This window comes from Drosophila subpulchrella, unplaced genomic scaffold (assembly GCF_014743375.2).
Source record: "Drosophila subpulchrella strain 33 F10 #4 breed RU33 unplaced genomic scaffold, RU_Dsub_v1.1 Primary Assembly Seq354, whole genome shotgun sequence".
Lineage (NCBI taxonomy): Eukaryota > Metazoa > Arthropoda > Insecta > Diptera > Drosophilidae > Drosophila > Drosophila subpulchrella.
In genome coordinates, this window is record NW_023665577.1 from 1,477,131 (window position 1) to 1,596,053 (window position 118,923).

The 118,923-nt window shown below is 38.9% G+C and overlaps 1 protein-coding gene across 2 annotated transcripts; it reads right to left on the bottom strand.

Moving 5' to 3' along the window:
* Nucleotides 1–364: 364 nt before the first annotated feature.
* On the bottom strand, nucleotides 365–82,007 carry LOC119559777 (neuroligin-3). Of its 2 annotated transcripts, XM_037872856.1 has the most exons (14): nucleotides 81,408–82,007; nucleotides 41,712–42,056; nucleotides 38,719–39,627; nucleotides 31,446–31,609; nucleotides 13,057–13,332; nucleotides 11,635–11,832; nucleotides 10,770–11,039; nucleotides 10,647–10,724; nucleotides 9,866–9,902; nucleotides 6,666–6,878; nucleotides 4,710–4,848; nucleotides 4,156–4,307; nucleotides 3,721–3,833; nucleotides 365–3,598 (listed from the first exon to the last, which is right to left on the bottom strand). In XM_037872856.1, exons 3-14 carry the CDS (start codon nucleotides 39,360–39,362, stop codon nucleotides 2,439–2,441), a joined length of 3,444 nt encoding a protein of 1,147 aa, XP_037728784.1. In that variant the 5' UTR covers nucleotides 39,363–39,627; nucleotides 41,712–42,056; nucleotides 81,408–82,007; the 3' UTR covers nucleotides 365–2,438. The 2 variants fall into 2 exon arrangements, with proteins under 2 accessions (XP_037728784.1, XP_037728783.1); XM_037872855.1 differs by having other exon boundaries at nucleotides 10,647–11,039.
* Between the last annotated feature and the right edge of the window lie 36,916 nt (nucleotides 82,008–118,923).

Sequence of the window (118,923 nt, forward strand, 5' to 3'; positions counted from 1 at the left end):
GTGTGAGTGCCAGTGCTATATTTGTTTCGCATAAAGATGCAGAACGCTATCTGTATCTGTATCTTGGCGCACATGTGTGCGGATATTCAACGCTTCAACGGCCTCTTAAAGTGCATATGCCTCCATTATTTTGCACTTCCGTTTGGTTAAGCACTTCAATCGGTGTGCATTGGGTACCTCAATACAAAAAATGTAGTTTAAGTAGAAAAAATATTATAAATAGCATGGTATTCCTTTAAAACTGGTTATATTTAAAATAGCTGGTATTTTTTAATTTGGATAGCGACCTTAAAATGTTCATTTCCCTTTAAAATACTTACGTTCCTTGCTTTAAATTAGATTCCATATAAACCAACCGAACGTATAATTTTTATAATTTTTGCAACTTTATTATTATTTAAATTTTCATTTCATCTTAAGTGCCTGCAACTTGTTTCACACCATTTTTGCGGTTATAAACCATTAAATTAAATTTTCTTCCTTCCTCAATTGGGTTTTTATTTTTATTTTTTACTGATTTTTACTATATTCCATTTAGTCCGAATTTGTTAATGCTAAGTCTCTTTCGCACAATCGTTACACATTTTCTAACGCGATAGTTGTCATGAGTTTTGGTTTTAATTGTATCGTTTTTGTTTTGCCAGTTATGCAGCAATCTATATATTATTTATATATACTTGTTGTATTATTTGGCTAATTATGCTAAGTTTACACCATTACATTAATACATAGATTTGTTTTTATAGATGTATGTATATGCATACAGAAGCTATAGACTTATACATTCTCAATAGGGCTGTAAATGGCTTCTGTTTTTTATTACAGTTTCCTTTCGGCCTTTTTTTTTACTGCCGCTAAATGTGTTTATGTAATTTACAAGTATTTTAATAAGCGCCGTAAATTGTTTGCAATTTTCGCGCTGTTTCACTTTAATGAGCAGTTCCATTGCTTAATTTTCCCATCCTATTTTTTCGCGTATCATTTCCATTTTAATTACAATTTCGGGCAATTGTTTGTAAATAGTTGTAATTCAGAACGAAAAAACCAACTGAATACAAAAAAAGATTAAATTATGAATATTTGTTTCGCTTTCACTGCGCTTTTCAATTGCCCCGCTTAACTCCTAATGGAATTTTTAACTATTCTCGCAGTTGGAAATTTGTATAGCTATATAGAGGAGCTTATTTGTTTTTTATTTTGTGTGGGCTTATATACGCATCTAATTTTAATAGCTATATAAATATTTATTTAGTTACATAACAAAGTAGCTGCATGCTTACAATTAACAGTTTAATTTAATTTGCTTTTGTTTTGTTTGTTTTCTGTTTGACCAAAGTTTAGTTTCAGTTTTAGTTTGAGTTTAAGTTGCTTCTATTGTTTTCTTGGGGTAGTTGTACAGTTTTTTTTTTACAAATCTCCTGCCAAAACTTAAAGAAACAGCTCCTTTGCACCTGTACATGATTTGATTTTATGGCTGCCGTATTTCTCTGAATTTTTGCTAGTTCTTTTTTGTGTTTGGTTTGGCTAAAAACTGCATTCTCATATTTATTCGTTTGAAAATGTATATATATGGGAGTTTTTTGTTGTACACGGAGAGTAGTACTTTTAATTCTGCATCTAGTTTTATTTACACACACAATTATAATTCAGTCTTTGGAAGAATAACATTCATGTTCTTTTTTGTTTTACGCATTCAGAATTCTCGTAGTTTTTCCTATACGTTTATTTTACCGTAATGTTTTTATACTAACGCCAACAGAAGGAAGAGATGAAATCTTGTCCGTAACTTGGAATCGTGTAGTTTTATTGGTCCTAATTAGTTGCGAAATAGAGAATGGGTTGGAAAAAAATTTAAAGAGGGGGAATAAAAACCTGGAATATAAACAGAATACAGAAGAACAGTTTGCTATACTAAAAAGGAAAGTCTAAAAATAAATAGAATTATTTTCCATAGTTTTCAAAAGAATAATTGTATTTACAATGAATGATTTCTAAACTCAATATTAATTTCTATACACAAAAATAGTTTATTGTAAAACCATTTTTACTTTAGAAAAGCTCTACAACTGGTTCTAAAAAGAGTAAAGGGGCCTTATTACCGAAAAACATATTACCTTTTGGTGAACACTTTGTAGCTTAGCATTAATTCCAAGTTAACTTTCCTTGATAATGATTTCGACAACGATCTATACTTAGTCAACTATTTACAGAGTAATTTATAAAAACCAACTAGCAACAGATTTTAGCAAGGAGAAGCATCTGTGTGTATTGGATAGACACAGTTTTAGCTCCCGACACACACTTACTGGCCTTGTAGCCTATGTAACTAATTTATAGAGACAGCTGAAACGCATAGGGGAAGGGGTTAGGGATTAGGGTTAAGGACTAGGGATGCAGTGCGTTTAGAGATCACATTTAAAACGCACGGTCAATTAATGTCACACACGCAGCTCGTCCATCAGCGGATGTTGCTGCTGCTGTTGCTGTTGCTGCTGGTGCTGCTGCTGCTGGTGTTGCTGCTGCTGATGTTGCTGATGTTGCTGCTGGTGCTGCGTGGTGGTGGCCACAATTACCGGCACAGTGGGTGGCGTGGGCACCACCAGCCCACCGGCCGTGGTCAGCACAGTGGTCATGCTTTGATTATGATGATTCTGCAAGTGTTGCTGATGGGTGACCACATGTTGCTGCTGCTGCTGTTGCTGCTGGGCAGGCGAGTGCTGCTGGGCCTGGGCCTGCGTTTGCTTCATGCAGCTCTTTTTGGTCAGTGTACCGCATTGATTGCCCATCACTTGGAGGGCGTGTGGCGGCGGCATTTGCACCACCCCGGACACGCCCACCGCCCCGCTGACCGAGCCACCGCCCCCCGGGTCCTGCAGGGACTTCATGTGCTTCGGCGGCGGCGGGGCACGGTGGGGTATATCCGCGAATTCCGGCGGTGGCAGCTGGTGGTGCTGCATGGCATGGTGGTGCGAAAGTAGGGTGGCCGGATCGCTCTTCGCGTGGATGGTCAGCGTCTCCAGGTCCCCGCAAATATTGTTCGGCATCTGTCCGTTCTCCTGCCTTTTCAGCTTGGTCTGGGGCCTGGGCTCACTCAGCCGGGTCTTGTCCCTCTGGTAGTAGACTCCCGCGAAGATCAGCACATTTAGTATCAACAAGGAGCAACCTATGGCTATGGTCACACTCAATGCCGTGGAGTAGGCTGCAAAACCATCATTGTCCTGCGAGGCACTGGCCGCCCCGCCCCCGTGATCCCCGTCCATCATATCATCTGGATATATCTTACTGCCCCCGTAACGAGTGCCGTTCCTCTGCAGCGATGAGGACGGTGAACTGAGATTGAGTAGCGAGAATACCTGGTTGGTGAAAATCGTAAAGTTCCCCATGGCCGCTGCATTGGCAGCCCGTGAAGTGTACGGCGGATTAAGGGGCTTTACGGAGGCATCGCTGGGTATGTTGTTGTCCTCGTCGTCATCATCGTGCAGTTGGTGGTGTGCAGCGGGCACATTATCGCCACCCGGTTTATGCAGATCCGGGATAAGGTTCAGCCAGAAGGAGAGGCGATGTGCTCTATAGTGGTTCTTTAGCTTTGGCTTGGTATCTGAAGAGAAGGTATTAAAAAAAAGAGAATACCATCCGCATTATATATGCTATCTTTTGAATCTAACTCTAATAAGTGGCACTCAAATGAAAATGTGAGCTGGAATTAATTTCCACACTTACCGAAATTGAGGTATTTCTTGTGCACACTCTCGTAGGCCGTCCACTCAATGGTTTTATAGCGACTCCGTTCCTGGCGACTGCCGTGTTCCGTTTCCATTTGCTCATTTGGATTGCTGCAAACGGGCGAGATTGTGTGTTTAATATGGGGTCGTGGATGGACTATGCCGGCATAAATGTGAATTTAGTTTCGTACACGGGAGAAAAGGATATATCGAATAAAATGAAAATAACACAACATTTGGCTGGACTAGCCAAGGATGAACTTTAATTTTAAACATAATCAGGTATTTGATTGTAGTAGAAATTTCATAACTCTAAAATAATTTTGTATTATGATTCATTGAAGATATATCATTTTTTCCTGTGCACGTGTTTGTGGTCAGTTAGTGGACCCCATCTAAAATGGAAACCAGCAGCATTCAGAATTGCACTTACCCGGTTCGCACAAAGTTGGACCAGTAGAACATCACGACTTCCGATAGACTGATTTCGGTTTTCGTGTAGTTGCGCGTGAAGTGATTGAAACCACCAACGAGCGGGGCACCGAAGATATAGGGCAGGTCCTCGCCGTGAATGCAACCCTGGCGCTGCAAAATGCCAGAAAACCAGAAACCAAATTGAGTGCCCAGCCCCACATCAGCCCTTTGACCCTCAACCTATTAGTATTTATGCATTTGCATCTGGGCTTCAGCCTGTCAATGCAATTATTTTAACTTGACTTGCTGCACAATTGGGAGATTTGTGATGGAAGGATTTGACGTACTCAAAGATGGAGCCATATAATTGTGACATTGCTGATTAGGAATTTTAAAACACTTTGAAATATTTCTTAGCCATAAAATGTAATCGAAATGATTTAAAAAAAGGATACCCAAGATAAACATTTTCGATATTTATAAAGATTTTACTTAAGTCCATCGACGTTTTCTTAAAGGAATGGCCTGTATTTTATTTATCCCCCCTAAACACCTTTCTGAACTTGAACTCACCTGAGGATAATCACCGAATCGCGTCTGGTAGTCGAACACGTACAAGTAGGAGTTGCGATGATCCGCCGAATGCAAATCCACCGTTTGAGCCGCCGGAGCCACCACCTGGGCATCGCTCAGCGCCTCCAGTGTTTCGTCCCTGGGGAAAGTGGGGAGAAAAGCACAACATTAAAATCAAATAACAATTTTTCAATATTTGCCCGCCAGCGCCCTTCAGCTCGTTCGCAATTTTCCGGCTATTTTGCTATTGCCCTTCGCCAATCGAGCTGTGTTCAAGTGCGCAACTAACAAGCCACTTTGAGTGCTGCCACTTTCGTTGATGTGGCTCGTATTTACCTGTTTACCAAGTGGGGCTCTCCACGGCGGCCTAAGCCTATTTTGGGTTTCCACTTTTTACCCCCCTCTGATTTTTCCTGCATTTGTCCTTATTTTTGTCTGTCTGCCCCTTGCGTTTTTGTAGTTTTTTTAGCATTCCAAATGCAGCAGCGGAAAATTTGAATAAAACCCATTTGGCGCATTTGCATACATATCTTTTCAATGCAGCAAAGATGGAACCACCAAGAGTGTCCCTTGCTTTTTATTATTTGCATTGTCTCTTGATAAATTTAGTGTTTGAAATTGTGGGAGCCTTAACTTTAAAAGCTTTTTTAAATAGGTTTACTTCCTCAAGGGTAAATATTATACCTTAATAAATACAACAAATTTACCATTCGCAGAATGTATAATGAAAAACTGCATCATTAGTTTGTTGCTTTGTATTCCCACATCGAGATTGGTTAATTTATTTTAAGGTAGAGCCAAACCTCGATTTCGTTCCAGTAGTCTCTGAATAAAATGCCTGACTCTTAATTTAACTAGTACTCTGTTAAAAATCGTGTGTATTCAATTAATTAAAGTTAACGGAAGGTGTTTAATTAAAATTTTAATATTAATAATTATTGATTTTAAATTTTTTTATGTAAGTGTACGTTTATCAATATAAGAGCTACGAATTTGATTTTATATTTTCCCTTTGTAAATTCTTTTTTTTTTCCCAATTGCATATATTATAATCAGAGCTCTCAGTAAAGAAAACTTTGTGGTGCGCGGTGGGAAGTCCTTTTCATCGTATTGTTGACATTTAAATGGAGTGGGAGGCGCCCACCTGACTCCCCTCCTCCTCCTCAGCACCTGTGATCAATGCTCCAAGGAAACTCGGTCTCAGGCGGAGTTGGAGCGTGAAACGTTTGCCGTGCTTCATTGCAGGCCACTTAACGCACGTCCGCACAACTCCGGCGAATACTTCGCCAGGGCTGTGAAAGGCTGTATTAAGTATACGCCACGCGTTGCAGTTGGGAAATCAATTTGTTTGCCATATTTCTTTGGAAATATTGAAATGTAATTCCGCATAAATTATGCAAACACAAATAAATTGTTTGAGGAAATCGAAACGAAACGAGAGTCGAAATATATAGTGTACATGATATGAATGCATTCTGTGCGCCGGCTGCGATGTCACTTCGACCTAGTCGCAAACATAAATATTGATTGAAATCGAAAAATGAAAAGCAAATCATATATTTGATTGGGTTTGTGTGCGAGCAATTTCCATGTCACTTATGCGACCCGTTTGCGGACAAATTGCAGCCAAACATTATTTATGAAGGCTGGCAGGCTGGCTGGCTGGCTAACGGCCTGCTAGGCTGGTAGGCTGACCGAAACGATGGAAGAAAAATTTGCATTTCATTTGCCATAAGATTGAAATCAAGATTCATTTAAGCCGCCTTAATTGAATCCTGGTCGGGAAGTGAGCACCGGAGCCAGATATCGGGGCATGCCATGGCGCATTTAATTAAGAACGAAATATTTATTTGGCACACTCCCCCCATTCTTGCTGAATCCTTGGTCTTTACCCTTTCCGCCCACCTGGAGTCTCAGGTTCGGTACCCGGGCTCGCATACAAACGAAATTACTCACCGGATATTAATTGGATGCTGCACGGGCCTCTCCCAATCCGTATACTCATTGACAATCGTGGCGAATATCTCGTTCAAATGGAACGTGTACGTGTTGCGTACGTAGGCCTTTAAAATTCTCGACCGGCGATCCGCCTCGATTCCGTACTGCACGTCGCCCGAATTGAAGCTGAAAAAGGCCTCGGCACGTGTCACGCCGGCCATCAGGTCGTATCTGCGGAAATGCGATTGAGAAATGGGGAGTCAGTGTGTGCACTTGAAAAATTTAAAATATTTATGTTTATAAAATCCCTACAAAATCTGGTTTATACTTAAGACATATGAAAATATAAATCGGTCTTTAATATAATGGAAATATATAAAACTTAATTGAAACAAGCCTATACAATTATACAAAAACTAATTACAATTCCAAAAAAATTATGAAAAGCTATTGATTAAATAATTTTATGAAATTAGCAACATCTTATGTGCATAAACACCATTTCATCAATTCGATAACACACGAAAGTTGACTATGAATTTAGCCCCAATGCATTAAATGCTAAGGCACAGCCTACTACTCCATAGAGGTCTATATAAATTTCAAATAATCTGACAGCTCAGGTGATATCATTTAATGAACATATATGTGTTGGAGAATGCAAGAAATTTATACCATAAACATAGTAAATAAGTATAATTAGTTCATCTAAAACCCTTCAGCGAATATTATAATGTAGGTAATCGATGTGTTTGAGTAAAAATATTATTATTAAATTATTAGCAAATTTTATATATTAATCTTTTATTTGATTAGAAAATTCGAATACAACTTAAGTCGTATGTTGAATAAGGTGAGCAAGCAATTAAGCATTGATTAAATAAGTTTCATAAAAGAAAAGATTGAGTAAACTTTAAAATAGAAAGAGATCATTTTGATTTGGTTTGGAAATGTCGCATATTTTCTGTGTGTAAAGTTGCTTTTTGGAGAGGTGTCAGAGTTCGCCCTTGTTAGCCCCTCGGAAAAGATGAGGTTCTTCTGATAGGTTAAGGCTACCTGGGTGGCTGATGGAGGGGGTCGATTTCCGACCTTCTGCCAGCCGAATTAAGAAATAAACCAAGGGCCCTGCCCAAGTGCACGCTCTGGCTTAAATTATGCTTTGTAATTACAAATTTGCAACCAACAAATTGCATTCCTCAAGCATCAATTCACATTTATCTCTCTGCCACAATAATTTTGACTGAAAACTTTGGATCCATTCATTTGTTAAACAAGTTGAAGCAAGCCCTTGCAGCTAACCGCACTCTTGATAGATATAAAAGTTTGAAGCAACTCTTGGCCAAAAGCAGCTGGGCAAGTATCAACCAGTCCTTGACCAGCGCATCTACTTGCAGCAGTTGCAATTTCAAATTTATTTTTGCCTTATTTGTTTACGCACAGTGTGCGATGGACATAGACGAAAGGAGAGATTGGTCGGTGGGTCGAAAGTTTTGCGTTTTATATTTGGCAAATTTTATTTGCTCTTTGTGCATGCGCTTAATGGAATTCCTTTGGATATTCGGTGCGGTGTGCGTGTGTGCTCGGCAAATTGCTTTTAAATGTGCACTAAGAAATATTTATACTCCTTTGGCTGGGAGACCGACTAATAGCCCCCGGGGCATTGACAGTTTACAAAGCGCACCGAGATAAATTCATGTTAGACCCACAATGCAACGCTGCACTCAAGTTGCCGTTGCAACTCAAAGCCAGGACCTCAAAGTGCTGCAATTTTCAACTCAAAAAGAGTTCTCATTAACTATTGACTGTGCGTTTGATTGGCTGGCATTCCACTTCCCAGTTAATTATCTATTCAATTGCAGTTCGCCATGGTGCTTGACTTGAATTGCAGCCAGCCAGTGATGGCAAGAACTACATTTCGGTACTTATTGGTTTATAGTTGAACAGAAATCTGCATACCACTTTCTAAGCTATTGAATGAGGCTAGGGTATTATGACACTAGCTTGATTATGACTAACATAACATTTTGATTTAACATACAAATTCATTACATGTTGTTAAGCTGTAGGCCTGTTTATCTTGGTTGCCAAGACTTTTTATAATAACTGCAACAGGATAATATAAAGACTTTTCCATTGAAATCTAAAATATTATTGTGTTAAGCTCAGAGAACCATTTTATGAGCTGCAAAATATTTTATCAGGGGTGTCAAAGAAATCTCTTCCGATCAAATTTCTCCCCAATCTCGGTGTCACAACCAAATAGTAAGCTTTCTAAATGTTTCTAATATCAGACCCAATTAACTACGAAACTCTATAGATTCTGGGTCACCGGCGGTTTTGGTTGGCTGGTTTCCAAGCTGTGACACTCCTGTGTATGGGTATTTTATGCTCTCAAATAGGATTTTCAATGAACTCTATCAGTAGTCATTTTCAGTGACTATCCAGTTAAAACGAATTACTTCCCCCATCACTAAAACTAACCCAGTTAAGGGATGCAACAGCAGAGCCGCACATCAATTATGGAATCGCAGCTAATTAGCTGTTAATAATATATATTAACATTGTAAAATGGCTCAAACACAAAGTGCATAAATCAAGTGGCCCATACCACTCGGCTCTCCAGAAATCCACAGAAATCCACAGGAGCCACAATGACCAGCAGCGAGCTGGCCATAACAAAATGAAGCCCAGCATTTGCGTGCCTAATGTGCATAAATTAATTATATGCAAGTGTGGGCCGGGCAGGTTCGGGGTAAATCTTATCGCTGGCTAAACTAGCGGCTGTTAGAGGGCTCGTGCCTTGGCAAATGCCGAGATAAAACTCCTTTGACACCCAACAAAGCAAGCACAAACTTGCCAAAAGAAGCAAGAACTTTAAATTAATTATAGACCCTACTCTTGTTACATAGAGCTGTACACTGGGAAAAACATTACCTAAATGGTTCATCATTTTCCTGCGGCCCTAAATAGATTTAGTGCATTTTCTAGGTCTAATAATATTTTTAAAGTGGTAGGTGTAAGTAGTAAATAATCCCAGTTAGCTAATTTACTTAAACGAAGTTTTAGATGAAGTTGTTGTCTTTTAAAATATTCTTTATCTTAGATAATAAGGAAGGGAAGTTTTAATACATTTTTCTTAGTGTAATCCTTCATATATGTGTACGGGGTAAGAGTTAAGGTAAAAATAATTAAGCATTTGCTGGCCTGGCCCAACTTACCTTGACAACTTGTTAATGGCAGTTTTTCTCATTAATACTGCATTAATTAAAAAGTCCGCCGCATGTTGTGAAAACGTGTGTGTTGTTGTTCGTTCGTGCAGGCATATGTGTGAGGAAACATCATTTCATCATCATCATCATCATCGGCAGAAGCCGTTGGAATCGCGTTGGGGAGAAAAATGGAGGAGCGAAAAAACCATTGCATTATAATTTATTTTAATTATGCAAAGGAAATGAAAGTAATTTGCGAGTACACGAAAAACGCAACCAGATGTACTTAACATTTTTTTATGAATTTAACTAACCCTTTTTATTAGTAGATGTAAATTGTATTATTGTCGTTACACAATTACTGAAAACATTTTTTTATATTACATAATAAAACAACAACTCATTTTTAAATGTTTCTTTTTTACTATAAAGCCTTAACTACGCATTATGAATAGTACAATAATAATAATATGGCTTGCAATATTTTTAATGATTTGGCAAGAACCAGGTTAGAAGTACTCGTAACAACTTTGTTTTGTTTCAGCGACATGAATTTCATTAAAGTATTTTATTATGTTCACCCTAATATAAAATGCATGCTGTTGTATATTAAAACCCTATAGTTCTTTGTACGTTTTTCATGTAAATAAAAGCCAACTAAGCCAACGTTTGTTAATAAAATATATGAGCATCGGTAACATGGCGTATGAGTGATAAACTTTAAGGCAGGGCCAAAAGTCCAATATCCAATCCATTAAAAATAGGCACAGAAGCCAACTTCAAAACTTACCGATATTCTCGAGTTGCCCGGGCGTTCCCCAACCGCCGGCAGCAGCGATTCCCGCCTCCCCGCCCAGCCCATTTCCGGCGGCCGTCGATGCCTGAGCCTGGGCCTGGGCCGCCGGAGATCCGGGGGCGGGCGGCACGTAGTCCCCACCGTCGATGACCACTCCGTCGATGCTGGGCCCGAAGGCAAAGCCAAACTCCGGCGGACGGATGGGCACGCTGAGCAGCTGGTCCAGGGTCTTTTCCCGCAGGCACTTCATGAGGTGGGCGTGCGGCAGGTCGGAGGCGCAGTTCACGTGGTGGGCCACAATGGCCGCATACTTGGCCGGGTTGCTGACCAGCGACCAGGGCGCCAGGCCTGAGCCGGACATCAAGATGGCTCGATTGAAGAGCAGGCCTTGAGGATTGGAGTATAGGAGTACACAGAAAGAAATCGGATGAATACTTATTGCCGGCAAGCTTTATCAAAAGAGCACGACAGATGAGTTTTTTATGTGGGAACCCTTTATATAACTTTTCCAAAATGTATTCCAGTGTCATATTTATCGTTTCCGATAAACAGAGGAATAGGTTCTAAGCCTGGAAAACTTATGGAAATGTAAACTCTAAAGTATTATTTTATTTTAGTCGCTACAGCCTACGTCTTGCATTAATTTCAAAATATTTCATTTGATATGATGAGATATGACTCTTCCAAAAATATTTGTAACTATAAAAGTTTTTCAAACATCTTTGTTATACAGAAATACTATTAAAAATGTTGCAAAACTGCAAACATGTAGTTATGAAAAATATTTTAAAGAAATTTATCTACTTAGTATATATTTTATATGACAGCTGCTAGTATTCAGAGTAATAATAATAGTGTAAATAAATTGTAAATTGGCAAAATGGCTTTTTTCTGTTTCTTTTCCCTGCGAACGGCTAATGAGATGGGGTCCTGCAACTGCAGTATGTTTGTACCGTCAGAGGGATAATGGGGTCGTACTCACCCTCCGGCACGGCCATCGACGAGATGAGGAAGTGGACGCAGGCCGCCCCCGTTCCGTGTCCGGCGAGGGTGATGCTGTTGGGATCCCCGCCGAAGGCCACGATGTTCTCCTTGAGCCAGTGCAGCGCCGCAATGATGTCCATCAGGCCGTAATTGGCCGGCAGCTTCGAGTAGCGGTCCGTGTTGGCATTCAGAAAGCCTGCAAATAGTTGCCGGGTTTGCCCGCACTTAATCAGCAGTTTTCCTAGCCGCCTGATTGGCTCGCGAATGGAAATTTAATCGATTCGCCGCGTAGTCGTGCAGTCAGTCAGTCGGTCTCGTTGCCTATTTAAAATGTCAAACGCCACTCTTTTTTTGCCCGCTCTCTCGGGCGCGCAAAAATGTGCAAAGTCACGCGTGCAAATCATGATGTCAGCACTTCCGTTTCCTCTGCAACAACAGAGGCGGCGGCAGCAGCAGCAGAAGGGGTCGGCTGGCTTAGTGAAGGGGGCGAAAGGCAGAAAGAAATGGTGGCAGGCGCCAAATGAGGTCACACTAATTTCGTCTGTGCATTTGAATTTACACAGTGTTTCGGGCAGCGCACAGTGGAAATATTAGGCGCTTGTAACAATAAAAATTGGTAAGGGTTTTTAGAATCTTTGATTCCCCTAAGAAAAATAGACATAATATGAATTATGAAGCTAAGGGCGTTTTAAGTCTCAAACCATTATATGTATATACAATACAACTTAGTTATGTATAGGTACTTTTTATACAAAGTAGTAACCATTTCTTTTAATTTTATGGAGTTTTTTTCAATAAAATAATTTACAAGTAAATAACTTCTATGAACATAAAAAATATTTACCCATCTGAAAAACATATAAATCAAATCAAATATTATATTCCTTTCTTAGAAAAAACTTGCTATGCTTAAGTTGTTTGATTTTTCTGCACTAGAAAACCTGAGTTTTAAAAAAGGTACTATGCGTATTAGTTGAAATAGGCAGAGCTTTGATGGTTAAAATGATTTACCTAAATATTATAAAATATTTCTTTCTACCCAACATTTTTTATAAATATACACAGGACAAAGTTTAGTATTTTTTCACTTCCCTTTAGGGACTCTACTATATGTAGTATCCACAGTGCCGCTGGCGAATTTTGCGCCAGACTGTAACTAAATTAGTTAGATTATGGAATAAATGTACGCCTGGTAGCTGCTGCAGTTGTTACGGCGGAAGTGCAGTTGATGTTGCAGCTTTTGCGATGGATGGGCAAGGAGGTTGGCCGAAAGGCTGAAAGGCTGAGGGGTCGATTGGTTGGCGCACGTCCGCCTCATTGCACCGACCTCGCTGCCTGTCCGTCCGGCAGTCCTTCGTCCTTTCGGTCATGCACTCGGCATATCAATTAGCATTAGGATTCGAGTGTGTGGAGCACTTACCCAGCACTCCGAGGCGATAATTTATGGTTACCACCAATATTTGTCCATAGCTGGCCAGCACCGATCCGTCGTAGGGATTGCCGCTGTTCCACTCATATGACTCGCCGTGCACAAAGACCAGCACAGGATACTTGGCAGGACCTCCGCTCCCAGCCGACGAGGAGGATGACGAAGACGACGAGGAGGATGAACTGGAGCCACCACTGCCCGAGGACGAGGAGGATGAGGAGCCGGCGGATGAGGCCGAGGAACTGCCCGAGGAGTCACGCGATCCGACTGTAAAATAGAAAGAGAAAGCAACATTTTTTAATTTAATTTACTTTATCCATTTTATAAAATTAATAATAAAATATTTATTTGGCTTATGAGAAAGTATGTCTTAATTAAATATTGTAATACTTAATGTTAGACATAGGCTTTTTTCCACTTGTGACAAGGATGGTTTTGAGTTTTTCGCTGTGCAACGAAAGGAAAAAGAAATGTTAATCGACAGCTGCTCAATTGAAGCAAATGATGGAAGTAAATTGTAACATGGGAGAGCAAAAATTGATTGTCTTTCCGCCGGAAGTCCTGTAGAAATAATTCAAGCTTGCAATGAGGGAAATAATTGCGGGCGAACAGATTCACGGATTGCGCCTTTAAACCCCCAGCTGAAAAGCCAAAACCATTAATCAAGTCTGCCTTGGAAAACGGGTAAACAAGGTATTAAATCAGACCTCTATTGACTCGACTCAGGGACAAATGAGCGTCTAAGCCTCGAAAATAGCCAAATTAGAAGTAAACAACTCTTTTCCCTTTCGGCTTGTGTGACGAAAGCCCAAAGTCATCGCAGGCTCTCCTGGTCTAGTGGACTCCAATCGGAACCGACACGTTTTGGAGCTTAAGGTATTTACGTATTGAAAGGCTTTTTCCTTAAGAAGAAAAAAAAAGGGGGCTGCATTGATCCCTTTTTGCTGACGTGTGTGTGTGTGATGCAATCCTAAGACGAGTGTGAGCCTTTGGAAACGCACATTTGGGGATTAGGGCGGAGAAGTTCTGCCATCTAGACAGGATAAGTGTATTTTAAGCACTTCAAGGAGTAAGGTATTATCACTTTTTAGATTGCCACTTTGACCATAATAACTAAAATCGAAGTTTACTATCAATGCAGGATGTAAAATCAACATTCAGTTGTATATTTATAAATAAAAAGATTTCAAAGCAATAATTTTGCAAAAATTGATATCACTATTACAGCAGTCCCACTTAGCTTTAAAACTGTACACTGCCTCAAAAAGTAAGACATCACTTTAAGGCCATCTACAAGTAAAACTATACTCACTTTGCAGCAAAGAACACGAAATCGCTCGCAAAATGCAAACATAAATTTATCTTTAGAAAAGAAGGAAACGAGGAGGAAAGCAGAGTTTGTGCAGCTGCATCTTTGGTAGATACATATCGCATGTATCTGAGCACACGCTTGTATCTGAGCTAGTCAACATCAGGCGGAGCCGCCCCACCACCCACTCTGCACCACCCACAGTGCACCACCCACCGAACAAAAGCCACAACAACAAACATAACAAAAGCAATATGAGCATGGGTTTCTCGCCTGCTGCCCACATAGAAAGTTCCTGGCTGGAACAAAAGAACCTGCTTATCAAAGCGGAAAAAGAGTTGAGGAGGCGATGGGGTCTTTGGGTGGGTATGGGGATGTTACCAAGAGTTAGAAGAAGTGGCGAAACGAGCACCGTATAAAGGCCAAAGGAGGCAAGCAAGTTACTGTGTCACTGACTTTTATAAATAGCGCGAACAAAGAATGGCTCGTGGCACGTGTGGGGACCCCGGGCAAGGAATCGAGGGGATCCACACCATATATAGATAGATACCTATTGAGACCTGGCCAAAACCCACTGTGAGTCGGTAGCTGTGTGTTAACGTGCCACCGAATGGAAACCAATGTCAATATCTATGGAAAATCTTCTCGCCTCGATGTCACAGCAGTGTCACAATTCTCACATTTCGAGCTAATTCAATGAGTTTTCTCTTAACCGCAGATACTTCGGTAAAATGTTATATAGCTGGGATAATTTACAGATTCACAGTGCCAAGAAACTTTTCAAAACTAATTTCAAATATGCCATATCAGCTTACACACTTTGATTTCATAAGCTGCTTGTAAAGACCAAGTACTTTAAACATTTCACTAATTTGGCAAATTAGAACATAGCAGTTTATCTCGGCAAATTACACCGCATAATTGACAAAAATTTCTGTATTAGTTGCGAGGAAACTTTTCAGCCGTAAAAACCTATAAATTCCATGAAGGCCGCAAAAATGCAAAGCCCCCCTTCAGTCATTACAGTAATTTGAGGCCAGAAAGGTTCTCCCCAGAACGGGAAGTGAAGGGAAAGCCACGGAACATGCAAACAGCATTTAAAACTTGTCTCCAAAACTTCCGACCACCCGCACAAAAACCCGGCCAGAAAACTTTTGTTGTCATTTCAACAAAAATGGCGACGTTTTCTGCAAGTTGCAGCCCCCGGGGGATGCTACTTACAACAACCAGAGAAAAAGGAATTAAACTTTTATGACTGCCCCCGAGAAGAAGTCAGCACATACACAAATGCACTTAGAACAAAGAAGTACTTAAGATACTTAATCTTAAAGAAATGCTAGATATTCTTGACCTACAATGAAATGATGTGGGGCAAATACAACATTTACGTGCTTGGTATACACGATATTAGGATGTTCTTTACTCTAGGTTTACATAGTTAAAGTTTTGCTTAAGTGAATGATTTTTGTTCTATTTTCCTAATCATTCTTTTATTTCGGTGTATCGCCGACAGACATAAGTTTAGCAGGGTTCCCCACAATTGCCCCGCCTTAAAAAACTTGTACAATAGTTTTTGCTGGGTGCTGGGCAAAAAGTTTGCTCCGCATAATTTTGCAAATGTAAATATTTTGTAGTAACGCGACTACAAATATGTGTTTGCCGGAAACTAATGCGACTTTCGGGGCCCACTGTCGTGCTTGTTAATAAGTTGAACATGTTTTAATTTACATGCTCGGGTTGTCGTTTAGTCAGTCAGCCCCATTTATTTGCGACCGGCAAATCACAACTTGGATGTGAACTTTTTAGGAGGTCTCGTCTGAAAGTTGCCGCCGGGAGTTGCCGTCTTTCGGAGCAGTGTCGACAGTTCTGTGTTATTTTGACTGGCATAAATTTAATCATACTTGCAGCATGTGGCAAATGCGTGCTTTCTCTTTTCCGCAGTCTAATAGCACACATTTTGTAGCGACATTTAACCAAATTCTGGCAGTGTGCCACTAAATGGAACTAAAGTGATTGACACTATTAAGGCAGCACTCTCAAAAATGTGGCAACTGGGAACGGATAAAGGCATTAAGCTGGATTACATTTTATAATCTAGGAGAGAATGTAGGGAAAATTTAATAAATTATTCAAATAAGACTATCGTTTTTTGAGAGCTGTGTGTTCCGTCATATCATATTCTAAAAATTACCTATTTTCTTAGAATATTGTAAAATAATTCTTGATCGAAAGCTTGGTTAAAATAATATATGTGAAAACGGGTCTTTAAAAACTTTACACGGATAACTAAATTTAAATTTTTTTTTATATAGTCAAGGCTAAAAATATTAAATTGTTCAATGCTTCAAATTGAAATTGAATGGGGTTTTGTCTGACTTTTTTTTTGCCTTATTGCCTTAATAGTTTGCTAAAATATATTATGAATATGTTATTGTTTTATTTAGGATATTTTTAACTGGTTTTCTGAGCTCACTTTATGTGTACACACATTTGCTTTAACAATTCCCGCAAACAAAGTTTAGTTGACAAACCACTCGAGTATGTAGAGCAATTTGTTGATAATAAAGTTGCTGCTATTGAAATTCATTTTCAAGTATGCTCACACAATATTGTATTGCTTGTTTTATGGTACACACTTTCACACCCAAAACAAACTCAATAAACAAAAAAGTAACAAACTAAAAGCTCGAGGAGAAGAGGAAACCGGGTCTGAAAACAGCCTTCAGGCAACCAAAAACTAGGTGAAATCAATATCCTCGGCTCATTTTGCTTGGCCTGCTGGCAGTCGCATTGTCGTCGTAGTTCCCCGACTTTCCTCTTTCCCTGGAAAACCCCTTTCATTTCCTGCTCCCAAACAATGCTACTTGTGTTCGATGGAAGATGCTGCAAAAAATCTAGTTCATTTCGTTTTATGGTAGTTGTAGTGAGAAAATTTCATTTCGTTGAGCTTCAAGTTTAGTGTCGTCCTTTGTTATACACCAAGTATATTTTCAAGTACGGAAATTTCTGGTCAAGAGGACTTATTTAACTGTATTAAACAAATATATTATTTAAGAAAGTTAAAGTCAAAATAAGAGTTTCTCTATTGCCAATAGAACACTGCTTTATTTTGAAGTCAAAAATGTTTGAGTAAAGTAAATATTTCATATTTTTAAATTCCACCGTAACAAATTGGGTATTATTTCTTATAAGGTATTATTAAAATTAGTTAGTATATCCTACCGTTTATTTTTTTATGTCCTTTAATACTGACACAGGTCGAGTTTAAAGTCTTTATTCAACAAATTCCTCATCTCCATCAATCTTTTTCCCTGGCATTTTTTATACCTTCTGTTTTTCGTTTTTATCGATTTAATAAATTGCAGGATTGTGGGGCGGTGTGTGTCTTCAATTTAAGGTTCATTGGGTTCTGGGTTCGTGGGAATGTTTCGCCGGGCCCTGAGTTATCCAGGTGACACAGTTACGGTCACGTAAGTTTTCCTTTTCTATCATTATTTTTCGACATTTTGCACTTTATGGCCGAGCTGCTGGTCCTCTTAGCTCCTGAACCAAACCTGTCCCGAACTGTTTCGCCCCGTCCTCCTGCTTTTAGGTGGCGAGTGCATTTTCGGTTTTGTAGTTTATTACTTTCGCTTAAGTTTATTTTTTTCCTCCCATTTTTATGTTTTCGATTCGGCGAAACTTTTCAGCTCCAGCAAATAAATGAAACTGGTTGCAAATATTTTCGATATTTTTTCAGTTTTCCTGTCCCTTCCTGTAGTTTTAAAATGCTTGTTAAACTGTTGGCTGCGTTATGGGGCTTAAGTGGTGTTGGGAGATTAACACAAACATGTTTGGGGTTTTCCGAAAAAAAGGAGCACATGAAGTTCGTAACTTTTTCTCGGTAAAAACCCGATAAGTGAATTGAATAATTCAGTTCGCAGACAAGATATAAATGGGGATTTCTGGTTATACTGTGTGGAAAGCTGGAAAATGTTTTGCAAAAAATTGTTGGCCAAAAGTCAATTGGTTCAAATACCAATTAAAGTTCCTGTGGTCAGGCGGAGAAACTTGATTTTCCACTTAGTATTTGTCTCGAACTGCATGAGTGAGTAGGCAAATGTACTCGTAAATGCAAAAAGTCATTCAAACTTAAAGTTTTCGGGACGGCAACTTTTTCTCAAATTGTATGAGCAGAAAGTTTTCGAATAGTTCCAAGGCAAATTGAAAATGTTAAAGTTTAAATTCCGAGCGGCTGCAGGAGGAAAGCTGGCAATTCCGTCCTAAATGAGCCATCTAATCTGGAGTAATCTGTGGCTCTATAATGTTAATAAACCCAACGGATGAAGTCTCGGCATTTAATATATTGCACGTACTTGGCGAATATATAGGATGGAACCGAACGCAGGAAACAAAGCGAAATGTCAAAAGCGGGGAGAGATGAAATTATGATTTCGTCATGCAAAATGCGGCTAAACACTCATAAATAAAAAACATAAAAGCTCGTAAAAGAAATATGAATGCGTCTGTGGGAGCGGGAAAGTATGAAGTTATCACGTGACTCCTTACGCACATTGCACGCCATAAATTACAAAGTACTTTGCCCGCCAAAACTCAATTTACATTCATGTACACAACACCCAAACACACACGTGCTCCTGGCCCCTCACCCACACAAATGCCCCTTGCTTCCTCGCTGATAAGCCCGAAATGAATGAGGAAAATGCGACGGGAAAATGGTCCAGGAAAATGCCGGGGAAAGCCAGCGCCAGGCAAGTGTGAAGAAAAAATTGTTGCATTAAATTAGGCGCACACAGAGAGTGGAAAACTTTACGATGCGTCACTTGGCCCACGCCACACTTAAACGCCGATAAATCATTAAAAGAAAAAATAAAGAAAAAGCGCTGCGAAGACGAACCGAAACGAAACGAGTCAAATGCAAATGGAAAATGTTGCTGCCAACATTGCTTGGCATTCCCTTTCACTTTTTTGGTTTTTGCTGAACTTTTACAACCCACAAAATACGATTTTTATTGCCTTGGCCCTGTGGCAGCGTCTGGCACTTCATAAAAATGTAAAATATTATGATGCCCCCGGACACGTTCACTCAAAACGCATTGTGTGAGATTCTCCCCAATTTTTTTCCTGCACTCGCCCTTGCAAAAAATGGAAATCCGAGCGTAAATGGTAATTTCTTTTGAAATGTCATCGAAAATGTTACTGGTGCGAATCAGTGGCCTTTCGGGCTTTCTTAACGATCCACTTTGCGCAGCACCTGTTAGCCCAAGAAGCTCCGGCTGCCATTTGCAAGCTAGTTAAACACATGTACCGACTTAATGTAAGCCATCTTCACCATCCCCCACCCTGCGTATGCGTAATAAATTGCACTGCAGGCCAGGGGAGTCGATCGAAAGGGCGGCTGGGATCTGGGATCCCACGGGCCAGAAACAGAACCGGGCCACTTAATCTTAATGCATTCTACCGCTTAACCCATGCACAGGCTTAACTCCGGCTTAAACCAGCCAGCCCGGCGTTTTGCATACGAGTGCACAGGTGAGAGTGCATTTTAACGAAACCAATATGCGGCAGACACCTGACTTCTAAAAAAGAAATGTGGGCGAAACGAAAGCCCTTCAAGAAGGAGCTGTGCACAGGAAACAAAATATCAGGAAAATACTTATTCTAGTAAAATCGAAAGGGCTAAATACGTAAATCGATAGTTTTAGCCATCGATAGTGGCCACTATCGATGTAATCGATTCTATCGAAGACCACAGTGACTAAAAGTCAACTAATAAAACAAAAAGAAAACTAAAAGTGAAAATCGATGCTTGCAAACTAATGCTTACATAGAAGGAAAAAAGAACATCTAAGTCTTTACACATTTAAAATGAAACGAAGTTAAATATTGAACATTTACGTGTAAAACACCGCCGTGTTCTAAGAAATATACTTAAAACACTTTTTATTCCTCAAAAATAAAAAGAATTTCAAAATCATATCACATATTTCGAAAACCATACTATCGATTTTAGGTCCAAGCCATCGATGTTTTTAAAATTTTAAAACAATCGATAATACCGATCGTGCTATCGATTGCTTTACCAACCTTGTGGAAATACTATATATTAAGATTATCTTCTATCTGGCAACCAGAACACTTAATTTCTTTTTTCAGTTCTTTAAATATATTTGACAACCTTCAACTTTAAAATGTATTCTTATTTGTTTATCTTAGTAAAATCAAAGTGTTACAGTGTTTTAACATTTCCAATTAAACAAAAAAGTTTATCAAAATACTTAAAATTATTTATGTATTTGTTGTTAGGATTGATAGACAAGAAACTTTTCAAAAGTAAAATTTGTTGTGCCTTGACTAAGAGGCTATTAACCTATTATTTCTAAAAAGAAAATTCCCAGACAGCTCTCTCTTAACTCAAGATTTTTATTATATTACTTTAATAGGGATTTTCCCCAAGTGTGGAGCTGGTACGGGAAGATAAGGGGGCTGGATGGGCGGGAGAAAAATGTCTGGACCAGAAGGGAGACTCGATGTGGCTCCTGGCCCTGAATGTTGTTGCAAATTGAAATATGCAATTTGTCGTGAGAGATTTTGTGTGGCTTTGCCGCTGACTGCGACTGCAGGACCTGCTGTGCTGGGTCCGCTTTTCCTCCGCCAGCTTCTAGCTCCCTTTTCCCCCCTTCCAACTTTCCCTTCCTTCCTTTTCGATTCCCTTTTCAATTTCAACGTATTATCGGTTAACAACATTATGTCAGCGTTCAGGCGTAAAACTGCTTAAGAAAATTGCGGACTGGGAAAAAAATGGCGAATAGAAATTGGTTGGAAGTCGTTTTGAAATCGAAGCAAGTGCTGCGCCACCTTAATAGTTTTCTTTTCCTCATTTTCCCCACGGACCCATTGCAATTTATGGTGATCAAGGGGGAGGCTGTGGAGAATCTGCCACATAATTGCGTTCCAGTTACATTTTGTGCACAATTCTCGAATGCGCTGCTTTTCTGCATTTGTTGCAGCTCCGTAAATGTGTCATACATTGTGCCCGGGACACCAGGGCGCATGCATAATGCGCACCCTATTTACACTGGGGCTTTCTTACTCGCATTTTATGCTGCATTTTAACGACTCCAGCTGAGTTTGTGCCGTCGCAGGGGAAAGTCCGCACATAATTGATGGCCTGCACATGGCAAGCTCATCAATAACTAACATGACGTATGCGTTATAAACAAATAAGCACAGAAACTCATCCATCGTCGGCATCATCAATATCCGCAAGATATGGCGAAAAATTGTCAAAATATTAATGGCCATCAAGTAGTTCGCCCTCCTTGTTGTAGCAAATTTATGTCTATTGCTACAACTATTCGAAAGCGTGTCTTGTCTTCCCCGCCCCCATTTCCGGCATCTTTGATTGATAAATTTTCTTTTACGGCTGCCATTCTTTTTGTATCGGCCATGTGTGGGTGTGCGTTGTTTGCCCGGCCATTTTCTTCTTATGGCTTCGTTAGTAAATTATGGCCACTTCCGTTTTTGCTGTCTAATAAACTGAGCCGTCATATGTTGAGCGTAAGTGTGTGCGCGATGGCTTACTTATGGGATGCCTGCCATCCTGCCCAACTTCACTTTTGTTTGGCCACCGAAAACAAATTGACGTAAGTCGTGTGTAATTTATAATGAAATATTATACACGCTCGTTTGGCAGTTAGGCAGTCAAGTGTACTGGAGGTAATAAATGACAATGTGTGGTGTGATATCCTCCGGCTCTCCGAGTGTCCTGGATTTCGAGTGTTCGAGTGCCAGTGGAGAGTATTTTCGTAGGCAATTTAATCCGTGTCTTCCAGGAATCACGAGGCGAAATCTCTAGATTACGTTTGACAGTTGATTTTGATTATGCAATCGATTAGGTCGATTTAAGGCTGTTCTGAGAAGTGAAAGTCCGTGGCATTTAAGGAGGCTAACGAAGCCAAACGACTTGTCTTTATAAATTCATGGAAGACTAATCAATAAGAAAGCTGGAGCACTTTGAACGATTGAGTTAGGCACGAAGAGAAGGAAATACGTTGAGTGCTTTGCTCATAAGGAAACCATTTAATAAGTCCCAGAAATAACTAATTCTTACCAGATGCATTTGTGATATAACTAATGATTTAAAAACTATACTTTTTGGTGTCTAGAACTTTAATTTCCATTTAACTTTTTGTATAATGAAACCATTAAGAACAAGTACTAAAAATATGTACAGTTTGACCCTATGAATTTATTTAATTTTTCATAAACCAAATGATTCATAAATAATCATAATTGAACTTTTTTTTATATGTAATATCTCAAATAATTTTTAAATTACCTTTACTTTTTGGGGCCTAAGACTAAGTAAGGTACAAATTAATGCAAATCACAAAATAAATGGTATGAAGTCATACAATCCGAAAAACTTTTGACTTACAACCTACAAAGGTGGCAATTCCTGGCACTCCTTCCTTTGATTACCCGCAAAACTATCAAATTGCAATTTTGTTTGCACTAAAACTGAGATTAGTTTGCGTGCAGTTGGCAATGCAAAGTGGGCAGGAAGTCTTAGGTAATTTTTTTGCTACACATATTAAGCAATACCCCAAAAGGCATAAGTCAACTGTTCATTTATCCGGTCGGCAGAGGTCAAAGGCTGAGACTCTTCTGTGTTTGCAGACATGCCGCTACAAATTCGTGGGTATGTGTCTAATGCACTGCTAGCATGCAAAACGGCAGTCAGTATAACGCCCTGTAATTAGCCTGTGACACGCTAAGTGCACAAACACAGGGAAATAAATAGAAAATCGTTGAGGAACTCCCGAGGAAATGTCTTGGGGGAAACGCTTCAAGTGCATGCAATGAAAGTTACCTTCCGCCTTTCTTCGACGGACTTTGTGCCATTTGCAAGTTCCTATTTGCTTTAGTGTGGCTCATTTTCCATTTCAATTTGCCCGCACACACACTTTACTCACTCTGGAAAAGTGTTCCTTTTTATTTTGGGGCAGCCTGCCAAACTGACCACCCGAAACCAAAAAGAGGTGGAGGCGTACGAAGCCAATTATGAACTTTGACTTATCAATTTCTTGGAAAATGACCGTACACACCGAAATGGCCAAATTCTGTTGGTCACATTTAATGCGCAATTTAAATTCAATGCCTTGGGTTCTTACTATATGTATATGGCTCACTTTCGAGGGTCAAGTGGCCATTGAAAAGGTGAACTCTCTTTGACCATTTCGCCGAGATGTGACAAATTTTTCATGCATATTTTATACTTTGGCTTTGAGTGTTCCGGACTGCCACAGTGTGTGTGTGCATCGCTGTGTGTGTCGATGTGTGTGTGGGTAACCCCGGGTTGATAAAACAAAAATACATATTTCACAAGGTGGTTTTTGGGTGGCGGACAGGCATTTTCGGGCGGAGTTAAAAATAAGGCAGACTCTTTAAAAGAGCAATTTTCCGTGTCAATATTGAATATTTAAATTTGTATAAAAAAGGGAATATAAATAAAAACACAGAATGGCATCAAACTCGGCTTCGAATATAAAGTGCCCTACAAAATGAAAGAGTCAAACATTTTGCGATTTGACGATCTATTTATTTAATTGGGAAGAATATGAATTTTTAGAACGTGCCTGCTTCATATTTTTGTTTTATATAAAGTGTTAAACTAAAAAACAAATCGTTACTAGTTAGACACAGCAGAATTACAAATTACATTACAAATTACTTAAATTTAGCTTTATATTAATTTTAGTTATGAAACACTTTGGTCGAGAGTCACGACTTTGAGATACCGGGTAATCACTATATAAAAATCGAACTTATAATTTAGAGCTCCTTTAGCTATTAGCGACTCCATTGCTGACCATTTTCTGAAATATATTTACATGTTTTATGCAAACTGAAAGAAACTCTTTTCTTAATTTTTCAACTCTCGCGAAAACATTACAACCGTCTACACCACGGTCACCGTGTTTAAAAATCGCCATGGAAAAGAGTATAATAATATTTCCGAAAAATATGAAAAAATGTCAAAAGTGTCATGCGACATTGTTTCATAACAGTGAAAGACAGAAGAAAGTGGGGAAATGTCACACACACGCGCACATCTACGAACATACATATACACAAATGGCGGCCATCAGCAGAGACTTTGCTTTTCATACATATTGTAGATTTATTGATAGCGCTCCTCGTTCACACAGCCAAAGAGACAAACACACAGCTACACAGAAAAAATAAAATTAAGCAATAAATAAGTAAACAAAAAACGCATAAATTTAACAATTTTTATAATGTTGTTCTCTTCGTTTCTCAATGACAAGAGGTTAAGGCTATAAATAAAGATATTGATTTAACAGCAACCAATAAACAACCTACATATTATATTTGATTATTGCTTTCAGAAGGATGGGTATTCCGGAAATCATCTAAAACTAGTTTTACCTAAATAATGGATCAAGGAAATTAAGGCCGAAATCATGTTCTCAGTGTAATAACACACGGAGCCCCACATAAATATGCTCACATATACAATCAACGTAAACGCTTTCAGTTAAAGTCAATATGTAGTCAAGCGCTTCGTTTATAACACAAAGTTGACAAAAGTTTCCGACGCCCTTTTTCTGCCAGCCGCTTTTTTCTGCTCATATTTATGGCTTTCCATCGTCACTTGTAGGTAGTTATTCCAGAGTTATTGTAGATTCTTGTGTGTTTGTGTGTTGGCAAAGCCTAGGAAATTGCAATCGCAAGCAGCAAATACAATCAGCAACACAAACGCAGACACAATCCCCACGGAGGAGTGACTATCTGTCTCGAGGAAAGGAGTTACGCAAAATGAGCGATTTGATGTATGTACTTATGTACTGGGAACCCCTGATGGGAATCGATTTGTGGGGATAGTTCAAGCTCTGATTGCAGGCTGACTGGATGCAGGGATTGTTACTTATTACTAATTGGAAAGCGATTGAAATGTTGGGACTTGAAAGAGTTGTATAGAAATTAGTATTTGAAAAACTGATTTGGACTAGGACCCTGCATCCTATTTACTTAATTTTTCTATTTGCTGGTGGAATTTTACATTCATTGTGTGATCTTTTATTTTAATGATCTTTTTCCCGTATTAGGTAAGGAACCAACATTAAAACGCAGGCAAAAAGCTAAGTTTTTAAGAGCCAAACAAATCCGGACTTACATTCCTGAAAATTAATAAATTCAGCAGTAAGTTCTCTTGAACCTTATTAAGTATGCATCTAAATTGCCTGTTTAATTAGAATTTCAAAAGTTTGTTTCCAGTTTTCTGCTGTTTTGTCTGCGACTTGAGTACATAAGCACCCAGTCTCCACCAAAAAATTTATCAGTAACTTTAAAATGTACGCCTTGAAAAGTAAAGATTAAAATTTCACAAGTCCGCTTGCTTCGCATTGACAAATCAAGTCAATGCTTTAAAACATGCAAATGCTGATGAAAAACTTTGCGAACTTGACACTAAATGGTACGCAGGGGCTGGGGAAATAATAAATGTAATTTCGAAATTTTCCGTTTCCTACGCTCCCTCGTTGCGTTTGGCAATTGTGTCTGGCATGAGAAAATGAGCAAAGTAACCTCATTCTGGTCTTTGTCTGACTCGTTTTGCCCCCACAGAAATGACAATCTCACCCAGCTGCAATATCTGCTGTGAAAAGTTTGCGGGGAGAGGACAAAGTAAAAAGTTTACTTGTTTTTCCTTCCTTTTATTCTGTTTTGCAGATTCTTTTCCTTTGGCAGTGTGTTAATACTAATAGTACTGTATGAAAGTATGGTGCCTTGCTTCTATTTTTGGCCGTTCATATACATAACTCTCGTATTGGCACTCATACGAAAAAAGTTAAGAAGAACTTCATTTCCGTGTGTGACCAGAAACACGCACCAGGCGGCCCTCGTTTCGATTTCCGCTTCCGCTTTCGCAATGACTGACTTGCGCCGCCGTTTGCGTGTTGAATGCCGCACGCATTGGGGCACACATCAATTTACCCACCCCTGCCACGCCCCTGGTCTCATTAATAATGTATTTTCAATGGGTTTGGATCCCCCGATTCGATTGAGATAGGGGATAAGAAGGGGATTGGTTATAGTCAAACCGAAATTGTTACACTGAAAAAAGTAGGTTTCAAATGTTTCATTAATTTATTCGTTTATATTTTCTTATTGTTAGAAATATATGTATGCATATTGATTCCCGTAAGGCAGAATTTTTAAACTTAACTAAAACGTGCTCAAAAATCCGCTCCATCGAGGGTAATCCTTTTTTGATTTTCAGCATTTTAAAGTGAAAGGTTGTTGAGTGGTTTAAAATTTGAGGCACAATATTTTTAAAGAAAAAAATATTATAACTTTTTTGTTTAAAATTAATATTTATGACAAATAATTATGATTGCTTTAAATAATACTACGATTTAAGATTGCAGGAAATAAAGCAAGTATTTTTGTACTATATCTGGAGAAGTTGACATTTAATATGCTTATATTAAGAAAGAATAAATGTATAAAGTTGGCCATTTAATTAATATTATTCAGGTAAATACCAGTGCGACTACCTTGTCTGTACCTCTTTGAGGTACTTTTCAAGAGAAACCCCTTTTCGATGGTCTATATCAATTTCAAGAACCACTTCGCCAGCATACAATGCTCATGAAATATATTTGTTTATTTTCTGGCTCACGCAATCAAATAACCTTTCGCCAAACTCGATTGGATTATTGGATTCAGCCGAAACCAAAGACACAAAGGAAAAATTTCATTACGAATTCAACCACAATGCTGGCATGGATTTATGGAAAATATAGATGCATCGGTTTCGTGCTTCTACGCTTCTTTCTTTCAAACAAAAAAAGGTCTAGAAAGTCATTGGCATACATATATCAATTGGTCAATGGGCAACAAAGCCCTCTCATAATGCGCCATTAAGTGAGGCTTGGAGAGGTTAATCACATGGAAATGCTGAAGATTAGAAATTATGACATTAATTTTTCACCACTCCGGGTATGGGGGATATAGGTCCATTTCTCATTGGGCAAACAAAAGTCGGTTAAGCACAAAATATGGCCAACATTCAAACAGCTGATAAACTTGAAATCTACACACGAACGAGCAAAGCCAGATGAGGGCCCAAAGGGGCTGGGTTTTCGGGGAATAAAACGCCCAATGGACTTTGCCTGGAAAAGCGGCAAATCATGCTTAATGTGGCATTTGTATGTTTATTTTTTTACTTTTATACATTTTCCTTCTACGCTTTTCCTCGGCGGGAACAACACAGGACTTAAAAGAAAACGCCGACGGACACGGCAACAACAATAATGCCATAAAAAGGCAGCAAATAAAATAAAATGAGAGGAGATGAGATGAGAAAGTGGCCAAAATGAAGCGCGAGGCCAAGAGCAAGACGCAGGCAATATCAAGGAGCAAATAAAAGCCACAGAGGCGAGAAAGGACTTCACTAAGCAGCAACCGAAAAAGAGAGCAAAGCTAAGATGATATAAATTTTATTGTCATGTCCAAGTAGATTAAACTAGCTGCATATCCGTCCGAGTCCAGAGTCCCGAATTCCGGCTCCCGAATCCCGTAAACGGAGCTCAAAAAGTAGACTACAAAAAAGGCACAAGAGATTTATGCGCTTATGTGTGCGTCAGTTTCTGTGTGTGGCAAGGATAATAAAAGTATATTTTTCACATTCTACGCAGAAAATTCATACATATTCGGACATTAAGTGGGGCTCGCCTTAGCAACAAAAGCGCTAAACAATCTTTCATTCCTTTGACATCCAGCCTTGGAATAAAATCACCTTATCGGATTTGAATATTTGAGCGGGGATAATACAATCAGTTATGGAAAAAATAGGAATATTGTGTTCTGAACTTTTAATAATTGTATCTTAAATCATAAAATCATCTGAGATATTAATGTATTTTTATTAAAGTTATTACATAATAACAATACATAATTATAGCATGAACATGGCCTTTTAATACATACTTTTAAGTTCGGATTTTAAAAAAAATTTGAAAATATGGTTTTGATTTTATTGAATTATATTCCTTTTGGTGCATATAAGTTTCCATACTTTAAATTTTTTGATTCATTTACAGAGACATTTTGGTATCAATGCTTTCTATATAAGAACAAAATGATGAGAGGAAAAAAGTTAATTGAGTTTATTTAACAACTTTTTAATAAGTACACACTACTGACAGGACAAATAGTTTAGTTGTTGACATATACAATGTAAATACAGCCAATTCAACTTGATTCAAGCACAATGATTTCAATTTTCTAGATCATTTTCAATTCAGATTCGCTCTGTGTAGTCTTAGGTATTTCCTATAAATTGGACTTCTTGGGTATCCCAAATTGGCCCATCGAATCTAGCCTTTATTTCCCATCTCTGATTATAAACGATTATAAACTCAGACCTGCCTCGGATCGCTTTTCTTGCCTATCTGGCAACTGACTTCGACATGAGCCGACACAAATAAATAATGATTTATGCATCTAGGTGCCCGTCTGACAGTTGAGAAACCCAGGCAAAAAACGTGGGCCTCAGCTCATTAAGTTAAACTGTCAAAAATTTACATATTCTTTCTTTCCTTTCCTTTCTTCGTTTCAAACGATTTATTACGAAATGCTCAAGGTCTCGGATCGGTTAAGGTTGTTATCCCCTGTAAATATGTCCTTATCTTTGGTGCCCTTGCCGTGTGCTAAAAGTTTTCCCGTGTTTCGGGGACTGCTTATCCAATTATCAAAACCAGACATTTAATTTTCCCTTTTACTTGCCTGGCCCTCGACAAATTGCTCGTTCAATTAGCTGCCCTTGAGGATGAACATTGCACTCGAAGAAAGTACACAATTTCCAATTCAATTTAGGACCGCGTCTCAAGTTTCGGGCCCAAGCAATTTATCATAATTTCCCAAAGAAAATAAATGAGAAAAATGAAAACTCTTGCAACTCAGCGAAGTTGGAACGCCTTCATCCGCAGAGACCTTTCTTCCATCTGCTGTCGAAGACAAATTGCAGGTGAAATGTAAATTCTTTCATACTTGAGCGAATCATTGTTTATTCTATAGGTATTTACTTTTGTTCATTTTTCATGCTGAGACAAGGCGACATTTTCCTTATCAGCTAGCCCAAAAAAGTGTACCGTTGTTATAACAACATAAATTCATCTAATTGGACACTTCTAATGCAAGGGTATGTGGGTTAAATGACATTTCAATAGAGGGTACGGCAATTTTTGAGAAATATGAGTTTATATATGGGACAGGAAGGAATTTCAAGTAAACTAAATAGTAGTCACATTATTTGGTAATTTAGTAACATTTCCGAAACATAAATATAAATAATATTTGTATCTTAGTTATTAAATTTCAAGGTATAGGGCTTGTTAAAAATGTAAATCACTCGAATCTAACAAATCTCCTCAAACAGCTAATCAGACGAAATTTTATTAGACAAGTCATGGATATTGTTGTATTTGATTATGCTAAATAAATAACCTTTCGAATTACATCGCAATTACAAATGTCAAAAAGCCATGGAAATTTATCTAAATGTCATTCGGTTGGAAGAGGGGAACTCGGCAAATACATTAAGTGTACGCCCCGGCAAACTGTAAGTTAATTGAAAGCCGGCGGCGAAATCAAGGCAACTGTCTCCCGAATGATGGACGACTGTCTTGCTGAGGATCTGGCTGACAGACTGAAAGACAGTCGCTCTGCGGCTGAAACTCCATTGCCGCCGAACAGTATATTAAATTTAGCTCTTAACGCGCTGATAGACAATCAAATTTACTTCGATTCGCAGTGCACTTCTTCGACTTCTGGGCTGACAGGTGCCGCGCTGTTTGAGTTGCCAGAGTTGCCTGAGTTGCAGGAGTTGCCTGAGTTGGCTCAGTTAGCTGGGATAACTGACTGCCGCTGATGGTTCCCATTAAGCCCCAGTTACACGTCCGGATTCCCCACGGCCAATGCTCCTTCGGGTTTTAATTAAAATGTAATTTACTACCCTGTCGAACCGCGGCGTATCCGCTTGCGTTCGCTGCCGTTGCATTTCCTAGTGGCCAACTGAAATTGACTGGCAGACTGACGGACAGACCTCCAGATGGGTCGATAAATAGGAGAATCTGAATTTGTACTGAATAATATATTTAAAACATTCCTTAGATATTGCCAGTCACCGGGATATTTTTCAGTGAATATATTTAATTTGACTAAGCCAAGCTAACAGTTCTCTAAAGTATACAACTTTATATTTTAAGCCAGAAGTACAATAAATTCATTCAGAAAGGCAACTTTCCTTTATTCACTGCATAAGGCCCATAAAATAGCAATTTTTGTTGAAACTCCCATACATTCACCCATTTTGTACCTTTAAAACATTCCACATACTTGTCTTCTATAATTTATACTTCTTTTCAATCAAATATAAATTTAGGGTTTTAATATTACAAGCATAACTAAACCTTTTTTTTTAATTTAGCAAAATTGTATTTTAATGGATCCAAAACCACCTTCACCCTCGAAGAGGTCAAAAAGCAAATCAGCTGCAGACAAATGTGGCAAATCGTTTTGGATTTTCTCCAGACAGAACCAGACATACTTTTAGGCATACATTTGGCCACTTTGCATTCGGGGCCTTGAACCTTCTTTTCAGCTTAGCGTATTTTTTCTTTGGGAATTTGAAAAATGCCCAAGCATTTGTCCATTTGCGTGCAGCAAAGGCGCCAAAAAAAAGAAAACCCAAGCGAAAAAATAAAAAAGAGAGATTTTAAAACTTCACCAAGGCTGACCCTTTTCTGGCGCTGGCCTTAGGGATTAACGGAGGGAAGAAAAATTGAAGCGAGTTACCCCAAACCAACCCACTGCCAATTTATTCAAATGCCTTGCAAAGTGCTAAATAAACAAGACTCAGTCCCCCGGCATGGTCATGTCATTTTTCTTGGTTTTAGCTGGGTGCAAAAAATAAAAAATAAAGCACAAATTATAGCACACTTATTTGGTGTTAGCCGAAGCCCCTTTTCCCCGCACTCACCTTGTATGGGCACATAAATATTTAGATAGAGGCAGTCCTCTGATTGATTCTGCAGATAGGGCAGCAGTCGCTTCAGATACTCCAGCCTGCCCTTGGGCATTCGTTCCAGGGCCGCCGTCTCGTTGTGGATGTCCGGCAATCTCTGCGGGCAGACCGGGCTGAATCTGTAAAATCGAAAAAGATTTCAGTGCAGGCTCGTCGAAGGAGGAACTTTATCTCATGGCATTTTGCCTGTTGTTGTTTGAAAAGGTCTCCTCACCCCGCCAAAAAATAAGCGAAAAAAGTTTTTCGGTAAATAGGCTTATTTTTATGCCCGGCCTAGAATGTCGTTATAAATAGATTAATTTGCTGAAATTGTGTAATCTTTCGGGAGGAGTTCGTAATGATTTGGGGAGAGCCCGAGTCAACGTCAACTTTGTGATTGTCTTTTGGCCATAACAACTTTTTGATTTGAACGCAAAGTTTGCGTTTTAATTTGTTTTCTGGTTTTTAGGATGCCCCTTTCCCTCCCTTTCCTTTTTTTTTTAGCATTTTCCTCTTTCTGGCCGAGGCTTATTTTCGATCCTGGTAAATTGGTTTTCGATTTGGCTCTTATCGTTCGACTTTCCCCATTGGCAGATCTCCCTCTGTGTGTGCACTTGTGCAATTTACTGATTTTCTCCCTCTATTCCCACATTCGGGCCATTCAAATGCCAGAAGCCTTCTCTCTTTTGGCCTTGCGCTCATTTATGAATCGGATGGGGCTCAGTGTACACGGAAAAAAATTGATATTGTATCCCCAAAGTTAAAAAAAAATCGGAGTTCAGCAACATCCCATTTATGTTTAAAATTCCGCCGGCTAAGATAACAAATTTGAAAGGCTTTGAAATTCACAATTGGTTTTATCAGTATTTATTTGAGTTATTAATTTGCTATGCAATTTTGATAAATTTAATATGTATTTGCTATGCCCAAGAAACTTGCTTCTTTAAGAATATTAACATTTTTTAATAGCTAGAAAATCTGAGTATGAATAATCTTATGCTAACCCATCTGAAGTTTTTTGCCAAAAGTACCAAAACATTATTTAATAAAAGTTCTGAATTTTAAATGTCAAACCATTGTAGTAGACTTGCTAAGCCCCATTTCTTTTTTCAGTGTGCAGAGGTTTTGGTTCTGCCAACTGCTTTGAGCTGGCATTGTTATTATTTGTTTTTAATCTGATCTATGTGTGGCCGGGTGACACACATTCATCCCAGTTTTCTAACGATTCCTGGGAAAGACACGTTCCATAGGTAAAATTGCCTTTAAATTTCATGACGGAGTGGTAGATTTGTAAAAGTACAGACTGAAAGGATTGGCAAGCAAACGAGGGGCATTTGTGGCCACTAACGAATTAAGGCCAATGCGATTTGCTGGGAAAAGCCTCCAATTCCACTTGTCAAGACAGAAGGGCCATCAGATATTCTCCTAATTTACAGTTGAGTGCTGGGATCCCTTAAAGTAGTCGGCTTAACTCATTAACAGGCACAACTCCTGTTGGCCATCAAATTGTCATAAAGCGAAAATCAATAGGAGCATTTAAGGGAGAAAATCCGCCCCATTCCCCTCCATTCCGGCTGGCCATTATGAGGCTTCCTCCTTCTGTCATCCCAAAATGCATTAACATTAATGACATTGCGAAACGGGAATTTATTTTATTTAATTTCCTTAACTTTATTTCGCTGTTGCCCTTTTATTTTTGTTATTACCGCCAACGCAGCGGCGCGCTGCTTTTTGTTTACCATGGCGAGTGTATTTAATTTTTGGGTTTTATGGCATTCCAAACGCCTCGCAGAAAATGGGAAATCTACTTGGAACTGACCCTCGGTGGGTCGCCAGTTTAATGGACGCTTGTGGTGGCCATGCGATTGCCATAATAATCATTACTTTTATGGCAAAACAATAAGGCAGGTAATAAAAGTTTCATTTTCGGGCTCCATTCTCCCTTTGCCGTTTTTTAATGTAGCGGACATGGTGTCAACCTCGGAGCCCTGCAGCCACATGAACAGGAGCCGTGGTTGGAGCAGCTTGGATGAGCAGAAAATATTAAAAATAATGAAAGTGAAAAGTTTTAACGGCAACTGGCGTAGTTGTAGTGGTCCGGGCAGGTAACGAGGCACCCGCCCCATCCCCCCGTTCGAGGTCATAAAAGCCACATTTTGCCTTTTTAATGTTGCCCCCATGGCAAACGAATGGCGCACACTTCTCAAGTGGCAAGCGATCTTGTTTATGCCACTTCGCAACCGCTGAACTTTCGCAGATAAGAAAGGGGGCCACGCAGTACATGTGGCAATGGAGGTGGGTCAGGTGGTGCAGGTTCACAGCTCCAAGGGAGTGGCTGGGTTCAGCTAATAAAGCGGGTGCCGCAATTAAGGTCAGGGTGAGTTCTTCTCGCCATCGATGCAGCGTTTGCAAATGGCAGGGCATTAAAAACTTGATAATTACTTGTAGATTTTACAGACAGCTGGATGAGGGAAATATTCATGTTTCCCGGTGGGGCTATTTACTTTAGAGCCATCGTATGCTTTACTATTGCGTTTTACTGAGTGGGTACGTGATAAAGATAGGAAAATACTATTGGATTGCTATCCCAAGTAACGAAAAGTTAAAAAAAAGAATAGAAAACAAAAGTCTGTTGATTAGACAACCAGATACACCATACTCAATAATGCTTCATATTTCTGTGTTATCTTTTTATGAATTGCATTTGGCATTCCAATAACAATTTTCTAATATTTTTCTATTCAGGAAGTCACTATTGGTACTGATAAGTCTCAAAGACCTTATGACACTTGCTTGATTTTTGACAAACTTTCTGGATTTATTTAAAAAAGTATATATATGTTATGTATATTATATTAAGTCACATTTAGTTTGCCATGACTCTTTAAAGTATGTTCTACCAAGAAAGTGTCATAAAGCCTAAAAAATCTGATAATTTAAAAAGCTTATGTTTGTTAAACTACATATAACTAGCGTTCCTTACCCATAGTTTAGGGATGTATGATCACAACATAGCCTAAAGCTGAGTTCAGACAGTTAAAATGTTTGTGGTTTAAATTTTCATATACATCCGTATACATGGTCTTTAAAAAGGCATAGCCTAAATATTTTGCTCAGTCTAAACATTCCCTAAAGCATTTCCTTCTAAATTTAGGTATGGCCTTGAGCTCAGGACCTGTGCATTTCTCTGCCTGAACATTCTCAACATATTTGCGTTCCGACTAATAACTAATATCGGATTGCATCTCTCAAACATTGCCAGCTTTCAACGCAGATTATTTGCCACAAACAGATATCTGCGAAATTCGAGCAAACAATTTGAAGACGGTGACCCTGACCAGTGGGAAACTGCTCGGCAGCCAGAGCACGCGGTCAAAAGTAAACAAGGTTATAGCCATGGCTCCTCGGCCTTCTCCTCCCCCGGAATATATGCAATTTGGAATTCACAAACAAAACATAAAGCAAAGCTGGCCCAAAATGCCCGAGTTTTGTGTACATTTGAGTGGAAGGCCGGCTAATCTGCATGCAGGGGAGGGAAGACTCAAGAGCAGACAAAGCTCCGAGGGTCAGGGTTCTGTGGCTCCATGGGGCTTTTCCCTGAGGAGGGGTACGAACGCTTTGTGGTAAATAAATGGTAGCCAGGACAGCAGCCCGGCCAGAGATCCGCTGGCGCTTTCGGCTTAAATACATCAAACAAAAGCATAATCTTGGCCAAGCAGAAAAATACACGCATATACACAGGGACAAAAGATTACCCAATATTTAGAAAGTAATAAAAACATAATATATATTTTCTGCAATAAAAAATATAAGACAAAATTCAATTTACTTGATTTAAGGTAAAAGATATTTGTATTTCAACATTTTTTGTATGAATATAGTATATTGATATTTAAAAAAAAACATAATATTTTTAAAACTGATGACAAATATCCCATTTTAAGACGATGTGCTATAGACCTATATTTCTTTTTTCCCTGTGCAGACTTCAATGGGGAACGCTGGGTGACGAACGGAGGGCACCAGATCGCATAAAATTATACGCGACATTGCGGCCACGTCAAGTAAAATAGATTAATTTTACCTGTGGCCAACGGGCCAGAAGGTTGTCGTCCTCATCCTGATTTTCCCGTTCCTCCGACCGTTCACACAAATTAGATTGGCAGGCGACACAGACACGGGGACGGGACTCACACCTTCCTCGGAAAATCTCCTTCGGGCGTAAAGCTTTCTTGCCGCAGTCAAATTAAATAAAATCCAATTTAAAATGAATTTTCGCAATTTCATTTAAAACGGGCAACAGTTTGTAGCGCCGCCGCCGCCGAGTCAGTCGGCAATTTATGCGGCTGATGTCCTCGAGATGTCACCCATCCTCGTCCTGTTTTAACCCTCCGCCGCCTTGCGGTTACCACTTGCTCTTGAGCCTCAAATTGGAATTAACGTTTTTAATGACGGAGGCAGCTTCTGTTTGTCGGGGCGAAAGAGATGCCTCTCAAACTGCTGCACGCACATTCTGAAGGTCCTTTTGCTACCTTACCACCCAGCCACCCAACCTCCCTGCCCACCATTCATTAATGCGCTTTTTATTAGGAAAATCGTTAACTTGAGTTTCCCCACTTAGCGTTTTCGCGTCGAGCTTTTACTTTCGTCTTTATTAAAAACTTTGGCGTCATGCATAAAACTCGTCAGTTTATTGCGATTTTTACACTTCGTTTATGAGCCTGAACCGGGCACCCCGGACCCTGGACCCCTGACACCCTGGTACCAGGAACCTGGTCAGGAGAGGTTGGCCACTAATCCGCTTGTTTTTCATAATCCTTACGCCGCAGGCAACGACCAGGACCAATGTGCAGCCGTTGGAACAACAGCACCAAAGTGCAAAGTGGCTGGCGGAATTTATTTCATTTTTATTAAAGACGTCGGTTGGGGAAATGCGTGGATGAGGCTGGAAAAGTGGGAGTGGTTTGTTGGGGACTTGGTGGTGACACGCGTGGCTTGTCAAAGCCATGAACAGCTGCTGCCTTTGGCGGGCTAGGAATATGTGTGGACATAATTTCCTCTTATTTTTCCTGCGTTGCCTCCATTTTTTGTGGTCGTCAGAAATTATTTTTGCAATGTGGCCGATGAAAGTGGGGGGTAACTTGTGGTGGAAAAGTATGCGGCCCCCGCAAAGTTCGTTTTTTGTTGTAGTGGAAATTGAGGGTAAACTTTAGTTCAAAGGGTGGAATTTGAATAGGGGAAGGGGACTGAGCACAGGTAAAATAGATGCAAATAACTCGATTTGTGGCCTAACCATATATGTTATATATAACGTCGGATTTTATGTGAAATGAAATGATAAAAAATGTATTCATAAAATGTATACAATATATAAGCCTAATATAATTGTTAGTAACCAATCAGGTATCTCTACTATGTATAGAACTTATATACTATACTATATTTTGCTTGTCAGTTTTGAAAGGCAGCTAAACCAAAGGAATACCAACGAAACCAAAGCCAAAACCACAAAACAATCTAAACATTTTAGCTCCCCACAACCTGAGAGGTATCCATTTCCCGGCCAAAATCAGGCTAATGACCTATTGTGCCAACTGTCCATGGACAACTTTATTACGCTGACGTGCTGAAAAATCGTCCGACCATTACTCAAGCCGTTTTATAGGCTCCTTTGCGACTGACCCCGCTGTCAACAGGACGGCCTGACAAATAAAGCCGCCCACTTCTCCGGAAAAGTGAAGATGATGCGGCAGAAGACGGAATCCGTCCGTCCGGGACTGGAATTACCCAAAAATTGGCGGGGAAATGCGAGAATGCGAGAATCATCAGTCTGCCGCGAGGCCGCAGGTGGTGTTCTTTGTTAAACTTGAAAAATTATATTTTATTCGCCAGACTCCGCTGTGCGCGGCACTGATTTCGCGGCCCTTTCCATCGGCATTATGGGTCTGGTTCTGGTTCTGGGTCTCGAAAAAGGGGAAAACTTTTGCGCGTTGCGGCCCCATTTCGCGTCCCTTTTTTATAACAATGGTAAACAAGGGAACCTGGAATATCTCTGGGCATCTTTGTGAATAATGATTTGCCACTTGGGAGCATTTGTAAATTAGATGCTGCTGTGTAGCTGCTGCCTGTCCCGCAGCGCAGCTTGCTGCCGGCGACAGCGTAAATATTTAATTTGCGAGATATTCCGAGCGGAAGCCCGCCGACTAAGCTGACCTTTGACTTGTGTTTTCCCCATTTTTTCATTCGGTATTTCCAGAAGCCATTATCATTATGCCCATTGTTGTCGCAGGCCGCGAAAGGGCTGTAGCATTTTCCATTACTTTCATTATTTTCAGTTACTCAGTAACTCGGCCCTCGACATTTTCGGACCGCCGCCTGCGCACTTGACTCAATAATGAGTCGGTTAATTGAGGTGACAATTGTTGGCCACTCTCGAGAGACTCGGTGCTTGGGCTCTTGACTTATGGCATTTTGATCATTTTATGCACTCGAAAGGCAAATCAAAATCAACCCTTTTGCGAAATGATTTAATGCTTTTCGATGGACAAAGCGTTCTGTCGAAAGGTGGAAACCCTGGGACTTCTTAGGGAACTTATTAAATTACTTGGACGAGGGTTCGTGGCGTGTCCTGGTGGGATTAGATGGACAAGTTCACTGGATTTCCAAAAATTAACGGGTTATGATTTAGTATTCCAAAACTTTAGAAATTTTTTAATTTTCTATAAGAATATTATATTCTGGGAAAAATTAATGAAGCCTGCAAGCAACTTACTTTTTTAGTTGTCGAAATGTTTGTAAAATATTTACATTCTAAGTTCTTTCAACACCAATATATTAGCTAAGCTGCCTGAAATTCTGGACAAAACGGCTATCAGTTGACGTTAATATACGTAAATGTCGTAAAATGTATTAAAATCACGGAAATTTATATAAGAACACAATCTTAAAACTGGAATTATATGTAAACAAAATAGTCCTATTATTACTTAGTGAGTCATATTATTATGACAAATTGAGCTTGTACCTAATTCTTTAAGCACGCAACCTTAAATCGTGTATCTTAATAAAAAATGTTCCTTATAAAACATCGTGAAAAATGAAATTAGTTTTTCAAAATTGACTTCCCATAACCAACCTTGGTAAAACATATTACAAAATTAGTTTTTGAAGCGAAAGGAAGCAATTAAGGTTAATCCCGGTTTTATGGCGCCTAATACCCCGCCCTGAAAAATATGCAGAGCCGACTCACCTGTCCGCCTTTTTGACACCTGACCACATGGCCGCCGAGACGGGCGGCATGAACCGTAAATTGCCGACCGGCGGCGAGGCGTAGGGGATTCCCCGGTACGCCTCGACCGGATCCAAGTGCCTGCCGTCTAATTGGACAATTACGCCCGATATGGCGCCATTGCGTGTGTGGATAATCCGCGACGATAGCTGAGCGGGTAATTGATCATGGCTGGGGTTGGAGTTCGGGTTGGAGTTGCTGCTACTGCTGGTGGGTCTTCCGCTGCGGTTGCCGCTGGATCCGCTGTTGCTGGCGGTGGATGCGGAGGAGGATGCGCTGCTGGCGGAGGAGGAGGATGAGCCCACCGACGAGGACGAGGTGAGGGATAACGAGGGCACGGAACTGGAGGTGGCGCTGCTGGAACCGATCAGTACCAGACCGCCAGAGTTCGTCGACGAGGAGCTCTTCTGCGAGGTGCTGAGGTTGCCGCTGTTGCTGCTGTAGCTAATGCCAGCCGCGGAACATCCGGGTGTGTATACATCCAGGAGCATTAGGATCAGCAGGGACGACCACGCCCTCCTCCTCGTCGGGGGCGGCACTTTCCGCCGCGTTCTCGTTGCTGCTGATGGCGGGAGTTGTCGCTTCGAGTGCAGCAACATAACCATTATAATTATTGGTCAAAATGGCCACGTCGCAATGTTGTCCTTGTTTTTCCGATAACTTGATGTTCGACTGCTGTTTTATACTTTTTCCGCCCTCTGCCCTTGTATAATTGACCACAAGATAGCTGTTTGTGGCGTGGCCTGCTTTTCGCTTTGCCTGACTCGGCAAGGACACACACTTTTTGTGTCCTCTCTTAATTGTACTTTACAACAGCGGTACGTTTTTTGGCTGTTTTTTGGTTCAAAAAAATATGGCAGTTTACGTGAACTGGAAGGAAAAACGAGTTCAATTAAATGTAATTAATGTGTTTTTATTTAATTTTAATAATGCGTAAAAAGTGATGTAACGTGACTGTTGGTAAAAACCATTCAAATGCTTAAACTATGTTGAAATATAAGTAAACTTTTGCTTTAAAATGACATATGAAACCCCATTTATCGCGCTTCTCTTTATAGTTTACCATAAATCGCTAGAACTTTATCTGATTAAACTTAGGTCTAAATTCTATAAAGCCCTTTCTGCATTCTTCATTTGGGCTCTTCTGCTCTCTTCAAGGCAATTCCGCCGAGTGTGTGCCTTGAAGCGTTTCATTCGGTCCTCACTGTCGTTTTTGTAGTCTGTCTAGAGGCATTTCCCAAAAAAGAAAGGGGCATAAAATGGGTAAAAAATCCACCCGTCCACTCTACCTCTTTCCCCATCTTGTTTTTCGGTATGTTTGCCAGCTGAAGCATCACCTTGTTTGCACTTGGTGTAGTGTCCTTGCCCTTGTTGTAGCCGCCAACAACAATAAAGGAAACAGAAAAGGGGTTTTTGGGGATGGGGATGGGTTGGTTGGGTAGGACAGTTGGCATTTTGCATATGCCAGACATGTCAGTCTAGCAGGCAGGCAGGCAGAGCTGAGACTCCCGACAACACGAGGAGAATGCCTACGTGGGATGACTGGGTTGTGGGGCGATGGAGGGTTAAGGTGCAGGGGACAAAGCCGAAGCCTTTTCATTGCCTGGCTGGTGACATTGGGTCATTGGATCAACAATTTGAAGGAGCCAAACGAAGGATGTGGGCAACCCGATAAGCAGATTTTGACGAAAGGCTTATTAAAGGATCTGTTTCGGGTACCTTACCATTTTTGTAAAAGAAAATCTAGTGGTATGTTACAAAATTTTTTGGGAGTCATTTCAACATCATTGCTCGTTACGGCTAAACCATTTAACTTGGAAAGGCTGATTACATATTTTAAAGGCTAAAAAATGTATACATAAATCTTAAAAGGATTTCTTTAAAAAAGATAATGGCACTGATTTTATAAGACACTTAAAAAAGTAAAAAACTTTATGCTCAGTTCGAAACATAAACGAATTTATTGTTTAATTAAGAAATGGAAAAGAAAAACAAATAAGCTTGGTACCTATTACAAAAAAAATTAATATTTATCACTGAGTATATTAATTTGAAAATGTTTGAATTAGGGTAGAAACTATAAGATAAGTTGCCAGTCATATTTTCTTTAATCAATTAATGTTCTTAAAAGCAAGAACTTCAAAAATAAAGCTTAAATTCTTTAAGTTAAATATACTGTGGGATAATACAAATTTAGTTTATTGTGGGAATAGTTACAGAATGTTTCTTAACTTAATGAACGAATTGTTTCTTGATATAATGTATATGTATGTCTTTAAAACCGACTTCTTCGCGGAACCACGCACTGGACGACTTCTTCACTTTACGACTTGCTGCACTCTTGCTCGGTAGCGTCGCTTTTTTATACTTTTATGATTTCTCAGAAAGACTCGATATTCTTTAATATACTCGATATTCTTTAATGTACTCGATTAATAGTATTGGATAACAAAATAATAAACGGACTGTAGGAGAGCAATTCAAATTTAAAATAAGGTACAGGGCCTAAACCGTTGATGTCGCTGTTACTCTTACGCTGCAAGGGTGATACACTAATACTAAATTCCCCAATCCTACATATACTGTTAAATTCAATATGTATATCCATATTTTAAATTAATTAAATCCGCAAAGTAATGCTAAAAATATTTAATTTGAAATCGATATCTTTAAATTTGTTTAATACGATACGGTTTATTAAATGAAAACTAGCATTTTACGAGTGTTTGGGATTTAACTACATTTTAGACCAATTCCCACAAAAAAAATTGAACTGAACTCCGATATTGGTTGTTGTAAGAGGAGTAATCCTGAACTTTTGCCTCGAGTAAGGTGCTCGACGGTCTTGTAAGCCGAAGAACAGTCTTACCGATGATCCCAGCTGCTCTGCCCCCTGAAAGACTCTTTCTTTTTTTTTGGTGGAAGGAAGGTATTTTTATCCAGCTAGCACTTACTTATTCCGTGCGTTGGCTTCTCTGCTGTCTGCGGCTCGAGTGCAGGTGCTAAGCCCTTCTGTCGTGCATGTGCGTTGGATGTTGGATGTGGGATGTCCTTGCTCCGCGTCCTTTGGTCCTACTGGCGCTCCTCGTTGGGAATCACTTCACGTACTGCTCGCTCAGCCGCGTCGTCTGCTGCTGCGTTTTCTGAATGCCGGCACGCTACAATTGTCATGCAAGCGGACATTCTCCGCGGAGACGTTCACGTACTCAGCGATGAGCAGGATTCCGAGGAGGAGGATGAGGAGGCGCTGGCCGACGGCTTCAGGGGCTCTGAAGGAGGTCCTTCCATGGCGGATGAGGCTGCAATCGGATCAAAGAGAGGGCACACTTTATTAGACCTTCCACTCCATCGCATGTGGCACTTAAACTATGCTTAGTAATTAACCCGACACGCGCCATTTGCGTATTCAGATGGCAAACAGTTTGTCTAAGATGGTGGAATCCAAAGATATTAATAACTTGAAAAGTTGTTCAGTTCATTGGGACATTTATAAATATATTTAACATGTATCAACAGTTAAGAAGTAAATATTTGAAGACTCTTTCGTTTAACTTTGAGTAAAGAGAATATTTATTGAAGTAACAAAAACAGACAGAAACAAACAGTCAGAAGGGCCGACTCTCCTTTAAAAACATATGCTTCTTAAATGTTATTAAGTATTTATAAATTGGATATTAATGAAGTAATCGCACAAAAGTGGAACCTAAGACTATCACCACGAAAAGAGCGACCCTTCTGCAGGGTATTAATTAAATCAGTGACTTGGAGCTGGTGGAAAATTTTAATTATATGACGCCCTCAAGTGTAAGTAAATTATTATGCAGATCATTAGCAAAGTAATTAGACTCGGCTGCCGCCTCGCCCATAATCCTCGGCTCACTAGTTGAATTAATTGTATTCCTGGAAATTGAGTTATTCCCACATTCCATCAAAGCACGGCGTTCGTTGGCTGGTTGGTGCTTTCATTTATTATGCGAATTTCGACTACATTTCCCGCATATAATTTCCCCCAGGCAAAGACGCCGAGTCACATAAGCAAACAGAGGGCAGACCAGAAGGGATTCCAGAGTGCGAGTTCCTTAGTTTGCTCAACAAACAACGTCATCGAGTTGTCCGCAGCAGTAGTGACTTTACTTTACTTAACTTCACTTCCGCCCACTCTCTAGTAAACACTGTAAATCATACGCACTGTTGCACAGACGCTTTGTTTTATTTTGCTATTGTGAATGTGAATGAGTTAAGAGCCACGCTGCGGTGGAATACTCAAGTTAAACAGTGTGACAAATATCCATTTATTCCTCAGCCAACAGCCGACGTCCGGCTTTAACTTTACAGGCCTTTACTTACTTTCCGGCTTTTTTAAGAACACTTGAAAGCCCAAGATCCTGCTCAAACGCACTCAAAGATTCTATGTACACAATAATGCCGCCTTATTACATGACAGGAAAAACATCTCCAACTTTGCCGTTTCTCCCCCAAAAATTCTTGCGAACTTTTGGACTGAAAACAAAAAGTTGTCAAAAGTTCAAATTTGTATACAACTTGTATATGTGCACCAGTCTTCGAAATGACTTTATTCACATTTGTAATTTGTATCTCGGCCTTCGAAGAGATAATTGGATTCGAGAGTGTTTTCATGTTGTTTGCCTAATTTAATTGCAAATAAACGAAACGAAATTCCAGTTTGTGAAATACTTTTGCTTTAATTAAAAATCAAAACGCGATAAGCGGCCCAGGGAATTGCCATGGAGAACGTTTTATCATGGACGGTCGGGGAATTATATCTTCGGAAAAAGCTGAAAGTAGTCTCTTGACTTTGCAACTGGCCGCAATTTCCGCCTTGCCGCAACTTTTTCTCTGCTCTTTGCGCCATAAATTCAGCGCCAGCTAGACGGAGCATCCGCATCCGCATCCGCAGCCTCAGCCTCAGTCATTCTACTCGGTCCAAGGGTCATTAATTTGACTTCTGGGGCGGCGGCGAGGGTGGATGAAAGGCATTTTGGACGAGGAGCAGTCGTTGCCGCCGAGGCATTAAACTGCTTAAGTAGCACAACTAAATTAAGAATTGTGGGCCAAGCAATTAGAAAGGCGGCCGAAGCAGGCAGGTCGTAGAATGAGCAATAAAGTTCAAAGTTGAGTCAATCCTTAGGTGTAATGGATATTTGTTTGCTCCGATTTTTTCAGCCATAATCTGTCTTCTCGGGGGGACTCGAAGCACATACACAAGCCTCATAAAAAGAGATACACAAAGAAAAAGTATAATTAATTTGATGGTCAACATAGATGTATCTCTAAAAATATCTATACCTATAGATATAGATGCACATATTCACAGAATTAGTTAAAAGCTTTAAAGATTTTAGGCAGTAACTTATAATCAAATGATACGATACGATACTATAATTAATTTGTATGTGAACTACTTAAATAACATGAGAAGAAAAGCTGTTATTATTTCTTTCTGTGCGACAAACTAATCGTAAGTTCAAATCGTTGAAAGACGCCAACGAAGCGTATGCTTTATATTCAATACTCTCATTTATGTGGCTGTATGTGGAAAGAATTGCTTCTTTATAGTACACATATCGATTGGTACACGCAGACATGTATTTCCGGAAATTTAATCAGTTTTGGTGCTTAACCGAGTTCTGGAAGGCAAACGAAACGAAGAATCTTCACAAATATAAAAAGAAATACAAGTCCAAAGGCAAACTCAAAGCAGCGGCAAAGGAATGCCAGGACAGCGGGGAAAATGGCAGGAGTAGGAAGGAAAATTGTTTAGCAGTTGTCTGACTGGAAATGGAAATGAAAATGTTTCTGACTTACTTGCCTTGGCATTGTTATTTGAGTTTATTGAAATGACTGTCTTGCCTTCCCCTGCTTAAGTGGGTATGAAAATACCCATGTAACGGCAGGAAAATCGGAGAGGCGATAGTGGAAAATGGAAATGGCTTTAAAAACAGCCCCTATAGAGATCTATCTCTGCATCACCCCTCACTGAAATTTTTTATAATTTTTTAGTAAATACCCGGGACCACAAAGACTAAACTAACAGTTTTCAGCACATGACTCCTGGGAAAACTATTGTTTTTGCATAAAACTTCGTCTGATAGGAACAAAAAGAGTCCGAAGAGGAGACAGATACTCGGACCAACTCAAACTGTAATTTCTCATGCAAATTTATGCAAAAATGTGAGAATTCGCTCCAAGAAAATATGAGCGAAAAATGCAATCTGCAAAAGAGTTAAAACCAAAGAGAAGCGAAAAAAGCCAAGTATTAAGTGGGATGGAGAACTTTCCAAGTGATGGGAAATAATGCGACTTTTTAACTACGTTTTAGTTTAGCCAAATGCATTTTGCATGTCAGAGTTCGTCTCCTGATAATAATATTCGGAAGAACCCTCCGACTTTTTATCTGCGTCTCTTCATTGCCCTAATGGGCTGCCTCCTTTTTGCGGCGTTTTAGGGTTTCATTATGCTGACTATCCGACAAACAAAGGCTTATAATTTTTTGCTCGCCCCCGTGCTTTATTTATGTATACGACTACACAACTTTTCGCCTCTTTGACTTTGCCACGCCCGCTGCCAGCAAAAATGGCTGAAACAATGGCTTTGCACAACAACGAAGGCAGAAATTAAACTGACTTTCATCAGGCAGAGCGCAAGTCAACGGGAAGAAAATAAAAAGCAACCCGCTTGCTGGGGATAAAAAATACTTGGCGGGAATTATAATCCATCTGCATTTTTAAAATAAAAACATAATGGGGAAAATAGTTCCTGGCTTGGGGCTTAAAGCAGCTTAAAAGTGTACTTAATATTAGCATAAGTGGTTATAAAAATTAAATATGCAGAATGAAAGTTTGCATTAACTGCAAATGGAAAATTGTACTTATGCGTATGCAAATGGTGTACTCGTAAATTTTTCATATCCAATTTTAACTTAAAGGTACTTGACTGGTATGAATATTTCATTTGTTAAAATGAATAGTTTTATTGAAATTCGAGGGACTTTCTGTTCTGAATTTAATGCGAGGGAAAAGTCAATCACAAATTGTTTAAATTATTCAAAGTGTTTCGGCGCTTGGAATCCTTCGAATGAGATACACGCCAATTTATCCTTGGGCCAAACATTAGCTAAAGCAATAAATTGTTCGCACAAATGGGCCGGCAAATGCATGGAAAATTAATTTCCCTCTGATTTTACAATTCTCCACCCATACATGGCATAAATTCAGCGCTCGCGGCTTACAAATTTCGAAAGCAAATTTTCGACGCAGTTAGAAATAAATTATCGTTTAATATTGGCAAATAATACGATACCAAGGGACTTCGTCCCTTCTCTCTCTCCAATCATTCCTGTGTTTTTTGGCCTTGCCAGGAATTCGCAAATTGAATTCGTTATTCGGCGTCGCATGAAATAATTTTGCCTTGGGGGGTCACCAACAGCAAATGACGAAATAATGATATTAAAGCAACATTACGCCATTACGTAGCAACACACATGCGAAAATAATTGACGACAATGACGTAGGCGACATCCACTGGCAAGCAAAGACATTGCGCATACGCCCCGTAAGCCGAGCCAGACTAAATAATGAGGCTGGAGGGCAGGACAGGCCAAATTCGCAAAGCCAGGAGTGGAGTAGAGCTAGTAGGGGAATTACCATTTCAAAGGATAGACGTAAGCGTAACCTGTAAAATAATTTTATTTTACACGCTTATAATGAGGTAAATAAATAAAATATGATTACCCTACCATGTATTTTTAATAAGTTCTGCCTTCTATTAATATAAAACTGTATCCACTTCAATTTTATGGAATCCAAAATATATGGCTTATCAAAGTACAGTCGCAATATCTGACCCACATTTTCGAATAATTCATTTAGCCCTTTATCATCCTGCCAGTCCATCACACTTAAGGCGACCATTCCGAATGAAAATCAATTTGCACCGCACACGCCAAAGGACACAGGCCCTAAATATTCATCCCGGCTGAGCGCGTTAGTCTTAATTAATTTCCACCCACCCACATCAGCGCCCTTGGCTTTGTTCGGGATTACTTTTACTAGTTGTGGCACGGAGCTAGATGCTCTTCGGGGTATTTTAATGACGTTTTCATAAACAGCCGCCGCTGTTCTGTGTGTCTTTTTTGCGTCTGTCAATGCGTTCCTAATTCCATTTTATGCCACGTGGCTCGGCCTTCATTTTGCGTATTTGTTTTTGTTTGGCCGAAATGGCAGATAAAATAATTTATTGGGTAAAAATCGCTGGCCAAGAGCTAAGCGCTTTGGTTTTCCCCAGATCCTTCCCGCTTTTTCCCTCCGCTTGCGATGTCCTCGCTTTTGTCTTTTGGCTCATGTTATCTGCAATGGAATATCTATTTGGCCATCGCTTTCGGCCCTTCCATAATGTTGGCGCCATGTTGATGTTATCTTAGCGGAAGTGTTGACTCAATGTTTACTCAATGAGGGCGTTGCTGGCGCGATATGACAACGGGAACGGGTGCGGGTCCTTGGTCCTTGGTCCTTAGTCCTTTGTGCCTTTGTGTGTGTGCGGTCATAGGAGCATTCCACGCCAATGCCAAAATGCCAGCCATTTTGTTTCGCTTTGGGCTTTGTTTTTGCCCACTTAGTTAATATGCTTCGCCTTATAAATATGCAAGGGCAAACAATCCAGTCCAAATAATGCAAGGTCAACGCTGGATAGAGTTACATAACCAGACGGCCGGGCCGTAATTGACCTTTTAACAAAGCATTGATGGGAAAAATAGTCAAGGATAAGGGCTTCATTTCAGCCCAGACAATGGCCATCAATTAGGCCAAGTCGAAAAGGCGGCTGGAAAATAAACACATTTAATGGTCAAGATTTGGTCTGACTGACAAAAACAAACTGATTCACATTATAGAATAATGAAAAGGTTATCTTTTTGTCAACAAAAAAGAGTGTAAATAGATTGTAGGTAATTTAAAAATATTACTCACTATTTTCAAAGATCTGTGTTAATTTTAATATCTGATTACCCATTTTTTGTGATAGTTTCCGCTCTGTACGAAAGCAGTCATCCCTTCTCAACTTCCATATTCATTACACAGCTGGGAATATGCGAGCAAAGAAACAATTCTCCAAGTCCTAATTGAGTTTCGACCTCATGCTGTAAGCCGGAGTCTTGGCCAGTAATATTTCAATCTGAGCAATCTCAACTTAACCGCATAGGAAAGCCTGTTACACTAATGAGCAACACCTGGGGAGACAGCCAAAGCAGCAGCAGCTGTAAAGGTGAAATAGTTATCCCCAGACAAGTTGCAAAATTTACAGCACACGAGCAAAAAATCTGCTTAACCACAAAGTGGGCGGAATTGTGGGGCTGAGTGGGTGGTGGATGAAGGCTGGTGGGTGGTGGGCGACCTAATGGCACATCTCCAGGCTATTTGGGCTTGGCTTTTGTGTCCGTCCTGGTCCTTGGTCGTGGCGTCCTTGTTGGCTTTGTGTGTTTCCGTAAACTGTCATTTCCGGCTGCTACTGCTCCGCCGCTCCCCGCCCTTCCCTCCCCTCCTCACGCACCACTCCCCCGGCTTTGCTTTCAATGCACAATAATTGTTATCTTCAACAATTTGCGGATGTTATAAACATATACGACTGCTTCATATTGTCTGCATGTAAATACAGCAATGTGGCACGGGCACTGGGACTTTCCAAGTGGTCCGGGTGCAGAGAGAAAAATTAGGCTCGAGTTTTAAAAATTTGAAATAAATACTTATATAACTTTTAATTTAAATTTCAACTGAGGTTGCAAAAAAAATGTATTTGTTTAATATTCAAAAAACATGTACAATCCCTTATCCCAATCCCATACATTTGTCAATTTACAGGAAAAATTTGCTGAACATTCTACTTTTTGTCACATATTAATAATGCGTTCCTGTCTAAACACACTATCCGTTTGTATTTCTTAACTAGTATAATGTCTGGATTAATAGAAAGCATTTGAGCGTTTTATGTTGCTTCTTCCAGAAGATGTAAATTTCTAAGCACCCTAATAGTATAACTATTCTGGAATAATGTTTATGTCTTACAACAATGAATAGACATGCATAGATTTTTAAATTTTTGATTGGAAGAAGATTTATAAATAAGTCTATAAAAAAGGATGATATGTAAAATATCTTGGATACTAATATTAAATTAAAATATTAACGCAAAGTATGGATCTGATTTGATTTTTTTCAAAGTGTGGGGCTCGATGTTTGCACTTGTCGTTGGTTTTAATGGGTGGGCCAGGACTGCACCTGCTCTACTCGAACAGGTCCCCTTAGCCTGGGCTCTAGCTCCTCCTTATCCTGTAACTCCCCATCCTCCGCAACACTGGCTTGTACAACAATCGACATCCTCCCAATGGAGAACTGGCACGGAAGACATTTAGCTAAGCGCTTCGCTTGGCAAACAATTTTCGATTTCAGTTTGGGCCCCACTTCCTCATCCCCATCCCCATTCCCACCCTCAACCCCCTCCATTTTGCCATTTTCCTCTGGGGGGATACGCGCAATTTGAAGCTCATGTGCGAAAACTTTCAAGCAGTGAAAGTTGTGAGCACCAGCAAGAAAAAGTCTCGAATTTCATAGATAGGCGGGTGGCTTCTGGGTTACGGATGGTATTACAGGCTAAGCCGAGTTGGTTCGGTAACTTTTGGCTGCAAAATGTGTTAGATGGAATATTTTGGTGGAACTTTTTTCAATTCCCCGATTGGGTTTCATGCATATTTCAGCTGTACAGCGTGCCCCAGGATGGTTAATAGCCGGCAGAAGAATTTACGCCCCAGGTCTGGGCAATAATTAACGCAAGGTGATTATGCATAGTACGCATACGCCCCATTGTCTGAGTGCCGGACTCAGTGTGTCACGTCGTGTGTCCCGTAAATTCACCTGTTTGACTGCGTTACTCATACGTCTACGTGCCTCATTAAGGGACGTGTGCCCGTCTGCCGGCTCGGTTCAACTCGGTAATAGAAAACTTTGCCATAACATTTAGGCTGCCTAAACTTAATTAACAACCCCGAACAGGTAATAGCCAGGCGGTCGAATTGCTCTGCCGCCTCCTTCCGCTCCCCGACTGCCCCTCCCATTGTCCGGGGCATTTCATTTGCAAATGTTCTCTGGATCTGGACACAAAGCGCCATCGAGCTTTCCGCCTTCCCATTAAATTGGTCATTAGGCGTCAAGTGGCCTGCTGCCGCGTTCTTGGTCGCTCCAGCTTTTGGCCCGAACGATGGCATAAACAAAGGCATCCGAAATTGTTTCGGCTTAATTTGAAGGCCCCGCCCATCCCGGAACGTTGACTTTAATTACTCGCCCTTCTCGGCTGGCACATTCAATTAAATTATCGTGTAGCAGGTGGCTTTAAGCCTGGGGGATCTCTCGCAGAACAAATGTATGCAATTTCTGTTCTGAAAACAAAATTCAGCTTGAAAACAAATCTTTTTAATTGTTCTCCTATGCGGCGTGGAAAAGAAAGTTTACCGTGAATTTGTTCTGCAAGTTTTTGGCTTGTCTCGTGTCCCTGGCACGAAAACAAGGAAATTAGTTAAAACTTTGGCAAAAACAGCAGACGACTTTAGCCCTAGAACAAACTGGAAAGGTGAACGGGCTGTTTGTTCCGGCAGGAACTTGGGGACTGAATAATAGGAATTTTTAAACGCTCAAAATGAAACCCAAGCCATTTTAAGAATTCCCTTTCTCCGAATATATGTTGCAGAACGAGCTTTTCATCACGGATTTCGGGGCCATTAAAATCTTCATGGGTGAAGCACCCTCATTCACTGATACTGTGTGCATAAATTTATGGATACCCATCGCTGCAGCCCCATACATATTATTTTGCACTCCTGGCTGCAACTAAGCAGAAACCAAGAAAGAAGTTTAAATTAATTCTCAACACAGCACAAAAGAAACGTGCATATATAACGAAGAATAAGCGCATAAATAAACTATTTGTTGTTGAGGCAGCCAGCTCCAAGCATTTTCGACGCCATTTTGCCCTGTTTCCTCAACGTTTTTGTAAACGGCATACAGAAGTGAAGGTAACAAAGGGAGCCGAGAAATCTGTTGAGTGGAAAATTACAAAAAACTGCAAAAGCGGCGTTTACCAACATTTTCCGCATGCCACAGAGTGCCTCATTCTGTGTCTCGGCCCCACATGTGCTGCTTTTAAGTATTTTGGCAAGTTGTGCATATTTTAATTAGTTTCCACAGGCGGCAAACAGTTTTCGCCTAACAAGCAGGCAGGTGGCAAGCGAGCGTAAGACGTGGCGTATACGCAATCTGTGACCTCCTGGCTAAATGTCAGGGTGTGTGCTTGTTAATGTGAGCGTGTTGATGTGTTTCGCATCAGCGCATTCAAAAACGATGCTAACAATACCCATTAGTGTTGGACTTGTATTGTGTAATGTTTACTTCAGCTCGAGTTTCTCTTAAAAAAAAATTTCACTCAATATTTAACATTCTATAGGTCTTAAGATGGGATAAATTTTAACCCCGTGGACAAATTGGTTATTTGTGAAAGTACATATTTTTGTATATAAAAATAAATCATACATTTTTACCATTTTTAAAAAAATATCAAGACTACAAACATTTTCCTCTTAGAAAAGATATAAAGCTCACATACAAACATAATAGTTTTTTGTTTAAATTTCACTACACAAAATGTAATACTTAATAACTATTTTCTTTTATTAAGTATTTAACATTTTAAAGGGTTACCATTTTATATATTTTTAAATGCTTAATATTTATTTTGTTCATAGACTCCAACATCTTCAAACATTCCTCTTTCTAGATTTACCCCTTGTTCGCCGAACTTAAACATGACTTAAGTCTTACCACTGGCTGTTTCCCCCAAAAACTCCTCTAAGATGCACACAAGTTTGAAGGAGCTGCTACTTTCGGTTTTTGGCAACTAGCAAAGTCAAACAAATGTCAAAGTGAAGCTAGTCACTCACCCACAAGCTAAATCTTGTCTCAATTTTGTGCGCGGATTTCGCGTTTAACTATTTAGGCAACGCATCTGCGAGCAGGGATTTTGATTGCCTTTAAGCGCTCAAACCGGCATTAAGGGTCGACAAAAGGCCAAAAGCATATCAATATGCGAGCAAACAGGGAAAATGGGGACTGCGGAATGTAGGGGTAGTCACCTATGCAAATATTTCCAGACTGCTTTTCTCCACTTTCCCCCTCAGCCATTCAAACTTTCTGCTTCAGTTGCTCGCCCGTTCTTCGAATGTATCTTGATACAAGTAGTGCAATTTGTACTCGTAGCTCAGCTAGCTCTGCCTGTCGCCTTTCCCCAGATTGGCTTCTATACACAGAGTCACAGCAAGAAAAGTATTGGGAATCGAATTGATGATAAGTAGAAGTGTATATAAACAAATAATTTATTGAGCTTGTCTATGTAAAAATGTTAAAATAGTTTTATATCACTATCGACAAAGAATAGGTTTGGTAATTCAATTGTGAGTATATCGATCCTATCTATGGTACACAAATTAAAAAAACATCGATGCTTTGGGCCAATTATCGATAGTATCGCTTAGCAAAATAATTTATTTGTACAGGTTATTGTTGGATTTTTAATTGAAATTCAGTTATTTTAATGATTTCGTGTTCCTTAGTTTTTCTCATTCGTCTATATTTTTCTAAGGGCTAACAATTTTCCAATTTCCATATTATCGATTGGCAAAACTATCGATGGTAAACACCATTAATGTTTTCCCAACTTTAAATAAGAATGTCAAATTGAATTTCCAAACCAAATTTAAATTACATTAAGTCTATTAATTTTCTCAGTGTATTTACACACACACTATAGTACACCCACTTGACTGCTCGTTTTGGCTTTGCTGCCATTCAAATCTGGTCTGTATCCGAAGCCACCACCCTCACAAAATGCATTGCACAGCAGACTGCTCCGCACGGCTTTCATTCTTTCCTTTTCGATCCGATCCTGTTGGCTTATACGGCTCCTTGTGTTTCTGGGACCCGTTTAATAGTCGCAAATTGGTTCTCACACTTGGAATTTCGATTGGCTGTGTGATTTGGCAGGGGCCTTTGACTCGCTGAAAATTGATGAGAATCGAATGGATTTTGACTGGGCCAGACAGACAAATTGTTGATATTGTGAAATGATAGCTAGAAGCGGTCTTTGACTCTGTTATTGTAACAACCTGAACATATATTAATTAATTTGTTCTGCGAATTATATTACATTTCATTTTCATATGCATCCCAAATTATACCTGGCTTGAAAACAGTGGAAATATTTTGAACTATTGAAAATAACATGCATATTTTAACCAAAATTCAAGTTAAAATTTCTTCGAAACGTCCCACTAAATGTCCTTCTACCCAATCAGCCAGCTAACCCAAAATTTATTTAAGGCTTCAGGCTTACTCGTTGCAAAGCAAAATCTACATTGTCAACCACTTATCGCCCACAAAACAAATAAAATCCAACAGTTTTTGTTTCGGGTTACAAAACCGCAGAGGGGAAGTATTTTATTTGGCTGCGGGCTGAACCCAAAAATGAACCCGCAGATGGGCCCTGCTCGCTCATTAAAATTTGTTGCCGAGCCATGGAAAAGGTGGATGTGTTGTGGCATCGGGGCTTACGGACTATCAACCAGCTGAGTGTGTTGTTTATGGGTTCGTCTTTATCGCAAACGTAAACCGAAGTCATCAAATACACGGCTCACATGCTCATGGGGGTACCAATGAAAAAGATATCGGGATTTGAGTATTTCACCTTAATATCCGAGGTTAATCAAAGTTTTTACCCTTGAAGGAAAGCCGGAAAATTCGCAGTAATTTGGATTGCTTTTACACATGAAGAAAAACATATCCTTTTTTATAAAATATTTTTGTACTATATTTTCAGGACCTTTAACATGTTTCATTTAAACTGAATATTTCCCCCTCGTATATACACATTGGACTGAAGTATTGACAAGAAGTTGTTTATCGATTTACTGTTTTTCAAGCTCGACAAACGCAAAAAACTCATTTCGCCCGAGGCAAAGTTAATAAATTACACTTCAATTGTGCAGTCAAAGTCGCGTTCGATATAAAATATGTTGTGGCAGTCGGTTCGGTGGGCTTGCGATTGTTTGTGTGCGAGTAAATCTGATGCTCGCAGCCGTCGTCTTTGATGCCAGTTCCTGGCAGGGCCTGTCAAATCAAATAATTGAACTTTCATTCCATTGTGAAAAATGAAGCACATCCTAGCGACTGAAGGAGCGGTGAAAAAACGGAGCAAATGCCGCACATTAAAAGCGATTTAAAAATAGAAGGAAAAAGCAGTGGCTCAATATGAAACTGAAACCTTCTCCGCCATATAGTACGAGTATACTATACACACACACACTTCTTCTTAATCCATTTTTGTACTCAACGTTAGCTGATGGATTACTCTCGTTCAAATGTCGAATCTTGTTAGCGCAGCTTCCCGGCCATCCATACCAAACGCCCACCCTCCCACTCCCCGCCCCCTGCCACCACTTGGACTGCAGCAAAAAAGCAGGAAATGTGGCTGGAAACCGTTGACTGAGCCTGGGGGCGGTTTTCTGGGGCGCTACCAACATTCCACGGCAACAGATGCTGATGGCTAACAAGCCAAAGGGAGCACAAGTGTCGCTGATTTTTCACGCTCCAGATTCGAGTCGGCCATGAGTGTGGGTGAAACCTGAAACATGGAAAAAAACTACCACAAACACACTCGTTTTAAAAACGAAATTGAAGGAGTCATTTTTAAAATTGATGGTTAAAAGGATTCAAGATAAATTGGTTACGTTGCCAGTATTATTTTACTGGCAATTAAGATGGCAAATATTCTAAAATGTTGTGCCAATAGAATAGTTGTAGCTTGTAAAATCACTGTGGACGGCAGTACATGTAGTGGCGAAGCGCGCATGAGAGCGTGCGAAGACAACTACTATACATATATAGCCGCAGAATTGAAAATCTGCCATTATGGTCCGATCGCAACGATACACCAACCGAAAGGTATTGCAAAAACTAAGAAGACTACATACCAAGACTTTCAAAATATAGATTTGTTTGGGAGAAAAAGCGGTGAAAGTGTAATAGTAAAAATTTCAAAAACTGGAGCTGCTGGATACGGTGGGGATAAAAGCCCCCGGCTGTTTAGCTGGTTTTATTCTTACTGAGAATACGCGTCGAATGACACCTCATTTGTTGAAATCCGATATTCCGTTCAAAAGTATTTCAAAAAACAAGATTTTCTTCTTCTTCCCAAAATGAAAGTGTTTTTCCCTTTGTTTGTGGGTTTGTATGCATCCCATCTAAGTTTTTGGGTTTTGGAAACCCTATGGAAGTATATAGTACAATAGCTTGAAATAGAAAACGTTTGTTCTACGACTTTTGGGAAAACCCGCTAGTTTAGCGGAAAATAAAAAAAAAAGCCAGATTTAAAATGCTTTTAGTATCTAAACAACTAATGCTACAAAAACGTGCTATATATCTCTGAAAAGATAATTTAATTTGCTAAATAGTCTTCATATAGTAAAATTGTCTGAATGTAATAGATTTAGAGTTATGATAAAAAGATATTTCTTAAAACCACTTTTTGACTATTTTCTTTTTTCTTTTAAAATTTCAAATTATATAGCCCTTGAGATTCCTCAACTTTTGAAAAAAAACCAATTTGATGAAAAATATTCTTATTAGATTTTTCCAAACGGAAAATCTGTTATGGTGTTAGGGTCCTTTACTTGCATGAAGCTAATCGAAATAGGAAACTTGATCTACTTGTTCTACCACTTTGGAAAAACCCGCTAGTTCGGCGGGAAATGAAAGAATCGATTTCTCTTGGAATCTGAAACTATACAGCCATTGAGATTCCAAACTTGTGCTATTAAAATAGGTAATTGAAGCGATAAAACTTGTTGTGCCTAATTTAAGGTGGCGTTCAGCTAAGATTAGGGATCGAATCTGGTGTTTGGTTTTTCAATAGCCAAGCCATATGGGGACGACTCCTAGTCATGGTATTGGGGTACTTAAACTCTTGAGCAAAAAAAAACTTCTGATATCAAACGAAAACACCTCTTAACGAGGTAAAAAGTAGTGGCGAACGCGCCTTTAACAAAAATATCTGATATCAACAATTGTGACGAAAAATGATATTACATTCGATAAAATAAATAAACTATATTAAATTTATGTATTCGGCACGCTACAAAAGAAAATTTACGTGTAGGTAAATAAATATTTACTGTTGCGGGCCGAAATCATAAATTTAATATAGTTTATTTATTTTATCGAATGTAATATCATTTTTCGTCACAATTGTTGATATCAGAAATTTTTGTTAAAGGCTCGTTTGCCACTACTTTTTACCTCGTTAAGAGGTGTTTTCGTTTGATCAACTAAAGCAAAATCTGTACGGATTAATTCAGATTCCGGGATTTATATAATGAAATTATATTTTTTCGGAAACACATACATTGCAAATTTAATAAACGCAAATTTGAGGAATGTTATTGTATCATACAAATGATTGAACACTCCAAAAATGTTATTTTTAATTCGTTTATAACTTTGAGTGTACGTTATTAATAATAGTTTTTCCTATAGTGATACATTTTTCTCAAAAATGATGTTAAATTTTTCAGAATGTAAAGACTTTATGTAAAATTGGATTCATTTGGACTGTTTTTGCTTGCTATTTATCTTAAAGCTAGCTGGCTATTTTGCTTGCAGTTTTCCCGATAATTACTATCCAGCTTCTGCTTTTCTTCGGGCTTTCCGGCCTTGCCTGCTTCTGCCATTTAATTCCCTCGGGCCAAGGACTTAGTTAGCTGGGAACATGGAATTTTTTGTTTGCCTCCGCTTCCTTGCTTTTTCAGTTTTCCCAAGTTGTTTTTTGTTGCCATTACCGTTTTGGCTGCTTTTGATATTGCCAATTTTTCCTGTTTTCTGCTCACTTTCTTTTTTGTCTAATTTGCTGCTCCCTGTTTTCTGGCTGGGAGTTGCATAACGAAGTAAAATCTGTTAAGGCTTTACGTGGGAATTCTGTTTTGTTCTCTGCTATGTCGGCACCATTTGTCGCTGCCTTCATTACAATCTAGTATCCGGTGGATGGACAACATTTTTGTATTTTAATTTTTATTAGGGTCATATTTTGTGAGCAAAAAATTGTCGTTATGTTCGTAAAAGCTTTTTAATGCTGTTCCAAAGAAAGGTAGCAATGGAAACACATTACAAAATACATAATACATTTTACAGCCAGTTTGTTAAACCTTAAAACATTGCTATTTGGGTATTGAATTTGTCGACAAAAAATTAAGCTCACAAAAATAAATATTTGTTAATAATGTTTTTTCAAATGGATTTGCAGAAACCTTACAATGAGAAAAATGTACTGTAGATGTAAGACCAAACCAACGTTAAAATATTTAAAGAAGCTTACAAATATTATTATTTGCTCCTAACTTTATTATTATCCTTATTTCTAATCTAAAAAATTGTTCTTACAAAACAAATTAATTAAATTAAAAGGTCAACTTTTGAGAATTATATGTACTAAAATTTGGAAAGATTTGCATTATATTTTGCCATATTCCATAATCCATATTCTACCCTAAGATACTCTCCCCCATTTTTTTTGTCCAGCCAAGCATAAACAGCCTAACAATCATAAAGAGCGACTTCCAACGAGAACGACCGGGAAAATCCCCTCGTGTAATGTGCCGCACCTGCAGTGCGTCAACTGAGCGCGCAATTCTCCTGCCTGAAATGAGTTCCATTTTTTATGGCTTGACCAGCCTAGCCACGCCCCCTCCCCGCCCACTCACACACATACACACACGTACGTATGCAAAAGGCAGGCGTTGAATTTAATGAGGTTACATTCAGGCTCAAAGTTTGCGCCAATTTCCAGGTCGAGCAAATCGGCGGGCTGTCATAAAAATGCTTTGTGGTGTGTGACGTATAACTCGTATAACTGCAGACAATAAAGTGGTTTATGGTCTAATTCTATTAGCCCAAAAGCAAGTGGGCAGGCTGTGAAATGGTCGTTGAATGCGTGTAGCAATTACGCCAGACAACAACTGCTGACAAAATGCTGGCCCACATGCAATTGCCTTTCCTACTCTGAGGTGAGCAAAATATATGTGTTACACCAGTAGTCACAAAAATAGCAGCAAAACAACTGTATTCTCATATATTATATTAAAATGTGTCAAATGTACCATCAACATGAACTAAATTTCCTTTTTGGGAATCATTAAAGTACAATAAAATACATTTTAAAATTATTCGAGCTACCAAACCTATTATTTTAACAGTACATGTATCTACGCATGTCCTTGTTTCCCCGTAAATGCAGCAAACGAAACTTTTACGAGCTAGGCTCCATCGGTAATTTGGTCAATAAAAGAGCCAGCACTCCAAATAAATTAATAAAATTAAGTCAAGTAAAAGCGTAATCAACTATTTTGTGGGCATTGCTGATAAGAAACTATGGCATTCAAATAAATTAATTATAAAAGGCTCAAAATATTTGATAGAAAACAGTGTGCTTTATAATAAGACTTTCTTTAAATTTAAAAAAGAAGATGATTTAATATTTTACTTTAACGGCAGGTGTTAACTATATCCCACATATTAAATGAAATACAATTATTTTTATTTAAACAACCGTAGTTCAAATCCTTTGTCCAGTTGTTAGAAAATAAGAAATTTTGTTTACAATGTATGGTTTTGCGAAATTCGACGTCGCCTTTTACTTGTTCTTAATTCTATTTAAAGTTTAAGATACATCCCCTTGGTATAAATTCAATTTTATTTTCCGTTTTAAAGCCGAGGAAGCGGAACTGGCCGACAAGCAACCTTTTGTCAATCAAGTTGGTCAAGTTTATGAAACTGTGCACTAACCCAGTTAGGATGCACAAACCGGCACGCACACACTTATGTGTTTTCACTATTTCCAGCCATTCTTTTATCCAACTATGTATGGATATATAGATATACAGATGTGGGGAGGGAACTTTTTCCGTTGCGACATGCTCAAGTGCTTGCTAACAAAGTTAACACAAGATTACTAATACGCACCATTGTACGTGACTTTTTGCTGTCAGCTAAATCAAGTTTCATTATGTGCCATGGAGGAGGGGCTGCGATGAAAATACAGATATAACCGCAGCCAGGAGGAATATTGGGGTAGAATCGAAGGAGCAGTGCGAGGGGGACCTCTCCGCGCCCAGGGCAACTTGTGCATAAAACACCTGCAGCAACTTTTGCTAATTGTGGGCAGAGCATACGCTTATAAATGCTACTCTCCAATGGTTTTTAGTCCACACCAGCAGTATCGAGTGTGGCAAGTTTGCAGCATAATTAAAGCGCAGACACGCCTCCGGCAAGAAACCCTAATGGCATTTGCATGTGGAGCACGCACAATGCCAAGAACACAGCCAGGGCATGTCGTACCATCTCCTGGACCCTGAGGATGCACGGAGATAAACTTTGGGAGCAGTGAAATACTTGGACGACTTCTGAGAATAAAACAGTGTAAGAACTAGTTCTGTCCAGGCAGTATTAGGTATGCTTCGTACTGTAAAACATTTTCTGATAAAAGTACACATTTGAATTCCTTGAACAAAGACGTTGGTATACATTTAAGTCTACTTGGTCTCTGACGCCACACAAACAGTGTGGAGCAGCGGTCGGCTACCACACGTGCATAGGCTGCTAAAAGACCAAATGCCCTTGCAAATGCCAAAACCATGTTTTGAGTATATACTAGATTTTATCAAAAGATAATGTTTAAATAACTTTAAATGAATATATAAAAACTGTAGATTTATTATATATTTTCTTATTCTTAAAAATAGTAAGATCATCAGCTTGAATTTAACAGATTAGTATATGTTCTAACTACGTCCGTTTCTATTGGGTACTTTAAGGTGAAATCATTTTAGAATTCAGCGTTTAATTATGTGTGATAATAAGCCCTATTCATTTTGCGTGTATAAAAATGTTCATTGCACTCAACCTTTTAATCAACTAACAGACATCGCCGAGCATGTCAGCACCGTGAGTGATGCTATTAAATGTGGCACACGCTGAATCAGCCACTAAGAGAATAAATATTTAACGCAGCCACACCGAAATTCAGCTTTTCCGATGGCAATTGCAGCTGCTTATTATTTATGCTCCCCCAAAGACCTGGAAAGCAAACAAAAATATGGGGAGTGGCATAGATATTCCCGCACTGTGGCTGCGGCGCACCAAAAACCCCAATCCGTGTCCGTATCCAACTTTCCTCTCCCCAGAAAATAAAAGCAGCAGTACGGAGCACGAGCTTGGCCTGATTTTCACAACGGTTTGAATGTATTCCTCCCCTCCCCATATGCACTTTTTTTATTTTTGGTTTTCCGATATGCATGTGTGTGTAAAAGGTTTTTGTCCTGGGCATGTGTGTTTAACTTTTGTATCATACTTTGTGGGCCAGAGTTTTATGAGTTCAAGTTTTTAAGAAGCTTTCAAATTTAACTTGACACATTGATGGCAAATTGGGACAAGCTCGGTGAATATTTTCTGGCGCGAAAAGCATTTTAGATAGGCAATCTATATTAATGTCGTTCGACAAAGGCTTAGTAGGCTCTCAAAATAAACACCGCATTCACTTCATTAAAATAACATGCGTAATGAAAACAAGACGCAAAGGTGGATTTATCTTGTTATTACAGAGGGAATGTATCTGCTAGATACCAATAAACATTATCTGATTGTTAGGTTACATATATTCTCCCGGCTGGATGCAACTTAAATATTCAATTATTTGGCCAAAATTGCAGGTTTCCTTTCGGTCCTAAGTGCGTTTGTGTGTAGCTCAGGACCATAAATAATTAAATATACTTGCTAGCAAAAGTGAAATATTACAAAGGCGGCATGCTGGTGTCTGGAAATGATTATGCAATCTAATGAAAATGAACCCAAATAATCTATACCACATCCCAGGTGGTTGCCACGTGCGAAAGGCTAGTGGAGTGGGATATTGGCAGGTCGACCACTGGCTGGCAGTCTCATTAACCGCAACAACAGCAGGACCAGCCGCAATGCATTATAAATTTAGCTGCCTCGCACACACGGGCTTTTGCCAACTAAACAAGTTTCTTCGTTTATTCCATTATTCAATAATAAATGATAGAAAGGCAGTGTCTGAGGAATACGGGCAAAGTGCGAAAAGCTGTTGGTGCTGGATAGTAGGAGAGATACATAATAAAAGGAAAAAGAAATTGTATTAAAGTACGACTTCCAAATGATTTTAAAACTACGTAGTTTCGATCAAATTAAATAAATATATTTGTAATTAAGTATTTAAAAACTGAATTTTTAGTTTAAATTTTAAATTGGTTTGTATATTTCTAAGTTTAAAGGAACTTTTTAATTACACTCCGAAGAATATATTTTTATACCCGTTACTCGTAGAGTAAAAGGGTATACTAGATTCGTCGGAAAGTATGTAACAGGCAGAAGGAAGCGTTTCCGACCCCATAAAGTATATATATTCTTGATCAGGATCACTAGCCGAGTCGATCTAGCCATGTCCGTCTGTCCGTCTGTCTGTCCGTCCGGATGAACGCTGAGATCTCGGAAACTGTAAGAGCTTGTCTATTGAGATTTGGCGTGCAGATTCCTGAGCTTTTTACGCAGCGCAAGTTTGTTTCAGCAGAGTGCCACGCCCACTCTAACGCCCACAAGCCGCCCAAAACTGTGGCTCCTACAGTTTTGATGCTAGAATAAAAATTTTAGCTAAAATGTATTGTTCTTATCAATACCTATCGATTGACCCAAAAAAAGTTTGTTACGCTTACTCTAACGCCCACAAACCGCCCAAGCCTGTGGCGCCCACAATTTTCATGCTAGACACAAAATTTTAAATTAACTGTATTGGTCTCGTCAATACCTATCTATTCATCCAAAAAAAAGTTGCCACGCCCACTCTAACGCCCATAACGCTTAAATCTGTCTACCGCCGATAGGTGGCGCATTTCAATATCGCTTTGCTGCTTGCCTATCTCCATTTCCCTTTGGTCCCTTTAGCTGAGTAACGGGTATCTGATAGTCGAGGTACTCGACTATATCGTTCTTCCTTGTTTTTTATAAAATATACATACAAATACTTTTTTATTAAAAACCTTTTTATCATTCATAAGCTTTAAAATACTTTTAGGCATTATGAACTTAATAAACTTTATAAACAAAGCTCAAAGAAACTTAATAATAAACGATGTAAAATAATAAAGTAAGGGATTCATTTATTTTTGGAGAATATTAGATTATTTTTTATGAATCAACATTTTATCTATTGTTCAGGTGATAAATAAAAATAAGATTAAGACATTGTGAACTTAAGAAATATATCTAAATTCAGGACAACCATAATGTAAGAAATAATAGGTGTTACCCCTTTTTACTATTTAAGTGAATTTCTTTAACAATTATTATTTGTAGAGCTCGGTTAAAGCTACATTTAAAACTTGCTTAGCTACTTAGACGACTCTCAAGTTGGAAAACTGAGCTGCATCTTTAAGAGCCTCGAGGGAGAACGGAGATGCGTTGGCATCTAATAATAAGCAGCGGAAGCTGGGAAAACGCTCCCTGGAAAACCGCAGTGCGGAAGCGCTTTTGTCTGGCTGCGGCTTGGCATTCAGAATTATCTGCTCGACTCCGCCTTGTAATTTCCACTTAGGCAGCTTCCACTGCTCCTGACGGCGGGGCAAAGTGCCAGGCATGCATGAAATGCGTTTGACTGATTTGCATTTTGGCATCGGCATCAGGACCTGCAGGACGGAATCCTTGCGGCTGTGTGCTCCATCCACTCCAGCAGCTGCCTATGTCAAATATTTGGCCTGACTGTGGCAAATGTGGCTTTGTGGCCGACTACGGAGTACTTCAATTAATATTTTACCTTTTACCTTTTTGCTGCACATTCAATTTAACAATTTGCACATACCTGAAAGTAGAAACAAAATGCTTTTGTTACTAGTGCTCTTCGGAAATGGCTAAGAACTAGGACAGGATAAATTAAATATTTTACGGCCAGCACTTATGTAAATGATCAAATTAGGAGTGATACCATAAAAGAAAATCCGAGATGCGTTTTAGAAACCCATTAAAACATGAATATATTGGGTAGCAAGCAGGTCCGTTATATTTTAAAATTAATTTCTATTATATCTTTCTTATAAGCTCTAAAAACTGCACTTCAAGCGCAGTTTTCAGCAGCCAACACTGCTTGAGAAAAGCGAGGAAAAGTCAAGGAAAAGCCGCCGGGGAGGAGAGGCAAGTATGACAAAGTTTTATACATTTTCAAGCCAGAAACTTAGCTCTAATAGCACGGTCAACGAGTCGTATAATTAACGTTATGCCAGAGCGAGAAAGTGCCATTTACTAAGCCGGGGGAAAAGTCTGTGGAAAGCGGGCGGAAAACTAAAGACAAAGTCAAACACTTGTCACAGTTTCGACTGAAGGTGGGGCAGCTTTGGAACTTAAACAGTTGCACTTTTCCAGGGGTGTGGCACCCCAAGGCACCCCGTTTTGTCTGTGTGTGTGCGTTTCAGTCATTAAATGAATGGCAGCCCGGCAAAAACGCCGCCAGAATTCATCGCAGCACATAAAACGCACCACAGGCAAAAGGATGAAGCACCGAGGATGAGATGGTTTGGAGTGGCCTGTCGCAGCTTTTGTCTTAAATTGGCTAATAAACTGCCATCTGACGGGGCCAAGGGGCGGTGGAAAGTGCTGGGCGTGTGACTTTATGCGGCTGGCAAGTTGAAATGCTTGCGGCTTCATTAGGCGCCCATAATACGAGCACATGAAATGTAAATGTTTGGCTGCCCTCAAATAACCCAGTGTCGAATCTCAGCGAAAAAGAGGTTCAGTCTACGAAAATGTTATCCTTTAAATTAAAAACAATTATTACAAAATCTTGACTCCGAAATTACTTATAACAAAAAGACCTTTTCGGGTATAACGAAACTTTTTTCAGCCAAACCTAATATTCCAATTGTCGTAGAAATCTCTTTATACACTTTGTTTATAATATTCTTTGGAAATGCTTTTTTGTCATTTGCTAATTTAAATTTACTTATTGTAAAAATTATATAACTTTTAAAAATTGCATGGACCAGCTTTAAACCGAAAAGATCCAGCCTTATTTGGTAAAATCCAAGAGCTTTTCGCATTTTCAGAATGCACTTTTCCTCTTTCACCTCCATAATTTTCCGCTTGTGGCTATTATGATGAAAACTTCTCTAATGAAATATTTTTGCGGCAAGGAAGGGCATTTTAATTAAAATTATATATAGGGCATGGCAAACATTGGCAGTTGTTTTATTGAAAAATACTTCTCTGTCTGTCCGTCGTGATACACACTAAAATTAATAGGCACACATAGGGCAAAAACGACTGACCAATCACGTAATTAAATCAATGGAAATCGTATTTATTACTCTGACTTATTGATGGGCGGGCGAAGTACGTATTCATAAGGCCAATTCAGACACATTTCAATTGCAAATTTCGGCCGCGTCAAAGGAAATGTCTTAATTAAAACACAGCCTGTGCATTTATTAGTTTTGTGCCATTAAATATCCCTAAAAAGGCAACGAGTTGCGTAAATAAATTTGTGAAAAGTATTCACATAAAAGCAAAAGCACCCGGTTTTATGAAATGGGTGGTGGGGTGTGGTTCGGATTAGTTGGCTGTTGAGCGGGATTTCAGTCAAAACACATACAACTTTGTTGCGGTTTAAGTGCCCTCGGTTCAGAGTTGGCTCATAAAATGTGTGACCCACTGTTTGCCTGGTCGTTTGCTTTGTTTTATGTGTGTCCCGGCTTTGGATTCGACGCTTTTGGCTTTGCTGCTTATTGTCAAAGTTTCCGGCTGCAGCAAGTAGTGCGTAAAATTTCAATGCGAAATCAAGAAGTTGAGCCATAAATTTCAAAAATTATTGGCGCAATTGAAGTTGTGCCTTGAAAATACATTTCTACATTCGTGTTTATATATACATTGGGGCCCTGGCCCAATTTCGTAGGCTTCAAGGCTCAATAAATTCCTTTCGTTGCTGCTCGACTGGCCATAGCTATGTTTTTCCTTTGTATTTTTACGACTTCATATTTCTTTATATTATAGTCCAAATATGTGCTTGCGGTATTGTTGTTGGATTAATCATCCTGTGCCATGCGGAGAGAACCTTTGAGTTCGTTCAAAACCAAATGGTATCTAAGTTACTAAAGTTTCATAGAAATAACGACATCGCTTAGATCTAAATCATATTTTATTAATTTTCTTTTTTTCGTCATTTTGTTTCCTAACTCATGATATTTAATCATGAAGAGCGAAGTTTCAAAAGAACTAAACTGAGCAATGGTGATACATTTTTTAATCGTACTCGTTATTCATTTATTGGTATAATAGTATGGCTATTCTTGAGATATTTCTAACATGAGTGATATTTACAACCCAAGCAGCTTAGTTCACTTCTTGATGTCATGTACCTGAAAGGATGCAGTGAATAAGAAAAAGTCGTCTTAGGAGCTCAAAATGTATTGTTGCCTATTTTAAGACACATTTAAATGTGATTTTAAAACCATAAAAATATTTGTGAGCCCTGCAAATATCTTTTAGATCAAGGAGCAATCCTAAGGTGTTTCTTGAATATTCTTTAGATATCCTTCTAACCAATGTCAAAGAGAACTAAAAGCCTACCGTTAATTAGTGGGAAATGGCTGCAGGAACTGCGAAATGTGCCCCCGCAAGCAACGCACCCAACCTTTCCTTTGCCAAGTTCACATGGCAAACATTGGGGCTCCTCCCAGCGTTTTGCCGTCAGCTGCACACCCGTTTCTTGGCCACGTTGTGCTGCAACAACTTTGACAAACTCATTAACTCATTATCTGTGCAAGAAGTTGACACAACGCTCGAACAACTTTGCAGGCGACAGAGCAGACGGCATCGTCGTCATCAGGCGGCAGTTTTCCCATCCGCATTTAATTAGTTATCATTTGCATGACGGACAATGCAACAAGAACTTGGAACTGCAATTGGGTCGGGTGCGGGTGGCGATGTGGATGTGGCTGTAGCCCCTGCCCGCATCTGGGATGCACGTCCACCGCCTCATTGAGCACCTTAATTGATGCTAATTGATTGTGCTGGCCCTGTTTGTCCTCTGGCGCTGATTGCTCAGATTTACGACTGGCCAAAATTAAATAAAGCAAATTACACGCGCCCGAAAGTGTGCCTAACCAAATCTGCTGGCGTCGGTGTCCTTGTCCTGCGTGTCCTTTGCAGGCGAGTCCTGCAGCTGAATCCAGGGGCTGTTATCGCATTGGCCATCGCGGCTGGTCACCAGATTTTTTATTTCATTCATTTCAAATAAATTGGACTACACATTCGCACATTGAGCAGACGGCAAACAATTCCAGTTTGAGTTTTATTTAATTTGGCTGAGTTCGGTGTAAAACCCTTTTGCCAAATCCGCCACATCCCATGTGTGTGGGATTCCTTTGTTGTGCAGCTATATTCAAATAACTGCGGCAAATTTATGTTGCTTCAATAACAATTTCCACAAAAACAGCAACAACATTGCTCCGAAATGGCATGTTGAGTGTATTAAATTGCCATTTATTTGATTTTTGTTTTCGCCTTTGCCCCGCTGTTTCCCATTTTTTACTGTTGCCGCCCTTACATTTGTATTCCGTTTTCCTCATTTTTCTCGGATTTCTTTTTTTCTTGCCCGAGCATATTTTTGGGAAACATTTAAATAATGTTTATATTTGTACGCCATGGATTTGTATTGTTTTCTGATATCTGTCTAAGGTTTTGAAAGTGCGCGTGTGGCAGGGATTTGGAACGAATCCTGCTGTGATAGGGGCTTTGGATTGGGTTGAAATACGGGGGAACTCATTTCGAAGGAATAAGCTGCTTAATACACTGGAAGATATTTATTTATTAATAATTCAGCTGTACCTTACTTTTTAAGTTGGTAATTTAAAATATTTAAGATTTCTAGTAACACATTTCAAATATTTGTTCCCAATTTTCAAAAACATTTTCGAATTTTTTTCCAGTGCATGACTGATTGCTTGCTGTTGCCGGAGACAAATGAAAAAAAATAATCAAATCGGATATTACCCAGAGGGGTTTCCCATCTATCTTGGGGAGATTTTCGCGAGCTGCTTAAAATTTTCTTAGGCTTTCCCTGTAGCCCGTAAGAAATATCATCACTCCACATTTCGTTTTACTTTGCCTGGCTCATAGAGATTTCATGATTTTTTAATGTTCACCTTTTTTAGCACAATATTTCTGTGTTCCTTTCGAGGGTCAAGCAGCCGAATTGGCTTGACTTTTATGGCGGTCATAAAGGGACTTTAATGTGTTTTATGCCCCTTGCCGAAATGCGAAAGCTAACTTCTGTTGTCCTTCACATAAATCGCCGTGAAACACACCCGGAAAGTCCGATGGAATTATGCGTGAGAGCACAGCAAATGAGCAACAAACGATGTTTTCTACTTCTGGAATTTATGACAGGACTCTACGGCATGTGTGTAGGGATAGGGGCAGCCTCTGGGCATTGACTTCTTTGCATCCAAATCAAGTTGTCAAGTCGGGAGCAGCAGGACGGGCAGGCAGGCAGTCAAATGAGCTGGCATAAATCCTCGCCGCTGGCCAAATATTGATCGGGCGACGTGCTTGAGGTGTATCTGTATCCCCCGTTCTAGCCATCCAGGAAGTCAGCTGGCAGCGTTTGTTTGTCGCCCCGTCCAGCTGACAATCTGTCAGGTGCCACTTAACACAGAGGTGGGGTAAGCCCAAAAGAACCCAATGCGGATGGTGTTTACCTTTGCCTTTCACCATGCACGCAAATCCTCCGAAGCAATCAATTTGTTTTTATTGAATTTTCCCAGCTAGCCAGCACTTTGCTAACACCAGTTTGGCGAAGGACATTTATTCTGAGTACGCATGACACTTCTCAAAGGTGCAGAGAAAATAGTTTTATAATTCAGAAATATTTATTGGTTTCTTTTTGAATAAAAAGTAGTTGATTTGAAACATTTGTAATGTCCATATATTGCATTTTTTAATCTAAGCAAGAGATAAGAAAAATGGGAACTGAAATGTATGTAAACCAATATTTCTCTCTGAAACTATTTGAGTTTTAAAGTGTTTACTTTAATCTTTTGGTTTCGAGTACCTTTTAGTTGAGTTAACATTTTCCATTTTGCAAATATCGAACATTTAATAAGTAAATATTGTTTATAAAATATAAGGTTTAGATTGATATCCTATTTTTCGGTGTACACAGCCCAGGACATGCTTTGTATCCTGCCGGGCTACCTGGCGTATGAGTGACGTATGGCTCAGCATTTGTTATGGCTCACCCATAGTCTGAGTGTGTGTGAGTGTGTCCCTGTGTGGGTGCCAGTGAGTGTCGGTTAGCTTGCTCTCTCTGTCGTCCTGTAACATTTTTTATTGCTCGCTTCCTGCTGGTCAGGGCAATCTCATGTGTCTGTCCGTGTGAGCTGGCTGTCAAAATTTATGCTCCTCAAATTTCCAGCACGAAACTAACGTTAAGTATACGTCGCCGTCTAGCTTGGGGTCCCCATATGATATCTCTGTGTGTGTGCTAACAGAGTCCTATATCCTGTACCTTAACTAGACCTTAGAATATTTTCAAAAAAATAAGAGTTCTTCATAAACTCTTATCTGAACTTTAAATAAATAAGAATTCTCAAGAACCTGGTCACTGAATTCAAATTGTTATGTATATAATTTTAGAAAATAACATGTAGAGCAAAAAAACATTATAACGTTAAAAATTACAATTTATTTAAAGTATTTATATAGATTAACCTACTCCAAAACACTGGGTATCTATAAATCGAAATTCTTCTTGCCTTCATCCCCTTTTGGGCCGCCCATTGTTCACCCGTGTTTGTTTTTCGTTGTTCCTGCTCTTTTGGCCCATTTTTCAAATTGATGTCTATCGCTTTGGCTCCTTTTCAAAGTTTTTGGCATTTTACATGTGCTAACCAACAAAGCTCCGCCCCGGGGATCGAGGGGGAGTTTCCGGCGAATTGTTTCTGTGGACTACTGAGTGGTGGATGTGGCTTGAGTGCTAGCTTTGTCGTTGATTGTTATCTGGTGGTTCCCACAGAAAGAGCAAACCGAACAAGTGGCACGAATCAAAACCATATTGATAGTGGTCTGTTTCCCTTTGAAAGGTTATTTTTCTAAAAAGGGTGCTCTTTGGATTTTCACCCCAAGCACTGGGCAATACGATCTAGAAAAGAACATTCTTGCCGCGCAATTTTGTATCACGCAATGCAGCTCTCATTTATAATCAGTGTCATTCAACTGAAACTTGATTATTATTGATTGCTTGCCATTTAGCTGAAATTCAATTTGTGAATTCAATTTCGCTGAGGTATCAACTGTCCAAATCCAACCCTGACCCGGCTAACGAAATGAGTTTTGTGCGCAAATTGATGTTTAATATTATTTTAAATGGGGCAAATTTCTGTTTTAAGTGTTTACATTTCATCTTTCTGCACTGCCGGTAACATACAAAATATTTTCTTTAATTTACTGCTGATATGCGTACTAATGAAAAACAGTTCTAAATTTATTAAGCTTTGAAAGCAATTATTTTAGAAATCAATTTGTATTGAATTTTGGAACATTGTGATAAATCCTTTAAATCCTTTTATCCTTTAGACATTTTCTAACTCTCGTTTATATTTGTACAATTTATTTAATTGTGGAACTTAGTAAACACAATTAAAATAAGTTTTTTAAAACGTTGGACTTTTAAAGAAACAAAATACATTCCCTCTGATTAAAATGGATCGTACTTTCATACATGTGAGATAAGCACACCCGCTTCTATCACATTTAGCAACCCCAACAGCGAAATTACAACAAGGGTTTTTCTGTGGGTGGCTGGAAATACATACATTGCTGTTGAGGGTCGCACACAATTTGTTTTTAGGCGGTTCCCTTCGCCCACCCTCTTCCTTTCCGCTTCCGCTTCCCTTTTCCCATTCTTGCAATTATTATAAAATGGCGCACACCATCAAGGACAATGGCGGCAGGAGGAAGCGCTGTGGCGCGCTCCTTGGAGACTCATTTTCAAGTGCTGGGCCGCTCAAGTGGGTCAGCCCGAGTGGTTTAGGAAAGTGGAGGATGTGGGCCGGCAGTTCAAGGATTTTATTGTTGCCAGCATGTAATTGAATGCAATGAAATTACGCAGCCTCCGACTGAGGCTGTCGGTTTTCTAGCTGTGCGACTATTTGTATGCAGGATTTAATTGCATTTATTGTCTGCGTGCTGGTTGAATTTCAGTTTGCTGGCATTTGCCAGATTGGGTCTATATTGGTTAAATTGCTACATTGTGCTGTTCTTAAAATCTGTCGAAACAAGAGGATTTTAAAAGCAATTGATAATTATTTAAAACAAGATTGTATAACTAATGTAACTTTGAAAGTTATGTTGTCGAGTGTAAGCGACGCATTAAACAAACCTTCCAATTTTAAATTACAAATGATGCATCATTTAAATTTTTGGTCTTGGGTTGGCCCAAACGTGTGTGCAATTGTATTTTCCAGCTGGATTCCTTAGTAAATCCATTTCCGTCTACATTAACACTTTTGAAATTCTCTTTCAGTCTTACCACTTTAACAGTTTTTCTTTAATCCGAAAAGCTAAAACAACAAACTGCCCCAAAGACGTGCCAACTAAACAAAACCCTATCTCATGTTTATTCCATTTTCACTTTTACTCTTTCATTTTTCCCATTTCCCTTTTTTTGTTCGTATTATCTTTCTATTTTCTTCCTGCACACAACTTAATTCACATGCCAGACTGTTCAACTGACCAGAATCTGAGCCACAGCCCCCATTCAGAACTCAATCAACGACGGACTGACCCATATTTTATGGGATATTTTCGGGCTGGCCCCAAATAGAAATAAAGCTCAGCCGCCTGGCCTGCAAAATAAACTGCTAAATAGAAATAATATATATATTTTCCTTACACATCCAAACAGTTGCCTGTGGAGGTCTGCCTGTAATTTAAGCTTATCACTCTGGTTCCAGACCATTGCGTATTAAAAACATTTTTGTTACGCCAATAAAAAGACGGAACAAATTTTGCATAATTCGGGCCATAAAAAATGAGTCTAAAGGCGAGCTGTTTTTGCTGTTGACATTTCCGTTGGGCAGAAAACTAGGCAATGGGGTTAGCATCAGCGACCATCTTTGTGCACTTATAAAAAAATTGTTAATCATTTCGAAATGATACCTCTTATTGCGCACAAATAAAAAAGATTTTCTTATTGAGGTAAACAATATTTCGTATTTTCAGGAAAGTTTTCTTTTATAGGATGAAATCGTTCTTTTAGTTCTAAATCACAGATGTAATTATTCTCCAGGAGCTTAGCTCAGAGAATTTATTTTCTCTGTACACGCATTTTGTTTATAAAGTCGGCCCATTTATGTTGCCTTCTCTAGAAGCCCCGGGTAGCGGCTCCATTTTTTTATTGCGCACATAAAATGACCCGGCACAGACAACATAGGAAGTTACATGAGGAAATGTTATATGGAGGGGCTCGGAAAAATCAGCCCTGGTGCTGACGGACGCCTGATGCTGTGAATTTGCTCAGAGACATCTACTCAAGCCTCCGAGCGACCATTTGTCAGATGAAAAAGCATCGCACAAACTATGTATATTGTTTGTCATTAACAAGGTCGCCAGCGAAAGCGGCACTGGCAGTGCAAAAAATGTGAATGAAAGGACGGAAACTAAGCTCGCTTTGATGGTCGAAAGCTGTTACTCACACGGAGAAAAATTAAATGCAGTTTTATTTAAGGTATACCTTTTTTAAATCAAATACATAAAGCTATCCAATCGATACATGGAATGAACGCACAGAAAAGTCCACTTAAATGACACTGTTAAAATTGGTTACCGCAATAATTAGCAACCGAAAATAGATAGCTAAGGTAAAAAGGTAATCCCCTAGTTTAAAAAAGCAAGATAGAGGAATATAAGAATAATAACAAATTAAAAAAATACCTAAGTATAAAATAATTGCTTGACAATATTATTTTTCTCTGTTCCGAGAGGAATACAAGAATAATAATAATAACAAAATATAGAATAATTTTATTAAAAAAATTCTTTTTAAAAACATGGCATATGTTTTTCTCTCTGTGCCGCAAGCCTTTGAGAGTTGGTCGAAAGTGTTAAGCGGGGGGTGGAAACCCAACCTGACCCACAGCGCCTGACATTAATTTTGTTTTCATAACTCGGTGCAGCAGTTTCAACCAAAGGCCAGCCGGAGGGCCCCAAATAACCCCTGCTAGCCGGTTTTCCCTCAGCCTCCTTCTGGCTGGCAAATGAAGACACTTTGTTGCACTGGTGGCGCTTCCTCTGTCGCCTCCATATTTTTTCCTTTTCGGGGTTTTTGCTTTCAGCCAAAGCGTGGGCTTGATTGACATGCTGTCTGTCTGTTGCTGCTTTCGCTCGGCTTGCTGCAGCCTTTTGCCACTACTTTTTGTTTTGGCCAGCTGGCCATGGCATAAAAGGGAAAAAAACACATAAAACAAACACGACAACAAGTGCAAAAACAAATTAGCACAGTTCTCAGCTGGCTGTTGATGCTGTGATGCATTTTTGACAATGAACATCAGATGTCTGTCAGCCAGCCAGTTGGCTATGTGAGTTGGTCACAATGAGACAATCAGTCAGCGAGTCAAGGTTTGGCAGAAGGAAAGGAAAAAGTAAATGCCCTTTTAAAATTGCTTGTGGTTGTGTGGAACAAGCGAAATGGAGAAGAATCTGCAGGGATAATTAACAACGTTAATGCTTGACATAAAAAGTTTTATCACACAATTAATTTAACAGTTCTTCTGAGGAAGCCAAAATAAGACAAGAAACTAGGGTTTCGAAATCTTAAAATTTATTTTATAAATTCAATAATAAATTTTAAACTCGGAAGAGAACTACTCACTCCGCACTTTTAGATACCTAAAACAAAGTGTAAGGAATAACATGTTTTAGGAAAACAGATAGGGTATAATTTCTTAAGGCATACCTGGATTTTATAAATAAAATTTTAAAATCCAGTAGCGTAGCATAAATTTCCTCTGAACTCAACTCGTTTTTATCTTCATTTTCCATTGAATTTGACCCATTTTTAGGGGAAATTATGCTATTCATGCAGCCTGCGAAAAAATTACCCTTCAGAGTCAGCCAACCAACTAACAAACCCGCCCAGAAACCAGTTCATACACACAGCTCGCATTACGTTTAATTTATTTAAAGCTTGCATTTTCACACTCCAACGCTCGCCGGCGCTTTCCTTGCGAAGCCAAAAAATGGAGCAGCGCTCTGCCATCGGGTTTTGTTTGCGTATTGTTGGTTATTTGCATAAAAATCACGCATACGACGCGTTTCGATGGAGAGGGCCTTAAACTCGTTGTGCCGAGATTTCAAGGTTAGTGGGCGCCCAAAAGGACTGCACTGAAAACAGAAAGGTTTCGCCAGTAATTATGGAAATTCGTGTGCAACAATGGCGGATTAAAAATTATTGCTGCACACACAGCGAGTCGCTGGTTTTGTTCTGCCAATGTCATTGTCGCCGGATGATGCACCACAAAAGTTTCATTTCCCTTCATGTGCACTCGCATTGTTTGGCATTGCACAGCAATGGGCATTAATAGTCTCCGCAGTTGGTTCCGTATTTTTCTGATTTTCCCCGCTTTCCTCCCCGTTTTTGTTTTTCAATTTTTCCCATTCAGTTGATGACGATGATGATGATGCTGGCATTGTTGCCGAATCTGAGTGTCTAGGACCGGGTTTATTTTCAATTAATCAAGCCCTGCGAACCAGACTCATAATGGATCCCATTTCAAGGTTCCCCCGCATTCTGAATGCCACTTGAATGCGAAAAGCGGAGTGAATGAATGATTAAATGCAGGACTGTGTGCCTCGAAAATAAGTAGTTAACTATTGACGGAGCGGCCGAATGAAATATTAATTGCCAGTCGTGGGGCTCCCGCCTCAGCAACCATATTTCTTGGCCCTCTGTTTTGCTTCTTTCGGTTGTCAACGCCATTGTCTTGTAATAAGCAAGTGGAAGGTAGGGGGAGAAAGTGGGTCCTGGCCCATAATATTGGCAGGGCAACATAATAAACATAAATCAAGTGCGCCGGCATTGTACTCAGTTTCGCAGGCCGATTTGCTATTGGACTGCCTGCGATTCCGTTTCAGTTACCACACACCAAAAAAAATGGATTCTTATTCAAGTAATTGCAAAAGAAAAATATTTTCGGAACATAGTTGAGATTACTTATTTGGTGGGTGAACTTTGAGCCACGTTGAAGTAAAAATATATTTACTATGTGGTATTTTTAAAACCAGATATTTCTTAGGATATAACTCCAATTACACTTTGTTCAATAGGATTCTTTATAAATTATTATTTTTTATTTTTAATCAAATCCTAAACATTATCCAAGTGTTACATATACATAAAACACATTATCACATTATAAATACCAATTTGCTACACATATTATACTGATGCCAAAAGGTAAGATGAAAGCGACTATTTGGCATGTTTCGAGGGTTGGCAAATACGTTGGCATAGGTGTATTTTATCGGGAGGATATTACTTTAAAGGGGATGAAGCTGGTTTAGTATAATAAATAAATATTTTTTATCTTACAAACAAATTTACCTTACTTGTTACCCACAGTAGTATTTCAATTAATAGTAAAAATATTGTTAAGTATTTGTTTTATGGCTAAAATGTAGAATACAACAATTTCTTTAAATGTATACATTTTGCGAGATTTCTTATCCTTTTTTCTTTGTGCAGTGGAGTTCTGGGCCATTTATCTTGGACTGTTTCATTGCCCAGCCGGTCTGCCACACATGCATATCATACTCGTCATCGTTTTTATTATCGCCCACCGAGTGAAACAAAAGGAAAAAGTCCCTTCCTCATCGCCATAAATAAGCCAGGGCAAGTAGAAAAAACAATTCCGGCTCTAATGAAAGTCATGGGTGAGGTTTATGTCTTACACAGCATGGCACAAGGAGATTTCTCTACCTCCTCCGGCTAAGCTAATAGATATTTATCTGGGATTTGTGGGTTAATTTATATCTTGCGGTTGAGGGGAATTGATTTTTCCAAAGCCAAGTACGTAAGCCAAATTGTTGTGCAATTTTACGTAATTACCCGAGTATGTCCCCGCCCTGAGAGGTACATCAAAAAGTTGCCTAAGTGAGTTGGAATCTGTCTGTAAACATTCTAACATGTGTGTAAGACATCATTGACGGACATCCTTCCCCTTCCGCCGTTTACCCCAAGACTTTCGCGTGTTTTTGACACAATTTTCATATTTTTTTGATATTAACTCGTCGTCGTGTCACTTAAAACCTCAACGAAAATACCAAAAGTTCCCCTCGCCAGCCTGGCAGGCATTTCAAAATTAAAATTCTCTAAGTAGAAGCCAGTGGGGAAATAACGAATTTCTCGGGTGATGAGGGGGATTTTCATTCGCAAAAAGAAGGCACACGAGCGTGGTGCTGTTGTCTTTAGACAAGTGACACTTCGTCTCAAAATGGCACTCTGTTAAAACATTTATGAGGAGAAAGGCATAGGGAAATGGGGAAAGGGGTTGCCCAAGGCGAAATGTTTTTCAAAAATGTTTCGCTGCGCTGTTCATTCCACGGAAGGCAAACTCAAAAATTGCCAGCAAATCATTGAGAAAGAGTTCACTGGCATGTCTAAAACGAAAACGCGTCTCAGTAAGGTGTGACTCTGCAATTGCGTGAAAGAAATGGGATACGCTTCCTAAGGAATGTCTTACCAATACACTTTGCAAAAATGTTATTTAATAGAGTGAGCTAAATATTTGATTCCTTTTTTGAAAAGTTAAAAAAGAATGAGTGTAGGTCTTTTATAATTTATCTTAAATAGAAAGTCTCGGCTCAGCTTAATATAAATCCAGATAGACACTGTTTTTTAACTCTATCGGTAATATAAGCAAGGCAAATAATTCAAATAAAATATTATTTGTATTTTTACTTAAACCACTATCTACGGATTTAAAAAATCGAATTTTTGCTGTGTAAGTCCTGGAAAGCCTTAAAGGCAGTTCTCGACAAGCAATGACTTAAATTGGAGCTGGCAGAACGCAGGCATTGCTATTTTATGGTCCTTTGGAGGATTTGTCTGAAGGGCTGGCTTTCCCGGAGCTTAACGAGCGCCTTGGGCTATGATTCGTCCCTCGACAACTTGTCAGAAATTTAAAAGTTATCAACGCCGCCGGCTCATGTGACACATTCTTAATGCATGCAAATTTAATTCGCTTCTCACATTTAAATCAATATTTGTCGGGCCTTCTGCTGTACTTTTTTATATATTTCTCTATAGATGCGTTTTTATAATTATAATTGAAAAAGCCGATACAGATGCATTTATCACATGTGCTTGGGTGGAATTTTATTTTCTGCTTTGCAGGGGAAAACGAATTGCTCATTTAATTGCAGCCACAATACAATTTATATTCGCCTTGGTCCACGGAATGCAAAAATAAAAAGGTCAAAGGAATGCCGCGGAATCATAAATGGAAAGCTACAATTGCAACAATGATTTAAATTGCACCATTTTAATGTGGAATTTTTAATGATAATTGAAAGTAAAACCATGTGGAGCATGGTTAATTATTGACTGCAAACATACACCTCGTTAATTTCAGAAGTCGTGAACTGCTCCTCAGTACTCTGAACTCAAGCAATAACAGCATTGTAATCAATTTCCATAAAGCCTATCGACTCGTAACTCCTTGTTAATCCATTTGTTACATTTTATTCAAGGCAAAAACATTGAATATTGAATATTCAAAGCCATCAAACAGGAAGGCCATTAAAGGGAACCGCCAGAAAGAGGCTAAAATAAATCCTTAATTAATTTTCGATTTTATCAATCTGAAAAAAGGGCTTCGGTTTCATTACAGCTGGTGTGTGTCCCCCTCATAAACTTGGGATTTATTTGGCCCGTATGTGCTTTTTGCTAGTCCGCCGATCGGTGGGTGTAATAACTGCGGAATAAATTCAATGCAGCACAGGCGGTAAAAACAATTAATTGGGCTGCAGCAGCATCAGCATTCATTCCATTATGGATGTCAGCAGTCAGCGAAAAAACTACAAAGATGATGGCCAAGGCGGGTAAAAAGGGTACAAATCGTGTAAAAAAACGGGGTAAAAAACGGAGACGGGAACGAAACGGTTAGCTGTTCCCATGTGCCATATAAACGAATTTAATTATTGTTCATGTGCTGAAATATGAGCAAATTTATTTATGGCCCTGCATGCGATGCCAGGTGCCCGGCAGAAGTACTCGTAGGTGGACTTTCGGGTCCGGCCACGGGAGTCCTTGTTGTCATTGTTGTTGCATAAATAAATGTTGCTGGCATACACGGTTTTTATTTTATTTTCAGTGCATGCATTCGATTCACGGCAGGGTCTCTCGTTCACCTGTCCAGCCTGCAATGCAAAAGCCCGCCCCTTCCGTGAGTTATGGGCGTGGGTGGCGTATGATTAATATTCAATTACGTGGCAGATCCTCCTCCAGCTCCTCCGAAAAACTATGCATGCGACAGCAGCCCCTCGCTAAAGTGTACCGCTCTTTGTTTGCAATCGCTGGAAAAACTTTGCTAATGGCCCTCATCATGAAAATAAAAGGAAAACCAAAGCAAAACAATATAATGAATGCCCGGAAAGAACCAGAGTCGATTTCATCAAACTTTACATTTGCTGCTGTTTTTTATATTCCCCCTGCTTTTCATTTGGTTCCCATTTTCGCTAGACAACGTGTGCCTTCACTTGATTTAATTATGGTCGCGTTGAATGAATAAAGCCAGCCCCTGAATTTTATGTATTCACGAAAAACAACGCGACGAAAATTCGTTCCTCTTAGCACGCAATGCGTTAGAAATTGGCCCTGGGGCGAAAAAGAATTTTAAATTAGTCTAATTATAAAAAATTTTGTGAAGCCCAGAGAGGCAGAAGATGGAAATTGCCATGGAGAGTTCTGATGCCCAAATAACTGGAATAATACAAAGCCATGAAGATGAAATATTTTAAAAGGCTTAGTCTTAGCAAAAGATTATCTTATAGCCCAAAAATAATTTGATTTGCATTTATTATTCAAATATTAAAAAACAACAAATTTCGAGACTTAGATCTTTCATTGGTTTAGTAATATATTAAAAACGTAACTAAAAAAGACGTTAAGTAACGTTTTAAAATATGTTCAGTATAGTATTGACTAATTTTTTAAAATTTTAACTATATTTTCGAATAGATAGTTTAATGAATAAAAACCTATATACCTACACAATCACTGCACTTCTAAGTCACAGGACTTCCACCTAATTCGGGTTTGAATTAATGCCTGTTTGGGCTGCAGGAGTTTACTTCGGTCCGTCTATTATTCAAATAACTTCAATTGCTGCCCTTAGTTGGTATTCCGATTGCGTGTAGTTTTGGCATTCGCCAGCCGCAAATATATCAAACTCTTGCCATTTGACAAGGCCAATGTCCATGATTTATGGCTGCCATTATTTTATGTTTAGCTGCACGGATTCGTGACATATTATTACTGCAATTGCCAGCCAACATTAGAAATAGGCCATAGGAATAATTTTGCTTCTTATCGGCAGAGTTTACCAAGCATTCGCTGGAAACTGAAAATGTATAAGGCCAATGCTCACTTTGTTATTCCCCAGGCGGCCTAGGTAAATAGTTAATTTTCGTTTGCATGAAGTATTTAAAATAAATTTTGTGTTTGCCAGCTGAGGCTTTTCTTTGTTTAATGTGTTTTGTTCGGCATTAAAAATGTATTCCTATTTTATGCAAACAATATAGTTTTTACGAATTCGTTACGTTTATCATCGTACACTATAATTTTAATGACACATGCAATTACTTCTTTGTTTGCTTTACACATAACGAATTCAACTCGATATGCAGAAAATTAATTAATCATTTTGCTGGAGTTGCCATTTAATGAACCCTATCCACATTTCAGGTCAGTAGCAACCAAAAACGAGTTTCATCTTTCAGTGGCGCAGAATATTTGATAATGTTTGCAATTGATTACAGTTTTATTTGCTTTTTTGACACCGCAGGAGCATAAAACATTGAAATTTCATGCTCGAAGGCCTGTCTGCGCAATAATTAATCGGTAGCAATATTATTGGGCTGTTTTCGATTTTAATTCGGCGTCACCATTTGATTCATGCCAAACTCATTTACCCATATGTGGCGTGAGTGCTTAATGAGCGACTGCATCCACGGGTAGCGCGTCGAGCAGCGATTATTAATTTATGCATTTAAACGATGCCCGACTGCACATCTCCAGCCCATCGCCATCACCATCGCCTGTGCCCAATTTTGCATATTAATTGCTCATTAATTGTTGATTAGCTTTCAAGTGCCGCAGCGGGGCCCCCTCAATCTCGTGGCCGCCCTGCTAAGCCCCCTGGTAATCCTCGGAGTTCAGACTCAAGGATATGCCAAACTTGTCCAAGGCTACTCGGCATTAGTGCGACAAAATGTGGTAATCAATCAAAAAGGGGAAGGCCGCCTCCTCAGCCCTGAGAGTTCTTTCCTCGGGGCGCAAATACTTGCAATTAAGCATTATTAATCACTGCGACTAAGCAACGCCACCAGAAGCCATCCGACATAGCTTCGGCACTCGCCAAAGCTATGCATGAAGTGAGCACTTCCGGTCCTGGCAAATAATTACATTGGTCATCGCCCTTGGCAGTGGTCACTGCGCTAATGTGCGCGTATTATTTTCTCATCAAAATTAATATTTAATTAAAAGTCAAGTGCGAGGGATGGGAGAACATGGGCCGAGAAAAGTTAATTTCCTTTTGGGAAAACCAGCATGATATTAATGTATTTTCGGCAACCGAATGAATACGGATCAGAAAAATAGCATAGCATTTCAATAATTCCGTATCGAATGAAAGCTTAATTACCAAGGGTAAATACACATATCATAAAAATAAAAATAAATAAATAAAAATAATGAAATGTATTATCTTCAACATGACCTACTAACTAAAAATGGATCTGAGTTTTGAATGTTATACCTAAAATGTAGTCTATGAAAACCTAGCATATCAATCATATCAGTTTTGAAGATTCATATTTTAAGAACATAAATATTCCAATTTTTAGGAAGCTTTGATATCTATCTTATAAAATATTAAATACTTTAATAATTTAATACATAGTTTACAAACTTAAACTTTTTTTGCCCCTTTTATATTCTACGTTCATATAATTTACACTGACTATATTGCCATGATTCGTTAAAAGTTATTATTCCTAATTAAATAGACGATGCTAACCTAATTTTAAAAATCAATTCCAATCGCTAAGTTCGCAGAAATTTATTAGGATTATTATTGATATTATTATAAGAATTATTAAAAGTAATGCTTATACTAAACTATTCATTTTCGTTATGTAAATATATAACCTATTTGCCAGTCCAAGTTGTGGTACCCAATATACAATTATAAAAGTTAATATATTTTTAAGAGAGTATATCATATCCTATATTTGTCTGTATTTATTATTATTTATTATTAAGTTAAGAGCGAGCAAACGAAACATGTGAGTAGTCAACGTTTCTTATTAAGTGATTTTGATTTCTGTTCTTAAAAACTTTTGTCACTTGTTGTTTGTCCTTTATTAAAAACGTATATAATATGGACACTTCCAATCCTTATTCTTCCAATTATTGTTTTATATTTAATGTTAAAACAAATATTAAAACAAACTTAGTTGACGTACTGAGCATGGGCTTCAAATTATACAATTAAACTATTTTTGCGATCAAATTTCCTTGCATCAATGTGAAACACGGTGCTATTATTATTTTTCGCAGTTCCACAAACTCGCTGAGAGCAAAGTTAAATGGATTATGAATAAGCAATTACATTCGCTGCAGCGGAATATCATGTTCAAAGTGCGAACTCAACAAGCGCAAAAAGTGTCCGCTGGAAATGCAAATTCAGAAAGCGGCGGGCACAATACAATTGAACTCTAATGACTGACAGGGTTCATTGTCAGGTTACGGATCACAATCCGATTTATGGACTAATTGCGCTGTTCATGTCAAATGTCGAATGGCCTCGAGAGTGCGAGTGTGATTGTCTGTCTGACAGAGAACAAGGGCAATCGAATAAAGAAACGCGCCAATCGAGCAGAATATTCGTGGCCAAAACACTTGACTTGTGCGTGCCCGCAAGTCGACAACTAATCAATCAGTGGAAGCCCAGGCCCTCATGGTCCATGTTGTGCCTCACGTTTTTTTCGAGAGGCACCGTATGATGGATTGTGTCGGCCCTAAGTTTGATTTTGGATACTTTTTTGTCATTCCCAACTTTTACCGCCCCTGAAGGCCCGTTTCAAGTTTAATCTCGCGTGGCGAAGTGACCAGAGAATTTGGTTTAATTATGGCTTGATTTATGACTCAATTACCGTTTAATAGTCCAGGCCGGATCGGAGTGCTTGACTTTGATTTGCAAAATTTACTTTCTTCGGAAATGGTTTTTCTTTCTCGTCACACTTCACTGGCGCTTCGCACAGCCAGGCCTTGGCTCCGCCGGAAAATTTAATTTTCTTAAATATTTCTTTCGCCGCGATATGCTTTTCACTTTTTGTGCCTTGGTGCTGCCATTTGGCTGACTATTTATTTCTATTTTTCTGCCGGGGCAAGTTGGCGCCTCACACACACGCACACTCGCGCAACGGGCACACACACTGGCACACTCACAACAATTTGTTGGCTCCTTGCGGTTTCCGGCGTTCCTTACTGCCTTTTATCTCCGTTATTTTCTCGGCTAGGTCAGAAGAAGTTGTTATATCCGTTGCCTACTTTTCTGGGCGTTGTTTTTGCTCGCGCCTTGTCAATGCAACAACTTCAACGCGCACACAGCCACACATCTTAGCCAAATCGCACAGACACACACACACGCTGGGTGGGTATTTTCGAGAACGATTTTTGGAAAGAAACGCGACGCGCTCGGTTCGTTTTCTAAAGCGCTTGGACGGTCGCCCGATTACCGCTACCAAACAACACAAATATCGAACGTGAACTGACATGGAAATTCGCCATTTCAGCCAGCCAAAAAGAGGCCCAGGCACAGGATGCCCTTCGTTCTTCTCGGCCAACTTCGCTCGGTTTTAGCCGAATCCGAGTGTTCGGCCCCTGCTGCGCCATGCGGGCGTGCGGCGAACTAATCGAGAGAGATCTGAAAACTTTGGGGAGCGGGCGCATGGCATTTCCCGTCTGCTTGGAGCGGAAAAATCCCAAGAGTGTATTTCCCCCTTCGAAGGAGAAACGCCTTTAATAGGGGGAATTCCCCTTTTCGTAGCAGTTCGAAAATGTTTAGCCCATCTACCTAACTTGTTGCTAAAGCCTAGTACTCAGATCGTAAAACAGTTTCACCAGTCGAAAGTTCTTACACTGCTGGCGCTGCAGGAAATAGTGCAGCATCTTGGTGATGGCTCTTCCAGCTTTTCCTTGGCAGGCGGCCCTTTCTCCTTCTCTCTATGCAAGCACACTTCTAACGATATTAATATTACACATACGACAAAATTTGGTTGCTCAAATTGACCCATGCACATAGAGTAACTATAAAAAATTGTACTTTCCTATTAAAAATGGTTGTAAGTGTATTTGTTTTTGCGTTGTTTACCATATAATAGTTAACCCACAATTAACATAGTTACGTTCACGTGATGTGTGTATATTGTCATTGCAATAGTAAATAGTTCATTAACTATCAAAAATAGTTGTACTAACGTAAAGTCTTCCACACAAAGGTACGCAATAAAAACTTTAGAATTCCCTCCAATGTGTTGTTTATAGTTCCCAACTGGGTCTAGCGTCTCGTACATTTAGACACCCGAACAGATCTCTGAAAAGAAGACTATTCTTAAAACACATGATCTCTAAAGTCTTCAAAATGCTTCCACTCGATTTTTGTGCTATTATTTGATTTAATAATTTGATTAATTTTGTAACTATATATCTACTAAAAAAAATTAAAACAAGAAAGGAAGTTAGCTTCGGCAAGCCGAAGCTTATATACCCTTGCAGCTATAATTATTAAATTTAAAAACACAAAAAATGATATTCCCAATAGTATAAGATAATATGTCAAAAAACACCGAAGCTATAATTTGTTTCATATTATTTTCCTACCAATTTTTCGATCGTTCCTATGGCAGCTATATGACATAGTCGTCCGATTTTGATAAAATTTAATTCGAAATTCAGAACTAATTAAAAAATGTTATTTCCAAGCGTTGGAGGTTATATGTTGAAAAACACCGAAGCTATAATTTTTTTCATATTATTTTTCCACAAATTTTCCGATCGTTCCTATGGCAGCTATATGATATAGTCGTCCGATTTCGATAAAATTTAATTCAAAATTCAAAATTATTTAAAAATTGTTATTTCCAAGCTAAGGAGTTTGTATGCTAAAAAACACCAAAGATATAATTTTTTTTCATTTTTTTGTCCGATTATTCCTATGGGAGCTATAAGATATAGTTGTCCGATCCGGCTGGTTCCGACTTATATACTACCTGCAAAAGATATAAGACTTTTGGGAAAGTTTCAGCCCGATAGCTTTAAAACTGAGAGACTAGTTTGCGTAGAAACGGACGGACAGACGGACAGACGGACAGACGGACATGGCTAGATCGACTCGTCTAGTCATGCTGATCAAGAATATATATACTTTATGGGGTCGGAAACGTCTCCTTCACTGCGTTGCAAACTTCTGACTGAAATCAATATACCCTCTGCAAGGGTATAAAAATAGTTATTTAACTACAATTTATGGGTCCATACTACCATACTACCCTTTTAAATAATCATATAAATATTCTTTATAGTACCCCTAACGTTAAAGTTCTTAGATCACTCTCAGAACTTTCACTATTCTGCTGAGTTGCCCTGTTGAAGTAATACTTCCTATAGGTCAAGTCCAATACTGGTTGATTCTCCACGGCCTAGATTATGCGTACTGTTTTATCTGCACTGAACTTCTTCAGGCGTTTTTTCGTGGTTTTTGACTTTTTCCTTAAGTTTTTTTTTTTTTTTTTGTTACGGCTTCTGCACGACCACAATGATAATTTGCATAGCCTATTCTCACATAGGTGGAAAAAGACTGGGAAAGTCGCTACAACTCGCTTCAGCGGAAAATGGGACGCACACGCAGACCAATTCCGTATTTCAGCGGTTGTATTCGGTATTTTATACGTGCTTAGGTGATTTCTGTACTTGGAGCTTAGGGGTTTTTTTTCGAGAAGAAAATGCATTTGCATTGCATTGCGTTGTAAAGAAATTGTTGTTGATGCAGAACCAAGGAGCTTCCAACGGCTTCATCCATCTTATCTCCTTCTTGGCAAGACTTGGCAATTTAATTTATCTAACATACATAATTTACCTTACACCTCCCAAAATGGGCCTAAATTGTTGCTTAAAAATTTATATAGTCAAAGAACCATATGCAAGGAAGGTGTTTTAAATGCTTAAAAGGGTACAACCAGTTCTAACTTGAGGAATTCTTGTGACGCTTTGCCCAAAATAGTCCCTATTCAATTGTCAGTACGCTTCCTGAAAGGAAATCTCATCATAAATTAATTTGAAATAATCATTTGGCGCTGAAAACATTTCACATGTAGCGTTGAAATTGTATTTAGCTATGCGTTGCTTTAAATTTTTTTTTTGAGCAACTGAATTTGCACGTCCTTTCCCGCGGATATGGTTTGCCTAGCTGATCAGCGGCTCTCTATGTGAACAGGAATCCGCGCCCTGCTGACAACAATATGCTTAGTCCCAATTTTCTAGCTTTTATAGTTTCCTAGTTCTCAGCATTCATACGGATGGAAGGACATAAATACGGACATGGCTACTTTATGGGGTCGGAAACGCTTCTTTCTACCTGTTACATACTTCCCGACGAATATAGTGAACCCTTTTACTCTACGAGTAATGGGTTTACAAAATGGAAACTCTTAATATCGGATATGCATTAACGTGTTACATATTGTTTGTAGCCCAATAACAAAACCTTTTCCACGATTTTTATTTTAATATTTCAAATGATATTCTAAGCATACATTACTTAGAACATTTTAGGAACATGTTTGCATAGTAATATAAAAAAACATTTTAGATATATCAAAAACTCTTCTATGAGTCCATTTTACGGAGACTCCAAAAAATACCCATCCGGTAGACGTGATAACTGGGTGACAGGATGATCATATAATAATTATGTACATTTTGTATGTTTGTGAACCCTACAATCTACTGCTTGAACGAACGAATTGGGAAAAAAGTACATTTTTGGCGAAGATATATGACGTTGCGGGACGAATCCAGATGAGCCGATGACAACGATTCTGATATACCACTTTACTTACTACAGATATACGACAAATTTTAAAAACAGACCCAGCATTAAACCAAGTATTTTGATGTGCACTACTGGTTTTTCCGATTTCAGTTTAATTTGAAACGGTAACTGTAAGCTGCGTCCAATTTAATTTTATACAAAATTTTATATTTGTGTATAGATTAATAGATTACTTTATTCCGCGAAGTACGACCGTCTAATGATAAAATACCGTAATTTTTCGTTCATTCATCGATTTCTTATGCCATACGTGGACTTTTTTGAAAGGGTGTATTAGTTTTTTTAGTTCCTCGGGTTCATACCTACATAGTTGCGCAAGACGCGAGCTTGAAATTTTAATCGGCTCATGAGATATGGCCGTTATAAATAAAATTGGTATTTAAAACAATATCTCGTATTATTATACCCGTTACTCGTAGAGTAAAAGGGTATACTAGATTCGTCGGAAAGTATGTAACAGGCAGAAGGAAGCGTTTCCGACCCCATAAAGTATATATATTCTTGATCAGGATCACTAGCCGAGTCGATCTAGCCATGTCCGTCTGTCCGTCTGTCCGTCTGTCCGTCTGTCCGTCTGTCCGTCTGTCCGTCTGTCCGTCTGTCTGTCCGTCCGGATGAACGCTGAGATCTTGGAAACTATAAGAGCTAGGCTATTGAGATTAGGCGTGCAGATTCCTGAGCTTCTTACGCAGCGCAAGTTTGTTTCAGCAGAGTGCCACGCCCACTCTAACGCCCACAAACCGCCCAAAACTGTGGCTCCTGCAGTTTTCATGCTAGAATAAAAATTTTAACTGAAATGTATTATTCTCATCAATACCTATCGATTGACCCAAATAAAGTTTGCCACGCCCACTTTTACGCCCACAAACCGCCCACAAACTTCAAAAAATCGTAAATATGAACGCGGATATCTCGGAAAATATCAAAGATAAGTAAATGGGATTTCAGATTTAGATTCCGTAGGCTTGAGCGCAGCGCAAATTTGTCACGCGAATATGCCACGCCCACTCTAACGCCCACAAACCGCCCAAGCCTGTGGCGCCCACAATTTCCATGCTAGATAAAAAATTTTAACTGAAATGTATTGGTCTTGTCAATACCTATCGATTGATTCAAAAAAAACTTTGCCACGCCCACTCTAACGCCCACAACGCTTAAATCTGTCTACCGCCGGTAGGTGGCGCATTTCAATCTCGCTTTGCTGCTTGCATATCTCCATTTTCCTTTGGTCCCTTTAGCTGAGTAACGGGTATCTCATAGTCGAGGTACTCGACTATAGCGTTCTTCCTTGTTATTTTAATGCAGAGACTCACTTATAAGACAACAAAGAATCTTGCGGCACAGGGATGGGCGCAAAATGCTGGTTTACTCATAAAAGCGAGGAAAGAAGGCAGAATCCATTCTGGTGTCCAGCCACGGAAGACGGCAGCTCAGAGGAAATGTGACTTTCCCATATGCTTGGGCATCCGCCACCAGACTCTACTGCCACCAGGACCAACTATCTTATCCTAATGTACTCAAGGACCCAAATATCATCCACCTCTTCCAGTGTAATCAAAGAACTGTTCTGTTTGTTAAACGTGTTAAACGAGCCAACCAAAGCTAAGGTGAGCTTATACATAACCAAAGATCACTAGCCCCATCAAAACATTGGAAACATGCAAAGTGCATTAAAATACATTTAAATAAACCGAATCGAAAGACATAGTATTCCTTAAACTATCATCATGGCAATCTGGCAGCTGCAAAACCCACGCCTGTGTACACGACACATAAGTTGCCAGAGAGTGAGACAATATTTAATAAGTTGAAGGCGGGAACATGTATATTATATTTGGGAAGAGGCTCATCTTCCGAATCGACTTGTGGCAAAGTGGCGAGCAAATTCAGACCCAACTTAACATACAACATAATACATAAAAGCAAAGCCAAATGAAATCAAAACAATCGAATTGTATTACAATATATATATATTCCACGGTCGAAAGTACGTTCGACATAGTGAGTGCAAATAAAAACAAGGAAGAACGCTATAGTCGAGTACCTCGACTATCAGATACCCGTTACTCAGCTAAAGGGACCAAAGGAAAATGGATATATGCAAGCAGCAAATGCGCCACCTACCGGCGGTAGACAGATTTAAGCGTTGTGGGCGTTAGAGTGGGCGTGGCAAAGTTGTTTTTAAATCAATCGATAGGTATTGACAAGACCAATACATTTCAGTTAAAATTTTTTATCTAGCACGAAAATTGTGGGCGCCACAGGCTTGGGCGGTTTGTGGGCGTTAGAGTGGGCGTGGCAAACATTTTTTTAGATCAATCGATAGGTATTGACGAGACCAATACATTTCAGTTAAAATTTTTTATCTAGCACGAAAATTGTGGGCGCCACAGGCTTGGGCGGTTTGTGGGCGTTAGAGTGGGCGTGGCAAACATTTTTTTAGATCAATCGATAGGTATTGACGAGACCAATACATTTCAGTTAAAATTTTTTATCTACCATGAAAATTGTGGGCGCCACAGATTTTGGCGGTTTGTGGGCGTAAGAGTGGGCGTGGCATATTCGCGTAACAAACTTGCGCTGCGCTCAAACCTACGGAATCTAAATCCGAAGTCCCGTTTCTCTATCTTTGATATTTTCCGAGATATCCGCGTTCATATTTACGATTTTTTGAAGTTTGTGGGCGGTTTGTGGGCGCTTTTTTTTAAATCAATCGGTAGGTATTGATGAGAACAATACATTTCAGTTAAAATTTTTGTTCTAGCATCAAAACTGTAGGAGCCACAGTTTTAGGCGGTTTGTGGGCGTTAGAGTGGGCGTGGCACTCTTTTGAAACAAACTTGCGCTGCGCAGGAATCTCAGGAATCTGCATGCCTAATCCCAGTATTGTAGCTCTTATAGTTTCCGAGATCTCAGCGTTCATACGGACAGACGGACAGACGGACAGACGGACATGGCTAGATCGACTCGGCTAGTGATCCTGATCAAGAATATATATACTTTATGGGGTCGGAAACGCTTCCTTCTGCCTGTTACATACTTTCCAACGAATCTAGTATACCCTTTTACTCTACGAGTAACGGGTATAACAAGGAAGAACGCTATAGTCGAGTACCTCGACTATCAGATACCCGTTACTCAGCTAAAGGGACCAAAGGAAAATGGATATATGCAAGCAGCAAATGCGCCACCTACCGGCGGTAGACAGATTTAAGCGTTGTGGGCGTTAGAGTGGGCGTGGCAAAGTTGTTTTTAAATCAATCGATAGGTATTGACAAGACCAATACATTTCAGTTAAAATTTTTTATCTAGCACGAAAATTGTGGGCGCCACAGGCTTGGGCGGTTTGTGGGCGTTAGAGTGGGCGTGGCAAACATTTTTTTAGATCAATCGATAGGTATTGACGAGACCAATACATTTCAGTTAAAATTTTTTATCTAGCACGAAAATTGTGGGCGCCACAGGCTTGGGCGGTTTGTGGGCGTTAGAGTGGGCGTGGCAAACATTTTTTTAGATCAATCGATAGGTATTGACGAGACCAATACATTTCAGTTAAAATTTTTTATCTACCATGAAAATTGTGGGCGCCACAGATTTTGGCGGTTTGTGGGCGTAAGAGTGGGCGTGGCATATTCGCGTAACAAACTTGCGCTGCGCTCAAACCTACGGAATCTAAATCCGAAGTCCCGTTTCTCTATCTTTGATATTTTCCGAGATATCCGCGTTCATATTTACGATTTTTTGAAGTTTGTGGGCGGTTTGTGGGCGCTTTTTTTTAAATCAATCGGTAGGTATTGATGAGAACAATACATTTCAGTTAAAATTTTTGTTCTAGCATCAAAACTGTAGGAGCCACAGTTTTAGGCGGTTTGTGGGCGTTAGAGTGGGCGTGGCACTCTTTTGAAACAAACTTGCGCTGCGCAGGAATCTCAGGAATCTGCATGCCTAATCCCAGTATTGTAGCTCTTATAGTTTCCGAGATCTCAGCGTTCATACGGACAGACGGACAGACGGACAGACGGACATGGCTAGATCGACTCGGCTAGTGATCCTGATCAAGAATATATATACTTTATGGGGTCGGAAACGCTTCCTTCTGCCTGTTACATACTTTCCAACGAATCTAGTATACCCTTTTACTCTACGAGTAACGGGTATAAAAAGAAAGGAAGTTAGCTTCGGCAAGCCGAAGCTTATATACCCTTGCAGCTATAATTATTAAATTTAAAAACACAAAAAATGATATTCCCAATAGTATAAGATAATATGTCAAAAAACACCGAAGCTATAATTTGTTTCATATTATTTATTTTCCGATCGTTCCTATGGCAGCTATATGTTATAGTTGTCCGATTTTGATAAAATTAAATTCGAAACTAAGAACTAATTAAAAAATGTTATATCCAAGCGTAGGAGGTTATATGTTAAAAAACACCGAAGCTATAATTTGTTTCATATTACTTTCCTACCAATTTTCCGATCGTTTCTATGGCAGCTATATGATATAGTCGTCCGATTTTGATAAAAGTAAATTCGAAACTCAGAACTAATTAGAAAATGGTATTTCCAAGCGTTATAGGTTATATGTTGAAATACACCGAAGCTATATTTGTTTCATATTATTTTCCTACCAATTTTCCGATCGTTCCTATGGCAGCTATATGTTATAGTTGTCCGATTTTGATAAAATTAAATTCGAAACTCAGAACTAATTAAAAAATGTTATTTCCAAGCGTAGGAGGTTATATGTTAAAAAACACCGAAGCTATAATTTCTTTCATATTATTTTCCTACCAATTTTCCGATCGTTCCTATGGCAGCTATATGTTATAGTCGTCCGATTTCGATAAAATTTAATTCAAAATTCAAAACTAATTAAAAATTGTTATTTCCAAGCTTAGGAGGTTATATTATATATATATATAAACGGACATGGCTAGATCGACTCGTCAAGTGATGCTGATCAAGAATATATATACTTTATGGGGTCGGAAACGTCTCCTTCACTGCGTTGCAAACTTCTGACTGAAATCAATATACCTTCTGCAAGGGTATAAAAAGTAAATAAACGTTTTCTGAATTTTTTTAGCTTAGTGTAAATGATGGGATAAAAAACATGCGCATAATGGAAGTCGACTTTGGCTAAATCTTAAAGTCTGGACGGAATATTCTAAAACAACTTTACTTTTAAAATTCAATTCAATTTGAAATCCAATTTGAGTCCTTTTCCAAGGAAATAATTTGTTTTTTTTTTTAATTAAGTTCGATTTTTCCATTTTTGCGCCCTCTTTGGATTCTTATCTTCTGAAACAGTTTTGGGTAGAAAAAGTGCAAACAAATCATATGTTTTCCTTGGCGAAACAATTAAACATAAAAATGCCCTTAAAAGTAGCCCAAAATAAGAAAAGTACATTTTTCAGTTTTCAGGAAAATTCTTCAACAAAACAAATAAAATATGCTTTGGTTAAAAATACGGCCATTATTTATGAAAATACGCAAAAAATGCGATGATTATGAAAATTTTCTTGTTTCGGATTCGTAACGTAACGTAAGTTCCGGCAAAACGTAAGCCACCGTAAGTGTCAGTAAAAAAGCGAGATAGCCTCAGCCCAGTGAAAAAGGGAGATGCAAGATCTGCTCTCTGCTCTCCGAGAGAAGCGGGTTGTGTGGATTGTGTGTGGGTGTCAAATATTTTATTTCTCAGCGAGAAGTGGCGCCTAGTATCAAAAACGATAGCGATAACCAATAAAATAGCAGTGCTCTGTAAAAATAAAATGTGCTGTAAAGCGCAGTGGAGGAAAAAGTGTGCGCGAAAAATAAGCGGCGATTGTGGAACGGTGGAATTGACCCCGACCAACCACTTATGGTCTGTTCCCACCAGCACTAGAGCTAGACTCGATTCTTTACTTTACCGACTTAATCGATTAATCGAACTGCAACGGTTGAATTTAAAAAAAGAGAAAAAGGCATACAAATCTTTGCACAAAAGAAAATAAACATTCAAATTCAATTTATTTCCTAAAAATACCAAACGCTTCAAATAGTTAAAAACTTAAAAATGATAAGAAACTTCAGTATACACATTCAATGTTTTGATATTAAATATAAAGAACAGATCATTCTGTTCTTTTAGAGATCATATACACATTCATTGTGGATTGTTTTGATAGTAAAAAATAAGCTGAAAACATATAAAACAGTCTTACCTGGTCTTTTTGACAAATCACCAACATTTCTACTTTTTATATAATTAAAAAGAACAAACTGTAAATAAATAAAATACGAAAAATAGTTTTCAGCTACAAACTCGTTTTAAAACGCGTCACATCGAATTTCACAACCAATTGCAATGTTGCATGGCCAAAAAAATCGATTCCCAAAAAAAAGAATCGATTGTTTTGTCGGGGGTAAAGAATCGATTAAGCCGAATCGAAATGGAATCGGAATCCAGCTCTAACCACCAGCACCATGATTTATTCATCTGCAAACTGGAAACTACTTTCCATTACTTTCCAACAAAATGAAGTTGCATGATTTTGTTACTGGCGACTGGTAATGGGCCATTTACATGTACAAATCAAAAATAAAAAAATATATATTTGCGAAATCCTTTCCGTTTGTAAAGGAACTGCCATCCTTATTTGGTCAGTTGTGATCTTCAAACTGATGCATTTCTTGCGATATTGGACTGGTCTGGAATTTATATATAAATATTAAATTTAAAATTTAAGGACTTAAGAACTAGAGGGTACTTTTAAGCGAAATAGCTACAACAGTTGAGCTCTTCCAATCATGAGGCTTATTGGGCTTTGCACCAATACTCGTCATATTAAAGAGAATAAATTGGAAATTTTTCGTAAGTCTCGCAACTTGTTTCCAACCGCTTCGAGGCGTTGCAAAAAGTCCCGAACATCCAAATACCTAGACATCTCTCCTTTGTCGCCATCACCCTCAGGATCGGCACTTTTATTATTGTTATAGAATTTGAGAAAGATGTCATCAAAAATCTTGTCAGAGATTTTCCACTAACTCCTCCTAGGGAAGGATCTAGATACAAGCTGAGTACTTTGAATGTCCTGCTATCAAGATCGGATGGAATCTTCACTGCGTCTCTGGGAGGCTTTTGAATTGATGGGTCATGGGCACAGACGATATTCCTGACAAATGACCCTTAGAAATTCATGTGGTATATACTATTGATGCATGAGGGGCTGTGACGGTGGACATCCAATTCTCTATGGATGGAAGCTGATCATTAGTTGCACAAGTCATTCTGGACTACCTCTTTGTCTCTAGTCCGCGGATGTTTCCACGGAACACTGGGGGTTTTCCATAATTCAAATAATCAGCAGACTGCCTAGTCTCATCATTGTTAATAATAAGGCCCAGCTTTCGAGTTCCATATTCCACATTTTTCATGATATTCTTATTGTTCATTATGATCCCTTGGATATGAGCCTTTAGTTCACTGTGAGTCCGGGGCTTATATTTTGTACATATAACATGATTGTCTCCTTGAGCCAATGTTTGGACCTCTGTATTCCTACTTTTTGACTCTCTTTCTAGCACAAGGAGATTCACGTACTTCCATCCCTTTTGTCGTAGACCTTCTAGTCCCCCGGCCGGTCCAACAGACTCTCTGGGATGTCTTGTTAACAACCTTACCATCAGACACAGCCATCAAATCTGCTCTATCACTATAATAAATGAGGCTATTCTCAAAGAACTCAAGAGTTCAAGTTGGAATAGCCCAGGAATTGACCTATGACTTTAAAAACAGGACTGTTGGCCTCACCTCTCTGATGATTGTTCCATTTCTCATAGTCAATATGATTGGCTATAGTTATTGTCTTGTAGTCATCATTCCCTTGTCCGGAAGAGCTGCTGAGCATCTTTTGTGTGACTCGTTGAGATTTTTAACGGATTTACTGCCTTAATCATGTTACGACCATTGACCATCGTTATGGTATATTTTGTTCCTTTGATATAAAATTACTCAGTATTGACCGAATTTCTGTGCGCAAATTTTTGAGTTGTGTGCGAGTTTTTTTAGGCTCCATCTGTTATAGTGCACATTTTGCCGTCCGCTATGTATTGTACATTAATACCTAGAATTCAACGATTGCACCTGGCGGTTGTCTCCATTTTAAAGCAAACGATTCTGTTTTTTATTCTCTAGACCAGCAGTCGGCAGCGGCAAGCGGGCACAGGGAATAACTCTGCCGGAACACGTACAACGTCGGACAGCAATCGTCACACACACGTCGATAAGCTGCCCCATGAAAATTACTTACCCAAATAAAAAACAAAATGATATTGTATTCAGCGCCGACCGCTGCTCTAGACCACCTTCCCCTTATATTTTGATATAATTTGTAATCACTAATCTCATAACATTTCTTGACGTAACTTGTTACATTTCTTATCTGCTAAACATTTTTGCTACTAATGATTTAAATCATTTTGAATCCAGTACGCCCAAGGGAATGTTTGATGCTCTCGCCCGGGCAATACAGGCATCTTGGTTTTCTTCTCAGACACTTGGTTTGTGGCTAACTTCTTTTTAATTGATAGGGTATCGACGAGACCAATACATTTCAGTTAAAATTTTTTTCTAACACCAAAACTGTAGGAACCACAGGGGCCGTCCATAAACCACGTGGACAAATTTTAATCACTTTTTGACCCCCCTTCCCCCCTCGTGGACAATCGTGGATTTTTAACAAAACCCCCCCCCCCCCCTATTTTTGTCCACGTGGACTTTTTTATTGAAAAAAATTGTTTAATTTAAATTTAAAAGTGGAATAAATAACATAATGGTTAAAATTAAATTTGTACTATGTCCACGTAGACATTTACCTCGACCCCCTCCCCCCCTCGTGGAAAATCGTGGACTTTTGACGAACCCCCCCTCCCCCCAAAACTGTCCACGTGGTTTATGGACGGCCCCACAGTTATGTGGATGTGGAAGGGAGATGGAGGTATGTAAGCATCATGCTACTTTTTATACCCGTTACTCGTAGAGTAAAAGGGTATACTAGATTCGTCGGAAAGTATGTAACAGGCAGAAGGAAGCGTTTCCGACCCCATAAAGTATATATATTCTTGATCAGGATCACTAGCCGAGTCGATCTAGCCATGTCCGTCTGTCCGTCTGTCCGGATGAACGCTGAGATCTTGGAACCTATGAGAGCTACGCTATTGAGATTTGGCGTGCAGATTCCTGAGCTTCTTACGCAGCGCAAGTTTGTTTCAGTAGAGTGCCACGCCCACTTTTACGCCCACAAGCCGCCCCCAAACTTCAAAAAATCGTACATATGAACGTGGATATCTCGGAAACTTTAAAAGATAGAGAATCGGGATATCAGACTTAGATTCCGTAGCTTTGTACGCAGCGCAATTTTGTCACGCGAATATGCCACGCCCACTATAACGCCTACAAACCGCCCAAGCCTGTGGCGCCCACAATTTTCATGCTAGATAAAAATTTTTAACTGAAATGAATTGGTCTCGTCAATACCTATCGATTGATACACAAAAAATTGGCCACGCCTACCCTAACGCCCACAACGCTTAAATCTGTCTTCCGCCGGTAGGTGGCGCATTTAAATCTCGCTTTGCTGCTTGCATATCTCCATTTCCCTTTGGTCCCTTAAGCTGAGTAACGGGTATCTGATAGTCGAGGTACTCGACTATAGCGTTCTCCCTTGTTTGGGATTGCAAGGTGCATCTTATCAGCGTTTACAATATTTGGTCATGTGGGCGTCAGGCACTTTTTAGCGGTATGGGCGTTAGAGTAGGAGTGGCATACTTTTTTGGTCAATCAATAGGTATTGACGAAAGCAGTACATTTAATTTATTCTATCATTAGAACTGTGAGCGCCTCAGTTTTGGTCGACTTGCACCCAATCAGTTTGCCTAATCTCAACTTTCTAGCTTTCAGAGTTTTCGAGATTTCAGACGATTTGGCTATTTTTTTTTGTCAATCGATAGGTATTGAAAATAGCAATACGTTTAGCTAATCTTTTTTTTACAGTGGGGTTGATAAATGAAAAGCTGTTTAATCCAAAAACAGAACCATTGGATACTAAGACCTGAACCACAATGTAAATAGCTTAGCCATGACAACCATCCGACGCTAACTTTCTTAAACTTATTACAACTGTCACAGAGGTTGAGCTTGTGACAACATTGCTTGCTACCTCTTTGGAAAGGGCGTTTTTTAAACTAATTTATGAATTAATTACGGCAAAATCAAATTGCAGGATTTTTAATAATTTGTTTCCTGATTTTAAAGCAAGATGTACTGTCTGTTTCGGAAGTAAAGGATTTAAGTGGAAAATTCACCCAAAAAATGTATCAAGCATACTGATTCTAGGGTTTCTATAACAGCGCAAGTTTGTTTCAGAGGAGTGCCTCGACCAAAATCTTCCATACCGCTAGGGTCTGCCTGGCGCCCACAATTTTATAGATTTTGTTTCATTGCATCATCAGCTGAAAATACACTCAATTCAATACACTCCTGGTGGGCATCGTCACTACGCGGACTGCCGTCCACAGTGATATTCGGAAATTTCTACACTTCGTAGTGTTTTGGAATAATGAAAAAAATGTATTAAGGATATTCAATTTTTATATTTGATATATTTATTTATAACTTAAAATTTTAAAATTATGAGTAAAATGTTTATGATATTAAAGCAACATCTTGTATAACTATTTATCATTACAGTTTATATTTACTCAACCAAAATAGTGTAACCTCTTTCTCTCAACGCGACAAATAAAGTCATTACTCTACTGCCATTTTTATCCTTTAATATACCTATTTTAATGTTATTAGGTTGTAATATAGGATAAACACTGTTACTTTTGTAATTTAACGTATCAAAGTAGTTAGGATTTTCTTTAATTAGTTTGTAAATATCATATTCTGAAGAAGTAACGAACAAGTTTGTGTCCATATACAATAATTTTAATGAAGGACATTTAACGTATAGAAAGTTATGGAAGTGTTCATACATTAACCATTTCGACAATTCAGAAACACACGCACCAATAAACACAAATTTACCATAAGAGATATCGATTGTAGACTCAATTGCTGCTAAATTTTGTCCGATGATCTTAACACTACGGAAATTGTCTCGAGCAATGCGCTGTCTAAATCCAGCAGATTTTTGCCTAGATTGATAATGTGAGACAAAGACAACATCATTTTTATTTTCTACAGTAGTCATTAGTTTTTCAAAGACCACTTGATTCATTAATTTGAAGAAATGGCTTTCAAACTCACTTTGAGCTAGTTTCCTGCCGTTTAAATTTAGCTCAACATAGGGCTTTAACCAGCAAGATTGATTAAAAACAAGTACGCGATGTACTTTTGTTAATATCAGCCCGTGATCCAAACAAAGTTGAAGATGTTTCAGATGAATAACATAGTTTGACTTGTCTGTCACATCAGCAGTTAATTTTGAATTTATTTTTTCAGGACAGAATGGCAAACATTGATGCCGTTGGTGAAGATAGGCGGGATATTTAAGGTCTACTTCAAGCATATACCCCAAATCTCCGTTTGGAGGTGTATTTCGAACATCGAGCAATGCAATTTGACCTCTACTCAGAAACGCAAAATTTGAAAATGGCAATGGCTGGCACATTGCCCAATCGTACAAACCTTTTGCCTCCAAGTGGGCCAAAAAATTCAAAGGTTTGTGCGGATCAAAACTTTCCAAATATTTATTATTAGCTATTGATAGACTTGGGGTGAATTTAACCAAGCTTCCACGCGTAGCACTTTGAAAGAATCTACTTTGGTCGGGATCATCAATAAGGTCTAGTTTAACTTTGGTAAATTTCAGCATTGCATCCCAAGACATGGTAGACGCATCAACATAATTAATTGGGTCTAACTTATATATTTTCAAGCAAACACTTCTGAAGTGATCAAAAACGTCAGCCAAAATAAGGATCTTACTCTTCATATATAGTTCCAAAAATTCGCTTATACTCCTGCATTCAAACTTGTTCCAAACTTCTTGTGCATAATTATAATCTTCAACACTGAGAGTCTTTCGATTTAATGTGCATTTATGTAGGTGAGGCAAACAAGTTTCATTTAACTTAGAAAAGCTATCTAAATAAGAATGTGGAAATGTTAGCTTTGTTGGCACATGTTCGAATTTGTGCCCTTGAAATTTTAAATTAAAGTTTTTAAATTGTGTCTTATCCATAAATGTGGCAAGTTTCTTAAAACTTATGTTTAAAAACCTATTTGAGTTCATAAATTTTAGTTCATATTTTAATTTAAAATTAGTTCTTATAACATAAGTAAGCCCTGAATACATGTCCTTATTTGAAGGAGTTGGTTTTAATTCCTTGCCTAATTCAGTTACTAGTAAATATATAACAGATTTCGATAAGGATTCGAAAATAACAGGAAAAAATGGATCAGTTAACATGTATGTTAACTTACAAGCTTTATGAATTGGGCCAACATACTTTCCATTAAATTGATTGAAGTATTTTTCTCGATCGTCATTGAAAATGTAATCATCGCAAGCACAACACTTTCCATTAATTTGATTATCCTCTTCACATATATTCAAATCGTGTATGGAGTTTTTAGAGATTCGCCAAACTTTATAAAAAATAGCAATAGTCTTGGCCTTTAGCTGTATCCAAAACTTTTTTATGCAGTCCGCACCTATGATAGGAAATGAAACAAAATCATTATAATTATAAGAAGCCAATATATTATGTGATTACCTTCATAAGTCCACATTTCGTTATGTTGCGGATTATATTGATGAGAAATATAAAAAGAAACTGCACACGCCTTCGGTTCTTTATATTGTGAATTCATTAGTGTCGTTATGCTTGCAAAAATGACTACGGGGGGAGAAAGTTTTTTCGAAAAGGATGTGAACTCCATGTTAGTATGTTTTCCAGGATAGTTAGTAAGTTCCGTTCCACTCTTCTTGGTATCCTGAGTATTGCGTTTTTCATAAACGTTGGATTCCTTAACTTGCAAAAAGCTTAGTTTCCTTATGCTCGTAATATATGCGTAATGCACTGAGTGTTCTTCTTCATCGTTTAATGACAATAAGTTAATGTTATGGTTTCGAACCCATTCCGATTTAATAGTCGGTCCCACGATACTCCTATCACCATCATCAACTTCAAATACATTTATGCTAAAATCAATATTATTTTTCTCGAAAAGCTTAAGTCCTTCTCTGGTTATTGGAAAATCTATTCCCGAAAAATTGAGTGTAAACTGATCATACTCAATAATGTCTCGAGCAATGCTTGAAACCCGATAATGATCTTTTAATTCTAATTTTCGTAAAGCAGTTTGTTTTTCCAAATTATTTTCAAAAGTTGAGCTAATAACTTTTCGAAACGCAATATACGCTAAAATACACCATTTAAAACAGTACGCATCGAAGTTTTTTACATTTATTACTGCATATGTGTTGTCTATATTGCGCGGAACAGATACATATCCAGCTGTAGAAATAATAAGATCGCATTTTATTACCGTGATCTCAAAATATGGAATATTTTCCAACGCCCAATCCGGTTCCAAGTCCTGAAACTCTCTGGATAAACCAATTATTGCTTCAAGCGCATTTCTTAGTTGATCTTCTATAGATTCTGTGTTATACGTTGTCATGTATGGTGCCACAAAATTCTTAATTACTTTGCATTTATTTTCATTTTCGGTTAACTTTGCATACAATACAGAAACTTTAAGGTTGAATTTTATCGACACTTTGTAGTCACTTATGCAGTAAAGTAATATTTGAATAATATTATTTTTACACTGCTGGTAAAGATCCGTTATGTCGAGTTCAGTTTTAGTGGAGTCTACGCGATATGTTCTTACCGGAAAGTTTGACTCATCCGATATTAAAGAAACATTTTTGTTTCGCTCTAATTGATCAGCTGCAGCAATTTTGTGTTTATCACTAAGTATATGGTGCATTGTCTTTGTTGATAAGTATATTTCTCCACACACTGCGCAGAAAATCTGTGTTTTAATTGAAATATTATCAAAATCTTCAGCTCCTTCGATTGCCTCAATCTTTGGGCGTTGAATAGTTTCCAAAGGACGTCGATATTTTTTGTCATGTTCAGGGGACCTTTTAAACTCCATCTTCTTGGCGAAACTATATCATAGATACGTTAATGGCGATTTGTACACACTTTTGAAATAAATTGAACAATTTTAAACTCCAAAAAGGACTGCTCTCTTCAACAGATTGATATGGACTACCTGAAGACTCCTACTCCTAACACGTACATGTGTACCTGTCGATAAACACCTGCTATGTTGCCACCTGCTTTGCAACCACACTCAGAAAATGGGGTTGCAAGTTCTGAAGGTTTTTTAGTTTTATCATGACTTACGTATTGACCGAAAATATTACCCATGGCCTGTACCTGATTCACGGACATTCAGGTAAAAAGTGGCATTCTCATTAAGAAACATTACAAAATTTCTAAAAATGGTATATTGTATTCGTTTAAGACCCTTTAAAGGTTAACAATTTTCTAAAATTGTAAATAGGATTCAGTTTTGATTACCAACACCATTTAAACTAGCAAGCAAATAAATAAATAACCAAATCAAGAAATCGACGCTAGGTGACGCGCGGGTGCAATCTCGGAAACGGTCGCTATTTTACTTTCATATCTACATCTCCCTCGCACTCCCTTCAGCTGAGTAACAGGTATATAGAAGTCGTTGAAATTTAACCAATCAAATCCTTGAAAAATCCGGTTATTTGTAGTCAAAACGTCACCCATCGCACCCCACTTTGTAATTCTTTTCTTGCAACGAAAATCGATACTTCTACTTCTGACCGAAACTGTAATACCCTCTGCAAGGATGTAGAAAATATAGAGTACAGTAAAGTTAAAGTCTATAATTTTTACTCGATAACTAAATTTAATATCTTTAATTTATGCTACAATTTTATAGATATTATCCTGGATCTACCAAGGGAATTAGAAATGTATTTTAATAATGAACTTTTATAGAAAGCTATGGTGTGCAAAATAAATAAATAAACAAACTTTTTCAGTAAGATGGACTTAAGTTCAAAAACTCACCGATGAACACCCTTGTTATTTATTGGTACGGGGTTCTCGAACACAATTAGACTGGGCAAGTGCGGCAAAGTAGTGGCAGGCAGAATATTGCAGGTTGAAGAAGGCTAGGAAATTATGTTATCCATATCTTTGTATGCTTATAAGCTTCAACTTTATTGCGTTAACGGTCAAAATCGCCTCGTCCAACTTAAATTGAAAATTTTTATGTTTAAAAGAACTTTTAAAAGATTGTGTCTCATGACTGATTACGGTGAATAGGGAAATGGAAAAAGAGCAAGGAGCTAGACCTAGATGAAGAACTTATTTGAGTACTGGTTAATTAGGCATTTTTCACGTTATCAAATTGCATATGTCTGGGCCCTGTTTTGTAGAGGAAAATTTTTTGTTTATCTTTTCAAAATTGCGTGTGACATTCTCTCCCTCATCTTATCCTATTTTATATATTATCCATTCTCGTTCCTCTCTGTATATATACCCTTCAGTTCTGCAGTAGGGACGCGGTGACATGGCTCAAGGCAAAAAGCATTTTTTGTTTTTTTTGTGCCTAAAACGCTGTGCCGCTGTTGACGTCAGCAGAGCAGTCGGCGCAGCCGTAGAAGACTGCCCACGAAAACGATCGTGCAACAAAGAGGCAGATATTCGGATATTTCCCTCTCTTTCTTGTCTTATAATCTGCCTGCACTCCGCGCTCGCAGAGACAAATTTCGGCCGGTCCGCTATTTTTTTTGCGTCTCTCCGTTATGTTCGGCTACATGCGACATGTGAATGCCCTAATATTTTAGGAGCATTATTGTGTATCGAAAATATACAACTTATATTGTTTTATAAAAGTAAATTATTTGATTATAGTAAAATTAAGTAATTTGGATTTACTTATAATGTTATTATGTTCACTTATTATACACTTTTATTACAATATAATTTTTTAGTTTAGTTATAGAAATTTAGTCCGTTCAAATTGATTTCAATTTTAAAAACATTTTAGTATTAACATTTTTTAAAAATTCATATTGTATTTTTTACTCAAGAAGTAAAAATTATATAGTCGGATATTTTTCGTATTAGAAAGGGTATAGGTGCAGTGGCACGCGCCAACAGCGAAAAGAAAACAAAAGCAAGGAAGAACGCTATAGTCGAGTACCTCGACTATCAGATACCCGTTACTCAGCTAAAGGGACCAAAGGAAAATGGAGATATGCAAGCAGCAAATGCGCCACCTACCGGCGGTAGACAGATTTAAACGTTGAGGGCGTTAGAGGAGGTGTGGCAAAGTTTTTTTAAATCAATCGATAGGTATTGACGAGACCAATACATTTCAGCTAAAATTTTTTATCTAGCACGAAAATTGTGGGCGTCACAGGCTTGGGCGGTTTGTGGGCGTTAGAGTGGGCGTGGCGTATTTGCGTGACAAACATGCGCTGCGCACAAGGCTACGGAATCTAAATCTGAGATCCCAATTCTCTATCTTGGATAGTTTCCGAGATATCCACGTTCATATTAACGATTTTTTGAAGTTTGTGGGCGGTTTGTGGGCGTAAAAGTGGGCGTGGCAAACTTTTTTTTGGGTCAATCGATAGGTATTGATGAGAACAATACATTTCAGCTTAAATTTTTATTCTAGCATCAAAACTGTAAGAGCCACAGTTTTGGGCGGTTTGTGGGCGTTAGAGTGGGCGTGGCACTCTACTGAAACAAACTTGCGCTGCGTAAGAAGCTCAGGAATCTGCACGCCAAATCTCAGTAGCCTAGCTTTCATAGTTTCCAAGATCTCAGCGTTCATCCGGACAGACAGACAGACGGACAGACGGACAGATGGACAGACGGACAGACGGACAGACGGACAGACGGACATGGCTAGATCGACTCGGCTAGTGATCCTGATCAAGAATATATATACTTTATGGGGTCGGAAACGCTTCCTTCTGCCTGTTACATACTTTCCGACGAATCTAGTATACCCTTTTACTCTACGAGTAACGGGTATAAAAATCGAGTAAAGGGGTGAGAAGAAGACTTGGTGCGTTCTTTTTGAGTGATTGAAAGGGAAGCATCCATTTTAATGGTGCGCAGCAGAGTTACTTTAATCGTTTAGTTAATATAATAAAGTCAGGTAAGTGCTATATTAAGTTTAAGATGTTGTGCATTGATCTTAGTTTAAAGTACGTATATTTTGAAGGTTTTCAATGAGTTCCGTTAGCCGAAAGTGGATGACGAAATGTTTTGTGCCAATAAAAATCCTGCAAAGGGTTAAACACAGCTATAAAAGGTAAATATACAAATAAACCAATAAAACGCATTTTTTAAACATATCTTTTTTTCAGGAGCGTTTGCCAAGTATTCAGAGGACCCGGACAAAGGTTTAAGAAATTGAAAACTCATAGGAAAAATTCTGATTTTCACAAGTGATTTCACTTGGGACGTGTCACTTGCAAGTGATTTCACAAGTGAAAACTCATGGAAAAATTCTGATTTTCACAAGTGATTTCACATGGGACGTGTCACCGGCAAGTGAAACTTTTTTTTGGAACTGAAGGGTATTTATACCCGTTACTCGTAGAGTAAAAGGGTATACTAGATTCGTCGGAAAGTATGTAACAGGCAGAAGGAAGCGTTTCCGACCCCATAAAGTATATATATTCTTGATCAGGATCACTAGCCGAGTCGATCTAGCCATGTCCGTCTGTCCGGATGAACGCTGAGATCTCGGAAACTATAAGAGCTAGGCTATTGAGATTTGGCGTGCAGATTCCTGAGCTTCTTACGCAGCGCAAGTTTGTTTCAGCAGAGTGCCACGCCCACTCTAACGCCCACAAGCCGCACAAGACTGTGGCTTCTATAGTTTTGATGCTAGAATAAAAATTTTAACTGAAATGTATTGTTCTTATCAATACCTATCGATTGACTCAAAAAAAAATTTGCCACGCCCACTTTAACGCTCACAAACCGCCCACAAACTTCAATAAATCGTATATATGAACGCGGATATCTCGGAAAATATTAAAGATAGAGAAATGGGATTTCAGATTTAGATTCCGTAGGCTTGGGCGCAGCGCAAGTTTGTTACGCGAATGTGCCACGCCCACTCTAACGCCCACAAACCGCCCAAGCCTGTGGCGCCCACAATTTTCATGCTAAATAAAAAGTTTTAACTGAAATGTATTGGTCTCGTCAATACCTATCGATTGAAAAAAAACTTTGCCACGCCCACCCTAACGCCCACATCGCTTAAATCTGTCTACCGCCGGTAGGTGGCGCATTTCAATCTCGCTTTGCTGCTTGCATATGTCCATTTTCCTTTGATCCCTTCAGCTGAGTAACGAGTATCTGATAGTCGAGGTACTCGACTATACCGTTCTTCCTTGTATTTTTATATTTTTATTTATACCAAGGCTTCATGTGTTCTTCCTTTCCATGAATATGAGTCATACTTTTCCCGATCTCGGAAAGCGCTATCTACATATTACTCTGGTCAAACTTCTTTAGTTTTTTAAAATACTCACTTAATTCTGACTAAATTCTAGCTAGATTCTCCGACTCACCGTTTGTTAGTGCCAACGCTGGTAGCTTAAAATCAAGGAATTTAAATTCTGAGACTTTTAAATTAGAGCTTTATTTAAATATATACCGGTATATTATTTTCACAACCTTTTTGAGCTTTTAATGATAAGCGTATTGCAAGCTTTTAAAGACCGGAAATGGAACTTTATCCAAAGTTTCCTGCAAAAGTTCTGCGTGCTTTGTGTCGATTTTCCAATAGTTCTGCAAATCTCCGATAGCTGCGTTCTTGTGTATTTAAGTTGGTTTTACATATCTCTTAGTTCTAGTTCAATAGTTTAAATCAAACAGCTACACTCAGAAAAAAATTAAGTATTTCGTGCGTGAATCGCGTATTTTCGTCGTCAAAGCTTCGAAAACCTTGAAAAATACAGAACCCGAGAACAAAATGCAGCTTTCAAGCACGAATTTTTAAATCGAGACTACTAGGTTTCAGAACCTTTCGTTGTTGCAGGCATGGTTTAAGGATGAATAATTCAGTCAATATACATACACTGTAAATTTAAATAGGGTTTTAATTATATGCTAGTAAGGGAAATAAGTATTGGAAACTGAAATAAACGACATATATCTAAATAATATAATGCCACTCACGGGCATTAAAAATGAAACAGTTCGGAATTATTAAATATTTAAATCCAAAATGTGCTCAATGTGAGAACGTTTTCAGCACGAACGTTCTTAAATGGTAAGCATGAAATCGTTTTTAAATCAAGGCTGTTTATACTTGACTTTAGTACGGTGTTTTTACCTGAGTATAGAGATAAGGCTATACTCAACGGCCTCGACTGTCAGATGACCGCTAGCCAGTTAAAGGGAGGGCGAGATTGCACACCACACAAAAGCACCACTTATCGTTCATTCCTATTCCTTTAAATAATAAATAAAATAAATAAATAAATAAAATATGTGGGCGTTTAATAAGCATGGAATCTTTTTGTTATTATTGACCTAAGCCTCTGATATTTCCACTCTTCCGCTTAAAATTGTAGCATTTTTAATTGCATGGCACATTAATAAAGTAGTTTGGATATATTTGATGCTGACTGCTGCGTTTTCGAGAAATATACCTCACCTGCAGCTAAAAGCATGAAATAATTCAGTTTTATTTCATACTTTCTTTCAGCCAAAAGGTGCAGACTTAGACATTAAAAATTGGGGTCAATGGACAGAAAAAGGAAAAGAAAGTGGTGGATAGGAGTGTGTTTCAGGTCTGGCAATGATTTTATGTGGGGGATTTTCCATGCTTTTGCGGCTTTGGATGGAAGTTGTGAGTGCAACTGGCTGCTGACCTTATAAATCATAATTTCCAAGAAATAAATCCTTCACGGGCAATTTAACAGACGCAGCCGTTTCTGGGCCAAAACTGCAACAGTCGAAGGAACTTTGTGACTCGAACTCAGTTTCCGTTCGTTTTTTCTTCGAGTTTGCTGAGGATTTTGTGTCTGGCAGCCAAAGGCCAAACAATAATAAACAACGGAAGTGCATTTGTACGGTGGATTGTGTTTTTTGTCTGTAGATGGCCGAACACTCTGATGAATTAAATGGAGGAAGTAGAATTAATATTGGTCGCCTAGTCAACTCCATGTGCAGGTGATTAATGGCCAGTCCTGTTAGCTGCTTAATGTCCATCTCCCTGGCTAATAACTCATTCCCCAGACCTTCGTTTCGAAAATCCAAATCCTATTCCGGTATCGGTTTTGTGTGCGGGTGTGCTGCAAGTATGCTGATGATCCATTTGGTTTTGAAGTTAGTATTTTGCAACATGGGAGCCGCAGAGCAAGCCAAAAAGCCAAGCATTTACCAACGAAATAGTACAAGAGTAAGTACACAGTGAAAAGTGTTAAGGGGTATTCATTTGACAAGTTGGTAAGATTTAAAAATTACAATCAAATGTGTATGTTTTATTTGTGTTTTAATCGAATAGTTTAAAAGATTTCTTCATTTATTTCTACATTTATTTTAGTCTTGAGAACAGTGCAAAATGTAGTTAAAGTATTGTGATAAATTAACTACTAGATTAATTAATGTCTTTGTTTCGTGAATATCTGGTTTACTTAATTTTTTATTTACAATTAAGAAAATTCAAATTAACAGGATGTACTTTTCAGTGTATCTTTAGTATTCAGATTGCCAGCGAATGCGTTGTGGGCGCTGTCCAGTTGCATTCTCATTGGGTGTCCATGTGTCTGTTTGCGGTTCGATGCGAATCTGCTTCGATATCCGACATTTAGCAACTTGCATTTCACAGCGCGCTCAAAAATGTAATTTACACACATTTCTCAAGCACTGGCTATTTTCGACAGGGTGGGTGTACTGGCGATGATACCAGTCGAATATTTTGGTAATTTTGAACTTGGCATTCCGACAGTTGGGTTCTGGTTTGATTTGCAATCACCCACATTTGCATCCCAGTACAAAGCAGACACACACTGAAAGTAGACTTTTGTTAGACAAATTTAAAACAGCTAAAATTCGTTGAGAAATATGCTGTGTATATGGTTGCGTATTTACGTATGTTCAATCGTATCTGAACTATTTAATGATTTTAAAACTGCTTTTAAAAGTCGCACAACGCAGTCAAAGTTCATATTTGTTATTCTGTGTGTAGCATTTTGGCAATACAAATGTGCAGTGGCTAAACATAAACACGAGCTCTCGAAGACATTATTCGATGGGGCAGAAAGGGGTGCCCTAAACAAACACACCGAACACGTTGACATGCGAAGCAGTGCCAGCAATTCTGCTATATCCCCCGATATTCCCTTCCCTTAAGGAGCTATATCCCTCGACTTTCCCCCTCTTCTAGGAGCTAATTAAAGCGCGCACGCGTGTGTGATATGCCACGCCAGATGTTTGCTAGTAGATGTCTCATCCAACCAGCTTCAAAATGCAGAGAACATGTCGCAAGGGGATCGTAAAAGTAGAGCTGTAGCTGAGGCATCTACACCTTAAAAATTGTATTAAACATGTTACATGGCCCGTCAAAACTTATCCATAACAATTCAATTTTAAAAAAATTATATATATCTTTTTAATTTATAATTTTAATTTTAAGATGGTAACGGAGTATTTATAAGTCATACATTGACTTAAAAGTATTCGTATCTTATTATATTTTTTACGTAGTTGAAATCGATGCATAAAATCTTAAAGTTTGAAATATTTTATCTTCCTTAATGGGAATAAGTGTGAAATTGGGCTATATTTATAAATATACTCTTTCAACTCCATAGTTGGTTTATTTTTCTCTGTGCATTCAGCCCCCTCAGCCTTATTCTAATCTCAACCGCAACATATTTTAAATTTAGCATAACATCGAGCCCCGAAGAGGAGGCTGGCTGGCAGCTTTATGCTAAGGTCGCCTCATCAACAACATCTTGGGGCCTCCGCCGCCCTGGCTGCGGGGTGTTTGAACTGAGAGCTGGCGTTACGTGTTTTGTTTTGATTTGATTTTTGTCGCCGCCACCACCGACGCCATAAAAAAGGTAAACAAACATTTCTTTATTCTGTCCTCCGGGGACAGAAAGTACCGAAAATTCGTGGGGATGCGGAAGAACTTAGTTGATGAGGAACTAAAATGTTCTGAGTAAGTCAGTTAATGTTAACTATTAATGTTAATTGTATATTAAGTCAGTTAGGATGTTCCTTTTTAAGTATATGAGCTTATATTTAAAACATGTCAAAGTGAAGTAGTTTTTTATAAGTTTGATATACATATTTAAGTAAGGTTTGGTCTGATATATCCCCCGATTTAATAATAACATAATATAATATAGATCTTTTGCGTTGTGTTTTGTATAATATTATTTGTTAATTACGGTGTTTGATATATTATTATTTTTTCAAAATGATAAAAGATAGTACCAAGCACCCATATTACCATATTAGGGAGCACGACTAAAAACAGGAAATTGTCGTCACAAGAGTATTTAAATTTCGTAGGAAATATGCATTTTATCTGATGATTCTGTTCAGTTCGACTCACCCTGTAGACAAGACGCATAAATTTGGTGCCATTTTTAGCTGCGAGCACTGCGCCACAGCTAAAACGCAATGATTTCCAAAGATTTTTAATAAATGAACGCAGGAGTAGCAGTCGTTTGAAATGCTGAAATGCATTTGCCATGCCACGCAAAATAATATCCTCATCTGCGTGGTTTCCGCGGTGAACTGTGGAGATAAACCGGCAATTGAAAATCAGAAATGCATTGGCATGGAACGATCTGGCTCCCCCTCACTCATCTTTTTGTGCGATTCAATATGGAATTTATATGAAAAATGCAGCTATCAGAAATATTACAAAGCATAAAATGCGCGAACAACTATCAGTACATAAATACATAAAAACCCAGAGCAGAAATATAAGCATATTCGGAAATTTGCATACAACACTTTAGAAAATGTTCGGAAGTACACTAGCCCCGCTGGAAATACAAGTGCATCATGAAAAATGCAATAATATTTGTTCTTACAAAGCTCTATCATAACTTTAAAGTCCTTCATTGCGAAAAATTGCACATTGATGGACTAATTCAATGTGAATAAAGGTTTTCAATACCCGACATTTATGTAAATTCATAAGCCATTTGGTGTCATCGTTGTTTTGACAAAGGGCATCATCAAACTCGGCTAATCCATGTTGTAAACAATTTTACTCCATTATTGCTAACCAAAAATATATGCCAAACAAAAGCCTTTCGAGCATAGAATCGCACAACCTCCGCGAACAAAATACATTTTTCAGCTGTAACAATGAACAAAAAACAGCAAATAAAATTTGGGCGATACATAGAAACAACATGCGGTGGAACACAGCTTTGGCGTATGTTCGCGCAAAGTCAAGAAAAAAATAAAAATAATATATATATTCGGGGGGTGATGCAGAATTTTTTCTACAAAAATGTTGTATGATTCCGGACTTTTCTCTTCCTTTTCAGACTTTTTATTTGATCTGTGCACGGCCAATTGTTTTGTTTATTCCGTTCGGTTTACTCCTTGTTTTCTTCACTGCGAACGGGTAAATAAATTGCACTGAAAAGTGCAGGGAAATAGTTAAGTGATTGATTTAGTGCTGCCTGGAGGCACCCTTCCTCTTCGAAACATTTCCCCCTGTTTGACAGCTTTGGGGCTTGGAAAGTTGCGAGCCGAAATTGATTTCAATTCGGGAGTTTCTGCCAACAAATTGAGTGGGGGTGCTCTACACGATACGGGGGATCCGAAATATCCATGAATGAATTAAGCCCGAAATTTATTAACAATGAAATGCGATAGGTGGACCAGAGGATTGGGCGGAATGGTCCGAAAATTTCTTCTGATGCTTTGACCCGAATACTATGCCAGTATTTTGGTGAAAAAAGTCCAAAAGTTTGGGGGAAAAAGGATGATATGATTGCAAATTTGCATTTTTCAGTACAATCAGCAAATTTGGAAAAGTTGAATAAATAGATTGAGAGCATAGAATGCAGTTTCCAGTTTCAATGAGCATTTTTAACAGACGTAAGGCCTATTTAAATTATTGTTAATTTTAGCTAAAATGGCAGTGGAAAAGAGCCAATTAACACACAAAGATCCCAATTTCTTAGACTCTCAAGGGGTAGAATATTATATTAATATTAAGATACGGCTGTGGATAGGATTTTTTTATAACACTTGTAAACCGATTTCAGGGCGGTTGCTGTCTTTAAGCAGATGACAAAGCCACTGACTGAGCTGGGACCTTGAGTTTGCACAAACTTGCAGCTCGGCTTAAATACTTCATGACTTCCCGGGCGGCACGATGCGCCTGCCACTTGAGCCGCAAAGCGGCCATTAGCCGACTGATGCAGACAGATGCGAAGGGACGGCTGTCACTCGCAACTCCCAGCTGCTATCTACCCACAACCAAGAGGGTTTAAAATGACGGCTATATCACGCTTCCAGGAACGTTAACGAGGAACAGGGAAAAGGCTGTGCTGGCAACTGGTAACTGTTAGCTGGTAGCGGGTAACTAAAGGCACGCAAACTATCTCGCCACTCAGCCCAGCCACTTGAGTTACTTTCCTGCTCGAGATGGTAATGGGAATGGTAATAGAGTGGAGCAGCGAGCCGAGATGAAGATGCTAAACGGAATCCATAGACAAAGACGCTGGCAATTCATCTTGGGACGCGCAAAAGTAGGCAACAACGGGAGACTTATTCGTTTTAATTAGCAGCGGAGCAGCAGGCCCGCCATTTTACAAGATCTGCCATATACTTTTATTCGCAATATCTGGCAGATGGAATTGCACACGTACAGCCTCTTAAATTGTCAGATGACGCCGTTTTTAATCACACCGAAAATTGCGCTAAATCATTTTCTAATTGCCTGCTTTCGGCTGCGGCTCAGTCTGCATGGAGTTCTCTAATGAGTTCGCACATTTGCACGATGTGTGGCTGCCTAACTGCCAAGCTGTCGGCTGTATCTTTTATGCATATCTACCAGACACCACGTACGCACATGTGTCAATACGGAGATGGAAAAAGCCAGTGTGCGGGGCATATTTTTTATGGACTCGAAGTCAAGTTACTTTTCAAGTTATTAAGATGGATCCAATCTAATTTTCAGGTTCTTTTTCGTTGATAAGTAATCGTTTTACTGTAATTCACTTTTATGCAATACTATAAGATTTAATATAAGTATTTGTCACTTGATTATCAGCATTTGTAAACAATTTAAGTTAGGGAAACAAAGTTGATTTTATTTTATCTTTCTTGATTGTCAAGTTGTAAGTATTATTTGTAACTGAAAACTGTACGGAAAATAAAATATTTTTAAATGATGTTTATTATTATGTTTATAAAAAATGTAAATGCTAAAATTAACTCTAATCTGTTTGATAAATCAAAAATAGTTTAATATTTTATATACCCTCTTCTAAATCAAGATCATAAATTATAGCTAAAACATTTAGAGCATAATGGTGGACAAGCCATAAAATCACCTCTAAAGAGCATCCATATTGCTCCTATCCCAAGCTGACCACTCCTTTCCGACGGTGCCCATCCATTGCGAGCCATGTCCGCACTATGGGAGCCAAGTTTGCATACTTGTGCTGTAGGCTGTGTGCTAATTATGCCGAAATATGGGGGATTTCATGGTTTGGGCATGCTTGGATTTTCCGGCTTAGAGCGGCCGCCTATTGGGTGCTCGGCCATAGTGTCTCTTGTCACGACTGGGCGCCCATTGTGCTGCTGCCAATATGGCTGGGATGTGAATGCCTGAATGGGCCATTAGCTTCCAATTAGTTATTGTTAATTTGTCGTTGGCTCCTTGCAGGCGGATCCTGCGGTCGTGTTGCACCTCACCAGTTGTCCCTCAACTTCTGGGTGGGCTTACGATACGAATTTCGGAGATGTTATATTAATTACGGCTGCCATATGTTGGTATCTTGGTTTCTGGCTGAGCCATTGAATAGTTTCATAATTGCTATCCTTATGAATTTTGATTAGTTTGTTGGCTCGGAGTGGATGAGATTAATTGATTTCCTGTTTCAATCTTGTAGGTCATTTGAACGAACATAATTACCAAGCTAAGAGTGAGATTGAAATGGAGATTATAATTGAGATTTATAAAATTAAATAAAACATTTTAATGTAATTGATAGTTTAAACGAAATCAACCACTTTTGATTTACTATAATTCGAGCTCTATAATTAAAGGCAAGTAAAGGTTCTTTAGTTTACAATAAAAGCGGTAACTGGAGCCATTCTATTTAAAGACGACAAAAGCAAGGATTCTATGGGTAATTATCTAAGAAGTCATTGATATTATGAATTTCGAAGCAATTTTGATGTTTGGATTGGAAGTCACTGTTTTTTAAGTTTCCTGAGACACCTTTGTTTATTTTTCTTTAAGATCAATGTTTGCCGTTAGGTAGCTATGTAACTATTTTGTTCGATTAGAAGAAGAGGTATTTCAATTTGCCCTCCCGATGGCAGAACCAGCTCGTCTGCCCTTTCACTCTGTGCGTCTTTTCCGCCTAAATTGCTGCACTTGCGGACTTGTTTTGTCAACCCTCGAGGGCCAGAGACTTCGACGGCGTACTACATGAAATTCGTGTTTATTTTGGTACGCGCGTGGCAAGTGCAGCGCGTAAATGTGGCATGCCCCTCATCGGGAAGCACGTATGTGTATACATCCCCCACGGGCACAGAGCAAAGCCGGAGCCATCAGACGCCAGGAAAGTGGAGTCAGCGCCGGGGGCCAAAGGGTTGTGCACTTGTTGTCATCATCATCAGCTCCACCACGCTCATCCTCAGCCACATCATCTGGCGAAATAGCAACATCAGGAGCAGTGAGCACGGAGAAGAACTGGGGATCACTAAAAATTCAGCCTAATATACCTAAAGGAAAAGTTTACTTGAATGGGAATAATGTTAAAATAATATTTATACCCGTTACGGATAAATTGCTAGTTAAACAATTAAATTTCTATGAAAATGGTTAAGATTTTTAAGATTCTATATTTTTTGTTACATTCAAAATAAATTTTAAATTACTGTATAAAATATAGAATATTTTTAAAAAAAGGTTTACACATTTTTGTCTGTGCATTGAGGAAACGGCATACATAACACCGAGCACGACAAAGTTGCCCTGGCTGACTGACGATGATGACGTTGATTATGTTTTGGAGGCACCAACTGTTGTCTGCTCGTCCACGAAAAACAAATCCCCACTAAAAGACCCTTGCTATCGCTGGAAGCACTTCTGATTGAAAGACATTTCAGTGTTGGTTTTATATGTACTGCTTCCAGCATGATTGATGTGTGTAGCCTCAATATAAATGCAAAACAAAATATGTGGATTTCTTGTGATTTCTTTTACCTCTTCAAGCCATGTAGTGCCCTGGAAACATTTTAAAATATTGCATGGTCATGTTACTTGCAAACACTTTGTGCTTTTCTAACCAAATATTTTGCAAAATTCCGGATCAGGAACCTACTTGTCTGCCCAGTTGTTCGCCAGCTCGAGTTTTGCTCGTTGAAAAATTGCGTTTTAATTAAAAACGCTCAAGTGCACTTAAGTGTGCGCTTTCTCAGCCACGTCAACAATCAGACAGGCAGCCATTTCCCACCATTTCCCACCCACTCCTCCAGCAACAGAAAACAGCAGAAACAATGTGGGCAACAACAATGGCAGAGGGACCGGGAAAAGGCACAACAACAATTAAGCCGACAATAGTCCCGAAGTGTAAAAAAGGCACAAAAGACAACAAACAGAGCAGAAATAAAAAAAATAAAAATATAAGTTACTCAGTAAAGGCGAATTTCGAACTCCCTTCGTTAAGTATAACAATCTAGTAGTTCATTGCTAACGTTCAAAAATTAAATTAAGTTCAAATTATACAGATACTCTGATTAATACGTAGGAAATGACACGAGAAAGTTATGGATTATTTAATGAAAACGATTTTGAAGGTTGGTAATGTAAAAATTTTTTTTAAAATACATTTTTAACAAAATGTTCCATGATTAATAATTTTATTTAAAAGCCATGTAAGTTTTTGTTTTATTTACTATTAATAGTAAGTACACAGGTTTTTCAAAAGTAATATAATGCTCGTAAAGAATTTCCCTGTTTTACATCTTTTTTTCTTTAGAGTTTTTTAAGACTTACTTAAGACTCTTGTTCTATTCAGTACCATTCCTTGTTTACTTTATTCTATCTTTTTCTATTCAACTTCTTAAGTTCCTTTTCAGATTTTTGCGGTTTTTTCTCTACAGAAATCTAACTCGATTGCCTCTTGGCGAAGGGGTTTACTTGTGCGTTGTTCGATCCTTGTCCCTTTTTGTTTTCTCCTTCAATATTGTTTCCCAATCAATATAGTTATCTATCCATTACGATAGTTAGTACACAATGAGTACACATGAGAGTATATCGAGTTGCACGGCAAATAAGCATGGAAATTTATAGCATTTTGTGCCGATTTACACAGGGAGCTGGAAATGGAGACACAGCTCCCTGCTCCTCAGCCTCGTTCAGCAAATGAGGAAACCTTCGGTTGAATTGCTACTTGCTGAGCTTCCCCATTTCCCTGAGATTCCCCCTTTGAGATCGCGAAAGATGCGAGGGAGATGCGCTTCCTTTGAGGCTCCTCCACGGCAGTAACTGCAGTTGCGAGGGGCTGATAAGCTGCTCGGCGTGCCTGCAGGAAACAGGATATGACATATTTATAATGCGAACCAGATGCGCACTTTTCGGGCGGAGCAGCGTTATTTCCCTTTTCGATATCACGAATTAATTTCATGCCATTTTCATAATGCGCCCGCTGCAGCTGCCTTTGCCGTAATTATGGAATAATCGCAGTCCTCTTGGGAATAAAAAATCATCGCGGAGCTTATTAATATTCCACCAAAAAGGTTTCAGCTCTATCGTGAATTAATTTGACTTGCAAAATGTTTAATAATCACAAGGACGCGATGGTAGGGTGCGGTAACCATAACAAAATGGCTAATTGAATGGAAATGACAAAGACATCTCAATTAATTCAATTTCAAGAGACAGAGTAGTTCTTCGAGGGTCATTGAAAAATAATATTAATCGTGGCTTTGAATTACAAACTGATAAAAAATAGCCCTGGAAAACTAGATGAAGAGGTAATTAATAAACCGCACAGGTAATTATTTAGCTGTATCTACATCAATTGTAAAATCATTATTCAACAAATAAAATTAAAGCGTTATGTTCCTCAGTAAAATGTATTTTGTATTTTAAATCACGATTTAATTTCTGTCCAATGGCAAAACCTGGTCGCATTTTGAACTGTTACGAGCGTGCGATGAAAGGAATTGTTTAATCCGCTTCTAGTTGGAAGTTGTGTGGTATCTCGGATGCCATTTACATGGACTGACCACTGACCACCACTTTAATGGAATCTGACCCAAAAAAGAATGGGATGGGCTATGGAGGACCTGGGACTTGAGCTAAATGACACACGTAAGCAGCCACGCGTTAACAAAAAGTGGCGCAACTTTTCCACTCTTCCCCGGTTTGTTTTTCAGTTTGAAGTCCCTTGGTCTTTATAAATGCATAAAAATGGGCGGGCGAGGAACGTGAGCTGCTGGCTGCCGAAAAAAGGGAAAACTAGGGAAAAACTTGTTTCATTTGCGCAGTGGAGAAACTTTCGTGCCGCCGCCGCATCGGCATTAACAACACTTAAAATGCCTGCGGCGTTTTTCCTTTAATACAAGTGGACAGTCAGCGTTTCTTTTTTCCCCAACTTTCCACGGCTGACCACTTGAAGAGGAGTCTCCATTCTGGACCCCATTTTTTCGAGGACTCTCCTCATTTTGACGCTTAGTTTCCTTTTTTGCGGTTTTCGTTTACTTAAAGTTTATTTACACCTCTTTTTTTTGGGCCGGCTCGAGGGCGACAATTGTAAACGAGTGTCATTTAGTTTCACTTGAGTGAAAGACAGATTCGAAATGAAAGAGTCTCCGGGGAGATTTAAATGCAAACGAATGGAATTCACTGGCTGATTCATTTGCATATGCACAGGGGACTCTAAATACCCAGATCACAACAAAGAGCCAAATCTGTTAACGCCGTGGCTAAGTTTAGTTAAATTTCAGTAAGCCTAGCTGAGCTCGAAAATCAATAGCCTGTTTTACGCCAAATTTACTGCCCCAAAAGCCCATGAGAGGCTCTGGTTGCCATTGGCTGTGTTTTCTGCTCAATTGGCTTTGGACCACTTCAATTCTAGTTCTGGGACTCGTTCTGTGGCAGAGGAAATCCCCCTGATTAGCGAGAAGTTCGGGCCAAGTTTACGGAGCGGAATTCCAGCCGAAATGAAGCGACAGAGAATAAGTTTGCAATAATTCAAATTGGGCTTTTTTCGCTAGGGGGAAAAAGTTGGGAGAAATAAACTATTATCTTTCGACCTTTTCTTTAAAAGTAGGAATATTTTTTATTGGATTATTTTCTTTTACATTTTTTTGAGCTATTTAATGTCATATAAATGTTTACTAGAAGCTCTAGCTAAGTGCTAAATAAGAAGAACCCCGCAACCCAATATAATAAATCTGTTTTAGAGGAGGCTAAACTTTTTCTATTTTTCCTGTGTACCTCTGCCGAATTTTGCATTTCGCTTTAACCAACTTTTTTGGCGAGTCAACAAGGCAAAGATAAGTGCATTTCTTGGGGGCATTTCTTGAGCAATTTTTGTATAATTTGTTTGCACTCCACTTTGCAGCCCAAGTCAAATTCTCGACCACTTGAGTTCAGACTAGAGCAGGGTTTTCTGTCTCAGTCGTTCCTTTTTTTGGGTAAATACTTCCGTTTCATGCCAACTTAGGGGCATCCAACTGCATTCATAATTCCCGACTTGAGGCACATAATTAGCACCGAATAAGTCGGCTTGGCGCGGTGCACTCTTGAGTTAAATCATCCGCTGGGCCTCTTCTTTATGGGAATGCTTTCTGCGCTATCTTCTGCAACTTTTCCCGATTCTGGCCATCAGCGAAAAAAGGCTGCTTTCGCTTTCTTTTTTATGTTCCTGCAACTTGACCGTTGCCGACTTAATTAGAGTTGGCTTTCATTTGGCGCTGTTGCCTCTTCCTTGACACATTTCCCCCTTTTTTTCGCCACGGCCTTCGTTTAACTCGGTGTAATGTGGCCGCCATATGGCCAGAACCAGAACAGAACCAGAATTAGAACCAGAACCCAATTGCAGTGGCAGCGGCAAAACACAATTACGTCCGCACTCGTTTTTTTTGTGTCATCTTGCTTTTCTAATTTCAGTTCCATTCTTTCAGTTATCCTTTCGCCTGCGCCATGGGCAACTTTCGTTTTTAACCTGATTGCAATGGCTTAATTTTTTCTTATTTTTCCTTATCTAGGACTAAAAGAGGGCGTGGCCCATGGCAGAATTATGCACCACGAAATGCAATTATGTAAATGTCCTTGCCGAAGGAATCGAAGTTAATTAGATGGCAAATTGCTAGTCATTCGGCCCCCAGATCCCTGACCCTGTCTGAATGTGGAAAATTAGACTGTGACTGGGAATTGAGCGAGAATTCGGTTGGGCTATAAAAACGTCAGTTCTTATGAGCCAAAATGAGCTTACTCATGTTAAGCATGAAAAACTAGCCCAGCTAAAGCCAAAAAGGTTTCACAGCCAACGAGGAAATATTGTTATTCCATTCACATTTGGCCAGCTTCCCTTTCATTTAGCAATGCCAAGGCGACTGGAAAAGCTCTCAGTTACCAAATTAAATAATATTATGTATTGAATTACAATTCATTCAATAATTAAATCAAAAAGGAACTGTCCATTGATAAACACGTGTTTTTTGTTTTAAAGCCATACTAAGCTGTTTTCCATCATATTTCATAAGGCAACTGACAGGTTATTTATTAAAGATTATTGGTTACATTTTTGAATTTATTCCCAATTTGATAAAAGTATTCAATTCGTAGGCAAACTAGGCCAGTTTATGCAAGAAATTTGGCACCTCAAGCGCCACAAGTAACACAACTAAAAAAATACACACATTTTATTTAAATGAAACTATTGAGAAATATGACAAACAAAAATACGAGAAAAAGTCTTCGAGTTGAATAATGTATTTTTTGATAAACTGACAGCTCGCAAACAGATCTCGTTCAAATATGAACGTTTGAGGCTGAACCGAAATTGAATATGAATTGGCATCGCCAGTCGGATATGAAAAATCCAGTGGCTGCATCCTCCACTGGTTGCAGGCTACTAGAAATTTAAATAAATAATTTAACTTGATATTTATTGAATGTTTATTACCTTGCTTTTTATGAATTTTTATGTTTTTTCTATATGGAATTGGATGGCGTCTCTCTGACGCCGAGTTTGGTTTATTTTTAAATGCCCTGCTGACGCTCAGAATGCCGCTTTCTTTGACTGTGTGTGTATTTCAAGTACTGAGTCTCGAGCACGGGGCTTCGATTTTAATTAACTAGCAATTAAACATAATTTATTGGCGCACTTTGATGGTCGTAAATTAGCTACTCGAGTTACTTCGAAAATGTCAGCCGGGTAAATCAATTTCCCCGAAAGGTCGATTTTTGTGTGTGCACAAAAAGAGGAAGCCAAACGTAAAAGTCTGCGAAGCTGTCAGCCATTTTCCACTTCTTTTTTTTACATACACTGAAAGGGGAGTGAAACGTGCAAAAATCGGTCGGAAAACATAGATCCTACCCGGCACTCTTGAAACCTAGTGATGTAAGGTATTCGGGTTGCTTAACTTCTAGGTCTATATTGAGGTTTTAATAGTAGTGAGTTCAATAAAACAAGAGGTCCATTGATATATAATTTGTTTATTAAAATATACGAGAAGTCGCTAAATAAGGGTATGCAGACAATAGTAAATATTAACTATTTTAAAAAGTAGCTTAGAGGGTATTGAAAAATGTTGCATATCTAGTTGACCTATTGGCCTTTTATTGTGTCCTGAGCCGTGTACTTTCCCTAAGACCTTAAATACCTGACTCTACCAATCAACTTAAATGACCTCTTTTTTCCACCGGCCCTGCCAAATTGGCGATGAAGTGAAGGCAAAATGAAGAAGTCAAACAAGTCACTTAGCTGCAGCGTGCTGCGATGCAAAAAGGCTTGGCAAATAGAGGTAGACCTAGGTCGGAGTTTAGCTTTGTCTTTTGGGGAGTTCATTTTTTTGCATTTACCTTGCCTTTCTTTTTGGCTAAGAGCCAAGCTGATATAAGACTTTAACTTGGATGCCGTCTGTGCACTTAGACTTAGAGATAGATTTGCGGCAGGAAGTCTGCGATAAGAGAAATGAGAAATCTTTCCTCTCGGCATCAGAAGATGTTTATTTAAATATTCACCGAGCGGAAGCAGCGGAAATTTCTTCAAAATGAGATATGG

What these genes read in the sequence shown, in the direction of transcription:
- LOC119559777 (XM_037872855.1), bottom strand. Translation starts at nt 39,362, where the DNA reads ATGGTTATGTTGCTGCACTCGAAGCGACAACTCCCGCCATCAGCAGCA. An exon ending in TTATCGCCTCGGAGTGCTGG is followed by an intron (nt 11,833 to 13,056) that starts GTAAGTGCTCCA and finishes AACTATTTGCAG; the next exon opens with GCTTTCTGAATGCCAACACG. An exon ending in CAGCATCCAATTAATATCCG is followed by an intron (nt 4,849 to 6,665) that starts GTGAGTAATTTC and finishes CACTTTCCCCAG; the next exon opens with GGACGAAACACTGGAGGCGC.